Source organism: Oryctolagus cuniculus, chromosome X, assembly GCF_051225735.1.
Source record: "Oryctolagus cuniculus isolate XC-2025 breed Fujian yellow rabbit chromosome X, ASM5122573v1, whole genome shotgun sequence".
Lineage (NCBI taxonomy): Eukaryota > Metazoa > Chordata > Mammalia > Lagomorpha > Leporidae > Oryctolagus > Oryctolagus cuniculus.
Window position 1 is genome coordinate 132341191 of NC_142888.1, and position 119081 is coordinate 132460271.

A 119081-nucleotide genomic window follows, 5' to 3' on the forward strand; every position below is an offset into this window, starting at 1 on the left:
ATGCACAGCGAGTCCACCAGGCCTGAGCGAAGGCACAGGATTCCTAGGGCCCCTGGGTCAGACACACGGGTGCTGGCCATCCACCCCTAGGTGCCAACACACTGCTGGAGGGGAGGCCCAGCCACCTGCTCTCCTGCGGCTCCAGAGCTGGGAGACGGCCTTGGAGGGGCCGGCAGCTACCCCCAAGGCCCCTGGCATTCCCCAGTGTCCAGAGCCAAGAGCAACTGCGCTTGCCACCACAGCAGCTTGGGGCCGACGTAGAAGAGAGGGCAAGATCCTCGCTGGGAAGGGAGCTGCGGGACCCGCCCAGGAAGGCTGGGGCACATGTCCCAGAGAGGACATCCAACGTGCTCCCCTGCAGGAAGTGAGAAGCTCCTTCCCCACCCCACCGCCTCCTCCCTGGGGTGCCCCCCACCGCCCGAGCCCAGGCCCTGCTCACCTCGCAGGGTCCCCGTAGAACAGGGGCCTGTCAGCTGCACCCTGAGCACGAGGCCCCCACCTCTCCCAGCCCCGCCCTGCCCCTCCCGACTGCGTGGGGTGGGGGAGCTCCCGTGGGTGCAGAGGGGCGCCCGCACCCAGGGGCCGGGCTGTGGGGAAGGTGTGAGCCACGGGGTGGGGGCCCCAGAGGTGGGCAGGCTGCACAGGCTGCCCGGAGAGGAGGGTCCAGGGCCCTGTTCTGAGCAGGACTCCCCGGGCACGGCCCAGCTTCCGTCAAATGCCGGAGAGCACGCCAGGCCGGCCCCACGTCCACATGGTGTCTCTGGGCCCGCTCTCCTTTCTGTGTGTGCGTTCTCTGCATTTCACCGTGCAACACCCCGAGGTCGGAAAGTCACTCCGCCGCCCAGGCCGGGCCACCAGGGTCCCAGAGTACCCGGCCGGGCAGCCTCGCTTGCACCCCGGGCCCATTCCTAAGGCCTGCTGTTCAGGACCAGGAGTGGACACGTAGGCAGCGGGCAGAGGAACCCCTCTGGCCTTCTTCCGATGGGTGGCACCCCACCCCCACCCCTCTCCCAGAGGTCTGCGCCTCATCCTCCCCTGCACTCTTCAGGGCTGACCCCAGAGACCAAGGTGGGTCACGCGGCGGACGGCGCGAGCCCTGGGAGATGAGGACACAGGGAGATGAGCTTGGCCCTGGGGCTCCCTCCTGCTCCCAGGCTTCCATGGGCGCTGGCGAAGCCCCGTCTCCTGAGCGCCCCGTGGAGAGGAGCTGGCACTCCTGCCAACAGCCCCGGAGCCCAGCTTGGAAGCGAGCAGCACCACCTGTGTCCGATCACAGGGCTGTGGCCTTGACCTAGGCGGGAAGAGAGAGGAGGACCCCGAGCAGGACGCCCGCTGCCCAGAGAACCCCTCGGGAGCCAAGGCTGGGCAAGTCGGCAGATACAGAGCGGAGCTTGCGTGAAAGGGGGCCGCTGGGCGGGACCTGTGATGCTGCCTTGGGCGCCAGGGCACCCCTGTGGACGGGGAAGGTCACTCTACACAAGCCCGGAGCAAACCAATTCCCAGAGACTGCAGAAAGCCTCGGGAAACGTCTGGACGTTGCGATGACACGAAAAGCAGACCTTCTGCCTGACCAAACACAAGCCCCAAACCGCAACTCTGAGAGGCAAGTGACACCGTGGGGAGAAATTAGCAGCAGGATGTGACTCAGGGCTCAGCGCCTTAACTCACAGGGGGCAGGGACAAACCTCCAAGGAGAAGGCCGGGGCGGAGGGCGGAGGGCGGAGGGCAGCACCAGGGGCCCAGGGGAGCCAGGGAAACCCAAGGCCAAGCCTTGCGCACCTGGAGCCGCGGGCGGACGGCACTGTTGGGAGGCGTCCCCACCCTCTGGGAAGGACGCTGGGTGCCCAGGCTGCGGCCCCAGCTGGAACAGGCCACCCTGGGGCCCAGCAGAGACCCAGGGGACAAACACTGGCCCCACGCAGCCCCTCCCCGGCTCTGCCCCCGTGCGGCAGCCTCCAGGGCCTGGGAGGCCCTCCCGGGCGGACAGGCAGGCCTGCAGCTTCCCCAGATCGTCTGGGCGGGGCCCAGAGCACCCATGCGGGTGAAGCAGCCTGGCACGTGCCAAGACGCACCTTGCAGCGTGCCAACGTCCAGCGGCATCCACGTCCAGGGACGCCACCTGCAGTCAGGCTGCGGGGGCAGCGGGCTCGCCAAGACCTACCTCCCCGAGGAGGAGACAGCTCGGCCCGACCCGAAAGCCCCCGCCGAGGCCCCGCTCCCGTCCTCCTGGAGAACCGGATGCCAGTGGGTGCAGGGCCACACCTGTCAAGGGACGCGGGGAAGCCTCGGTTACTTCCACGTCCCCGCCTCCGGAAGCAGCCAGACCCCCTGACAGACCCCAGGTCCCCGGGGTCCCCGCGCTTGGTGCCAGCTGTGCGCCCACCACCCACGTCCCTGGAATCCGCCTGGCAGCAGGGTTGGGGTGGGGGGTGGGCTGCGGGCCTCCCTGAGAATCGGCCGCGGGCCACGCCCAGCCCTACTGTGTGCACTCACTGCCCGGGAGGGAGGGGGCGCTGGGAGGTGGCCAAGCCCCCGGGAGGAGGCGGGGAGGACCGGGCCGCGCCAGGGCCGGGGGCTGACAGACTCGCCAGCGCCACGGCGGCCCGCGGCGGGCGCCTTCTGCCTTCCCGACACCCAGGGTTGGGGACACCGCGTCTCTGCCGCAAATCCAGCCTGGACAGGCCTGAGCACGGGAGGGGAGAGAAAGGGACGCCCGCGGCGGGGCGGGTCCCACGCGGCCCGGATCCGCGCCCCGACTTCCCCGGAGGCTTCCACGTGGCCTCTGACCCAGGGGAGCACAGAGTGTTGGGGAAGGGGGACCCGACGCTTCTCCGGCTGGGCGGGGCCGAGGGGCCGGCGCAGCCCCTCGACCCCGCCTCAGCCTCAGCGGCCACCGCCTCCCGTCGCCTCAGCGCGCCCGCCGGAAACCAAGTCCCGCCCTCGCGCCCACCCCTTCCGGCGATCCTGGCCAATGATGACGCTCTGCCGGAGGAAATGGGGTGGAAGAGGGCGGAGTTCCGCTCGTCCCTCCTGACGGACGCTTCTGTTACCCAATGAAGCTTTCTCGGTCGCGTGCTCGTCAGAAGGTGCCAGGGGAGAGAGCGGGCCCGTCGCCACGGTCGCGCGAGAGGTTGCGGGGTCCGCGCTGAGCGCTGCGCGGTGTGTCGGGCGTGGCCTGGTCGTTTGTCCCGCCCGAGAGTCGCAGGGAGTCGGCGAGCGGGTTCAGGAGGCTGCGTCTCTGGCGGCGGGGTCTGGCCCAGTGACTGCGGGACCCTCGAGGCCGGCGCGGCCGCGGTGCCATCGACCTGCGCTGCGGGTGCCGCCGTCGGGCGGACTCTGGAGCGCGGCTCCCAGACGCCCGCACCGCAGCGCCTCCCCACAGCTACCGGGCAGCCCTCCTGCGTCACAGGAGCCGCCGCCGCTGACCTCAGGAGACGCGGCCTCCCCGCTGCTGCGCGCGCCCGGCCCGAGGCAGCTGCCTGCGCGCGTGTCCGTGCCTGTGATTCTGTCGTCAGGACGCGTCGCAGAGCATGGAACCTGGCCGCCCACCCCGCTGCGGGGGCGTCGGTCCGCGCAGCCTCACGCCCTGGTGACACACACACACACACACACACACACACACGCCCGCCTCCTGGACCAGGGCTCTGCCCGGCTGCTGCTGCCCCTGCTTCACGGACCAGGCTCGGGAGAACCCAGCTGTCAGAGGGGACGTGGTGGCTCCTAGTTTTCCGCCTTACAATACACCGGCTGCAGCTGTGCCCTGCGGGCTGCCGTGGTCAAGTGTCCATTGCTGGCGTAAATGCCCAGGCGAGCAGGAGGGTCAAAGGGAAGTGGCTGCCTAGTTGGAAGGCCAGCCGCCCAGCCACCTTGCAGAGTAACTGAGCCCGCCGACACGCCCCCCCCCCTCGGGTGGTTTTTGGTTTTTGTTTTTTTACTAAGAGGAGCTGAATGTGTTCTGTGGTCCCTTTGCGGCCATTTGGGGAGTGAACCAATGGAAGGAAGACGTTTCTCTCTCTCACTGTCTGTAACTACTTGTCTAATCAATAAATAAAATCTTAAAAAGCCTTTTGAATCCACAAACTGTCAGTATTTGGACAAGGCCATAAGCAAAGTGCAAGTTGTCTCCTCCCTTCAGAGAAAGGTACCTCCTTCTTAGATGGCGCCTTCTTTCCACTGGGTCTCATTCACAGAGATCCTTCATGTACAACATGTTTTACTACATTGTCTTGGCTTTCCGTGCCTGAAATGCTCCCGTGAGCTTTCCAGCCAGACCAGGATGCCTTAAGAGCTGATTCTGAGGTGAGAGTGCTACTTAAAGCACTTGTCATTCTGAGTGCTGTGTGGACTTCCATAGTTCTGAAGCAGGTCACTGGCAGGAGTTGAGGCTGGAAGTTGGACCCAATCGCTCAGTTGGCTCCCCCTGATCCCAACACAGAATGCCTGTCTGCTTGTGACCCAGCCTCCTGTTAACGCCCTTGGAAAGGCAGCAAATGGTGGCCCAGCGGCTTGGGTCCCTGCGACCCGTGTGAGATAGCGGCTGGAGTTCTGGGATCTGGGCTTCAGCCTGGCCCAGCCCTGGCTCTTGTGACTTTTGGGAAGTGAGCCAGCAGATGGAAGCATTCTCTTTCTCCACTCTACCTTTTTTTTAAAAAGACTTATTTTATTTATTTGAAAGATAGAGTTACACAGGGAGAGGTTGAGAGAGAGAGAGAGAGGTCTTCCATCCGCTGGTTCACTCCGCATATGACCTCAACGGCCAGAGCTGCACCAGTCCGAAGCCAGGAGCCAGGAGCTTCTTCTGGGTCTCCCACGTGGGTGCAGGGGCCCAAGGACCTGGGGCATTTTCCACTGCTTTCCCAGGCCATGGCAGAGAACTGGACCGGAAGTGGATCAGCCGGGTCTCAGAGCGGTGCCCATATGGGATGCCGGCACTTGAGGCCAGGGTGTTAACCCGGTGTGCCAGAGCACCGGCCCCTCAGCGAGGCATTTTCAAGACAAGGTGATCCGCAGCAATGCTGTGCATTTCGTTGCTGCCTGCTAACTTTCTGAGCAATCACCAACGTGGTCACTCAGTGGTCAGGGGACTCTGGCATCCATCTTTGTTGTGGCTTCCTTTGTCACATGCTACATTCCAGCGTCCCCCGTGTGCCTGCACCAACGTGCAGCCCCCTTTTCTCTGTGGGGTTTGCAGAGCATACCTGCACCATGGGTGCCATCTCGAGCCCCCACTGCTGTACGTTCACACTTTGTTGTTTTTGTCATTAGCAGCTGTCGCACGACTGGTGCAGCTAACAGCCTTGAACGCGTGTCTGCTCCGGGATAATTACGTCTGAGTGGAACTGCAGGGGGAAGTTCACAGGCCTTTCTAGTTCCCTCAGAGAGCCTGCGTCCCCAAAGACCCTGCCACTTTCCATCCTCCGTCCCCACAGCCTCCCCAGGACCAGGGCCGACAGTTTGCTACGTGTCACCAACACCCAGGGCTGACAGCTTGCTATGCGTCTGGAAGTGGGCTGGGAGCACGTCGCCTGTATCTGCCCAAAGGCACTGGTGCCTGCCTTGGTGCTGCTAGCTTTGGCCTTCAGTCCCCAGGTCCCTGGGTCAAGGGGGCACGTTGCTTGGAATTGCCGTGGGGGGGTGGTTCTTGTCGATGCACGTGCATTGGCCCACTGTGGAGGTCCTACTGCTGTAGTCTCGTTCTGCCTCTCCTTCCCTGTGGCCTCTGGGCCCCTTCCCTGTGGCCTCTGGGCAGTGCGAGGCTGGAGGCAGGCACACAGGAGGGATTTCAGCCCCAACCCTCCCGGGAAGGCATGGTTTTGCGGCGGGCAGCCCGCACCACCTCCCTGTGTCCCAAGTGGCTACAGAGAGTTCAGATCAACACCCAGTGGACAGTGCCAGGGCTCCCGGCAGAACTGCTGAGTGCTGTTGCCAATTCCCGGGTGACCCCGCCAGCTCAGTCAGCTGCAGCCAGGGCTGCGTGAGCCAGGGCTGTGGGGGCAGGGATTCAGGGTGGCAGCTCTCAGACCCCCAGCGCCTGTATCTGGGTGCAGTGCAGGGGCTTTCCTTGGAAAAGAAGCAAGCACGGGCCTGTCCTGCATCATGTTGGTGCACACTCGTCATCCCCGGGCACGCTCGCTCTAGGGGAGCCCAGGGCAGCTGCAGAGCCAGCGGGGCCAGCAGGCCTGAGGCCGGGGCTGGCACAGCAGGGCGCAGTGCCTGAGAGTCAGGGCTCCTGGCTCTCGCGGCCTTGTGACCTCAGCAGTGAGTGGGTGTGCGTGAGATCCCTCCCTATATCGGGAGCTCTTGCAGGGCTCTCTGGGGACAAAAGCAGGGTCGGGGTGGCAGGGACATAGAGGAGGCAGGGTCGTCCCGACCTGGGTCATTGCTGCTCCTGCGCGCAGGGGCTCCTTCCTCGGCCGCACGCGGAGGTCTCTGTGCACCCCTTGGTGAGGGAGCAAGTCGCCTTTCTGCCGAGGCTGCACTGCTGGGGTCCTGGTACAAGCTGCGCCCCCTTGGGAGATGACACTCTGTCCCTGGGGACTCCCAGAGGGGCGGGGCATGATGGGCCAACATTCTCACCTGGGTCATAGGTCATCAGTAGGGGGCTCCCAGCCCTAGAATGCTAAAGATCAGTTGTGGCTGGAGAGTCTCTAGCCCCAGGCCCTCGCAGAAGGGGAGCGGGGTGAACAGAGATCCAGCGGTCTCCTGCGTGCTCATCAGGGAGAACTTCCGTCCCCTTCCCATTCCCACGAGGCCAGAGAGCCGTTCCTGGGCGTCCTTTCTCCCACCCCGGCACTGCTGTGCAGGTGCTCCGCCTCCTCTCTCCTTCCAGTCTCTGAGACTCGAGATAGGAAGGAAGGAATTCAGAAACTGCAGCAGCTTTCGCAAGCCCTGAACAAGAAGCAGACAGAACTTCGAGAAGTGCAGCAGCAGAGTCCCCGGAGTAAGCCTCTCGGCCGATGGAGGAAACACCACCTCGATGCGGCTGCAGGGAGCCGGGCACTGGGAGATGACGCCCGGGACACCTCCCCCTGCCCTGTCCTCCCCGTGAGCTGCCGACTCCGCTGCCTCCTCCTTCCCTGCGACCTCTAGCCCCTCCTCGGAGATCTGAGCCCTAGGTCCGTCTGCAGCGCCCCTCATGCTGGCCTGTGGGCTCTGGCAACCCCAGCTCTGTCTGTGCCCACCCCCACCGCTCTGGGGGCAGTCGCCCCTTCCTGTGTCAGCTCTCACACTGCCCTGTCCCTCTCTGACCCTTCAGTCCTGGAGCCAACCCCGAGTGCCGCCTGCTGTTATTCAATTCCCTCTCCAGAGCTACTCTGCGGGTTTTCTCTGGGCTCCTGGCCGGCCCCAGACTCATACAGAATCGGCCCTGGGGGAGGGGGAGGCCCGGAACACAGGCCTGTGACCTGGCCCTGGGGGCCCCGAGGTGGCTGGGCCTGCGGGCTGCAGGCAGGGAGGTCTGAGCATGTTGCCAGCGGGGAACTGGGGTGCGAGACTGCGTGACCTGCGCTGCCTCACTGTTCACCTAGCTACCACCTCTGCTGGCTGCTAGGATGGCCATCTGAGCGCGGGCCCGGGCGGCTCAGGTCCGTGCTGCGCCATGCAGCCACGGTGGTCATGATGGCCACGAGGATCGCGGTGTGGGCTGAGCACTCCGGCCTCGTCCGGGGGAGGAATGAGGAGCTCAGAGTCCTGGGCTCTCCGCTCTGGCACGGTGAGCGGCCCAGAGGGCTCCCAGGACTCTCCACAATCCTTCCGCTTGTACGCACAGGACTGACTGTTCTGACCCTTAGACACAAAGTTTACTGGTGCAGGTTACAGAATCCCCAGTGTGGGGTGGGCGCTGTGGCATAGCAGCCTAAGCCGCCACCTTCAGTGCTGGCATCCCATTGGGTGCCGGTACAAGTCCCGGCTGCTCCACTTCAGATCAAGCTCTCTGCTATAGCCTGGGAAAGCAACGGAAGATGGCCCATGGGGCTTTTCCTTGCCATTCCCGACATGGGGACTCCATTGGGCGGACATCTCCGGGCAGCAACCGGGGCCCCTGCCACCAGGGTCTGGACTCCCGGTCTAGGCTTTGCTTCTTTAGGCATTGGCAGGAGCTCTGAGAAGTGCTGAGAGTACCTTGGTGGTTGAGCTGGAATCATCATTCGTGGCTTGCTTTGCTTCTCTGGTGAGTCTGGACTTTTTCAATGGCACCCACCGGGAAGAAATTTGAAGTGGTGTTGATCAGTGTATGTAGGAATGTAGGAATTTCTAGATATTGAGAGACAGAATGGTTTTTTTCCTGCAGAAAAGATTGCAGTTGTCTGCTCGGAAGCCAGAGTGAGTTATCCGAGAGGAGGTCTCAGAGCTGAGGAGTGAACTGCAGCGGGAGGACGCACTGGTGCAGAAGCGCTGGACCACGCTGACGCATGGGCAGCAGGTGCTGGAGGACATCCGTGTGCAGCACAGAAAGCCAGCCGAGAACCCCCAGGGCTCGTTGGCCTCCCTGGAGCAGGTGTCTGCTATCCCTGCCCCTCGAAGCAGACCTGAGGCAGCCTTGGGCCAGCAGTTCTGCCGCACAGTCCGCCTCTGGACCTGGCATTGGGAAGCACTCTTTGCTGGAGGATGAGCTGATTCTAGTCTTATGCTCCCAGTTAAGGCTTCCCCCTATTTTTATAAATTGTTAATTTCTTGCATACTTTATAAAAAGGCTACAGCTTTGCTTAGCAAAGCACTTTTCTGCAAAGTTGAGACAGTGTGATGACACTGGCAGACTCTTACGATGAGTTTTCTGTGTGACTTCATTGTCTTTACAACTGTTAGGTTAGTTTATGTGATCTGAGAAAAAGAATGACCGCATTCTGAGCATCCGGGGAAAGGGATTTTGCTTAGGGCTTTTAGGGTAATTTCCCCTCGGGCAATTTAGAAAGATGTCTAAATGGTGTTCAGACTTTGAACTACCTCAAGAAGAGGAATCTAACGCAGCCAAGTCTGCAGTGCTTCCAGGTTACAGAAGTTGGTGTTCTGTAAATAGGTCAGAAGAGGATTAAGTACCCTAGGTTAGGGTTGTAATATTCCAGGGGTCCTTACGTTCAGTGTGGCTTTTATTCGGGGTGTGTTTGTGTTCTGTGTGGTGTTTACTTCATCGGGAGAGGACGTAGCAGGAGAGGAGCAGTGAGATGCTGGGTTTTGACAAGCTCTGCAGAAGTCACTCTGGAAGTGACAGGGCGGATCCTGCTCTTGCAGGGGAGGTGGCAGGGGTTAAAGCTTACTCTCACAGTCTTTGAGTTTGAGTTTGTTTGCGGTGTTTGTGTTTTTGCTTTTTTGGAGCAGAGACAGCTTCAAGAAAGCTTTTGGCTTGTGAATTGAATTGTAAGGGGCTGGGCCCCAGGGTGATCCTCGGCCTTCGAGCCTCCCCAAAGAGCTGCGGAGCCTCTGTGCTAGGGGAGACATTTTCCTCTCTTGTTGAATGGGCTTTTCCTTTCCCTGATATCTACAATCTCTCAGTGGCTGTGTCCCGCCCCCCAAAACATGTACTGCATTGTCTTCTGGGCAGTCGGTACTGGTGTGGCCCCGAGTCTTGGCTGTTTTGTTCTCCCTGGCATTGAACCCTCATTAATGTTTCCCACCTGGCCTCGGCACCCTCTTCTCATCCCAGGCCGCAGGACTTTGACCTCTTCCCTTGCCCTTGCCTGGTTCACCCTGGAAGGTTAGGGACTTCAGTCAGTCAGTCTCTGGGTCGATCCTTGAAGACCTGCGGGAGTTAGGTATTAGTCCCTTGGGTAGGCAGAGACTGTGTATCATTTATCACTGACACAGGATACTACTACTTATTTTTCTGGTGCGATGTTTAGCGTCTGGTCCTGATACCCAGCAGAAGCCAGTGAATCCCTTCAGTTAGAGTTAAACAACGTTTTTACAAGTCATTTTTGCTTACACTCTAAGAGGGTTAACCTGGTCATCTCAAGGTAATTAGGAACTCTGATTGGCAGCTTTAAATTTCTTGATTAAAAACTTAAAGTATTAGTCCTTTAATTATAAAGGGGCTCCTGATGAAAAGAATGAGAATGATGCTAGTTGGTGCTTAGTGAAAATATTTTGAATTAATGTATGTATCAGTTATTGCCATTTCTGTATTATATTGAAAAGTTTTCTATTAAATAAATAGCAATTTTTCAGTGTAAAAAAAAAAAGAATGCCCATGTCCTTGGGCCCCTGCACCTGAGTGGGAGACCAAGAAGAATGTCCTGGCTCCTGGCTTCGGATTGGCACAGATCCAGCCGTTGCAGCCAACTGGGGAGTGAACCAGCCAATGGAATACCCCCCCCCCTCTCTCTCTCTCTGCCTCTCCTCTCTCTGTGTAACTCTGACTTTCAAATAAATAAATAAATCTTTTTTAAAAAGTTTATTGGTAGAGGTTACAGAGTCCCCAGTGTGGGGTGGGCACTGTGGCGTAGTGAGCTGAGCCTCCGCCTGTGATGCCGGCATCCCATATAGGCGCTGGTCCTAGTCCCGGCTGCTCCACTTCAGATCAAGCTCTCTGCTATAGCCTGGGAGCGCGGTGGAAGATAGCCCAAGTGCTTGGGCCCCTGCACCCACATGGGAGACCAGGAAGAGGCTCCTGGCTCCTGGCTTTGGATCGGCCCTCCCCCTTTGGCCGTTGCTGCCATTTGGGGAGTGAAGCACTGGATGGAAGACCTTCCTCTCTGTATCTCTACCTCACAAGTAAATAAATAAAATCTTTTTTAAAAGGACACACGGAAGTTTCTATGATGCAAAACTCTCATTTAGGAGAGAAGTGAAATATACAGCAAGTGGAAACTAAAAAAAAAAAAAAAAAAAAAGGGAATCCCCAACGTGTGGGATTCCCAGCCTTGCCAGGTGTGTCATGGAAAACATAGGCAGTGGTTGGGGAGGGGTGGCCCCCTTCAACCTGGAATTGGGGCCTCTGGTTAGTCTCAGTAGCAGCCGAGTCTGGGGTGCCCCATGCTCACATTCCCGAGGTCGGGAGCGTTGACGGGGCCTGTCCTGCTCTCTGAGCCACCTACTGATTTGTCCATGATGGGGGCCACTGTCCTGCAGTCCTTGAGAGCCTCCCCTGCTAGTGGAATGGCCTGACCTCCTGTGGCCGGGGGACCGGGGTTCCTTTGTGCAATGTCTGTCCTGGGCTGTCCTGGGTAGCACCTTGCAGGGAGATGCTTGCCATCTGCGACACCCTCTGCAACTACCTCCTGTCACCTGACACCCATAGCTTGTGTGCAGTCATATGTTCTTGGAGGACAGACAGAAGGTGTGTCCCAGGTGGCAGAGCTGACATCTCCATAAGTTTTAATTGGGGGTGGGGGCAGCGCCATGGCACATTAGGCTAATCCTCTGCCTGTGGCACCGGCATCCCATATGGGCACCGGTTCTAGTCCTGGCTGCTCCACTTCTGATCCAGCTCTCTGCTATGGCCTTGGAAAGCACTGGAAGATGGCCCAAGTCCTTGGGCTCCTGCATCCGCATGGGAGACTCGGAAGATGCACCTGGCTCCTGGCTTCAGATTGGTTCAGCTCCAGCCCTTGCGGCCAATTGAGGAGTGAACCAACAGACAGAAGACCTTTCTCTCCGTCTCTCCCTCTCACTGTCTGTAACTTTACCTCTCAAATAAATAAATAAAAATCTAAAAAAGATTTTTTTTATTTTTTAAAGATTCATTTATTTATTTGAAAGTAGAGTTACAGAGAGGCAGAGGCAGAGAGAGAGAGAGAGAGAGAGTCTTCCATGTGCTGGTTCACTCCCCAGATGGCCTTGAAGGCCGGAGGTACGCCAACCCAAAGCCAGGATTGTCTTCCAGGTCTCCCACGTGGGTGCAGGGGCGCTAGCACTTGGCCCATTTTCCAGTGCTTTCCCAGGCCATAGCAGAGAGCTCGATCAGAAGTGGAGCAGCCAGGACTAGAACCGGTGCCCATGTGGGATGCTGGCACTGCAGGCGGTGGCTTTACCCACTTCAATAAAATTTTAAAAGAACGAGTGTTATGTACCTGCAGAACCTTGAGGAACACCATGGGGAGTGGATCCTCAGATCATCAGAGTAAGGAGGATGAAACATAACTAGCTAGAGCTGGATTCATTGATAGGGATATAATTAGTAGACAATCGAGATTGACTGTGTTGCAGTGCGCAGGTCGTGGTAACTGCCAGGTCATTCTCTTAATTGCATGAACCTTGAATTCAGTGGTGGCTTGCAGTGTATAGTTTCGGACACCTTGTTATGAGGTATAGGGAGAAAGGTACGTTCTTAGGGAAACAGCAAGTTTCGCGTGGATTCATTACATGTGACCTGCACACCTTACCCCACAACTGTGTTTCCCTGCATTATTGCTGCAAATGCACACACAAATCCCACCCCTACCCTCATCCCCTGCCAAGCTTTCTTGAATCTGCAGCCGGTTACTAAAATGATAGCTGATCCTGGAGAATAAGTGCATGCTAACACAATTTCCTCCCGGAGGGCCACACCTGTCAAGGGACGCGGGGAAGCCTCGGTTACTTCCACGTCCCCGCCTCCGGAAGCAGCCAGACCCCCTGACAGACCCCAGGTCCCCGGGGTCCCCCGGGCTTGGTGCCAGCTGTGCGCCCACCACCCACGTCCCTGGAATCCGCCTGGCAGCAGGGGTGGGGTGGGGGGTGGGCTGCGGGCCTCCCTGAGAATCGGCCGCGGGCCACGCCCAGCCCTACTGTGTGCACTCACTGCCCGGGAGGGAGGGGACGCTGGGAGGTGGCCAAGCCCCCGGGAGGAGGCGGGGAGGACCGGGCCGCGCCAGGGCCGGGGGCTGACAGACTCGCCAGCGCCACGGCGGCCCGCGGCGGGCGCCTTCTGCCTTCCCGTCACCCAGGGTTGGGGACACCGCGTCCTATTCAGGTTACAGTGGGCGGGGCTGACCCTACACTGTCCACGGGCTCCCCCAGTACGTGGATCTACGCGAAGGCGTCTCTTTGGCTTCTTCCCCGCGGGAATAACGAAGACCACTGCGTCTCTAGGAAAAGGGTACACGGCACTCCAGTCGTAGCAAGGCCTGTTTCAGACTGTTTGGTTACTGAGGGGTTCGGGCACAGTCTCCTGCTCTGTACAAAGGCACGCAGCCCAAGGGCCCCAGCATGGCGGTTCCTGCTGGGAAGGCTCCCAGAGGGAGGCTCAGAGCGTCTGACCAGGGCCCCTCCATCTCAGGAACTGCCTGCTGGGCCGCCGTAAATCCCATCCGAGAATACTTTCCTTCTTTCAACGCTCGGAATATACTTCTGTCACCGCTACGGTGAAGCCTAGGGCGAGAATTCCATCCCCAAAATGGCCAACCGGAAGCGAGCGTCTAACGCTGCCGATGTGGCCAAGCCCCATTCGCCAGCTGGCCGCCGGGGATTCTGAAGGCCAGCTGCTTCTCCACTCTGCGCATGCGCCTGTTCGCTCCCCTACGCAGGCGCAAAACGCTATTGCGTCTATGGTCGGAACGTCTGATAGAGCGTCCACCGGCCTCAGTCTAGACTCTATGGTCCCTTCGCGTAAAGATAGGCCGACTATAAAAAGCCTGCGCAGGCGTGGGAGCGCCTCTTTTTCCTTCGGCACGGTGAGTGTGCGCGAGTGTGTTCTCATAAGGTGCCCTTGCTTTTTTTCTCTTGTCTGGGTAGGGGCCTATCCTAGATTTATTTTCCGACTTTACCTGTTTCGTTGCAGCCACCGAAGACCCTGGTGTCGCCATGGGCCGCCGCCCCGCCCGGTGGTGAGTTCCGAATCTATGTAATTTCACTTCTGGGAAAAGGGAGGGCGAATTACTTTTGGCGGTTTTAACCATTGGGTGGAGTCTCAGACGTGTGGCGATCCTGGGAGCTCATCCCATGTCTTCCCTACAGTTTTTCGGGATGCTTTTAGCTTTTGTTTATACTCTGTTCTCTCTCTCTTTTTTTTTTTTTTTTTTTGAACTCGAGTGTTCGTGCTACTTTTAAGGCCCGTCCCTCGCTTTCTTGTTTGGGGATTGACCCAGGACTGCTCCACTGTCGTACTGGGAACGACGTCGGTCTTGCCTCCCACCATCTGTCCTGCAATTTTGCCGCGTTTTGGGGCTCCATGCCCTGTCAGTGCCTTTGTGTGCGATCCCCGTGTTTTTTCCGGACGAGCGGTGGGTCTTATTGGACACCAGGGACCGCCCGGTAAAAGCGGCGCAGTAGCCGCTTGTCCCCTACAGGGGGCGCCGAGTGCCCTTAACGTGGCCTGAAGGCGGATTAACTGCCACGTGCCAGAGGGACTTTAGCCGAGTGTCCTTGGGGGAGGGTTGTGTGTGACCAGTGTCTAGCACACAGTGCATTCGTGGGGAGTTACTTCTCTAAGCCTTGGGGGAGTTTCTTACATTGGCTTTATGGGAAGTTGAACACTGCAGGAAAGAAGGTGCTTGGGCTTTGGGCCTGACCGCACGTCTGGTGCTGTGGCCATGTGTTTCGCGTCAGCTTGTTCCAGTGGACACAGTTCAGAGGTTGCCATGTATTTGCCACAAACTCCTCTGTCGTTCTTTGGCCTTGAGGCAGCACTGAAGAGTGCCTGGTGAGCTCACGCACGAAGCCCACCAAATCTGGGGTTCTTTTTCCTCCTGCAGTTACCGGTATTGTAAGAACAAGCCGTACCCTAAGTCTCGCTTCTGCCGAGGTGTCCCTGGTAAGTAGTAGACTCTTTCTGCCTAGGTTGGCAGTGCTCAGTTGCCCACACACTTACCCATGAGCCTTTTTCAGATGCCAAGATCCGTATCTTTGATCTGGGCCGGAAGAAGGCAAAAGTGGATGAGTTTCCACTGTGTGGCCACATGGTGTCGGACGAATATGAGCAGCTCTCTTCTGAAGGTGAGGCATGGTTCAGTGTTAACAGTTGATTACATAGAAGGCTCCTTTGTTTGCCAAGACACTAACCCCCAACCCTTGAGGTGGGGATGGTAATCTTACCTCAGCCTATTGGTTCCTTCCCCTTTATAGCCCTGGAGGCTGCCCGTATTTGTGCCAACAAATACATGGTAAAAAGCTGTGGCAAAGATGGCTTTCATATCCGAGTGCGGCTCCACCCCTTCCATGTCATCCGAATCAACAAGATGTTGTCCTGTGCTGGTGCTGACAGGTGAGCTGGGGCTCTGCGTTTCCCGGCATCTTGCCCTAGTTTAGGACTTCCGTTTGGGGCTTGGTCTGTCATCAGGGCATAAAGGGGAGTCCATGTACATTTAGGCACTGAAGTGGCTGTGGGAGAAGTCCGCACAGGGCTGGCAAATGGGCCCCCAGGGACATTCCCTCCCTGGGGTTGTAGCTGGGCCTACAGTTGGTCAAGCCAGCCACAAAGCCATGTTATGACTTTAGTCTTTGTGTCTGGGCTGCATGTGCTGGGAGCCACTTCTGATGGCCATAGCTCCTTCTCCATCCTCTTGGAAATGACCTCTGCTGTCAGGGAGGTAGCTGGGGAGCCATCAGGTGGGCCCATGGTTCTTTGCAGAGTTTGACACTAGTTCTTTGGGACCCTGTATGCCCTGCAGCTAATTAAGCCGACCAGCTCCCTTTCTTCATGGGGGCCTGGTGTGCAATGGCTGCAAACAGCAGCCTCCTTGGTAGTGTATGCAACCTATTGTTTGTATGGGTTGCCCTAAGGGACCTTGGAGACAGCCCTGCGCAGTGGACATTCGTGCCTCTGACCTCATGCTGTTCTTAATCTAGGCTGCAGACAGGTATGCGGGGTGCTTTTGGAAAGCCCCAAGGCACAGTAGCCAGAGTTCACATTGGCCAAGTCATCATGTCCATCCGCACCAAGCTGCAGAATAAGGAACATGTGGTTGAGGCCCTACGCAGGGCCAAGTTCAAGTTCCCTGGCCGCCAGAAGGTAAGCACTGCTGCAGCCTCTCTGTTCCCCTATTCTAACCCCTGGCCTCAAGACTCAACTCTGTTCTGTCCATGTTCTCAGATCCACATCTCAAAGAAGTGGGGCTTTACCAAGTTTAACGCGGATGAATTTGAAGACATGGTGGCGGAGAAGCGGCTCATCCCGGACGGCTGCGGGGTCAAGTACATCCCCAATCGTGGCCCCCTGGACAAGTGGCGGGCCCTCCACTCATGAGCCTCACTCTCCTGTGCTCTGTAATCATTGATAATAAAGCCTGGTTCCTATCACAGATGTGTCCGCATCTTCCTTCAGCAGGCTTGTGGCACAAAATCTCCACCTAGTTCAGTGGGCCATCAGCCTACTGATAGGGCACTAGGCAGAGCTACTGGGAACAAACCCTGGGGAGGGGTGCCTGGGACCATTAGCTGCCCACCAGCAGCTTGGTTTGGGCCTCCCACATCCAGGCAGAAGGTAGAAAAGTACTAAACAAGCCCAGGTTGCGTGGGTCCATATACTGCCCAAATGGAGTATTTCTCCCAGTGTCTTGTGTCAGCAACATCACACGGGAAATGCATAGGAGTAAGTCAGCTGGGTGGGGCCCAGCCACCTGGTTCAACTAGTCTTTCAGGCACTGCTTGAGTCATTTGGGGCCCCACACCTCCTTGGTCTAAGCCAAGGGCCCTTCCTATTCATCTCTGCTGCTTTGTGTTTTGATACTTATGCATTTCAAAGGTTTTCCAGATTCACTCCCTAGATGGACACAAGGGTCAGGGTTTCATGCAGGTCTCCCATGTGGGTGCAGGGGCCATCTTCCACTGCCCTCCTGGATAGCAGAGCTGGGTGGGAAGTGGAGTGGCTGGGACTGGAACTGTCGCCCATGTGGATGCCAGCACTGCAGGCGCACCTCTACACATTAAGCCACAGCACCGGCCCCCTGTAATCTTCATTTCTTGCCATGTAAAAGTTAACTTTTAACCTGTGGAAATAGTTCTAAACCATAAACATAGTTGTAGACACAACTCTGGGACAGTTGTGTTGTGGGTTATGACACTGCACAGCTGGCATCCATTATCAGTATGGGTTCCTGTCCTGGCTGCTCCACTTGTGCCCCTGTTACTGTGGGAGACCTGGATGGAGTTCAGGCCCTCAGCTTGGCCTAGCCCAGCCCTTGCTGATGCAGCCATTTGGCAAGTGAACCAGCAGGTGGGAGATCTGTCTTTCAAATAAACGTTTAAAAAGGCAAGTCTGATACAGTTCCAGTAAGTGTTTTTTATTGTTACTTTCTTTGGAAAATGGAGGGTGGGGAGGGAGGGTGTCCCAGGACACTGACACCCTGGATAGGATCAGTAGGTTCCTAGGTAGGATACTCCTCTGCTGTGTGTCCGGTCCTTGGGCAACTGTGTATTCATGTAGTAGCTGTTCTGATGTCATGAGAAGGGGCTACTGTATTTTTGGTGTGGGTCTGTTGCCTTGGTAACCAGCCTTGGCTGGCTTGCTCTCTGTACAGTGTGGACTGACAGCACCATGGAGGGTGGGAGCCAGGCTGCTTGTAGGTTAAGGGCAAGTCTGACAGCAAACCTTGGGCTGTTTCTCGGCCATTCACTCCCTGGATTACAAGGAGCAGGAACGTTTCCCGTTGTTCACAGAAACTATTGTTTTTGCTGTAACTGCCTGGTTCCATCCTGGTACCACCTGGGGTCTTAATGCTTCCCTGTTGATTTATATGCACTCTGTATTCAAAGCCATTGGCATCTGCTACACGTGTGCAATATTCCACAACTGGCTTTTTTTCCGGTGTAGAGGTTTCCTTTTTGTCATAATAAAATCTTTGGATCTGTTGGGACGCCTGCTGAGCCGCACACACACACACAAACACACCCCACCCCCGCAGCCCTGCTTTGTCTTCACTCCAGACACTACCTGGTAGCATGGGGTGGCCTCAGGGTCCCTGGCTTCCTCTCCTCATACCAGGTATAGCCAAACTAAAAGCAGGTGGGCAGGTGGGCTGCGGTGCCTCCAGCCTCGGGTGGGCTGGGCGGGAAGGCCAGGGTTTGCGTCCTGCGGGTGGTGTCGTCACATCTGTGGGCCCAGCTCAGGAGGCAGCAGTGACAGCAGTGACAGCAGCAGCAGAGCAGCCAGGTGGAGGGGCTGCGCATTGTGCACCGCCCGGCTCAGCTCCACTTCCACAGGGTAGTGGTCGCTGATTTTCAGGGCCTGGGGATGGCAGGTGAGAAGCATGAGTGCCCAGGGTAAGGGGCTGCCCTGGGGCCCTGTTCCCATCTCCCCTCCTAGCGTGGCCCAATCCTCCACCTCCTCCTCGGTGAGCTGGAAGCTCCTGGGGAAGTCGAAGGCAGCAGCAGCCTGCAGCAGGCTCTGGCAGCGCTCCCCGTGCAGGACGATGCGGTCGTAGGCGCAGTGTGTGCTGGCCCGCACCGTGGTGTCGTCCCCGTCGGCGATCGCCCAGCGGAAGCCTGCGTCTGTCCGCAGGAGCAGCTCACTGAGGCGCTTCTTGGTCAGGGACGCACAGTCAGCGTTGAAGTCTCCGAGCAGGATCACGTCCTGGAGACGGCAGCAGTGACGGGCCTGGCCGCTGGGCCACCCGCTCCCCATGCCTTCCGCACCAACGCCCCAGCCTTACCTGGTTCTGCCAGTGCTGCGAGACGTCCAGAAACACATCGTAGAGGGCGTTCAGCTCTTTCTCCACGTCCTTAGGAGTGGTGTGCAGTGGGACCAGCACCAGGCTGGGAAGGACTGCAAAGTCCAGGGGGCCAGGGCTGCCACCTGCTCCCTTTCCCCTACAGCCTCCTCTAGGCGAGCAAGCCCCCCGGAGGGGCCAACTGCACTCCCTGTCCTGCCCCCGCGTACCAGGCCACCCTCTTTCCCTTCCTACCCTTGCTGGGCAAGGTGAAGTGGGCCACGAAGGGCTCCCGTGCGAAGAGGTCATCCTGGTCTTCGTACACGTAGGAGTCCAGGACCTGTGTCTTGTGGGACCTGGCAGGAGCAAAGGATGGGACGCAGTGACCCCAAGTCACCGATTTGGCTTTGCAAGTGCCAACAGCTGAGCTGGTGCTCAGGGAGGGACCTCTTACCGGCGGCCCAGTTGCATGAGGGCACAGTCTTTTCTAGAACTTTTTGTTTAGATGTTTGTTAATATGCCAACAAGTTTTGCTAGTTTAAAGTGTACGTGGGTTTGTAGTCCAGTCACAAGGGCGTGCTACTATCACCACAGTCAATTTTAGGACCTACTCCCCCCAGAAAGAAACCTCACACTGTAGCCATTAGCAGTTAACTCTATTCCCTCCTCTCCGCAGCCCCTCCCAACTGCTGGTCTCTTTTATGCCTTGTGGACTTGCCCATTCTGAAGTTCTCATATGAATGGAATGCTATGCGGCGGGGCTGGCGCTATGGCACAGTGAGTTAAGCCGCTGTCTGCAGTGCCAGTATCCCATTTGGGCGTCAGTTCAAGTTCTGGATGCTCCTCTTCTGATCCAGCTCCCTGCTAATGTGGGAGGTGCAGCAGAAGATGGCCCAAGTACCTGGGCCCCTGTACCCATGTCGGACACCCAGAGGAAGCTCCTGGCTTCTGTTTGGCCTGGCCCAGCCCAGTCATCATGGCCATTTGGAGAGTGAGCCAGTAGATGGAAGATTCTCTCTCTCTCTGCGTCCACCCATGCTACAGCATGTGGCCGTTCTTCACTCCCTCTCATTGCTAAATAAATCACAGCATATGGGTAGACCGCGTGTCAGACCCCGTTCACCCACTGAACACAGCTGGACATTTTCACCGTGGGGCCGTCTCCATTTCTCCTCCTGCAGATACCTAGGAGTTCTCCACTCATTTTGGAGCAAATTCCAGCTTCATATAATTTCACCGAGCTAGGAAAAGCAGGTCCCCTTCCCTGACAGTCCTGCCCCATCTCAATCCTGACTCCAGAGCCCTCTGCCCCCTCACACAGCCTGTCTTCCCAGGGCCTTAGAGCTGTTTCTGGAAGTCAGGTGCAGCCAAGGCCCATGAGTGGCTCCCACTGAGTCTCTCCCTAGAACCCAGTGCCCGTCGCTCCCTTGGAGTGGTCAGGAGACAGGAAGAGGGGCCCCATGTTTGTGCATGGAGAAACTTTCTGCTACATGAGCACACTGGCTGGGATGGAGGGAGGAACGATCCCCGAAGGAAAGCATTGAGGAGGACAAGCACAGTGAGGAGGGGAGGCTGCCCCAGGGAACTCGTGAGCCATCTCACAGGACGGCCAGGCCTCTGCTTACCTGTAGATGTACACATACTTCTCCATGTATGTGCTGCGCCCCAGCATGTCACTCTTCAGGGACCTATACGGCCCCGAGCCATCAAATCTGCCAGGAAAAGAGGAAGCCAGGATCAGGGCCTCTGAGACTCTGCGTAGGCCCAGCTGAGACCCTCAGAGCCCTCCTCACCGGTTGAGTTCTCGCAGCAGGAGGGAGATGGCAGCATCAGAAGAATCGACCACCTCCTGCAGCACCATGATGTCACAGCGGGCCACAATCTGCAAAACACCAACCCGACTCGGTGCCAGTTGCTGCGGGGCGGGGTGGGGCGAACCTGGCAGTGCTGTGGCCAAGACTGGCCTGGCTCACTGGCTGCAGCCCCCAGAGAGCAGTGGGACTAGAAAGGACCTAGGGATAGATTGAGTCCCATCCCTGCTCCCATCCCACCCATTTCACAGAGGAGGAGACTGAGGCCAATGACAGGTAAGGAATGTGATCTGCGACTCTGCACCCATATCTCTTGTGTCCCCCCTTCTCTGGGATATGCCCCTGGTCACGCAGGGCTGCTGGCTTCGGGTCATGGTCCTCAGGGGCCCAGCTTCCCTGTAGCAGTGAACGTACTCGAACTAAAGTATCCATTACTTCCTCCTTGGCCACCTTGGCCAATGTCAGCCGCTGAGTGTTGAAGGCGCAGATTCGAAAGGCTTCGGCCCCACTTGCCAGGAGGACCAAGAGCAGCACAGCTAGGCAGGTCATGGCCGTAGGCAGCTGCAGGCCCCTCTCGGGGAACACAGGTAGCTCGCCCAGGGTGTGCGCCCAGACGCGGGCGCTTCTCTTCCTCCGGAGACCTGGGAACACAGCACGAAGAGAGCTGCACTGACCCTGCAGCTGCCCTGCACCTTGCCTGCCTCTTGCTCTGGGGTCCCGCGCTGCGCTGCCGCCTGTACACTGGGCCCAACCCAACCTCACGCTTTTCCTTTGTTAAACTGTGATCAGATACAAATTGCATACAATGTTACTGTCTCCCAGGTGCACATACAGTCCATGGCACTGAGCACGGTCACCCTGCTGTCCTGTCTCCATGCTTCTCCAGAACTCGCCTGTGGGCCGGAGCGGGAATGCCGTCCTGGGAAACACCAGCTCTCCGCTACTCCCTCAACCCCAGCCCCTGGCCGCCACCGTGCTGCGGTCTGTCTCCAGGAGGTGGGCTGCTCCAGGGACCTCAAATAACTGGAATCACACAGTGCGGGCCCATCGATGCATCCATGTCATGGAAGTGTCAGAGTTTCCTCCCTACTATCCCATTGCCAGAGTGTGGACAGCCCATGTTTGACTGATCTGTTCCTCTGCCGATGCACACTGGGTTGCAGCCACCTTTTGGCTATTGTGAGTAGTGCTGCTACGAGCGTGGGCGCACTGAGGCAGGCTTGTGGCTCAGCAGTGAAGCACCATGTCCCATGTCAGAGTGCCTGGGTTTCAACCCCAGATCTGCTCCTGCATTAATGTAGACCCTGGAGTGGCTCATGGGCTTGGATGCCTGACACTCATGTACGTGTAGGACACCCAGATTAAGTTTCTGCTTCCCAGCCTCAGCCTGGCTCAGTCCCAGCTGTTGCAGGTATGTGGGGAATGAGCCGGCAGATGGGCCGATCTGAAGCCAGGAGCCAGGAGCTTCTTCTGGGTCTCCCACGTGGGTGCAGGGGCCCAAGCACTTGGACCATCTTCTGCAGCTTTCCCAGGGCATAGCAGAGAGCTGGATCGGAAGTGGAGTAACTGGGACTCGAACTGGAACCCATAGAGATGCTGGCACCGCAGGCGGCAGCTTTACCTACTATGCCACAGCGCCGGCCCTGAGTTCCTATCCTTTAAAAACTAAGAGCTGGCATTGTGGCACAGTGGGTTACGATGCTGCCTGAGACAGCGGCATCTCACAGGGACACCGGTTCAAGTCCTAACTTCTCTACTTCTGATCCAGCTCCCTGCTAATATGCCTGGGAAAGCAGCAGAAGATGGCTCAAGTGCTTGGGCCCCTACACCGTGTAGGAGACCTGGAAGAAGCTCCTGACCCCTGGTTTTGGCCTGACCCACCCCTGACCGTTGTGGCATTTGGGGAGTGACCCAGCAGATGGAAGACCCCTGTCACTTGGTCTCTCCTTCTGTCTCTCTGTAACTCCAACTTTCAAATAAATAAATGCAACATTTTTAAAACATTTTAAAAATTTGACTGAGGCAAGCATTTGGCACAGCAGTGAGGACCCTGCTTGGGACGCTCAGATCCTGTACTGGGGTGCCTGGGTTGAGTCCAGGCACTGCCCCTGACTCCAGCTCTTGCTAATGCACACTCTGGGAGGCAGCAGTGATGGCCCAAGTGGTTGGGTCCCTGCCACCCACATGGGAGACCTGGGTTGAGTTCCTGGGGCTGGGCCAGGCTGAAGTCAGGATTGAGGTCTTAGTAATTGGTTGCTTCCAGGGGATCCAACGCAGGCCGTCAATATGGGATGTGCGTATGTTAAACAAACATTAGGCTAAATTCAACCTCATTGTTTCACTTTTTTAAAAAATATATACATTTATTTGGAAGACAGAGTTAGAGAGAGAGAGAGAGAGTGAGAGAGAGAGAGAAAGGGAGGGAGAGAGAGAATCTTCCATCCACTAGTTCACTCCCAAAGTGGCAGCAATGGCCAGGGCTGGGCCAGGCGTAAGCTAGGAGCCTAGAGCTCCATCTGGGTCTCCCATGTGGATAGTAGGAACCTAAACACCCAGGCCAACCTCCTTTGCTTTTCCCAGGTACATTAACAGGGAGCTGGGTCAGAAGTGGAGCAGCTGAGACTTGAACCAGTGCTCATGTGGGATGCTGGTGTCACAGGCAGCAGCTTTACCTGAGGTGCCAAATGCCGGCCCCAACCTCATTCTTTGAAAGTGCTGCTATCACCCCCACACCGCCCAGGCCTCCTCACCCCCGAGTCAGGGAGGCCCCAGTGCCTCCACCTTTTCCCCATTAGCAATTAGGAGTATCTTCATGGGCTCACTCCCCTCACTGGGAGTGAGCCAAAGTCCCAGCTACGACATGGGCCACCCACCAACTTGCAGTGTGATGGGTTCTCTTTCTCGTGCCCTGCCACCTCTGCTGAGCCCAGCTCTATGCGGGAGACCCTGCTGTCTGAACCTCTCTCTCTCTCTCTCAGCTTGTCTTTGTCTCAGAGTCACCCGAATGTTGCCCTGTCTGCGGCTCAGTCCCAGGCAGGACCCCTTTGCTTCTGTCTCCCTCTCGCCTTCCCCTTCGGCTCACTTCCTTCCCCCTGCCCCACCCCCACTCCCGTCCTGTGTTCTCCCATGTCCCTGTGTCACAGTGTCTCCCTGGCCGCTCTCGCCTTTGCTCTCTGAACACCTGTTCTGTCAGTCAGGCTGCTTTGGGTCTCCTGCCCTGTCCCTATTTTGGGATCCATGTGCATATTGGGTGGCCCTGGGCTGGCAGGGGCACGCCCGCAGGCTCTTGGCACAGAGACCCCCTACAAGCGCCACGGGCAGGAAGAACCAGAGAGCCACTGTTTGCACCCTGCCCTCAAAGCCCAGCCCTGGGGTTCCCTTCTGCTCCCAGCTCCCACCGCACACAGAGGGTAACTTCATCCCCTTCTTCCTCAGCCCAGGGGCTCTCGTACCTGCACACACCAGCTTGTCATGGGGCCTGCCTCAGCCTCAATCGGAGCGAGACAGCCAGCGGAAGCACAGCATCTGGCTGGGTGGGGATCCGAGAGGAAAAAGAGGAAGAAGCCTGTTCTGTGACTCACGCAGCCGCAGCTACTAGCCGGCCCGCTCTTGCCCCACCCTTGCTGGCTCTGCACTCCCACAGGCGGGAAGGGCAGGCGCTCAGCCCCGGCACTGCCAGATCCCAGCCTTCCCCGGGCCAATGGGAGAGCAGCCCTGTAGAACTTGGCAGGACAGCCGCTGCTGTGACCGAGCAGCTGCGCCCACCCAGCACCAGCACTCACAGTCGATGAACACTTACCTGTGCCGAGGGCCAAGGGCAAGCAGGAGCGGGTGGCTCAGCATAACCCTGACCTCTGCTCTCCCTGGAGGCCTCCAGACAGCAGCTAGGGAAAGCACAGGAGCCGGCGGAACTTGTGCTTGATAGAGGTGCCCACAGCGTGAGCGGGTGCCCCAGAGGACAGCAGCCTTGTCTCCCCAGGCTCGGGTCCTGAGCCTGCGAGTGGCTGCCCACACTTGAGTTAGGCGTGTTGATACGAGTGCTCTAGAAACATGAAATCAGGAAGAGTCCTAGCAACAAGAGAACGAGAGAGCTGCCGGTTGAGTGCACAGGCTGTCACACTGTTGGAACTCACAGGGGGCCTCCAGGCAGGCGGCACCCTCAATGCCCTGTTCCTAGGACCTATGGGTGTGGCGATGGGCAGGAAGTTGGAAATTTGCCAGGTATTTACTTACTTATTATTTTAAAAAAATGTGCAGTGTATTTATTTACTTACTGTTTTAAAAATGTGCAGTGTATTTTCTTATTTTTTAAAATATTTATTGTATTTACTTGAAAGGCAGAGTGAGAGCAAGAGGAGAGACAGAGATCTTTCATCCACTGGTTCATTCCCCAAGAGGTTGCAACAGCCGGGTCAAGGCCAGGCTGAAGCCACAAACCAGGAGCTTCATCCAGGTCTCCCACACAGGTGGCAGGGTCCCACGTACGTGAGCCATCACCTACTGCCTTCACAGGCGTATTAGCAGGGAGCTGGAATTGGAAGCTGGAACTCAATCAGGCATATGGGAAGCAGGTATCTCAAGAGGCAGCTTAAACCATTGTACCAAATGCTTGGATTGGAAATTTGTTTTTAAATCAATAAAATAATGCTTTAAAAATGAAAAAAATAACAGCTGCTTTTGTGAGCCCCACCTGCAACACCAACATCCCATATAGGTGTCGGTTCAAGTAGCAGCTGCTCCACTTCCAATCCAGCTCCATGCTAATGCGCATGTGAAGGCAGTGGGGATGGCCCAGGTCTTTGGGCCTCTGCACCCACATAGGAGACCTGGACGGAGTTCCTAGCTTCAGACTGGTGCAGACCTAGCTGTTGTAGCCATTTGGGGAGTGCGCCAGCAAATGGAAAATATCTCTCTCTTGGGGCCAGCGCTGTGGCGCAGCAGGTTAACACCCTGGCCTGAAGCACCAGCATCCCATATGGGTGCCAGTTCTAGTCCCAGCTGCTCCATTTCTGATCCAGCTCTCTGCTATGGCCTGGGATAGCAGTGGAGGATGGCCCAAGTACTTGGGCCCCTGCACCCAAGTGGGAGACCCGGAAGAAGCTCCTGGCTCCTGGCTTCGGATCGGTGCAGCTCCGGCTGTTGTGGGCAATTCAGGAGTAAACCAGCGGATGGAAGAACCTTTCTCTCTCTGCCTTTCCTCTCTCTGTGTAACTCTTTCAAATAAAAATAAATACATCTTTAAAAAAATCTCTCGGGAGCCGGCGCCGTGGCTCAATAGGCTAATCCTCCACCTTGCGGCGCCGGCACACCGGGTTCTAGTCCCGGTTGGGGCGCCGGATTCTGTCCCGGTTGCCCCTCTTCCAGGCCAGCTCTCTGCTATGGCCAGGGAGTGCAGTGGAGGATGGCCCAGGTGCTTGGGCCCTGCACCCCATGGGAGACCAGGAAAAGCACCTGGCTCCTGGCTCCTGCCAGGATCAGCGCGGTGCGCCGGCTGCAGCGGCGGCCATTGGAGGGTGAACCAACGGCAAAAGGAAGACCTTTCTCTCTCTGTCTCTCTCTCTCACTGTCCACTCTGCCTGTCAAAAAAAAAAATAAATAAAAAAATAAAAAAATAAAAAAATAAAAAAATCTCTCGGGCCGGCGCCGCGGCTCACTAGGCTAATCCTCCGCCTAGCGGCGCCGGCACACCGGGTTCTAGTCCCGGTCGGGGCGCCGGATTCTGTCCCGGTTGCCCCTCTTCCAGCCCAGCTCTCTGCTATGGACAGGGAGTGCAGTGGAGGATGGCCCAGGTGCTTGGGCCCTGCACCCCATGGGAGACCAGGATAAGCACCTGGCTCCTGGCTCCTGCCATCGGATCAGCGCGGTGCGCCGGCCGCAGCGCGCCGGCCGCGGCGGCCATTGGAGGGTGAACCAACGGCAAAGGAAGACCTTTCTCTCTGTCTCTCTCTCTCACTGTCCACTCTGCCTGTCAAAAAAAAAAAAAAATCTCTCTGTGTGTCACTCTGCCTTCCAAATAAATAGATCTTTTTTAAAAATTACATTAAGGAGGTGACGTAACACGGCATAGTGGGTAAAGTCGCTGCTTGCAGTGCCGGCATCCCATTTGGGTGCAGGTTCGAGACCTGGCTGCTCCACTCCCGATCCAGCTCTCTGCTGTGGCCTGGGAAAGCAGTGGAAGATGACCCAAGTCCTTGGGCTCCAGCACCCACGTGGGAGACCCGGAAGAAGCTCCCGGCTCCTGGCTTTGGATCGGCGCAGCTCCAGCTGTTGTGGCCAACTGGGGAATGAACCAGTGGATGGAAGACCTCTCTCTCTATCTGTAACTCTGCCTTTCAAATAAATACATTTTTTTAAAATACAAATTACATTAATATGATATAAAATACTATAAAATGGTTACTTCTTTTTTAAAAGATTTACTTATTTGAAAGGCAAAGTGAAAGAGAGAGGGACAGACAGAGCGACAGAGACAGAGAGAGCAATCTTCCATCTGCTGGTTCATTCCCCAAAAGCCTGCAACAGCCATGAGAGTCTATATCATGAGAATTTAACGCAATAAAAATAAAGGGGAGAAGCTCAAATAAGGTAAAAGTGCTCCGACAGCCTAGGCTTTGAGTGACTTCAAACACTCGTGCTGCACAGCTCATGAGGAATTGAAGAGAAAACGGAAGTTCGGCCGCTGGCGGTCTCGAACCAGTACTCCGGGAAGGAGGGGCGGGACGGGGGCGGGGTCAGGGGCTGTGGGCCCGCCCCCGCTGCCGTCAAGCGGCTCCGGCGCGTTTTGCGACAGTCGGCAGGGAGCCGGGTGTTGTAGCGGGCCCGCTTTCCGGCGGGTGCGCGGGCCGCGCGCTGCCGCTGCAGGCGGTCGGCGACCCCTGCCCTGCTCCTCACTGCGGCCCCGGCTTCGGAGCTCGCTTGCGTCTCCTCCTTAGCGAGAGAGCGGGGGCGGGCGCTGCACTGGCCTGACCACGAAGTGACCTTGGTCGAACCACCTGTGCGCGAGCCAATCAGAGCCCCTTCTCTGAAGCAATTGAGGACCCAGACCCCCTCCCCCCCAGAGCGGCCCCACGGGCTTGCACCGTGGCCGGGGGAGCGTCGGGCCGCTGGGGGCGGCGGGGGCGGGCCGGCCGAGGGAGATGCCCTTGCACGTGAAATGGCCGTTCCCAGCAGTGCCGCGGCTCACCTGGACCCTGGCCAGCAGTGTCGTCATGGGCCTGGTGGGCACCTACAGCTGCTTCTGGACTAGTGAGTGGGCCCGAGGCTGCGGCCGGGTCTGTCTCGGGTTCCCATGCCCGGCCAGAGTTGGGGGTGTGGGGGCGCTGGCAGGGTGCTAGCCTTGGGCCTAGTGGGAAGAGGGGGGCTGACATCGTCCTGTCCCCCCAGAGTACATGAACCACCTCACCGTGCACAACAAGGAGGTGCTGTACGAGCTCATCGAGAACAGAGGGCCTGCCACGCCCCTCATCACCGTCTCCAATCACCAGTCCTGCATGGATGACCCTCATCTCTGGGGTACCCGACCAGTGGGCTGGGCGTGGAGAGGCTGGGACTGACTGGCACCATGGTCCCGTCAGGACCTCCCAGGGAGCATGATTTAGCGAGGGCTTCAGAGATTTCGAAGGAATGAGGAAACAGCCACAGAGCAAGGTCCAGCGGTTTCTTTACTCTGACGTCATGGCCTTTGGAGCCGTCTGTTCTCTCTGCTGGTGAAAGTCCGGCAGGTTCTTGGGAGTACTCACCTCAGGGAATCCTGTCAGGGAAGCTGCAGCCTAGGGGCTGTAGGCCCTTTGTCCTGGTTCCAGGTTGCCCCTGGCTGAGTTTGTACCCTTCAGCCAGCCCCCATTTGGGATTCCACTTGCCGCACCTAGAAGCACCTGCTTTGCTGACTTCACGGGAGGTTGCTCATCTCCAGAAGTGGGGTGGCGGGGGAGGGAGGGCGAGGTTGCCCAGGACCTGCATGGCTGAAGTGGAGTCCATGTGGAGCCCCCTGGTCGGGTTAGAGCTCACTCCGGCCTCCGGGTGGAGAATGGCGTGTGGGATGCCACAGGGGGATCATAGGCGGCCCCGGAGGAGGCCTTGCTGCTGCCCTGCAGCCTGGGCTGGGCTGGTGGCTGTGGTGGTGAAGCGGGAGGCGCAGAGTGGGTATTGTCCGAATGCAGACTAGACACAAGCATTAGTGAGATGTGCGGAGTGGCCGAAGAGGAAGGAGCTGGGGGGCCTTTGGGGGTCCAACCCAAGGATTGGAGAGCGTCACTTTGGGCTGTAGGGAAGTGGTCGTGCTGCGGCATTTGTCCTCTCTCCCTGCAATGACCTGACACAGATAGGCACTCCCTGGGGAAAAGGGACGTGCGAGTGCGAAGGCTTTCCTCTCCTTCTCCAGGGATCCTGAAACTCCAGCACATCTGGAACCTGAAGCTGATGCGTTGGTGAGGAGGAAGGGGCCCCTTGCGCCGAGCCCAGCAGGCCCCACTCGTCTGCCCACGGCTGCCCTCTTGCTCTGCCCAGGAGGCAGCGTGAGCAGTCAGGCGGGGCCTGGGGTGGGGCCCTGCAGGCTCTCCTCCGGGGTCTTTGTTCAGCATGCCCATGTGCTGGGGCTGGTGGGGTGGGCAGGTGCTGGGAGGCAGGGGTGACTGCATCTGTCCCCGCTGCAGGACCCCTGCGGCTGCAGACATCTGCTTCACTAAGGAGCTGCACTCCCGCTTCTTCAGCCTGGGCAAGTGTGTGCCTGTGTGCCGAGGTGAGCTGCCCCTCCTGGAGGCGCTTCTGCCGAGCTGTCCAGGAGGCCAGAGGCCCAGGCCTTTGTTGTAGAGAGCCCCGTATGTGAGAGGCGGCCTGGGAGGCAGGAGAACCACTGGGTGACCGCCAGAGGTAGTGCAGGCTGCTGGCAGACAGATGGCTTCCTGGTGAGCCCTCGGTTCTCTGCCCCAGTTCAAGGGTGGTCCGGACCCAGAGCTCTGGCACGGGAATTCCAGGAAGCCTTAGGCACAGCCCTTCTCCCAGGAAAGTAGCTGAGAGACTTGTGGTGCCCAGTTGTCATCAGTGACAGTGGTAGCATGTGTCACAGAGTTGGCTTTCTGGGGAAACAGACAGGCTTGTGGAGTGAGTGGGTCTGAGACTGACTGCTCCGAGAGAGAGGGAGGGAGGGAGGGAGGAGTCCACGGTGGCATTTCCAGGCACCGTGGGAGGGGGACGCCACCGAGTTGGCAGGAGGCAGTTGTCGCAGAGGAAAGGAGCAAACTCGGATGTGTGGCAGCACGGAAGCTGCTGCTGAGCCCCCAGGAGCCTTCCCATGCGGTGAGAGTCGCAAGAGTGAGCTGTCGTCGCCTTGGAGGGCAGGGCGGCCTCTCCTCGCAGACACGGTTTCTCTTCCTGCCACCGTGTGGAAGGCTGTGGCCCGTTTGCCCTGTCCTGCTCTGAGAGGGGGGACTTGGACATTGACCACCCCCCCCATCCCTAAGTCTCCCTTCCTCCGGGCAGCACCCTCACAGACCTCCCCTGGCTACTTCTGTTTGTATCTTGTTTTTCTCTTTGCTCTGTATCTAGGCTTTATTGTCTAATTAAAGACAGAAGTGGGCTCTTCATTCCAGCACCTGTAGTCAGAGAAGGGGCAGGGAGCAGTTATTTCTGACTCATTTGCTGTGTAGCGAAGATCTGGTTACACAGGTTTCAAGCAAAGGCAGTGTGTGGCACACTTGGCTTCTGTGCCCCCCCCCCCAATTTCCCTTTTTCCCCAAGCATAGACATTATGTGATTGTTAAGTATTAGTGATTTTACACAAGAGAGAAGAATAGCATTCGCAAGGGCCCTGTATTGTGGCACAGCACTTTAAGCCATGGGTTAAGCCACTGCCTGCAGCACTGGCATCCCACATGAGTGCTGGTTCAAGTCTTGGTTGCTCTGCTTCTGATCCAGCTCCTTGCTAGTGTGTCTGGGAAGGCAGTGGATGATGGCTCCAGTACTTGGGACTGTGCCACCCACGTGGGAGACCGGGATGGAGTTCCAGGCTTCTGGTTTCGGTGTGGCCTAGCCCTGGCCGTTGCAGCCATCTAGGGAGTGAAGCAATGACTGGAAGATCTTTCTGTCTCTCCCTCATTCTCTAACTCTGCCTTTCAAACAAATAGAAAGAAAGGAAGGAAGAACATTCACAAAACGTAGAAATTATGAAGTATGTCTCCAAGTTTTTAAGGATTAATTTATCTATTTCAGAGGCAGAGATTCAGAGAGAGAGGCGAGACAGATCTATCTTCCATCCACTGGTTCATTCCTCACATGGCCGGGATGGCTGAATCTGGGCCTATGTGAAGCCAGGAGCCAGGAGCCTCCTGCAAATCTCCCACATGGGTGCAGGGGCCCAAGGACTTGGGCCATCATCCTCTGCTTTCCCAGGCCACAACAGAGAGCTGGATCAGAAGAGGAGCAGCCAGGACTAGAACTGGCACCTATATGAGATGCAGACTCCACAGGCGGAGGCTTAACTTATCACGCCACAGTATTAGCCCCCATATCTCCAATTCTTTTAAACCCTCATTTCAAGTGGGTTTCGCAGAGAAGGATCAATACCTATGAAGGCCACACCTACTATATACTGTGATCCCAAATGAGGAAGCCACTGCTCTTACCGTGTCCCAAGAAGGCTCTGGCTCCCACCATTTTTCCTGAGTGAGTTGTCAGATCAGGTCCCTGTTTGGGTTGGCTTGGGACTCCTGGATCCCTAACTAGCACTTTACAAAGAATCAGCATGGCAGAGAACAGGTTAAAAGTCCCTTTCTTAGTGCATTAGTTGCAATGTCTGTGTGAGACGGGGCTTCTTCACTTGTCACCTTATGAGGATACCTACTCTGCCCCGTTTCTTCAGCCTCTCCCTCGGCCTCTCTTCTGTTTCTGTCCATGTGTGGGTACCTTTCCATCTGTGAGGTCATGACTGTGCACTTACTGTGAGCGAACGCCGCATGTGAGGCATTTCCTTCTCTTGGGGCCAGTGCCATGGTCACAGGGTTCCCCAGGGTGGGAGGTTGCTGGCTCCAGGGGCAGCTCAACTCCCCTTTCTTCAGTCTAGCCAGTTTCGGTTTTTCCCAAGCTCTTGATGATGCCATGTGTTTCGCTGTCTGTCCTCCCTTTCCCAAGAGACCTCCCTAGAGGAGGATCTGGTTTTCAGGGGTGCCTGTGAAGAGTGGCTTGGGGAAGTGGCCGAGACCCCAGGCAAGGGTTGCTGCCTAGGTTCTGGGGCCTGAGTGAATGCACTTGGTTTGATCTAGCAGTGCTGTCAAGGGCAGGGATCATGCACGGGAGGGTCACCCTCGGGGTGGTGCATCCGAGAGGAAGGAGGACTCTGAGAGCAGTAGAGTGGCAACTGTGGGCCTGGCTGGGGAGAGAGGACCTGGGAATCTGGGGGTATGTGACAGGATGGATGATACGTGGGTGTATGTGGGTGAGCCGGTGAGACAGTCAGACGCAGGGAGAAGAACTTCAGTAGGAGATGGTTAGAGATGACGGTACCTTGTGTGTGACGGGTACTTCAAGGTTTTTCAAATTAAAAAAAAAGGCATTTGAGAAGCAGAGAGACAGAGAGCTCCCATTTGCTGGTTCACTCCCCACATGCCTGCGGTGGCCCAGCCAGGGTGGAGCTGGGAGCTGGGGACTCAGTCCAGGAACTCAGTCACTTGAGTCGTCGCTGCTGCCCCCCAGAATCTGCAGTGGCAGGAAGCTAGAGTGAGGGGCCAGACTCTGTCAGTCTCACAGCGAGGCAGTCTGATACGGGACACGGCGACTTAGCCTGTGTGTTAGCTGCTAGGCCAAACGCCCGCCCTCACTTGGAGGTTCAGAGCATGTTGTTGAGCCAAGGACGTCAAGGGTCACAGTGGGTGGGACACAGAGCCAGCCCTGGAGGCAGCCACTGGCAGACGCCGACGTGCACGGCACAGTGAGGGGGCCGAGAATGGGACTGATGGTGACAGGCCTCTTCTCCGCAGGAGATGGCGTCTACCAGAAGGGGATGGACTTTATTTTGGAGAAGCTCAACCACGGGGACTGGGTGCACATCTTCCCGGAAGGTCAGCAGGGCTGGCTGGGTTGAGGCCCGCCCCTCCTCAGTGTGGGCAGGACCAGCCACCAGGACTTGTCTCTGCACTCTCTCACCAGGGAAAGTGAACATGAGCTCCGAGTTCCTGCGTTTCAAGTGGGGTAAGGGCTGTGGGCCCTGGCCATGGCCATCCTTCTGGCCCGAGATGGCCTTGAGGCTCCTGGTTCCTAGCCTCTGGCTGGATGTGTTGGGGCCAGCAAGAAGGGGACAGGTGCCAAGACAAGGACCAGCCCACGGGAAGTGGTTTTAACTGGGGGCCAGCAGGATGGCAGTGGCTGGAGACTGCCGTGGAAGCTTGTCCCCACTCATGCTAATGTGTCTGCCCCTCCCCCGGTCAGGAATCGGGCGGCTGATTGCCGAGTGTCATCTGAACCCCATCATCCTGCCGCTGTGGCATGTTGGTGAGCCGGGAGCGGGCAGGAGAGGGACTGCCCTCAGCGGTGTTTGGGAGGGTGCCAGTGTATGGCGGGGAGGGCTCCCTCTGGTCCCAGGGCACCCTGCTGCACCCCATGTCTGGCCTCTATCCACTGTGCTGCAGGAATGAACGACGTCCTCCCTAACAGCCCACCCTACTTCCCCCGCTTCGGACAGGTAAGTAGGGACTGCTGACCTTCTGTGTGTCTTTGTCTGGCTATCCGCCATCTGCCCTGGGCCCCCACTCAGCACCACACAGCTCGCGTCGGGAGGAGCTGAACTTAGGCTTCAGCAAGGTTACCGAGTGGGCCATAGACAGGGACTTCCTGGCAGAGGGCAGAGGAAATGAGGCTGGGGCAGGTGTGGGCTCTGGGGCCCAGATAGGAGAGGTTAACTGCAGGATGGATCCCCGGAGTAGGCTGGCCTGGATGCCATTGAGCCCAGCAGCGCCCTGGAAAGAGGAAGTGTGGCTGCGAAGGAGATGCAGCATGTCGAGGCCAGGTCTTGCTTCTGGGTCCCCAGATTGTTTGGGCTGGGGCTGCAGACACTCGGCCTGCTCCTTGTCATCCACAGAAAATCACCGTGCTGATTGGGAAGCCCTTCAGCGCACTGCCTGTGCTTGAGCGGCTCAGGGCAGAGAACAAGTCAGCAGTGAGTTTCCTCCCGTAGCTGTCCTCAGCCCTCCCAAGCCCCTTGGTCTCACACGGCGCCTTGGCCAAGCTCCCTCAGGGGTGCGGGCCGACCGTGTCCTTGTCATCAGGTGGAGATGCGCAAAGCCCTCACCGACTTCATTCAGGAGGAATTCCAGCGCCTAAAGACCCAGGCAGAGCAGCTCCACAACCACCTCCAGCCTGGAAGATAGGCCCTGCCTGTCCGGGCCCTGGTCCTGGATTCCTCTCAGGCCTGAGGAGCAGCTGGGTCTCCCACGTCTCGGGAAGAGGCAGTAGGGGGACCCCTGCCCCAGTCCACTTGGCTCTCAGTGCTGCCTTTTGGATTTTCCCCCCGCGGCTGGAGCGGATGAATGGGTTGATGCTTTTAGCTCAATGTGGCTTTTAGGCAGATTGGTTTGTAACCCTACCGGGTGCCCCTCTGGTTAAAGGAAGGGCCTCAGCTGCTCCTCCCACGTGGCTGAGAAGGGAGGAAGAGGCCTCCTTCCTTCTCGCGTTCAGATGCTCTCTTCCGGTGCTTGCATCAGGAGGGAGCGCAGCATGCCAGTGGACAAGCAGTTGTGTGGGGAGTGGGTGGCCCATAAGGCCCCTCGGCCTAGCTCCTGTCCGCCCGCCCTGAACTGATCTGGGAGCTGCTCACTACCTCTTCAGGGATGGTTGTCAGACATGTCTTCTTCCTGCCCAGGCTTCCCCCCACCTGCAGGGCCTGGCCCTGGACAGGGCCCGGCCTCAGGTGGGCTGCAGGCAGAAAGAACAACCCTTTGCCAAAGGGAGCCTGCAGCGAGGGCCTGACATCTGTCCGCTCGTCTCCACGCCAGGACCCATGGCTTCTCCATCCTTTCTGCCCCCTGGCATCACTTGTGTCCTGGGGCCTGGGTTTCCACATTTGTAAGACAATAAAGCAACTGTATTGTGCTGTTGTGCCTATAGCCTCTCTGTAAGGGACAGGGGAGGGAGGTGACCAGCTAGGCCTTAGCGCCCTGGACATGGCGAGAGCTCTTGAGCAGATGGCCATTGAACTCTCACGGTGTGCTGGTTTCTTACAGTGTCACTTGTTGTCTGTAGTCCCCATCACAACCTTCCCTAAGTAGGCATTAATCTCATTTCGAGAAGGGGACAAGCAAGGGTAAGAAACTTGCTTCAAAACCCAAAGATAGTTAGGGGTAGGTGTGTGACAGAGTGGTCAGCACGCTGCTTGGGCTGCCCACATGCCATGGTACAGGGCCTGGGCTTGAGTTCTGGCCCTGGATTCTGATGTGGCTTTGGCTGATGTGCACCCTGTGAGGCAGTAGTGATGACTCAAGTACTTGGGTCTCCATCCTCCATGTGGAACACCTGGATGGAGTTCCCAGCTCCTGGCTCAGCCCTGGCTGTTGTGGGTATTTGGGGAGTGAATCAGCAGATGGGAAACAGTCAGTCTCCTCCCCCCAGCCCCCGCTCCTGCCCTGCCCACCCTCCCTCACTTTCCAAAGAATTAAAACAAAAACAAGCAAAGCTAACCAGATAGGTTGGGGCCATAGTCCAGAGAGCCCTCAGTGTGATGAATCAATTCAATCCTGTGCTGGTTCACAGGGTGGGACCTCCTGAAAGGTCCAGGGAACTGCTGGCCATGAGCTGTGATTAGGAGGTGGCAAGGGGACACGCAGGTTGAGCTGGGGACCCCGGATGGGAGCAGATGGATCCAGGGTAGCTGAGGTGGAATGAGAAGGCCATGCCAAGATGGCTGCTGGCAACAGAAACCGCGTGGCAACAGGTTGTGATTGGATGGCTTTGGAAACCACATGACAACGGAGCCTGACTGGCAACAGGCTGTGATTGGATGGCTTTGGAAAGTGCTGGGCTACAGGCTGTGATTGGTTATGGCATAGACCACCCCTTGACCAGATTGGCTGCCTTGGCTATTTAAGCTGCTGTAGCGACTGCGGGCTGCTCGCCTCTGGCCTGCTTTCACCCGACTCCCAGTGTCTGTGTGGTGACTCCGTGCCTCTTGCCCCCACTGCACTCCTCCTCTCAGAATGAATCCACCGCAACAGGTGGCCATGTCTTGGAATTCCAGAAGTGAAAGGGAACCCTTTCTAGAGAAAAGCATGCTTGGATCAGATCCTCAGTTTGTCCATAGGTTCAGATCGACCAAAAAGAACTCATGAGATCATTAAACATACAGAAAAGTGAATCACTGTATTTCTGTCAGCAGAAACAAGGACAGCATGGGTACCTCCAACACTGACAGGGTCACACACATTATTAATACTGTAGCAGAAACTTGGGAAGAAATAAGAGGTGGGATCGTGGAAATGAGCCAGCAACAATGGAATAGTCAGCCAGGACTGCAGGTCCATCCACTTCAAAATAAAGGTTTTATAAAAATGACCAAAACAGAAAAAAATCACTTGGGGAAAAAAACACACTCTATGTAATACACTGTAAGTCCAAGTGTATCAACCCATCGTGTATCTATGAACATGAACAAACATCGACTATGTTTCATGAAGTTTTAATTTTACACTCTGTTCCATTCTTTCATGTTCTTGTACTTTTCTTACTAGTGTCCATAAATATTTTTAGGATTTTTATGTATTTGAAATGCGGAACAATAAGGAGAGAGGTCTCTCATCCACTGGTACCTACTCCAAATGCCCGTAACAGCCAGGGCCAAAGCCCGGAGCCAGGAACTCAATCCAGATATCCCACATGGGTGGCAGGGACCCAAGTAGTTGAGCCCCCACTTGTTGCCTCCCAGAGTGCACATTCGCAGGATGGACCCTGGCACTCCCATATGGGATGTAGGTGTCCTGAGCGGGAACGTAAGTGTTGCCCCAAATGCCTGACTACCCAGAAATATTGTATAAATATTGTTTTGCAGGTTTTTAAACTTTAGATAAGTATTGTATAGGTGATTCCACAATTTGATGGTTTTTTTTAAATGAAACTTTTGATTTATTAATGGCGATTTGTAAGACATTAATCCAAAGAAAATGACTAGAGATACAAACAAAACTCTTCAAGGGTACATACACATAATTTACAATGGCAAAAAATTGAAACTACTTTCCAACAAGTCCCTCCGTCATTTAACAAATATTTGTTGACAATGTGCCAGACACTAGAGACACAGCAGTAAACAAACTACCTGCCCTCACTGGCGCTCACAGTCTAGTAGGGGCTGAAGGACAAGATATAAACAATAAAGTAAGTGCATAAAATATTGCGCAGTTTACATTTCAATATAGACCATGAAGAAAAATTAAGCAGGAAGGGAGGGAGGGAGGCAGGGGTGGGGAACATCATGGGCCGTGTAAGGCCTGTGAAATCACTGGGTCTGGCCCTGCCAAGGCAACCACAGGCAGGAGTTGAAATTCACTAAGTCCCGGGGCCGGCGCTGTGGTGTAAAGGGTAAAGCCACTGGCTGTAGTGCCGGCGTCCTATATGGGCGCCAGCTCGAGTTCTGGCTGCTCCACTTCCAATCCAGCTCTCTGCTATGGCCTGGGAAAGCAGTAGAAAATGGCCCAAGTGCTTGGGCCCCTGCACCCACATGGGAGACCCGGAAGAAGCTCCTGGCTCCTGGCATCGGATTGGTGCAGCTCCGGCTGTTGTGGCTAATTGGGGAGTGAAACAACAGATGGAAGACCTTTCTCTCTCTCTCTCTGCCTCTCCTCTCTGTGTAACTCTACCTTTCAAATAAATAAACAAGTATTAAAAAAAGAATCCATTGTCTAATACTAAAGTCAGGAAGATCTATCCCTATGTTTTCTTCCAGTTAAAAAAATTCACTAAGTCTCTAGCAGGCTAATTTATAAGTTGATCATTTTATATGGCCCACGAAGGAAGTTCTATCCAAATGGCCTTTGGCAGAAAACAAGTTCCCTGCCCTAGACTACAGAAGGTCAGGAAAAGTTGAAGGTGGTATTGTTTTTAAATTGCTTTGGTGATTATGTAAAAATATTTGATTCTAAATATAATTTAAGACCATAGGGGCTGGCGCCATGGCTCACTATGCTAATCCTCCGCCTGCAGCACCGGCACACCGGGTTCTAGTCCCGGTCGGGGTGCCGGATTCTGTCCCGGTTGCCCCTCTTCCAGGCCAGCTCTCTGCTGTGGCCAGGGAGTGCAGTGGAGGATGGCCCAAGTGCTTGGGCCCTGCACCCCATGGGAGACCAGGAGAAGCACTTGGCTCCTGGCTTCGGATCAGCGCGATGCGCCGGCTGCAGCGCGCCAGCCGCGGCAGCCATTGGAGGGTGATCCAACGGCAAAGGAAGACCTTTCTGTCTCTCTCTCTCACTATCCACTCTGCCTGTCAAAAAATTAAAAAAAAAAAAAAAGACCATAGGATTCCATAGACCTTAAAAAGTTCAAGCTGCGGTGGGTGTTTGGCACACTGGTTGATGCTGCTTGGGATGCCTGCATCTCATATGGGAGTGCCTAGGTTTGAGTTCCAGGTTTCCTGATTGCAACTTCCTGCTAATGTGCACCCTGGGAGGCCGCAGGTGATGGCTCAAGGAGCTGCGTATCTGCTACTCACCTGGGAAGCCTGAAGGATTTCCCAGCTCCTGGCTTCGGTGAGGCCCAGTTCCAGCTGTTGCAGGCATTTGGGAAGTGAACCAGGAGAGGGGAGATCTCTCCCTGTCTGTTTCTCTGTCTTTCAAATAAAATAGATTTTAAAAAAGTGTAAAGGCCAAACTGACAGCCATTCACAGTCTGTCCCTATTATAAACATTAATGTGAATTTTTTTATTTGAAAAGCGGAGAAACAGAGATTCTCCATCTGCTGCTTCACTCCTCAAATGCCCAAAATGGCCGGGGCTAGGACAGGCTAAAGCCAGAGCTTGCAGCTCCATCGCGGTCTCCCGCATGGGTAGCAGGGATTGGACCCAAGGTACGCATTAGCAGGAAGCTGCATTGGAAGAGGAATAGCCGGACTTGAAGCAGGCACTCAGATACGGGATGTGGGTGTCTTTGTTTAAAATATTTTATTTATTTATTTGAGAGGTAGAGTTACAGACAGTGAGAGGGAGAGACAGAGAGAGAGGTCTTCTGTCTGTAGGTTCACTCCCCACATGGTAACAATGGATAGAGCTGTGCCGATCCAATGCCAGGAACCAGGAGCTTCTTCCTAGTCTCCCACGCAGGTGCAGGGGCCCAAGGACTTGGGCCATCTTCCACTGCTTTCCCAGGCCATAGCAGAGAGCTGAATCAGAAGTGGAGCAGCCGGGACTCAAATTGGTGCTCATAAGGGATGCCAGCGCAGGATTAACCTACTGTGCCAAGGCACTGGTCCCCCAAGTGGTGTCTTTTTTTTTTTTAAAGATTTATTTATTTGTTTGAAAGTCAGAGTTACACAGAGAGAGGAGAGGCAGAGAGAGAGAGAGGTCTTCCATCTGCTGGCTCACTCCCCAAATGGCCGCAATGGCTGGAGCTGGGCTGATCCGAAACCAGGAGCCAGGAGCTTCTTCCGGGTCTCCCACGTGGATTCAGGGGCCCAAGCACTTGGGCCACCTTATGCTGGCTTCTCAGGCCATAAGCAGAAAGCTGGATGAGAAGTGGAGCACCCAGGACAGGAACTGGCGCCTATATGGATGCCAGCACCGCAGGTGGAGGCTTAGCACAGTGCTGCCCAAGCCTTATTGTCATTGAGGACCAAGGTTTGTTGTCTGCAATTTCACTGCCATTATTTCCCATGTTTTTACAATAGATATTTTCCTCTTCCCTCAAAAGAGATTTCTTTAAATTCTTATTTATTTATTTATTTATTTGCAAGACAGAGAGACAAAGACAGTGAATCAAAGAGATAGAAAGAGAGAAAAACATACAGAGAGGGGCTGGCATTGTGGCACTTCTGCTGGGTATGCCTGTGTCCCATATTAGAGTGCCAATTCAAGTCGTGGCTGCTCTGCTTTCCGGTGAGGTAGCAGATGACGGCGGGCGCAGTAACTGGCTTCCTGACACCCACATGGGAAACCTGGATGGAACTTCTGGCTCCTTTGTGGCTTCTGGCTTTTTTTTTTTTAAAGATTTGTTTTATTTATTGGAAAGACAGAGTTACATAGAGAGGTAGAGACAGAGAGAGAGGTCTTCCATCCCCTGGCTCACTCCCCAGATGGCTGCAATGGCCAGAGCTGCGCCAATCCGAAGCCAGGAGCCAGGAGCTTCTTCTGGGTCTCCCATGCGGGTGCAGGGGCCCAAGGACTTGGGCCATCTTCCACTGCTTTCCCAGGCCATGGCAGAGAGCTGGATCGGAAGTGGAGCAGCCAGGACTAGAACCAGCGCCCATATGGGATGCTGGCGCTTCAGGCCAGGGCTTTAACCTGCTATGCCACAGTGCTAAGCCCCTGGCTTCTGGCTTTGGCGTAGCCCAGCCCTGGCTGTTGTGGGCATTTGTGGAGTGAACCAGCAGATGGGAACTCTGTGTGTTTCTGTTTCTCTGCCTGTCCAGAAAAAAAAAAAAAAGAAAAGAAAAGAAAGAAAAGAAAAAAAGGCTTGTGATTCTGCCATTAACATTTTAGTATCCATACATCTATCTCTGTACCCACTTTCCATTTTATTTTTGTTTTAAAAAAATGTTTCTAAATTTCTATTATATTTATTTGAAAGAGTGACAGAGAGGGAGGAAGAGACAGAGAGATTTTCCATCTGCTGGCTCACTCCCAAAGGGCTGCAATGGCTGGGACTGGGCCAGGCCAAAGCCAAGAGCCTGGAATTACACCTAAGGCTCTCCCGTGGGTGGCCAGGACACATGTACGTGAACCACCATCTGCTGCCTCAAAGAGTGCACTAGCAGAAAGTTGCATTGCAAATGGAGTGGCCAGGACTCCAACCCAGGCACTTGGATGCCCTGCCCCACAAGTGGCTTTTTAAGCATTAGGCCATTCGCCTCCTCCATCTTTTTTATTTTAGGCATGTTTCAAGGTAAGTGGCAGACACCAGCTCACGTCTTTCTGAATTAATCAGCGTACATATTCTTCAGGAGAGTTCAAGATCTGGTTACAGTTATCCTTTAGTTGGTTTGTAATGGTCACCAGTCCAAGAAATCGAACAACGGCACAGAAAAAGATAAACGTGTCTCCATTCCTTAGAGGTGGTATCTCCCGTTTTCTGAGTGTGACATTATGCCTCCTTCCTTTAAGGCAAACTTGGAGAAAGGGCAGGGTCATAACGTGTCTCCACTAAAGCCACACGGGGCTAGCTCTTGGCAAAGTCACCAGCGTTCATCTTGCCTGATTTTCAGTGGCAGCCGACACTGACAATGTTCGTCAAGATGTCTTTGCCACTTCGCTTCTCCGTGGACTTTCCCCTCCTCTTCATTTTTTGTGATCTCTTTTCTGGACCCTCTATCCATTTCTATCTCCCTGCCTACTGTAGGTGCTGGTGTTCCTCCTCCGGGTACTATCCTGTGCCCTCTTCTTTCTTCAGTCTAAGGGATCGCATTCTCCTCCCACCTGGATCACGCAGGGCACACCTATAATTAAACAGAAAGCACTCTTGCAATTTTTAAGGCAAAGATTAAGATAGGGATGGGTAAACCTGTACAAGTGAGAGTCTTTACAGCCATTCTGCCCCGCCCGGGCCAGAGCGGGTCGAGCTTGTCCCGCCTCCTTTCCCACTCAGGGCTTACGCGCCTGGAGACACGTACAGCCAACCAGTGAAAAGGAGTGGCTGCGAGTGGCATGTGCTTGGCCCAATCACGTGCGGCTGTGGCGAGAAGGCGTAGGCCCAGGCCAATGGCGGCACGGGGCGGAGCTCCGGCGGGAGCACCAGTCACCTGATCCGCGGTGGCCGCAGTCTTCCAGGCACTGGAGGCTGAGGCTATGATGGCGGCAGCGGCTACGGCGGCGGCCCGAATGCGGACGGAGACGCTGCGAGTCCCGGCGCCGTGGCGGGTGCCATGGCTGCCGCTGTTACTGTTGCTGGTGGCGGTGGTGACGGCGGCAGAGCAGCAGGTGCCGCTGGTGCTGTGGTCGAGTGACCGGTGAGCAGGCCGGGCCGGGTGGGCTTCGCTGCGCGCCGCGGCGGTTGAGGCGCCCTCGGCTGAATTCGGGGCTGTCATCTGCGAGGGGCGGCGAGGTCCAGAGGGGGACTGTCCTTCGCTCAAGGGCTCGCAGCATGTCGTTCGGCGACACAGTCTGCGCCCTGCGCATCAAACAGGGCGCCCGTGGGCTTGGTAATCTCAAGCCATGCGCCCCCGCATGACAGCACCTTTTGTGTCCCCTACCAGGGACTTGTGGGCTCCCGCGGCCGACACTCACGAGGGCCACATCACCAGCGACATGCAGCTGTCTACCTACTTAGACCCCGCCCTGGAACTGGGCCCCCGGAATGTGCTGTTGTTCCTGCAGGACAAGGTGTGCTGGCTGCAGTCTGCTCTGCCCCAAGACAATGATGCCCATTTCCCAAAGGAACACTTGGGTGACCTTGTCCCAACTGGAGGGAGGCGTGGCTGGTCTCCTCGGAAGGCCTGTAGGAGAGGCTTGTATGGGAATGGCTGGAGCCAGAGAAACAGCACCGACTTGAATGGAGGCAGCAAGGGGTCAGAGGCCAGATACTTACCAAGTAGCAAGCACTTTAGATGTTATCTGCCATGCTCTAGGTGGTGGGGATTACCATCCCTGGTAATGGATGAGAGCACTGGTGCTGCGAGAAGCCCAAGGTCACATGGCTAAGGGAGGGTAGGTTCCTCATTCTAACTGTAATGATGGTGATAAAGTAACAGGAAAGCCATCACTCATTTAGTGTTTCATAGGCACCGTGCTAAGCCAAGGAAACTAAGGTTTGTCGAGGTTCAGTGATTTGCTGAAGCTCCCTGCTTTACAGAGAACACACTGGTCCCAGCGTGAGGCTGTTAGACTTCTCCCCAGTTTCCGAACGTAAGCAGCTGGTTTGCCTCTTTTCCAAGCAGGAGAAGATTTTAGGGCAGCACAGCAGTGGCATTTGGACAACTGTCAAGCCTCAACTTGTCCCTTCCTTGTCGGGGCCCTGTATGGCTCATTCACCTTGCAGCCTCACCCCATTGCTGTGTGGGCGAGTGGTGGTGGTCATGCTGGCCTGTGTGCCTGCCAGGAGGTGGTAAATAACGTAGTCAGACTAAAATGCAGTCCTAGTTTTACCACTCGCCAGCCTTTGGACACATGAAATGATCTTTGTAAATGAGAGTTCTACATCTGCGGAGCCGTGGGGCATTTGTCCACTCACTCAGTTGCCAAATGCGGAATGTCTTGCTGTGTGCCAAGTATCGTCAAGTGTTGGGGGTGTTGCAGTAGGCAGACTAATCCAAGTCCCTCCCCTCATGAAGCTGACATCCTCGTCGGGGCAACTAGTAAGTCCCAAGTTGGTATATAATATGTCACGGCTACAGTCCTTTTTTCCAATTAGCTTATTTATTTCAAAGACAGAGTTACAGAGTGAGAAGGACACACACACACACACACACACACACAGGTCTTCCATCCACTGGTTCAATCCCCAGATGGCTACTATAGTAGTTAATTTTGAAGGCAAAATTTTAAAAAAGACTTATTTCGAGAGAGAAGTCTTCCATATTTTGGTTCACTCCCTAAATGACTGCAATGACTGGAGCTGGGCCAGGCTGAAGCCAGGAGTCAAGAGCTTTCGTCCAGGTCTCCCACGTGGGTGCAGGGACCCAAGGACTTGGGTCATCCTCTGCTGCTTTTCCCAGGCACATTAACAGGGAGCTGGATCAGAAATAGAGCAACTGGGACTTGAACTGGTGCCCATGGGATGCTGGTGTCACAGGCGGTGGCTTTACCCACTACACCACAACGCTGGCCCCTGGGGGCATGTTTTCAAAATCCATGATCAGGCATGGCCTCAAAGAGTAGGTGATATCTGAGTAGAGTCCTCAGTGGAAGGAAGGAGGAAGCCATGTGTCTGCGGGGGAAAGATATTCCTGACAGGGAAACTGTAGGTGCCAGAGTGTAGCCAGGCTGTGAGGTGGCACGGTGTATTGCATGGGGAGGGGCGGTGCCCACCGTTGTAAATGGGGCACAAAGCAGTGGGCCATGTAGAATAGGTAGCGGTCCGATCTCTGGATTGGAGAAAGCGCACTGGCCGCAGCCAGGGTTCTAGGTGGCTAGCTCGGGGAAGGTCCTTGTAGACTGGAGGCTGGGCAGTGTGTATACTAAACAGTGAGACTGATTACGATCACCAGCCCTGGGCCTGACTGCAAACAGCCAGGGGGAGCTGGGGACTGGACTGGAGGGCAGGGCTGGAAGGACAGATGCACTTGAGGCTTCGGTGCTTCGTCCAGCAGGTTCCAGGATCCTTGACTCCGAGCTAAAACCGCTCTCCTTTCCCCTGGCTTCCATCTTGGGGGAGGCATGTGATGAGTGTGCTTGGCTGCGCCTCCCTGCCCCCAGCTTCCCCTTCCCCTCCCCAGTTCCTCTTGTCTGCAGTCGAGGTGGCTGACTGCTACTCCCGAGGTTAGCACAAGTCACCTGACCGCTGACCTCCCAGCCCTGTGACTGCCTTCCGCATCTTCTCGCCTGGCCAAGGGTGCTGGAGGGACGAGAGCAAGCCTTCGGCCCCACCCCCGCCCCCACCCAGTGCCATAGGCCGCAGGTGCAGTTGTGCCTGGGAGACTCGGCCGGCGCTGAGAGTGCACAGCCCCGAGCCCTTGTCGCACAGCCCTGACGCGTGCCTCCTGCTTCCCTGTCAGCTGAGCGTCGAGGACTTCACGGCACATGGCGGTGTGTTTGGAAACAAGCAGGACAGCGCCTTCTCTAACCTGGAGGTGAGCTCCTCTTCCCAGCCCCCGGCCTTGGGGCTCTCCTGCGCCCCCGCCCCAGCACATGGAAACCGAGATTCAGATTGACTTCAGGGGCAGAAGGCCTGGGGGCTGAGCATCAAGGGCACAGGGTGTGCAGAAGCTTTCTGACCTGGAACCAGAGAGCGTGGCTTGGCCCCCAGCCCCCTGACGCCTCAGACTTCGGCCTCTCCCCTGCCTCCAGAATGCCCTGGACCTGGCCCCTTCCTCACTGGTGCTCCCCGCCGTGGACTGGTACGCAGTCAGCACTCTGACCACCTACCTTCAGGAGAAGCTTGGGGCCAGCCCCCTGCACGTGGACCTGGCCACCCTGCGGGAGCTGAAGCTCAATGCCAGCCTCCCCGCCCTGCTGCTCATCCGCCTACCCTACACGACCAGGTATGGCCTGGGAGGCCCAGCCCCCAGCCTTGGGGCCCAGAGAGGGATGAGACCCTGGGCTCTGGGTCTGGTGGCACAGGTCAACCAAACCCTCCCGGAAGGTGCCCTGTGTAACAAGCAGTGGTGGCAAGTGCCTCCTGCCAGGCTGTGACACACGAGGCCCTGAGCTAAGCCCGTGGGGCCTCTGGAGATGAGACAGACATGGGCCCTACTTGAGGAGCCCCTCCTGGCCTAGCCAAGGCCTGTTTTCAGAGCAGGTGGCAGGAGCTTGAACGTGACTGTGAGACATGGGAAGAAGGGGGACTGGATCCCAGGTAGGGGAGCTGAGGTAAAGCAAAGGTGTGGAACTGCGCCAGTCCACGGCATGGGTTCCAGGGCCCCTGCTGCAGTGCGCAGGCTATGAGCAGGGCCAGCTGCAGGGAGAAGCTGGAGGGGAAGTGGGAGGGCCGCAGGTAGGACTTGAGGGAGGCCCCCTGCAGGGCTCTGACTCTCTCTCTCTCTCTCTCTCTCTCTCTCTCTCTCCCCCTCTCTCTCTCCCTCCCATAGCTCTGGTCTGATGGCACCCAGGGAAGTCCTCACAGGCAATGGTGAGTGGGGGCAGGGAGGATGCACAGCCTCATCCCGCCCTTGGGCCAGCACGGCAAAGCGCTGAGTCGCGGCTCCTTGGCCCCTGCTGATGCCCGGAGTGGCCCACCTGCTTCCTGGAGCAGCTGACAACTGAGCAGGGACACACTGGCTCCCAGACCTGGCAGAGCTGGCAGAATGCTTAGGGACCCCCCGTGCTAGAGCCCAGAAAGCCAGCTTCTCCTGTTGTGAAAGAATGTCTACTTGTGTTTGAAAGGAAGAGAGACACAGGGTGAGACAGAGGTAGACAGAGAGAGAGGTCTCCCATCCACCAGCTCACTCTTCAAATGCCCAAAACAGCAGGGGCTGGGCCAGGCTGAAGCCAGGAGTCCAGAATTCAAGGTGGGTCTCCCACATGGGTTGCAGGGACTGAGGAGGACTTTTGTGTATGTCTGTATTTTCTCCTTTCACTCAGGTAGGGCTTGGCATTAGGGAGTTGAGGACAGAGGCCACTGTTGTTCTGGGGGAGCCGGGGAGAGGGGTGGGATGAGAAATGGCTGATCTTCGGGATCCTCAGTAGAGATGGAAGCCATGCTTCCAAGCGGTCTAGGAGGTTTGCAAAGCAGACAGTGGGGCTGTATCTCTAAATGTGACCCTGTTTTCTGCTTTCCCGTCACCCTTCAGATGAGGTCATCGGGCAGGTGCTAAGCACCCTCCAGTCTGAGGATGTCCCGTATACGGCAGCCCTCACAGCTGTCCGCCCTTCCAGGGTACGTGGCCCTCTGGCAGGAGGCCGCCTCTGAGCCCTGGGACTTGCCCACGGTGCACAGGGATGCCGGGTGGGGAGAGGAGGGAGGATGTGATGGTGGGCTGGGGCTTGTCCTGGGCCGTTGAGGAGCTTGTTGGGTGTTTCTGCAGGTGGCCCGTGATGTAGCCATGGTGGCTGGGGGACTAGGTCGCCAGCTGCTACAAAAACAGCCAGTGTCCACTGTGATCCACCCCCCTGTAAGTTACAATACCACTGTCCCCCGGATCCTGTTCTGGGCTCAGAACTTCTCTGTGGCCTACAAGGACCAGTGGGAAGACCTGACACCCCTCACCTTCGGGGTACAGGAGCTCAACCTGACTGGTTCCTTCTGGAGTGACTCCATTGCCGGGTAAGGGCACCGGGCTGGGGAGGACCATGCCACCAGATGTGCTTCCTGCTACTGAGGGTCAGAAGACGAGGGTGGGGAGGCGGGGTCTTGGTGGGTGTGGGCACCGTGCAGCTGCAGCTGGTCTCGTGAGGGGTTGCCCAGGAGGGGGGTGCCTCAGGGTTCTGCCTCCCCATGCTCCTTGGTTGGGCCCCAGTTGTTAACACCTCACAGTCGATCCTGGCTGCGCCCCTTGGCACCACCCCTAGGACTGCAAGTGGGCTCCCAGATCCTCCCATTTCCTGTCGTGCCCACAGCCCAACCCAAGCACTTCAGTGACCCTAAGAGGGGGCTGAAAGGAAGGCTGGTAGGCTCAGGGGAGCCAGAGGAAGGAGGTGGGGGGCTTCCTGACTCGGAATAGGACTGGAGTCTCCGTTTCCTCAGCTGTCGGGTGGGGAGGTAGCCTTGTGAGGCCCTGGGGCAGACCTGAGGAGCCTACCTCTCTGACTCTGGCCCCACAGGCTCTCATTGACCTACGACCATCTCTTTGGGACCACGGTGACATTCAAGTGAGTCCTGGGGACAGCTGAGGTACGGGGTGGGGGGCTGTTGTGCACGCAGGCCTCCCTGCTCGCCTCACACCGCTGCCGCCTCTGCCAGGTTCGTTCTGGCTAACCGCTTCTACCCAGTGTCTGCCCGGCACTGGTTTACCATGGAGCGCCTGGAAATCCATAGCAACGGCTCCGTCGTCTACTTCAACGCCTCCCAGGTCACGGGGCCCAGCATCTACTCCTTCCACTGCGAGTATGTCAGCAGTCTGGCCCAGGACGGCAGCCTCCTGGTGGCCCGCACGCAGCCCTCCCTGTGGCAGATGACTCTGCACGACTTCCAGGTTTGCAGCAGGGAGGGGCCCAGGCTGCCGGCCTGGGGGGCCTACAGAAAGCCTTAGCTTCACTGGGGCTCGGGCACGTGGTTGGGGTTCCGTTTCCTGCGCCGCCCTGGCCGTGGGATATGGGCTGTCTGCTGTGTCCCGGAGCCCAGCTCTTGTTGAGTCCCCCATCCGTGTGTAGCCACCTCATCCCTGATGACCTGTGTCTGTGTGTCCTCCAGATTCAGGCTTTCAACGTGAGCGGTGAGCAGTTCTCCTACGCCAGCGACTGTGCCGGCTTCTTCTCTCCGGGCATCTGGATGGGGCTGCTCACCTCCCTTTTCATGCTCTTCATCTTCACCTACGGCCTGCACATGATCCTCAGCCTCAAGACCATGGATCGCTTTGATGACCACAAGGGCCCTGCCATCTCTCTGACCCAGATCGTGTGACCCCGTGCCAGGGGGGAGGGGTTGTGGTTGTGATGGTGTCCAGGTTGTCATTTTCCCACCTTATGGTACATGGCACCCAAGGACCCCCTCTTGCTACCATAGCATGAACCCCCAGCTCCCCTCAGCCTGTCTCACTCCCTCATCAGCCTGCGGAGGGGCTTCCCCGAGGCTTCTCCCAGCCCTCCTGACAAGGTGTAGATATTCTGCATAGATTTTAGGCCTGTCTCCCGGGTCAGCCATGGGAAAGCACAGGGGCATTAGTTCTAGGGTCCCCTTTCTCCTCCCCTTATTTATTCTTCTCTATCTACCATAAGCTCTGGCTGTACATAGCGCTTTTGTGTAGCAAGTTCTCCCTCCCCCAGCTTTATGGGGCTCCCTACAGCAGCCAAGAGCTTCAGGTTGCCCGAGGTTGGCAGAATGTGGAAGTGACCACTTCTGTGTCCCGCTTGGCTGTCGTTGTTGTATCCTGGTGATGTTGTGTTAACAATCAACACTGTGCTGGGGTTTATTTCTGTGACTTCAGGAGGAAGGAACCTCCATGACAGGTGGGCTGGGCGTGACCACTGTGTTTCAGGAGCGCCTGGCAGGAGCCTGGCATGCTCCATTGTCTCCTTCCTAATAAAATAAAGATGGGTCGCCACACGTTGGGCCTCTTGTCATTCGTTTCTGGACTAGAAATGAGGAAAGCGTTGGACTGAGGGATGGGAGGAGGGCAGGAGGGCGGGCGGGTGCGGGGAGGGGGGGAGGTGGCCCTAGATGTATCCCAGCCAGGCCAAAATCCAGGAGCCAGGGCCCGCCAGGGACTCTTTTAGCAAACTGGGCCCCTAACCGGTTAAGGTAGGGAAGGAGTGGTCGGGACAGCGGTCGCCGCGACAATGGCAGCTTCAGCGTCGTGAGGGGGCCGCCCCCGGCTGCTGCAGCAGCGCGTGCCCGGCCCGCGGGGCCGCGCGGAGCCTCCCGGGGGGCGGGGCGGGGCGGGGCGCGCGCGGCTCCCGCGCACGGATCCCTCTCGGACCGCAGTACCGGTCATCGGACCGCCCCGCCTAGCTTCCTCTGGGTCCTTGGCAAACGGCGACGCCGGCAGAGCCGCACTGGTGCTAGGGCCCGAGTACCGGCAACCCTCTTAGGAGGCAAGCCAGGGAAGCGGTGATCACTGCTAGGCGTGGTGGGGCCTGGGGAAGTGTTGGGACTTTTTGACGCGGCGGAGGGGTCAGGCGGCGTTCGAAGTGCCGCCATCTTTGGTCCAGTGCGGCGGCGGCGGCGGCGGCGGCGGCTGCTGCTGTGGTGAAACGGGAGGAGGAGCCGAGCGGGCGCTGGTACCAAGGCCTGACCATGGACGAGGAATACGATGTGATCGTGCTGGGGACCGGCCTCACCGTAAGTGTGGCCTCGGGCGCCTGCGCCTCCGCTTCGTGCCTTCCCGAATCCCTGCGATGATGCAGCCGCTGGCCGCCAAACCCATCCTCCCATCATTCCTATCCTCTGCCCTTGGGTCCCCGAAACGCCAGCCCCGTACCCACCCCACTGCCTTCTCTTTCCCCACTCCCCAGCCCCCTTGGCCTCGCGACGTCTTCTCTGCTCGCTGCCATGACCTCGAAGCGGGGTCTCCTGGCTGCTCCCTTGACTCCCTGGTGCCGACTCCCGGCCTCTCCCATCTTCCCTACCCTGCCCTGCTGGGCCGGAAAACGTATCCCCCACTCGGCCTGATGCCCCCCAGTCCCTCCCATCCAGTCCCCACCCATCGCCCCCACCCATCACCTTCCTAGTATTGTGCCCCCCCAACTTATACTAATCTTAGTAGGGGTGAAGTACGAGGACCTGGGGTTAGGGGGCCTTGCCAGGTTGGGGCCTCGTCCTGTGTTCCTGGCTGCTTCTGGGATCAGAAGAGCCAGGGAATGTTCCAGAATAACTAACAGCGAGGGCAGTGACCACATTCCCGCTCCCCCACCCTGGTTTCCCATGGAGACCTGAGGCTGAGCAATATCTGCAGCCTTTGTCCTTGGGCTGGTGACAGTGACTAGGGAGAATGTTCATCGTCCCCCTTCCCCCACAGCATGTTCACCCGCTCCCCTGAGAGACACATTTCCCTCAGGCCAGGCCCAGATGCCCCTCCTGAGCCCAGGTGGGGAAGGCTTAGGGTCAGGGGCTCCTGGCCTTTGACGACGGAGCAGCCGAGGGTGGGGCCTGAGAGTCCAAGTGCCTTTCTTCACTTCCCTTTTGGGCGCCCTCTGCGGCCTGGCCAGGTCCGCTGTGTGCCTCATTGTGTCTTATCTGCCAGATTGTGCGGCTCTGCACTGATAGAGGACTTTCTTGGCAGTCGGTGCCATGAGACTGTCCTTGTGTCTGCTGGACACTCTGTCTCCCCCGACTCCTTCATTATTTCTCTCTGGTTCACCTCTGCTTAGCAGGGTAAAAAAAGAGACGGGCGGATGTAGCCATCGCCACCAGTGTTAGGCAAGGCGGCGGCGGCGGAGGCTGGGGGCGTGGAAGGAGCTGTCCATTGTGGCAGGCTTGGGGAGGAGAACAGATCAGGGCTGCTGGTGCGAAGTGGGCAGGTGGGAGCGCACCGGCTGTCCTCACACCCCTAGGAGTGCATCCTGTCTGGTATCATGTCTGTGAACGGGAAGAAGGTGCTGCACATGGACCGGAACCCCTACTATGGGGGCGAGAGCTCCTCCATCACTCCCCTGGAAGAGGTAAGGCTGCCAGCCTGGCCCAGGCCGGGCCCTTGGAAACCTCTCACTGGAGCCATAGTGTAGCAGCAGCGGGTGGCAGGGAGAGGGAGGGCCAGTCCTTGAGGTGTCTCTCTCTCTCCCCCTCCTGCTTACAGTTATATAAGCGTTTTCAGCTGCTGGAGGGGCCCCCTGAGTCGATGGGCCGGGGCCGAGACTGGAACGTTGACCTGATCCCCAAATTCCTCATGGCCAATGGTGAGGGAGATGGAGGAGCTGCTGCGGTTTTCCTAGGGGCGCGGTGGTGACTGGGAAGGACCGGAGGGGGTTGGGCTCCAGACAAGGGCCCGCCAGGCTGGCCAGAGCTCCTGCAGGGAGCTGTGCTGATGTTGTCCCCACCACAGGGCAGCTGGTAAAGATGCTCCTGTATACGGAGGTGACTCGCTACCTGGACTTCAAGGTGGTGGAGGGCAGCTTTGTCTACAAAGGCGGCAAGATCTACAAAGTGCCATCCACTGAGACCGAGGCCTTGGCTTCCAGTGAGTGTGGGTCTCCCGACCTCAGGGCGGGTGGCAAGGTAGACACCGGGAGCCGGCCACTGTACGCCCGAGGCTGCATCCCCTGTGAGGTAGCAGATGGCCCTTGCTCTGTTCCTGCTGCTGCCACGTGCCTCACCTCACAGCGGCTTGCTAGCAGGGCGATCCGCGTGCAGAGAGGAGTGGAGGGTGCTCCTTTTCGGAAGCCTGTGACAGGGGCTCCGCTTGAGCCCTGGAACATCTCTAAGTGTCGGAGCCAAGAGGGCCTTCAGAGTGTGCCCGGCCCAACCCCCTCTTCACATGGGTGGGGAAACCGAGGCCGAGACAGGTAGATTACGCTAAGGTCATGTGACAGACCTCACTGGGAGCCGGGATGCCAGCTTTCTCGGCCAGCCCACGGGGGTGGGGTTGGGGGGGGGGCGGGAAGGAGAATTTTGTATTCTAGTGCAAAGGGTCCCCCCTTGCCGCCTTCTTCAGATCTGATGGGCATGTTTGAGAAACGGCGCTTCCGCAAGTTCCTGGTGTTTGTGGCAAACTTTGATGAGAATGACCCCAAGACCTTTGAGGGCGTCGATCCCCAGACTACCAGCATGCGTGACGTATACCGGAAGTTTGACCTGGGCCAGGATGTCATTGATTTCACTGGCCACGCGCTGGCACTCTACCGCACTGATGAGTGAGGGGAAGCTGGTGTGGCGCGGTCCCCTTGCCCGGCCTTTACCCTGCCTCCCCAACACCTGCCCACTGCTCCCTCTGCCTACCCTGCACATTTCTCGTACTCAGCCATAGGCTCCCCTGTTGCCTGTCCGCCCCTCCCCTGCACTTGACCCCCCGGCTCCCCTGGGCCATTCGGGGTGGTGGGGTGAGCCAGGGAGCCTGTTGGAGCATCTTCCCTGACCTCTGTCCCCCCAGCTACCTGGACCAGCCCTGTCTGGAGACCATTAACCGTATCAAGTTGTACAGTGAGTCCCTGGCCCGGTATGGCAAGAGCCCATACTTATACCCACTCTACGGCCTGGGCGAGCTGCCCCAGGGCTTTGCAAGGTGAGAACGTGGCTTTGTGTAGTTGGGATGACTAAGTGGGACTGAGAGCAACAATAGCAATGCCTCCCTTGGGGATTTCCACAGCATTTCCTACTCTGACATCTGAGATGGGGACACAGCCCCAGCACAAAGCCCTGGGAGGCAGACTCAGGAACCTTGAGTCTGCGCTTAGTGGGGAGCTGGACTTTGTTCTGGTCCCTCAGGCTCCTCTTTCTGTGTGGCGCTGGTCCTTCAGGCCACCCTCACACTAGCCCTTTGCAGGATATTCTAGGCATGGAGTTCCAAAGACCACAGTAAGATGGGATGTGACGTTTTTAAAAGATTTATTTATTTATTCCAAAGGCAGATATATATATATATATATATATATATATAGAGAGAGAGAGAGAGAGAGAGAGAGAGAGAGATAGATAGATAGATATCTTCCATCCTCTGGTTCACTCCCCAGATGGTCACATGCCCAAGGCTGGGCCAGGCCAAAGCCAGTAGCCAGGACTTTGTTCCAGGTCTCCCATGAAGGTTCAAGGGCCCAAGCACTTGAGCCATCTCCTGCTGCTTTCTCAGGCCATTAGCAGGGATCAGAGGTGGAGCAGCCAGGACTTGAACTGGCACCCATATGGGGTGCTGGTGTCACAGGTGGTGGCTTTACCCGCTACCCCACAGTGCTGGCCGGGATAAACTGCCGAGGGTCCTGACACCGCCTGCCTGGGGAAGCCTCCTCTATACCTCAGTGGTGGCAGGGCACGGTGCAGGAGACTTGGTCCCCATTTCTCCTGGGAGGGGCACTTGAGCTTCTCTCCCCTTCCCACAGATTGAGCGCCATCTACGGGGGCACATACATGCTGAACAAACCTGTGGACGACATCATCATGGAGAATGGCAAGGTTGTGGGTGTGAAGTCTGAGGGAGAGGTAAGCCTTCCCCAGGCCATGGGGCCATCGTGGTTAGGGCGGGGCTCGCCTACCTCCTCTGCTGCCAGGTCTGCTGCACACCTCAGCCCCAGGGCTTTAGAGCTGAGAACTGGGGGTCCAGAAGCCATTCCTGTTGGCGGGAGGTCCCCTTCAGAGGTGGTGTACTGGGGCCAGTGCTGTGGCGCAGCAGGTTAAACCACTGGCTGCAACGTCGGCATCCCCTATGAGCACTGGTTCCAGTCCCAGCTGCTCCACTTCCGAGCCACCTCCATACTAATAGCTTGGGAAAGCAGTGGAAGATGGTCCAAGTGCTTGGGCTCCTGCTCCCACGTGGGAGAGCTACATGGAGTTGCAGGCTCCTAGTTTAGATCTGGCCCAGCCCTGGCTGTTGTCATTTGGGGAGGGAACCAGGAGATGGAAGATGTGTGTGTGTGTGTGTGTGTGTGTGTGTTTCCTTCTGTCACTATGTCTTTCAAATAAACAAATCTTTAAAAGAAAAACCAAAAAAACAAAAGCCACAAAGATCACGAGCTGTGTGTAGTGCAGAAAGCACTGTTGATCACAGTGTGCCTGCAGCCGGGGCTCACCCCATTTCTGGACTCACCTGCCTGCCCTGCCGGCTGTGGCTGTGCGTTCCAGGAGAGTGGAGCCTCTGCCTGCTGCCTGGCCTCGTGCGTGGGCTCAGCCCCACGAGGTTTTAGGGCAGGGATCGGACAGAGGTAAAGCCCTCCGATGCCTTCACAGGTGGCCCGCTGCAAGCAGCTGATCTGTGATCCCAGCTACATCCCAGACCGCGTCCGGAAGGCTGGCCAGGTTATCCGCATCATCTGTATCCTCAGCCACCCCATCAAGAACACCAACGATGCCAATTCCTGCCAAATCATCATCCCCCAGAACCAGGTCAACAGGAAGTCAGGTAGGCCGGGGCACACGTGACGTCCTCCTGGGTGTTCTCTGTGGGCTTGCTCCGTCTCTCCCTGTCAGCCTTGGGGCTCCCCACCTGATCCCTCCACAGCAGAAATGAGAGCCGCGTGACAGTCCCCACGACTTGGGGCCCCAGGGATTGGGTGGCTTGGACTCTTTCTCCTTGGGAGGGTGACAGCCAGGATGCTGCCCATTGTGTGGGGCGGGGTGATTGGATCAGGTGGGCCAGGATCCCATGCAGCCCCTAGGCGCCTTCTCTTTGCATGGTGTTCACTCTGGCCCGTGCTAACTGAGCACTTCCCGCGGCCAGACATCTACGTGTGCATGATCTCCTACGCACACAACGTGGCTGCGCAGGGCAAGTACATCGCCATTGCCAGCACCACAGTGGAGACTGCGGAGCCGGAAAAGGAGGTTGAGCCAGCTCTGGAGCTGCTGGAGCCTATTGACCAGAAGTAAGGGGTTGCACGGAGCCCGAGGGGGTGGGGAGGACCAGGAAGGGCGGGGCCTGTTGCGAGGCTTGTCTCTGCCTCTCAGGTTTGTGGCTATCAGTGACTTGTACGAGCCCATTGATGATGGTTCTGAGAGCCAGGTAAGTGCCTGTCCCAGCCCCAAGTCCCGGCCGCCCACCCGGCCGCCCTGCCCAACTCACCTGAGGCCCTGGGCTCTGGCTGTTGCCAGGTTTTCTGTTCCTGCTCCTACGATGCCACCACACACTTTGAGACAACCTGCAATGACATCAAGGACATCTACAAGCGCATGGCTGGCTCAGCCTTTGACTTTGAGAACATGAAGCGCAAACAGAACGACGTCTTTGGAGAAGCTGACCAGTGACTGCTGCCCCTGCTGCCCCCGCCGCCCCTCCTGCGTCCTGCAGGGCCAGGGAGATGTGCGGCAGCACCCCTGTTTCCAGCATCTCTGCTTCCCCCACCACATTCCTACTACCCACCTCATTGATTCACTGACCAAATCCTTAACCTTAGCGATGGTTTGGGAGATGGGGGGTTGGATAGCATCTCTTCCTTGGCCCTTCCTTATCCTAGGAAAAGACGGTTCCTTTCTTCGTGCGTGTCTCTTCCCCTCGCCCCTAATTCTTCTGCTCTGTCTGGGAAGAACATGGAGGAAAAGCTGGCTTCTGCCCCCACCGCTCTTACTCCTACTGTAGTGGCCTTTGGAGATGCCCCCTGCCTCCCCCCACCAACTCTCGTGTGTTGGAAAGAAGGGGCCCTCCCAGCACAAAATTGCATTCCTTTTCCCCGTAATTTATTCTAATTTATTAACTGCAGCCCACCCCACCTGAGCCTGCATCCTCCTAGAGCAACCTGGGGGCTGTCCAGTGAACTCTCCCAGCCCCTCCCAGTCCTGGCCTAGCCTGGGCAGCCGGGAAGGCTTAGGTGTGGCCCTGGTGGAGTTTGATCTTCTGTTTTGGTTTCTTGTCTGTGTTTGCATTCTCTGGTACTTGAGAGAGAGAAGAAATGAGAGCAAAGCAGAAGGAGGTGGGAAAATGGATCCCGACCCCATGTGCCCTGCCCCACCCCTTTCCTTTAGTGGTGGGAAACCCTTACTTACCTTGCGAAGTGAATGTGTCCCCTTCCCCAACCTCTAGTGTATTTCACGGAAAACAAAGCCTCCCAATAAAACCGTGTTGAAACCTGTGCCTGCGTCTGTAGTTCTTGGCAGGGCCTTGGCTCCCTGCGTTGGGGTCTGACTCTGGAAGCTGACATTCTTCATCAGGGCGTTTCAGAGGAGGCTGACATGCAACTGATCTGCCCAGGGCCCTCCAGGGAGTTAGTGCTGGCACCAGGACTGCCACCTTCAGGCCTGGTGAGGGAGAGAACTCGGGCCCCGCTTTGGATGGGAATCAAAAGTCCCAGGTAGGGTAGCAGGGATGCCAGTCTCCAGATCAATGGCCAATTAGGTGAGGGGGAGCGTGTACAACCAAGGCCTCACGTCAGGCAGGGAGGAGGCAGGAGGACTAGGGGTTATGTCCTTGGGTAGAGGTCCACAGCAAGCAGGTGGAGGAAATAGGGTGACCAGGGGGTTCCAACGTGGAGTCAGGGTTAATAAGCAAGCGCAGGAAGCCGGGGCCCCCAACCTCCAGGCCAATGAGGCATGGGAGTCAAGGCTGGGAACCGGCCTAGCCCCGGAAAGCGGGCGGGGCGGGGCGGGGCGGGGCGGGCGGCGGTCACGTGCCTGGAGGGCCGGCGCGGCGCGGGGCGGGGCAGGGCAGGGCGCCCGCGCAGTCCCTGGTGACTGACGTCACGCGTCAGCTGACTGCGCCGCCGCTGCCTCTGCCTCCGCCTCCGCCGCCGCCGCCGCCGCCGCCGCCGCCACCGCCACCGCCACCGCCACCGCCACCGCCACCGCCACCGCCACTGCCACTGCCACCGCCGAGACTCAGCCGGGCCGTTGTCAGTGTCGCCGCCGCCATCGCCATGGCTCAATACAAGGGCGCCGCAAGCGAGGCGGGCCGCGCCATGCACCTTATGAAGAAACGAGAAAAGCAGCGCGAGCAGATGGAGCAGATGAAGCAGCGGATTGCAGAGGTGCGGGCCGGGGCGCCTCGGAGCATGCGCGCCGCCGGGGCCCCCTGGCGGCCGCGTGCGACGCTGGGGCCCTGGGAAACCCCGGGCGGCGTGCTGCGAGTTCTTGGAGGGCTGGCCCTGCGCCGGGGCGGGGCCCTTGCTTGTCGACCTCCAGCAGGAGCCGGAAGCGAGCCAGCGGGTCTCATCTGTAAAATGGGCCCAGGATTTGAGCTAGCTGGATTGTAGCTAGAGTCTAGCAGAGAGATGTCACCCTCTGTGTTTGTGTTGATGGGCGCCTCCACGGCCCTTCCCAAGCACAGCGCATTGTGGCTCGATTCCCTCCGCTCTCGGGGCGAGGTTCCTGCCCTGACCCAATGGGTACTGGGAAGGGCAGACCCTCTCCCCAGTAGAGCTGCAGGGGGCGCCCCGCAAAGCTTGGCTTCCCCGCCGGCCATTGAGGCACATTGCAGATCCTCTGTGCGCCCTGTTCGCTCACCAAAGGCGAACCTTCGGGTGCTAGTGGTCCAAGCAACACTTCAGCAAGTGTCCAGTGAGAGTGGGCTGTCAGCAGGGGAACCAGTGTCGCAGAGGCCTGCGTGCCCAGGGACAGTCTGGCAAGCTAAAAGTAGATTTCTCTGCTGGCCACATCTTTTGGAGACCCCAGAGGTGGCTCAGTGGCACCAAGTGGCTGAGGCTGCACGGAAGAGGCCTTGTGGTAAAGCTGTTGGCAACATCGGGAATCTGGAGGGAGAAAACTCGCTCCCAAAGGGGCTGGCTTCCTTGACCATTCTTCTGGGCTGCAGGAGCTTTAGCTTAAAGGCTACAGACAGAAACAGCCAAAGGTGAGGTGGTCCCAGGCTACCCAGGGAACATTACCCCCAGCCTCATGGACCCTTCCATCAACAAAGGAAAGGGGACATGTCTTTTCCAGGGTCACATTGTAGTGACTCGAGGGGCAGATCTAGGACCAGCACCCAGTTCCTGAAAGCGTGCTGTTTCCAGCTGGAGTAGCCGGTGGGGGGCGGGGGCAGGGGCGCGGGCGCGGGTGCTCATCGCCACTCTCACTCCCGGACAGGAGAACATAATGAAATCCAATATCGACAAGAAGTTCTCTGCGCACTACGATGCGGTGGAGGCTGAGCTCAAGTCCAGCACCGTGGGTGAGCAGGGCGCATGTGCCGTCATCGCCGGAGCCCAGGGGCCACTGGTTTGCTGGCCCGAGTGGCTGACCCGCCCCATGTCCCCTTGCCTCACAGGTCTGGTGACCCTGAATGACATGAAGGCCAAGCAGGAGGCCCTGGTGAAGGAGCGGGAGAAGCAGCTGGCCAAGAAGGAGCAGTCGAAGGAGCTGCAGCTGTGGGTGCTCGCGGCACCTCCTGGCTATGGAGCTCGTGCCCGTGGGCCCCTGGGCTGCTGGGGAGGTCCCATCTCGCAGTCTCGCACAGGGGGCTCTGGGTCAGGGAAGGGAGGACATGGGACGTGACGCCTGCGTGCCCTTGATAGGAAGCTGGAGAAACTGCGAGAGAAGGAGCGCAAGAAGGAGGCCAAGCGGAAGATCTCTAGCCTGTCTTTCACCCTGGAAGAAGAGGAGGAGGGGGCTGAGGAGGAAGAGGAGGCAGCCATGTACGAGGAGGAGCTGGAAAGGGAAGGTGAGCGTGGGCTCGGGGCAGGCGGGTGGGCTCGTCCTTCCACAGTGGTGGCTTGGGTTCCTGGCTTCTTGGCATAGGAGAGGAACGCACGGGTCCCAGGCTGCACTGGGTTTTAATTTTTAAAAATTTTTGTAGAAGATTTTATTCATTTATATATGTTGAAAGAGGGAAGGACAGAGGTCTCCCATCTGCTAGTTCACTCCCCAGATGGCCTCAATGATCAGGGCTGGGCTAGGTGGAAGCCAGGAGCGTCTTCCGGGTCTCCCACGTGGCTGCAGGGGCCCAAGCACTTGGGCCATCTTCCACTGCTTTCCCAGGCCACAGCAGAGAGCTGGATCGGAAGTGGAGCAGCTGGGACTAGAACTGGCACCTATATGGGATGCCGGCACTTCAGGCCAGTGGCTTGACCTGCTACTCTACCATGCTGGCCCCCCCGCACCTTTTGTTACAGCTCAGTGTGGGCTCAGTGTCAGAAGCAGACTGGTACCCAGTCCGAATGTTCCAGAAGCTGCTCTTCACTAGTGCTGCGCAGGATGGTCTCAAGCCCAGGCTGGCTGGTCCAACCTTGCAACGTTGGAAGTGTTCGCATGGCCCGAGATGGTAGCCGCTTGGCACGGGTGGCCCAAGCGCTTGCCATGTGACTGAGGCCCCTAGTAGTTAATTCAGTGTTGAATAGTTTCCACCTGATCTTACATATCTGCTGAAATTCAGTGGCTACTGGTTTGGCCCCAGAATTAGGGGCCATCAGGTACAAATTGGGAAGGCTGGGGAGGGAGGCAGCCCTGTGTACTGTACACCTGCTCGGTGCCTGGCCAAGGGCCCTGCAGGCCCTGTCCCTGTCTTAGTGGCAGTCACAGGTCAGGCAGAGTGTCCCATGAGGGAACGATGGAGGTGGGCCTGAAGGATGCGGGAAATCTCATTGCGGAGAGGGGGCAAAGATCACGCTTCCCAGGCCTGGGAAGAGGGCAAGAGGAAACCAAGGCAGGGGGTGGCACTGCATGGCTTTCAGGAGGGAGAACATGCCAGCCACCTGCGGCTTTGATTTTGCATGTTTTAGCAGGCATGATGAAACAGAACAAGAACCAGGTGTAATTTCAGTAAGAAGTTGTATTTAACTGGCTGGATTGCAGATGCTGCCATGGTAACAGGCGGCGCTGGCTGGGTGCCGGGGGCTCAGCCCCGTGTGTGGCAGGAGCTGCAGCTTGGGAGGGGAAGGCCCACCGTGCCCGCCTCCTCACCGTGTACTTGTACAGAGCTTTTAGGAAACTGCTTCATGGGCTCCTGTCTCCCTCTGGGGGTTTCATTTTAAGGGGCCCAGGGATGGGAGGGCAGTGTCCGTTGTTGGTTTGTAAGTTGGAAGTCCTCCCAAGCTCACAGTGTTTTCATATAACAATGCCGACATTCTCTGCTCCAGAGGTCACCACGAAGAAGAGGAAGTTAGGGAAGAATCCAGATGTTGACACAAGCTTCTTGCCTGACCGAGACCGTGAGGTAAAGGCCACGGAGCCCTGGCTCTGCCGTTGGCCCAGGCCCTGACCCTGACCCCAGCGCTGGCCCTCACTGCTCTGCTGGTTTGCTCCCTCAGGAGGAAGAGAACCGGCTTCGGGAGGAGTTGCGGCAAGAGTGGGAAGCCAAGCAAGAGAAGATCAAAAGTAAGCACTCGCGGACTTGGAGGTGTGCAGCCCGGCGGGCGGGGGGCCCTGGGATCCGGAGAGGTGGAGCAGGAGCACAGGCTGAGCCCCGAGGAAGCCCGGGGGCGGGCGCACGGGGACACCCGGATGTGGAGGCCAAGGGCAGCTGTGCTTTGCAGGCGAGGAGATCGAGATCACCTTCAGTTACTGGGATGGCTCCGGGCACCGGCGGACAGTCAAGGTGAGCAGTGTGGGCCCAGCGGCCCTCGGGTTTGGGGGAAGGCTTTGGGAGGCCCCCTGTGGATTCAGAGGGCAGCGGTGGGGGTGGGGAATGAGGGCCCTGGGCCTCTGCCCCTCTGCCCCGGCAAGAGCCCTCTGTAGGCATCTGTGTTGGTTTCACTGCTGGCGTCTCACACAGATGAAGAAGGGCAACACGATGCAGCAGTTCCTACAGAAGGCGCTCGAGATCCTTCGCAAAGACTTCAGTGAGCTCAGGTGAGGAGTGCGCGCATGCCCATGGCAGCAGGCCCCGCACGAGTGCTCCCTGCGTAGGAAGGCGGCACAGAGGGCACTGTGCGCCCCAAAGACGAGGGTCGGGCTCCGCCGTCCTTCCTGCCCTCGGAGAGAGCTTGGTGGGAGGGCTCAGCTCTCCTCGCTGGCTGCTTCCGCCCTCCCCGTCTGTGCGCCCAGCCCCTCCTGCCTCTCGTCCTCAGGTCGGCAGGCGTGGAGCAGCTCATGTACATCAAGGAGGACTTGATCATCCCCCACGTGAGTGCCCCCGGCCCCGGGCCTGCCTGTGACAGGGGTGGGTGCGGCTGAGCCAGGCAGCCGTCAGCACTTCCTTCCTTGTGCTTGGCTCCTAGCATCACAGCTTCTATGATTTCATCGTCACCAAGGCCCGGGGAAAGAGTGGTGAGTGCCCCCGCCCAGCCTCCGCCGGCGTCTTGCCCCAGCCGTGGCGGGGCGGCAGCGCGATGTTGGGCTGTGTCGTCCCCCTGCAGGGCCACTCTTCAACTTCGACGTTCACGATGATGTGCGGCTGCTCAGTGACGCCACCGTGGAGAAGGATGAGGTGCGCTGGGTGCCCGCAGCCAAGGGCAGGGCGGGAGGTGTCGGGTCACGTGGCTCCGGGCAGAGCTGCAGGGCCGTCTCCTTCCGCAGTCCCATGCTGGCAAGGTGGTGCTGAGGAGCTGGTATGAAAAAAACAAGCATATCTTCCCCGCCAGCCGCTGGGAACCCTACGACCCCGAGAAGAAGTGGGACAAGTACACGGTGAGTGAGGAGGCGGGGACGGCCCCCTGCTGCCAGGCGGGCAGCTGCCAGGCAGCCCGGCTCATCTCGTCTCTTTCTCTGCCCCTGTGCCCTCCTCATCCTCACACCAGATCCGCTGAGCATCCTGGGAGGCGGCGTGGTCTCGCCTCCCCTCCGGCCTCCCCGGGCGCGCCGCTGTGTCGTCGTGGCTCTGGACGTCTGGCTGCCCCAACCCTGGCAGCGCCATCCCCTGCCTTTCTCTTTTACAATAAAAAGAATGCACTTGTCAGAGTTGGAGCAGGTGCACTGCGGGAAAGTGTGTTTGTGCGGCATCTTCCTCTCCCGCGGTGAAACCTACCTGTAAGCCCAGCACTTCGTCACCGGGCACCGTGCAGTGTCACCTCCCCCCCACCCCGCTCCCCCAGGCCTCGGCCACCCTGGCCTGCTTCCGGTCTCTCGGGGTGGATGGCTTGTACACGTCCAGGGAGAAACCGTGTGCTTGGCAGGGCGGGAGGGGGAGTGGTGGTCTCCGCTGCTTGGATGCCGTGCCTGCCTGCCCTGCTCACACTGTCCGGAGCAGGTGCGGCCCAGGGGCAGGAAGCAGCTTGAGGGGTGTGTTCTGTGACCCCAGGGCCAGAAGCTGTGGCCCCTCCCTCTGCCAAGTTTTGAGTAAGCTGAGGCAGGGAGGCGTGGCTGAGGGGGCTGAGGAAGGTGAGCTGACAGCTCGCTGCTGCAAGCCATCCTCCCCTCATCTGTGGTCAGGCAGAGAGGAGGGGCAGCCTGTGAGCCGCGGGGAAGCCCTCAGCTCTCGGTCTGGACCCACGTCCCTAGCCAGTGTGCAGAATTGCAGGGGTGGGCAGTGGACATTGCTTGGGCAGAAGCCCCGGGTCCCATTCAGCCGTGGCCGGGGAGGCCTGGCTGGCAGCTGGGCCCTGTCTCAGGTTCCTGGCCCTGTGCTGGAGGTGGGGCCGTCTGGGGTTACTTGGAAGAGAGAAGAGGTAGGGGAGGCCAGGCCTTTAGCGGGTCCCAGGAGCCTCGTAGGGGTCCCCGTTCCTTCATGCCAACGCCTTCCTGCCTTTGAGAAGCCACCGACAGCGGCCTGCGCATTGGCGGGTGGTCTCTGAAGGAGCCAGCGTCAGCCCTGCTGCTTCTGGAAACAAGCCCCTGATGACCAGGCTGCATCCGGCCTCCCTACTGAGTCCCCGCCCAGGCTTGGAATCCCAGGGACGGGTGCTGAGCTGAGGCGGCGCACATGGTATCTCTGGCACTAACCTTTAATGTAGAGTTTTAATGTTTCATCCACAAAAGTTTGCATAGCAAATGAGCTGGGACTGATGTGCAGGGGGTTAAGGTGCTGTGTGTGACAGTGGCATCTCATGTGAAGTGGCAGTTCGAGTCCCGGCTGCTCCACTTCCATTCCAGCCACCTGCTTATGGCCTGGGAAGGCAGTGAAAGATGGCCCAAATACTTGGACCCATGTGGGAGACCCAGAAGAAGCTCCTGGCTTCATACTTCCTAGTTTCAACACTTGAGGTAAAGCTACAGTGATCAAGACCGTGTGGTGTGGTGTAAAGATCACTGGGACAGAAGTGAGAACTCCGAAACAAACGCAGACGTCTGAAGTCAATGGTTTTCCAGGAGAAAGCCCAGACCGCTTAACTGAGAACCAACAGTCTCTCTAGGACAACTAGAGATCCACATGCAAAAGAATAAGCTTGGACCACAGCCTCACATATGTAGAAAATAGGTCCAAATGGATCAGAGACCTACGTTTAAGGCTTAATACCATAAAGAGTTTAGGTGTAGACATGTGTACATTGTTGTGCTCTGGGATTAAGCAATGATTTATCAGACAACAAAAGCACAAGTAGGTGGGATTGTGGACGTGGTGCAGTGGGTTAAGCTGCCACCTGATTTGCCAGCATCTTTTAGAGCGCTGGGTCAAGTCTCGCCTGCTCCACTTCTGATCCAGCTCCTTGATAATGCACCTGGGAAAGCAGTGGAGGATGGTCCAAGTACTTGGGCCCCTGCACCCACGTGGGAGACCTGGATGGAGTTCTGGGCTCCTGGCTTCAGCCTGGCTCAGACCCAGCCATTGCAGTCATCTGGGGAGTGAACCAGCGGATGGAGGACCTCTCTCGGCCTCTCCTCTGTGTAACTGACTTTCAAATAAATAAATAAATCTTTAAAAAAAAGTGAAAAGGGAATTCACAAAATGAGAGAAAATCATATATATAGTAAAGTACTTCATACCTAACAAAGGATGAATACTCAGAATATGTAAGACTTCTCTATTTCAACAACAGAAAATTCCAGTGAAAAATAGGCGAAGGAGTTAGACATTTCTCTAAAGAGGACATAGAAATGGCCGCTAATGCTATGAAAAGGTGGTCAACATCATTAGTCAACAAAGAAATGGGAAGCAGAACTGCAATGAGGTAATGAGGTAACCCTTGTCCCAGGGGTATGAACATTGTAATAATAATAAAAATACTAAACATTAAGAAGTATGGGGGGGGGGTCGGTGCTGTGATGTAGTGGGTAAAGCTGCCGCCTGCAGTGCCTACATCCCATATGGGTACCAGTTCAAGACCCGGCTGCTCTACTTCAACTCTCTGCTATGTCCTGGGAAAGCAGTAGAAGATGGCCCAAGTCCCTGGACCCCTGCACCCACATGGGAGACCCAGAAGAAGCTCCTGGCTCCTGGCTCCTGGCTTTGGATCGGCACAGCTCCGGCCATTGCAGCCATCTGGGGAGTGAATCAGTGGATGGAAGACCTCTCTCTCTGTAACTCTGTCTTTCAAATAAATAAATACTTTTTTATTTATTTGAAAGAGTATTAGAGAGTATGTGGAGAAACTAGAACCCTCATACACTACTGGTGGGCACAAGGTGTAAACTACCAGAATATATGCCCATTGGATAAATAAAATGTGGTCTATGCATGCATGGAATTTTTTGGTAAAGACTTATTATTTAATTATTCAAAAGGCACACAAAGAGATTTTCCATGTACTGGTTCACTCCACAGATGGTTGTAATGGCCAGGGCTGGGCCAAGCCAAAGCCAGGAGCCAGGAACTCCACTGGGGTCTCACATGTGGGTGGCAGGGTCCCAGGGACTTGGGCCGTCATTTGCTGCCTATCCAGATGAATTAGCAGGAATGTTGAATCGGTAGCAGAGAGCTGGGACTGGAAACGGCGGTCCAATGTGGATTGCAGGCATCGCAAGCACCACAAGTGGTGGCTTAACCCACTGTGCCACCATGCCAAACCCATGCATAACAAAGAAATGAAGTCTTTTTTAACATTTTTATTTATTTATTTATTTTTGAAAGGCAGAGCTACAGAGAGGCAGAGGCAGAGAGAGAGAGAGAGAGAGAATTCCATCCACTAGTTCACTCCCCAAATGGCTGCAATGGCCAGAGCTGAGCCGATCTGAAGCCAGGAGCCAGGAGCTTCTTCCGGGTCTCCCACGTGAGTGCAGGGGCCCAAGTACTTGGGCCATCTTCTACTGCTTTCCCAGACCACAGCAGAGAGCTGGATCCAAAGCCGGTGCCCATATAGGATGCTGGCGCTGCAGGCCAGGGCTTTAACTCGCTGTGCTACAGCACTGGCTCCAGAAATGAAGTCTTGATCCATGGATGAACATGGGTACAACATGGGTGAACCTATACTAAGTGAAAGAAGACACAAACACATTGCATGATTGCATTTATTTCAGATGGCCAGAACTGAGAAGCACATAGCCAGAAAGTACATGGGTGGTTGCCAGGAGCTGGGTTAAGGGGCAATGCGAGTGGAGGTTAACAGGTACCGGGTTTCTTTGGGGGATGACAGAAATGTTCTGGTATTAGACACTGGCCATAGTTGCCCATGGCTCCTATTGAATTGTACATTTACAATGGGTGACATGTGATAGCCAAGCTGTATCTCCATAAGATTGTTTAAAAAGAAGAGGAGAAAGAAACCAAGGCAATGAAAGCCCGCGATACCGGGTCGTGGTGGCCAACTGGGGGAAGGGATGAGCTTGGAACCGAAAGGGAGGCTTCCGCTGCCACGCACCTGGGCGGTCAGGACAAGGAGGCCACGCAGGGGCAGCAGGTGGCCCCAGGCACACCTCCGATCGCCTGGACGGGGCGGGGCGGCCGCGCGCCCCAGGCCCGAGGGGGGTGTGGCGCGGGCGCGCGCGGGTTCCAGGGTCGCCCAAGGCAGAGGGCGGGGAGCTGGGGGGCTTGAGAGGCTCGTAACGAGGACACGGCAATTAAGCGAAGGGAATCGGGTCCTTGGGTAGGGATCCCCCGCGGCCTTTTGGGGGCCGGCGCTGCGTGCCGGGCCCCTTAGCCCCGGGAAGGAACGCCCATGCCTGCTGCCACTCGGGCGCCCCCGCCCAGCGCGGTGGTACGGTCCGGACTTAAAAGGCCCCGGCTGGCGCGGGCCGGCCCAGTGTGTGGGCGGTGGCGGCGGCGCGCGCAGGGCGCCAGGCGCTGGGCGCGAGGCGAGGTAGCGGGGGCGCGCCAGCGGGGCCAGTGTGGGGCTCAGGGGCGCGTCCACGTGGCCAGCGGGCGGCCACCCGAAGCCAGCGGCGGCGGAGGGACAGGTAAGTGGCCTCCGTGCCCCCTGCCCGTACAGGGGGAACCCGCTGGGGGTCTCAGGGCTTGGGCAGTCCGGGGATTCAGGTCGGGCTTGCCGGGGATAGACCCTGTTCTTGTCCCTCTGGCGCGGGTCTGTTTGACCCTCTGCCTTCCTGCGCAGGTAGGGATGGCCAGCAAGAGCCCACTCTCGGTCTAACAGGACCCTTTGTGGCACCCCAATCCATTGAGGTCCCCACGGTCTGCTGAGGGTTAACCCTGGCCGGGAGCACGGTGGGGAGCTTTGGGTGCTTGGCCGGCAGCATCTCTCTCTGGGCATCGCTGTGCAGGGGCTGGCCTCATCTGGAGCTCACCACTGGCAGGGCCCGTAGCAGAGGGGCTGGGTGTGCCTGTGATGCCCGAGGTTAGCACTTAACTAGGTTGGGGGGTGGGGTTGCAGGGGGTTGTCTTGGGCTCTAGCTCTCCCTCCTGTCCTGAGCCTAGCCTGTTGTCAGGCTTATCTTGCTGTGGGGATGCGGAGGAGGTGAGGGTAGGGTGCAAGCAGCCTCCTCCTTCGCCTTCCTTTCTTCTCCGGCTGTTGCATTACGGCTCCAGGAGGCAGGCCTGACAAAAGAGCCCCAGAGATGATCAATCCAAGCTGAAACTTTGCAGTTTCAAGCTGGGCCTGCCCCTTGTTCTAACAAATGCATTTTCCCCCCCTTTCTCTCTTTTGTGCTCCCTTGGTTTGATTCCTTGCACCCTCCCAAGCTGAGAACCTTCTGTCTCCCTTGGGGTTTAGGCGCCGAGAGATCGGCACTGAGCCTGCCCTGCTGGCTGCCACGACACTGCTTTGCTGTCTTTGCAGCCTGGGACTGGCTGGGTGTGGCCTGGGGGCGAAGTGCCAGTCCCTGCACTGTCCCTGTGGTCCCCACCCCATCTCTCCAAGGCCTTGATTCTATTGGGGGGTGTTACTCCCTTCCACAAGGCTCCTGGGACTCCCTCTACCTTCCCTTCGCCAGCTAACCTCTGAATCTCGGAGGAGAGCTGCACAGGACTGCCTGGGCATCAGCCTGACTGTGCCTGAGCGAAGCTTGACTTACGTCTGTCTCAGCGCATGGCTGTGGGGGCAGGCGCCACTCGGCTTTGTGTTGCAGCGGGCAGCCCAGACAGAAGGCTCCTGGACAGCCAGCTGAGGCCCTCGGGGCCAGGAGGCAGCTGCGGCCGGGAGCGGGAGATGTGGTGGCTGTGGGTTCAGCCTGAGGTCTTGATTTCCCAGACCCCTGTGCAGGGCTTCTGGGGGCCAGTGCAGCCCCCACCCCCTCCCTTCCCGCCTGGTTGTGATTGCCGGGTATCTCTGTGGCCTGGGCTTCCCCATCGTTGCTCTTCTGGGCAGCAGGCCACCCTGAGCTGTGGGAGGTGGTGCTGGGGATCTGAGTTCCAGGAGAAGCTCCCATGCGTCTGCCTCCGCTGCCCCCCCTTGGGTGTGGCCCAGTAGCCCTGGGTGGGGGATGATTGATGGCCCCCAGGCCTGCTTGCGCCTGCTGCTCACTCATGTGCCCTGGTGGAGGCCCCTCCTCTCCCAGCCGCTGTCACCATCTGGGGCTCTGGCTCTCTGAGGCACGGAGCTCAGCCCTGGGCCGCGTGTCCCCAGGAGGAGGGCTAGCAGCTTGGGCCCGGGCCCTGCGCCTCCATTGCCATTCTCTCCTCAGGCCTGTCCCGGGTGCAGCTGCCGGCCATGCCCACTGCCTGCGTCCTCCTGCTGTTCTTCCTCACGGTGGGCAGGGCTGTGGGCAGCACCAGGTCCTTCCGTGCCTTTGTGGTGACAGACACCACGCTCACTCACCTGGCCGTGCACCGAGTGACTGGGGAGGTGTTCGTGGGTGCTGTGAACCGAGTCTTCAAGCTGGCCTCCAACCTCACTGAGCTGCGGGCCCATGTCACCGGGCCCGTGGAGGACAACGCTCACTGCTACCCACCTCCCAGCATGCGCGTGTGTGCCCACCGCCTGGCACCTGCAGACAACGTGAACAAGCTGCTGCTCATCGACTATGCGGCCCGCCGCCTGGTGGCCTGCGGCAGCGTGTGGCAGGGCATCTGCCAGTTCCTGCGCCTCGACGACCTCTTTAAGCTGGGGGAGCCGCACCACCGCAAGGAGCACTACCTGTCAGGCGCGCAGGAGCCCGACTCCATGGCTGGCGTCATCGTGGAGCAGGACCAGGGGCCCAGCAAGCTGTTCGTGGGCACCGCGGTTGACGGCAAGTCTGAGTACTTCCCCACGCTGAGCTCCCGCAAGCTCATCAGCAACGAGGACAGCGCCGACATGTTCAGCCTGGTGGGTGAGCCAGGCATCTCTGCCCTGCCATGCGCCGGGCCCCGCCCCTCCCCTCCTTCCTTCCCCTCGGAGGCGAGCCCTGCTCCCAGAGGCTTGGCCCCTTACTGTCGCTGCCGTGTGCAAGAGCAGCTGAGGGTGGGAGGACAGAGGCCAGTCACCCTGCCCTCGGATGCCCCTGTGGCCTGGGCTGGTGGCGCCATCTGAGTGCCCGAGGAGAGCGGAGTGGGCCCAGGGCGTCACCCCACGCTGTCCCTTCCGTTTGGTCCCCAGGTATACCAGGACGAGTTTGTCTCCTCGCAGATCAAGATTCCCTCAGACACGCTGTCCTTGTACCCTGCCTTTGACATCTACTACGTCTACGGCTTTGTGAGTGCCTCCTTCGTGTACTTCCTGACGTTGCAGCTGGATACCCAGCAGACGCTGCTGGACACAGCCGGCGAGAAATTCTTCACGTCCAAGATAGTGCGCATGTGCGCCGGCGACTCCGAGTTCTACTCGTACGTGGAGTTCCCCATCGGCTGTTCCTGGCACGGCGTGGAGTACCGCTTGGTACAGAGCGCCCACCTGGCCAAGCCCGGCCCGCTGCTGGCCCAGGCCCTGGGCGTGCCGGCCGACGAGGACGTGCTCTTCACCATCTTCTCTCAGGGCCAGAAGAACCGGGCCAGCCCGCCGCGGCAGACCATCCTCTGCCTCTTCACCCTCAGCAACATCAACGCCCACATCCGGCGCCGCATCCAGTCGTGCTACCGTGGGGAGGGCACGCTGGCCCTGCCCTGGCTGCTGAACAAGGAGATGCCCTGCATCAACACGGTGAGCGCCCGGCCCTGCTGTGCCGCGACTGGCAGCTTCACCCCGAGCCCTGGCCTCCTTGTTGGAGCTCTCCCGTGCTCTGTCTGCCCTCCCCTCTTCTCCCTGTCTGTCTCTACCCGGTGCGCTGTTTGTCGACTGCCACCTCCCCCGGCTCTCCCTCTTGGCCGCTCCTGTTGGTGACAGCCTCCCAGCCTGTCCCCACCGACCAGGCCCAGGCTGTGCCTCTCCCTGCTCTCCCCCACTCAGCTGCCAGTGTCCCACGGGGTCCCGGGGCGAGCTGTCAGGCCTGTGGGTCCCAGACCTTGCTCCGTGGTGGAATGTGGGCTCCGCCGGCCTCTGTCAGGGTGGCATGTGGGGCATAGTCGCTGTCCTCTGTCTCACCAGCCCATGCAGATCAACGGCAACTTCTGTGGGCTGGTGCTGAACCAGCCCCTGGGCGGCCTGCACGTGATCGAGGGGCTGCCCCTGCTGGCCGACAGCACCGACGGCATGGCCAGCGTGGCTGCCTACACCTACCACCAGCACTCCGTGGTGTTTGTTGGCACACGCAGCGGCAGTCTGAAAAAGGTGGGTCCGGGATCCCTTCTTGTGTGGGGCTAGGGCCAGTCTCTTTTAAAGATTCATTTTTTTAAAATTTGAGAGGTAGAGTTACAGACAGCAAGAGGGAGAAACAGAGAGAAAGATCTTCCATCTGCTGGTTCACTCCCCAAATGGCCGCCACGGCCAGAGCTGTGCTGATCCGAAGCCAGGAGCTGGGAGCTTCTTCCGGGTCTCCCACGTGGGTGCAGGGGCCCAAGGACTTGGGCCAGCCTCCACTGGTTTCCCAGGCCACAGCAGAGAGCTGGATCAGAAGTGGAGCAGCCGGGACTAGAACAGGCAATGGGGCCAGGCTCTTGAGATATGGGACAAGGGGTGAGGGGCAGAGCATGCGGACAAGGCCTGGGAGCCCCCTGCACAGGGCATGGAGGATGGGGCAAGGGCCACCTCCCCTGCTCTTCGGATAGCCCCTCAACCGCTTGCCGCTGCCAGCCCCCACTGTGGCCCGGGACTAGATACCGACCTCCTACGGGCCCTCTGCCATGACAGCAGGGGCTGGGGCTGAACTGCCGTCGCTTGGTCCTCATTTGGAAGGATGAGGGAGCAGATGCAGACACAGCCCAGCATGCTGGGCCTGCAGCCACCCTGCTCCTTAGCCTGCCAGCCACAGGCCCCACTCGCCTCTGGCGCTCTCCCTGCTAACTCCATCCCATCCCTCCAGCCTCAGCCACATCCGTCTTTCCCTCACAGGCACTGGGACTGTGCTTCTGCCCATGGGCAGTGAGACGGGACCGTAGCTGTCCGCTCTGGGGCTGGGGCTGGCCGGCCATGAAGGCGGGATGGGCTCTTGGGAGCTCACACGTGCTGAAGGGACAGCCGTCAGGGCGAGGGCTGTCTTGGCAAATGTGGTGCGATCCCCGGGGAGGGTTTCTGCAGGAAGATGCTGTGCTCGGGGTGCTCTGCTTCTGGAACTTTCATTTGCAAAAGCTGTCACTCACATTCCCTACAGTCCAGCCACCCAGCCATGGACAGCGCCAAAGTCAGTGCTGTATAAGCATTACCAGTGTCTCATTCCAGGGCATTTTCATTGTTCTTAAAAGCCCCATAGTCCGTCATCCACTGTCACCCCTGCTCCCCCGTGCCCCGGGCTTTAAGCAGCATGAGTCACGCTGTCTCCGCCTCCTGGGAGCAGTTTCGTTGCACCCTCCTTCCCCTGGCCTCCGCAGTCCCGTGCTGAGCCTGACCAGGCCCTGACTTCAGCTCTGCCCACGGCTAGGAAGGCCCTAGCTCGGGAGGAGGGTGGCCTGGGCGCAGGCAGCTGCAGTGGCCTCAGGCTGCTCTTGTGGCTCAGGTGCGGGTCGACAGCTCCCAGGATGCCCACCTGTATGAGACGGTCCCCGTGGTGGACGGCAGCCCCATCCTGCGGGACCTGCTCTTCAGCCCTGACCACCGGCATATCTACCTCCTGAGTGAGAAGCAGGTGGGCCCGCGGTGGGTGGCGGTGGGTGAGGGGGCGGGCGTGCGCCGGGTGCTGACGTGTGGCTGTCCCCAGGTGAGCCAGCTCCCGGTGGAGACCTGTGAGCAGTACCTGAGCTGTGAGGCCTGCCTGGGCTCAGGAGACCCACACTGCGGCTGGTGCGTGCTGCAGCACAGGTGAGGACAGCAGGCGCAGGCTCCGTGGAGCTGCAGGGATCCAGGAGGAGTGGGCCCGCCAGGCAGGAGCCGGTCCCATGTGTCGTGCCCACTTCTCCCCAGCCGCGCCCTGGCAGCCTCCCCTCTCCGGCCCTGCTCTGCTTTCTCCAGCTAATGAGCGGAACCTCCACCCCGAGCGACGTCACTCGGACCCCAGGGGATGAGGCTGAGGCACGCTGTTGCCTGGCATCGTCAGCTGGGCAGGCCATCCCCTGCTCTTTCCCTCTGCGGCAGTGCTGGGACAGCTCTGGCTTGACCCCACCAGGTGCTGCCGGGAAGGGGCCTGTCCGGGTGCCTCAGCCCCACGTGGCTTTGCAGAGGAGCTGAGCAAGTGCGTCCAGGTGCGCGTGCGGCCCAACAACGTGTCGGTGACATCAGCTGGGGTGCAGGTAAGTGGCATGGAGGTGTGCCGGGGCCCGCGTGAGCTCTGCCGGGGGTACGCCTTGCCCTGAACCCTCTGCCTCCCCCAGCTGACTGTAGCCATGCGCAACGTGCCAGACCTCAGCGCGGGCGTGAGCTGCGCCTTCGAGGAGGTGGCGGAGAGTGAAGCTGTCCTGCTGCCCTCCGGCGAGCTGCGCTGCGCCTCGCCCTCTCTCCAGGAGCTCCAGGCACTTACCAGGGGGCATGGTCAGTGGGCTGAGTTTGGAGTGGGAGGGGGTCTCGTGGAGGGGTGCTCCCTGCCGCCGGCTGCTTCAAGGCCTCCCTGGGCTTGTCACAGGGGCCACACGCACCGTGCGGCTGCAGCTGCTCTCCAAGGAGACTGGCGTGAGGTTTGCCGGGGCTGACTTTGTCTTCTACAACTGCAGTGTCCTGCAGTCGTGAGTACTTACCCCATGGGACACAGGGGACTGTGAGACAGCAGAGCTGGCCGGGTGGCCTTCCTCAGCCCTGGGCCGGTGTCCCCACATCCCCTGGTGGGCGGTGCAGGTGGCCTTGTTGTGTGGGTTCTTGGAGGGGTGGGGAGGGCAGCGCTGAAGGCTCTACCTTCCGCCAGGTGCATGTCCTGCGTTGGCAGTGCTTACCCCTGCCACTGGTGTAAGTACCGCCACGTGTGTACCAGCCACCCCCACGAGTGCTCCTTCCAGGAGGGCAGGGTCCACAGCCCGGAGGTGAGGCGCTGGGCTCTGTGCGGGCTGGCCCCTGGCCTTTCGGCATTTGGTCTCCTCGTTTGCAGCTGACAGGTGCTCCCCCCCACCCAGGGCTGCCCTGAGCTCCTGCCCAGCGGGGACCTCCTGATCCCAGTCGGCGTCATGCAGCCTCTCACCCTGCGGGCCAAGAACCTGCCGCAGCCGCAGTCAGGCCAGAAGAACTACGAGTGTGTGCTGCGGGTGCAGGGGCGGCAGCAGCGGGTGCCCGCCGTGCGCTTCAACAGCAGCAGTGTGCAGTGCCAGAACGCCTCGGTGAGGCCTGTGCCGCCCCTGGCGCGGCGTGGCGAGCAGGCCGGGCGAGGGGAGGGCGCTGGTCTACAAGCCTGTTGGGGCGGCCTGAGGCTGGGAGATGCGGTGATGGGCACACATCTCGGGGCGAGGGCTGCTCATCTAGCTGAGGTCATGGGGCCCTGTTTCACAGTACTCCTATGAAGGTGATGAGTATGGTGACACTGAGCTGGATTTCTCCGTGGTCTGGGATGGCGATTTCCCCATTGACAAGCCTCCCAGCTTCCGAGGTGAGCATGAGGATCAGCGGGGGGGCTGAGCAGTCTGCCTCACGGGGCAGGCGTGCAGCACCAGTACCTCGCCGCCTCCGTCAGCGATGTCCCCTCTGTCTGCAGCCCTCTTGTATAAGTGCTGGGCCCAGCGGGCCAGCTGCGGCCTCTGCCTCAAGGCCGACCCCCGCTTCAACTGTGGCTGGTGCATCTCGGAACACAGGTGCCAACTGCGAGCCCACTGCCCGGCTCCCAAGACCAACTGGATGCACCCGAGCCAGAAGGGTGCCCGGTGCAGCCACCCCCGCATTGCCCAGGTCAGCCCCCGGCCCTGCCCACCCACAGGGCACCCAGGAGCGTGAACTGACCCTCGCCTGCCATCTTCTTGTGCAGATCCACCCGCTCATGGGGCCCAAGGAAGGAGGCACCCGGGTCACCATCGTGGGCGAGAACCTGGGCCTGGCCTCCCGGGAGGTGGGCCTGCGGGTGGCAGGTGTCCGTTGCAACTCCATCCCCACCGAGTACGTCAGTGCCGAGAGGTGAGTGTGGCCACATGGGCGGCGGGTCCCTTGGGACCGGCTGGCCGTGACCGCCTCTCACCTCCAGGATTGTGTGTGAGATGGAGGAGTCGCTGGTGCCCAGCCCGCCGCCAGGGCCTGCTGAGCTGTGCGTCGGCGACTGTTCTGCTGACTTCCGCACCCAATCGGAGCAGCTTTACAGCTTTGTGGTGCGTGGCCTGTCCCCCAGCCCTCCCTGCCCCCTCTCCCCAGCAGCAGGCTGGCCCCTCTCACCCCTCGTGACTGCTTCTCCCCCAGACCCCGACGTTTGACCGTGTGAGCCCCAGTCGGGGCCCGGCTTCGGGGGGCACACGCCTCACCATCTCTGGCAGCTCTCTGAACGCCGGCAGCAGAGTCACGGTGACCGTGAGAGACGGCGAGTGCCAGTTTGTGAGGTGGCTCGGGGCCCCCCAGCCTCAGGCTGTGCACTGGGTGGGTGGCTGCGGGGCCAGGGCAGCCCAGGGGGCCACGTGCTCCAAGCGCTACGCTTGCCCACATAGGAGAGACGCTGAGGCGATCGTGTGTATCTCCCCCGGCTCCACTCAGGGCCCCAGCCAGGCCCCCATCACGCTCGCCATTGACCGTGCCAACATCTCCAGCCCTGGAGTCATCTACACCTACACCCAGGATCCCACCGTCACTCGCCTGGAGCCCACCTGGAGCATCATCAAGTGAGCTGCCTTTGAGCCTGCTGACGCACAGTACCTGCCAGTCACCTCTGGGGGAAGGGGCCGCTCCAGGGTCGGGGAGGGGTGGGAGGGGCGGTGGGGGAGAGAGCCTGAGGACCCTTCCCTTGTCCCCAGTGGGAGCACCGCCATCACTGTGAGTGGCACTCACCTGCTCACAGTCCAGGAGCCCCGGGTGCGGGCCAAGTACCGTGGCATTGAGACCACCAATGTGAGTACCAGCCGCCCTCCCCCACCTGACCCTGCTGCCCATGGCTTCCTGTGCTGGGCTGCCCATTCTTGTCCCCACAGACATGCCAGGTGATCAATGACACTGCCATGCTGTGTAAGGCCCCCGGCATCTTCCTTGGGCGGCCCCAGCCGCGGGCCCAAGGCGAGCACCCTGATGAATTTGGCTTCCTGCTGGACCACGTGCAGACAGCCCGCTCCCTCAACCGCTCATCCTTCACCTACTACCCAGACCCCAGCTTCGAGCCCCTGGGGCCCTCCGGCGTCCTGGATGTCAAGCCTGGCTCCCACGTGGTGCTGAAGGTGCCAGTGGAGTGAGGTCCGCAGGGGAGGGGAGAGGCGGGGAGGTGGAGCCCCAGACTGAGCTGCGCTCCCACCCCCAGGGCAAGAACCTGATCCCTGCAGCAGCCGGCAGCTCCCGCCTCAACTACACGGTGCTGATTGGAGGCCAGCCGTGCGCGCTCACAGTCTCGGACACGCAGTTGCTGTGCGATTCGCCCAGCCAGACTGGCCGGCAGCCTGTCATGGTAGGTGGGCGATGGGCCAGCCTCCAGGGCAACTGAAAGTGGGCATGGGGTAGGGCTCACCCCAGGCCTGTCTCCGCAGGTGCTGGTGGGCGGCCTGGAGTTCTGGCTGGGCACGCTGCACATCACGGCCGAGCGGGCGCTGACCCTGCCTGCCATGGTGGGGCTGGCAGCAGGGGGCGGGTTCTTGCTGCTGGCCATCACCGCAGTGCTGGTTGCCTACAAGCGCAAGACTCAGGATGCAGACCGCACACTCAAGCGGCTACAGCTGCAGATGGACAACCTGGAGTCCCGTGTGGCCCTGGAATGCAAGGAAGGTGCCTGGGATTGGGGGGAGGGGAGTAGAGCGCAGGGCAGGGCATGGGGCCGGGGGCCTCCTTTGTCTTGCTCAGCTCACCTCTCCGCCTGTCCCCAGCTTTTGCAGAGCTGCAGACTGATATCAACGAACTGACCAACCACATGGACGGGGTGCAGATCCCTTTCCTGGACTACAGGACCTATGCTGTGCGTGTGCTCTTCCCCGGCATCGAGGCCCACCCCGTGCTCAAGGAGCTGGATGTGAGTCCCTCCTGGCCTGCCCACTGCCCACTCCCCCCGGGGCCTGTCCCACCTTCTGAGACCCGCGCTGCTCCCCACAGACCCCCCCCAATGTCGAGAAGGCCCTGCGCCTCTTTGGGCAGCTGCTGCACAGCCGCGCCTTCGTGCTCACCTTCATCCATACACTGGAGGCCCAGAGCAGCTTCTCGATGCGCGACCGTGGCACTGTGGCCTCACTCACCATGGTGGCCCTGCAGAGCCGCCTCGATTATGCCACGGGGCTGCTCAAGCAACTGCTCGCCGACCTCATAGAGAAAAACCTGGAGAGCAAGAACCACCCAAAGCTGCTGCTGCGCAGGTGCGTACTCTGCAGCCCTGTGAGGCTCTGCCCTGCACGGCCCCACCCCTCGGCCGAGCCCCGCCTCTTCTAGGCTCGGCCTGAGGACCCGTGTCCTGCCCTAGGACCGAGTCGGTAGCTGAGAAGATGCTTACTAACTGGTTCACGTTCCTGCTGCATAAGTTTCTGAAGGTGCGCTTGGCGGGTGGGCGGGCAGTAAGGGAGGGGACGTCAGGGGACACCCGGCCGCGAGGCGCGGCAGCAAGCCATGCCCCCGACCTGGCTGCAGGAGTGTGCCGGGGAGCCGCTCTTCCTGCTCTACTGCGCCATCAAGCAGCAGATGGAGAAGGGCCCCATCGACGCCATCACGGGCGAGGCGCGCTACTCCTTGAGCGAGGACAAGCTCATCCGCCAGCAGATCGACTACAAGACGCTGGTGAGCCTGGGGCCAAGAGGCATGGCCGTGGGGAAGGCGCTCGCCCTGAACCAACTCTGCTGTGCCCCTCCACCTCTAGACGCTGCACTGTGTGTGCCCGGAGAGCGAGGGTAGCGCCCAGGTCCCAGTGAAGGTTCTCAATTGCGACAGCATTACCCAGGCCAAAGACAAGCTGCTGGACACCGTGTACAAAGGCATCCCGTACTCCCAGCGCCCTAAAGCGGAGGACATGGACCTGGGTGAGGCCTCCTCCTCCTGCCCTGCTGCCCACAGCCTCCAGGGCGGCTTGCCGTCTGTGCTGCTCCCCACCTGAGCCCGGTCCTCAAAGAAGAATGGGCTGAGGGTCTCGAGGGGCCGAGGGGGGGGTGCCGGGCATGAGCTCAAGGACTGTCTGTGGCCTGCAGAGTGGCGCCAGGGCCGCATGGCCCGCATCATTCTCCAGGATGAAGACGTCACTACCAAGATCGAGTGTGACTGGAAGAGGGTCAACTCCCTGGCCCACTACCAGGTGAGGGGCTAGACGCCCATTCACCCAGGAGCACCCGGAAGCCAGGGGCTCTGGCTGTCCCAGTCCTTGTTCCTCATGTCCAGGCCCTTCTCGTGGGGCCTCCAGTGGTACCCACATGCACACTGAAAACTCTGGGTTGGGGGTGGCCCTTGGGAATCTGGGCTTCCTGCACTGTTCCTTCTCTCTCTCTCTGGGGCCTCCAGGTGACAGATGGTTCCTTGGTAGCACTGGTGCCCAAACAAGTGTCTGCTTACAACATGGCCAACTCCTTCACCTTTACCCGCTCCCTCAGCCGCTATGGTAGGTGTCCCCAGCGCAGAGGCCTCTGCTGGCCCTGTGCCCCCACAGGCTGCATAAGGCACCCTGGGGCTCCCCCATGTAGGTACGTGGCTCAGCTCTGGAAGCCTCCTGCACCGTGCCCTCGGCAGGTGTCTCCTCGGGCCGGGTCTAGAAGTAGGGTGGGCAGCGAGAGCAGGCGGTGGCTCCTGGGAGAGGATGGGGAAGAGGCTGGGCAACCCCTCGTGGCCCTGGTGACCTCAGCCTTTCCTGCGCCCCAGAGAGCTTGCTCCGCACGGCCAGCAGCCCTGACAGCCTCCGCTCGCGGGCACCCATGATCACACCTGACCAGGAGACGGGCACCAAGCTGTGGCACCTGGTGAAGAACCATGACCACGCTGACCACCGGGAAGGGGACCGTGGCAGCAAGATGGTCTCGGAGATCTATCTGACGCGGCTGCTGGCCACCAAGGTAGGGTGTGTGTCCCCGTAGCACCTGGGCCTCCGTAGATGCCTTTTAGGCTGGCCCTGGCCCTGGGTGCTTGGGAGCCAGTGGGCCTTTCTGAAGGCCATTGCTGCAGGAATTCCCAGCTTAAGGTCAAGGCCAGGTCTGCCTCAGACACACTGGCCCTTGCAGGGCAGCCCCGCTCTTTGCCGAGCCTCTCTGTGCTGCCTTGGCCGTCTTCCCACAGGGCACGCTGCAGAAGTTCGTGGACGACCTCTTCGAGACAGTGTTCAGCACGGCCCACCGGGGCTCAGCCCTGCCCCTGGCCATCAAGTACATGTTTGACTTCCTGGATGAGCAGGCTGACCAGCGCCAGATCAGTGACCCTGACGTGCGCCACACCTGGAAGAGCAACTGGTACTACCCTGTGCTAGAAGGAGCTGTGGCTTAGCCAAGACCCGGGTCTTGTGGGGCAGGGTGACCGTCAGGAAAAGACAGTGTGGCTTGGCCAGGAAGGCAGACTCTGCCGGACACTGGAGCAGGCGAGGTGCTGGTCATGAGGGCAGCAGCACTGAGACGTGGCCACATGCCTGCTGCGGCCCTGCGCAGGGCAGAGGTGCCTGGCGGCTTTGGCCCTGGCGGTGGCGGTGGCAGCTGCAGGGGAGACCAGCACCTGCTAAGAGTATGACAGGCCTGTACTCTTATTTCTTACTGCCTGCAGTCCAGCAAAAACTTAAAGAACAGACTGTTTTCCTGAGCATGACGTGAGCCAGCCAGACAGGAAGAAGATAGGGAGGGGAGGGGAGGGGCTCCCAGGAGCATCTTGGGAGCCACGCACATGTGTCCCCCCATGCAGCCTGCCCCTGCGCTTCTGGGTGAACGTGATCAAGAACCCGCAGTTCGTGTTCGACATTCATAAGAGCAGCATCACGGACGCCTGCCTGTCGGTGGTGGCCCAGACCTTCATGGACTCCTGCTCCACGTCCGAGCATCGCCTGGGCAAGGACTCCCCCTCCAACAAGTTGCTCTACGCCAAGGACATCCCCAACTACAAGAGCTGGGTGGAGAGGTGGGCCCTGAGAGGAGGCGGAGCCGCGGGTGAGGGGACAAAGGCAGGCACTTGGCTCTCGTGACGTGTGCCTGAGGGACTGACTCAGGGTCCCAACAGGTATTACCGAGACATTTCAAAGATGGCGTCCATCAGTGACCAGGACATGGATGCCTACCTGGTGGAGCAATCCCGCCTCCATGCCAGTGACTTCAATGTCCTAAGCGCACTAAGCGAACTCTACTTCTATGTCACCAAGTATCGCCAGGAGGTATGTGCTGCCCCTTCAGGCCCCGTTGCTTGGTGGGGGTGATGGAAGGGACAGTGGGGACCTGGAGCCCATCTCCTGACCAGGTGCTGGGGCTAGCATTTGAGGGACCCAGGCATGAAGCCAGTGGCTGGAGTACAGAGTTCCTACCGGGAACTCTGTTAAGGGGCCAGAGTCCCAGTTCCTGCTGGGCTGGGGTGTCAGGTGGAACTGCAGGTGCATGGCGCCAGGGAGGAGGGGAGGGGGCGGACATCGGTAGGGCTCATGAGGTTTATGATTAAGTATGAACTTCAGGATGTATTTTTAGCTGAGGGATTGCCCGTGAGCCAGAGGAGGAAGCAAGGAGCCAGGGCGACTTTGGGGTTTTTCACCTTAGCCACTGGGAGAGGACGGGGAGGGGGGACAGACCCATGGCGGGTCAGGGCAGATCTCAGGGTTTCGTCAGAGCATGCAGGCCTTCCCTGGGAAGTGGGACAGCCCCGGGGAAAACTCGAGCCCCATGAGCACGGGTGGAAGAAGTGGCATCACGGCAGACTACCTGGACTTGGGGTGGTAGCACCCACCTTCCAGGCTACAGCCACGTGATGGGAGGTGGCAGGCAGGTGGCTGCACACGGGCTATGCAGGGTGGGGAATGGGTGGGGCCACAGACACACATTTGTGAGCCCATAGATGGCCGTGAAAGCCCTGAGCCTGGCTGGGCTCAAGACGGGAGGCCGTGGTGGGTGCTGAGGGAGAGGCGGCCTGAGCGCTGAGCCCTGGGCCCGTGGGATGCTCCGTGGGCAGAGGGAAGCAGGGGCAGCCGGGACAGGTGGGAGGGAACCCAACAGCACCTCCTGGCATCCTGCGATCCTCACGGGTCCGAGAGGAGGGGTGGCGGGCTCTGCCAGCGGAGGAAGATGCCGTCGCCACAGCGCAGCTCCCTGAGTCTGGCCACGAGGTCGTGGAGAGGCTGCATGGGGCATTGTGGGTCAGGAGGGACTGGGAAAGCGCAGTGGGGACAGTGAGCCCTGGGCGCGCTTGGAACGGGCTGTGCCCTGGCTGTGGACAGAAGGAAGCTGTCCTTGGAGGGGGCTGGTATCCAGGAAAGCCAGTGGGTTTCACGGAGGGAAGAGAACACACTTGAACCCCGTGCTGTGTGAGGGTGCAGTGGGCTGGGCCGGGCAGCCCGGACAGCCCAGCCCCAGGGACCTCTCCTCCCCCCCCCAGATCCTCACCGCTCTGGACCGAGACGCGTCCTGTCGGAAGCACAGGCTGCGCCACAAGCTGGAGCACATCATCAGCCTCGTGTCCAGTGACAGCTAAGAGCTGCAGACCTGGCGGCGAGGGGCTTGTCCCTCTGGGGCTGTCCTCTGGCACGCGGAGTGGCTGCTCCCAGCGCGGGTCCTGGGCTGCGCCCCGTGTCAGGTGTTCTGGGGGCGGGCGCCGGGGCAAGGTGCCCCCGGCACAGCTGGGCCCCCTTCGTTAGTGCCTTGCTTTGGGCCCTGCGGGAGGACGGGGTGACAGGACCAGCGCCCCCATCCAGCAGCAGCAATACCCCCACCCTCCAGCCCTTGCACCCGAGGTCTTGGGCCAGCCCCTCCCCCTTGCTATTTATACCCCAACCGCCTATTTATTGCATTGAATTCGCCCTCACTGTCTCCCTCTGTATGAATGTGCCCCCATGGGATGTTGCCAACCTCACTTACCTTCTGCCCTGGAGTTGTGCTGGCTCCTTTGTGACAGTGCTAGCCTCGGCCCAGGGTCCAGCACCTCACCCTGTCCCAAGCAGGGCCTCAGTGCTGACGGATCTGAAGCTGCCCTCCGACTCTGGCTGTGCCACCCTGGGCCGCAGCGTGGCCGTCCCAGCGTCTCGGGGGCCAGACCTTTCCCTCTCCCGGGGCCCTGTTCCCTCTGAGCACCAGCACGGCTGTAACCAGCCTTGTGCTGGGGCCTGGCCCGGGCCCGGGGCTCCAGACCCGTCCTCTTCCTGGCCCTACTGCCAAATGTCCTCAGTGTTGTCTGCATTCGCCCTGCACCTCTCAGCCCCACTGCCCTGGCCGTGCCCGCCCCGAGGGGCTGAGGCGGCAGTGCCTTACTGCTGTGTGTCTTCTGCCTCCTCTGAGCAACCCGGCCCTCTCTGTGGTCCCCAGTTCTCCCCTCTTTTGTTGCATGAGTTTTTCTTTGTTCACATAATGTTCTTTCCTAATTAAATGGTGGGAAAACAGAGTTCATGTGTGGCTTTGTCTTTGGGGCATGTGGGTGGAGTTCTTGCTTGCTGAGAATGTGAGCAATGTAGTGGGCTGAGCCACCTGTGGCGCTGGCATCCTATGTGGTCGCCAGTTCGAGTCCCGGCTGCTCCTCTTCCAGTCCAGCTCTCTGCTATGGCCTGGGAAGGCAGTGGAAGATGGCCCAGGTCCTTGGCCCCTGCTCCCATGTGGGAGACCTGGAAGAAGCTCCTGGCTTCTGGCTTTGGATTGGCACAGCCCTGGCCGTAGCAGCCATTTGGGGAGTGAACCAGCAGATGGAAGACCTCTCTGTCTCCCTCTCTGTAGCTGGGGCCCCCGCGCCCACGTGGGAGACTCGAATGGAGTTGCACTCTTGGCTTTGGACCTGCCCAGCCTTGGCCATCTGGGGAGTTAACCAGTGCACAGATCTATCTCTGTATAACTGCCTTTCAAATAAATAAATAAATAAATATTAAAAAAAAAAAAAAAAAAAAAAAAAACGTGAGCAAGGGCAGGAGCGTGCCTGGACCATCAGCAAACACTGGCGGCTCTGCCTGTGACGTGTCCTCAAGAGTCTGCCCCCTGCCACCCTGTGCTGCCTCACTCACAATGCAGGCGTTGCTGTCTCCTGCCTGGATGCCAGCTCCCCCAGCACCCGGCTTCTGCCCTGGCCCCAGTCAGCCAATGCGCCACGCGGGAGATCCCACCAAGCAGTTCCAGGAGCACCTGTCACCTTACATGGGGCAACGCCTTACTGCTCTGGTGAAGTCTGCATCTGGTACACTTGGCAACCGCACACTGCAGCCTGTGGCAGCAGGGCCAAGTTGGGAGCATGGCATCTGGGCGACAGCTGAGAGCAAGGTCGTGGGCTCTCTGAGGGAGTGACACCTGCGAAGGACTGGAGGCAGGCAAGCAGATTCTAGGGGTGGTAACCAGTAACCAGCTGTCTGCCTAAAACGAGGCATCTGAATGATGTCACCTGCGTTCACAGACAAGTATAATCAAACAAAAATAGGGCGTAAAACAGCACGGAGAAAGGTGTGTGACGCACAGGCGGGGCTGCAGGCCCGGACAAAGGCCAAGTGCAAGGATGACTGTGCACAGAACCAGCCCGACAGACGACAGGCAGGTGGGGTAAAATGCTGTCCACGTGCGATTACAGAAATCACGCGAACAGGAAAAGCCAGGCCACGTTTTCACCTCAGGGGGCCAAATTATCCCTGGGAAATGAATAGGATCTGTTAAGAGCAGAATGGGAGAATGAGAGGGTTAGCAGAGCAGAGTTGTAGAAGAGAGTTCCCGTGTATTCAGGCAGTGAGAGTGGCAGAGTGAGCTGCTTGCTGGAGCTGGCAGCTGACACCTGCAGTGTAGGAGGGAGGCGCTGGGTCAGTTTCTACAGGGCAGAGAGCAGAGCGCTACAGACACTGAAGCCTGGACATCCCCGGCGGGTCCCACGCAAGCACTCAGCAGACCCCTGATGAGGATGAGCCCACCAGGAAACAGCCTGGCCCACGCGAGGAAAAGGAAGTCTGCCCAGCACACAGCTTTCATCAAGCAGAGCACTCGGAAGGGTCTAGCCGCAGCAGCTCCAGCCCCCACGCTGCTCATCTTCCAAGCCAAACTCAAAAGGCCCACACCATTTCCCTGCCGCTCAACAGCTCACAGATGCACCTGGGAGTCCAGACATCCCCAGCACGCAAGGAAAAAAGCCTGAAGCCTGACAGGCGCTCCAAAACCAGCAGGCACACAAAGAAGCCGGGAAACCCCACCCTTGATGGGGGCACAGAGCACTGAAAGTCAGCCAGGCTGCAAAGAGGCCCAACTGCCGGTACACGGAGACAGCGTCATGCTCACCTGTGGAGAACATGCGACCACGGCCACAAAAGAGCAGGCAAACTGCGATTTTTCATTTTGGCAGGAAACAGACATAGCATTGACTTAAGTAGCACGGGGCCAGCGCTGTGGCAGAGTGGGTTAAGGCACTGCCTGCGACGCTGCCATCCCAAATGGGTGCCACTTGGACTCCCAGCCGCTCTGCTTCCAACACAGCACCCTGCTAATGCGCCCAGGAAAGTAGGGAAGTTCCTTACTCCTGGTTTCAGCCTGGCCCAGCCTTGGTCACTGTGGCTGTTTGGGCAGTGAACCAGCAGATGGAAGACCTCTGTCTCTCCCTCTCTCTCTGTGTAACTCTGCCTTTCAAACAAATATCTTTAAAATATTTAAAAATAAAATAGGAGCTGATGTTGTGGTGTAGTGGGTAAAGCTGCCGCCTGCAACGCCAGCAGCACCTAGGGGTGCCACTTTGAGACTCCGCTGCTCCACTTCTGATCGGGCTCTGCCCATGTCCTTGGGAAAGCGGCAGAAGATGGCCCAAGTGTTTCAGCCCCTGCCACCCACATGGGAGACACAGAAGCTCCTGGCTTTGGACCAGCCCAGCTCTGGCTGTTGCGGCCATCTGGGGAGTGAACCAGTGGATGGAAGATCTCCCTCTCTGTAAATTCTTTCAAATAATCAATCTTAAATTACTCCCCAGATGGCTGCAATGGCCAAAGCTGGGCCAATCTGAGGCCAAGAACCAGGAGATGCTTCTGGGTCTTCCATGGGGATGCGGGGGCCCAAGCAAATTTGCAGAGAGCTGGATTGGAAGCGGGGCAACCGGGACTTAAACCAGCACCCATATGGGATGCCGGCATCACAGGCGGTGCTTTAGCTGCTACAACACAGCGCCAGTCCCCAACACATCTCCTATGCACTGGTTCACTCCCTAAATGCAATAGCCAGGCTGGCCCTGGCTGAGGACAAGAGGTAGGAATTCCACCAGGTCTCCCATGTGGGTGGCAAGGACCCAAGCACTTGAGCCATTATCTGCTACCTCCCAGAATGCATTAGACGGAATCTGGATTGGAAGCAGAGTAGCTGGGATTCAAACTGGCACTTTCATAAGGGATGAGGTGTCCCAAGCATTAGCTTAACCTGCTACACTGATGGCTATGCTGGTCCCTGCTTCTTATCCAGCTCCCTGCTCCGAAGCATCAGCAGGCAGCAGAAAATGACCCACGTGCTTGGGTTCCTGCCATCTTTGTGGGAGACCCAGACACAGTTCCTAGCTTTTAAGATTTATTTACTTATTTATTTGAAAGGCAGAGTTATAGATAGGCAGAGGCAGAAGAGAGGTCTTCCACCTGCTGGTTCACTCCCCAGATGGCTGCAACAGCCAGAGCTGTGCTGATCCAAGGACTTGGGCCATCTACTGCTTTCCTTGGCCATAGGCAGGGAGCTGGATTGGAAGTGGAGCAGCCAGGACTCAAGCCAGCATCCACATGAGATGCCGGCACTGCTGGCTGCGGCTTTACCCACTCCGCCACAGCACTGGCCCTGGCTTTTTCTTTTCTTTTCTTTTTTTTTTTTTAATGCCACAGAGCCAGCCCTCGGCTCCTGGTTTTGGCCTGACCCGGCCCTGACTGTTGCAGGCATTTGGGGAGTGAACCAATGCATGGGAGGTCTGTCTCTCTTTCAAATAAATGTTTAAAAAAACATGGACAAGGTATTAAATTTGTATTTATATATATAGGAAAAAAACATAGTACATGTAGGGGTGTATTAGTTAGTTTTGTGTTGCCATAACAAAATACCTGAGCCTAGGTACTTTTATAAAGGAAATACGTTTATTTTCTTCAGTCTTAGAGGCTGCAAGTTCAAGACTGGTCTCCTGCTAAGGTACACCATGGGAGAGAGGTGCCAGGTTCATATAACAATCTGCCCTCTCCAGCACTAATCTCTCCAACTTACTCTACTCCCATTGGGCCCCACCTGTTCAAGGATCCACCCCCTCTTGGCATCACCCACAGGGGACCTTTGAGGGACAAACTACATCTAAACCATGGCTTAGGCTTGGTACTATCCATGCTTTCAGGAATTCACTGTGGGAAACATACAACTCATTGATAAAGGGGTTCTACTGCATTTAACTCATTTCTATCTCTTGGAATCTACGTTAAGAAAACAATCACACATGCAAAGACAGACAAAAATTCTACTGAATCAACACAGCAGGGAAAAAAGTTGGCAACTGAAATGTGCAACTTAAGACATGTTCCTCAAAAAATTGTATTTATATATACATATATATATATATGTATTTATATATTTTCCCCCTCAAGGGGAAAGAGAGAAAAATCTTCTATCTCTTGGTTCACCTTCCAAAGGCTGGCAACAACTGAGGCTGGGCCAGGGCAAAGCCAGGAGCCAGGAACCTAATCTGTCTCCCACACAGGTGGCAGGGACTCCAGCTTGAGCCATCAGCTGCTGCTCCCCAGGGTGTACAGTAACAGGAAGCTTGTCGCTCCCCGTCTTCGTGGAGGAGCAACACTGAACCCTGCCTAGGCTTCATATCCAAGTCACGGCACCATTATGTCGCTCCCCGTCTTCGTGGAGGAACGACACAGGACCCTGCGCTGTTCTTCTGTCTGCTCGGCCCTCCCCGGGTTTGCTGCTGGTCCTTCCCGGGTTGGCTGCTGGTCCTTCCACCTCCGTGGAAGGGCGGTTCCCCCTGCCACATTCCCCACTTCCGCGGGGGAGCGGCACACCGCCGGCCGGCTCTCTCGGGGGCTGCACAGGTGTTCCCCTTAGATGTTCCTGGTGCATGCCGTCTCTCTCCTCCTTTATAGTCCTCCTCCGCCAATCCTAACTCGGCTGCCCACACACCGAGTATGCTGCTCTCCTCCAATCAGGAGCAGGTCCTGCAGCTTGTCAAGTTGGTGAGAGGCAGCTGGGTAGAAGCTGTTGCCTCCTCTCCCAGCGCCATATTGTGGGAGAGCAGATGCATAGAATAAGTCTTAATTCCAGTAACTCAGTCCAGTCCGGGTTGCTCCCAACAGAAGCTGAACTCAGAAGTGGAGCCAAGGACTTGCATCCAGGTACTCTGATAGGGGATGCAGACATATCAACTGCTGGGTCAAATGCCTATTCCTGTAACACCTTTTATGTATCGATAAATTAATGTTTCTGAAGAATTCTAAGAAAGAGTAAACATTCATGTAGACTTTATTTTTTAAAAAGATTGATTTATTTGAGTGAGTTACAGGGGTCGGTGCTATAGTATAGCGGGTTAAGTCTCTACCTGTGGCACTGGCATCCCATATGGGTGCTGGTTCGAGTCCTGGCTGCTCCACTTCCGATCCAGCTCTCTGCTGTGATCTGGGGAAGCAGTGCAAGATAGCCCAAGTACTTGGGCTCCTGATCGGCCCAGTTTCACTGTTGCAGCTGTTTGGGGACAGAACCAGCAGATGGAAGACCTTTCTGTCTCTCTCTGTAATTCTGCCTCTCAAATAAATAAATCTTTAAATAAAAAAGAGTTACGGGGCAGGGGGGGAGTCAGAATCTTCCATCCGATGGTTCACTCCCACACTGGCCACAACAGACAGGGCTGGGTCAGACCAAAGCCAGGAGCCAGGAGCTTCTTCCAGGTCTCCCACATGGGTGCAGGGGCCCAAGGACTTGGGTCATCTTCCACTGCTCTCCCAGTATATTAGTAACGAGCTGGATCGCAAGTGGAGCAAGTAGGACTTGAACCAGTGCCCATATGGGATGCTGGCATTGCAGGCGGGTGGCTTCACCCACTACGCCACAGCACTGGCCCCTCATGCTGACTTTTAAAGATATCAGGAAAAGCTTAGTGCTAAACTTGTAAAACTTTATATATATTACCACTGCATATTTGCTATATAAGTACAGGTCTAAAAGGAAGGAAATATTCAAAAACATTGACAGCAAATGCTGAATGGTAAGGCCAATTGTTTATTTTCCTGTTCTATTTCTTAAATTGTCTACAATTAAATTTTACCTTTAAGATTTATTTATTTGAACAAGTGACACAGAGAAAGGTGTGATGGTTCGCCACACAAATGGACCAGACTGAAGCCAGGAACCTGGAACTCTATCTGGGTTTCACACATGGGTGGTAGGGGCCCAAGGATTTGGGCCATGTTATGCTGCTTTTCCAGGGGCATTGGCAGGAAGGTGGATGGGAAGTAGAGCAGCTGGGACTCAAACTGGTACTTATACGGGATGCCAGCAACGTAGGTGGCAGCTTAACCCACTGTCCCTCAACACCAGCCCCAACTTGCATTTTTTTATTTATTTATTTATTTTTATTTTTTGACAGGCAGAGTGGACAGTGAGAGAGAGAAACAGAGAGAAAGGTCTTCCTTTGCCGTTGGTTCACCCTCCAATGGCCGCCACGGCCGGTGCACCATGCTGATCCGATGGCAGGAGCCAGGAGCCAGGTGCTTCTCCTGGTCTCCCATGGGGTGCAGGGTCCAAGTACTTGGGCCATCCTCCACTGCACTCCCTGGCCACAGCAGAGAGCTGGCCTGGAAGAGGGGCAACCGGGACAGAATCCGGCGCCCCAACCGGGACTAGAACCCGGTGTGCCGGCGCCGCAAGGCTGAGGATTAGCCTAGTGAGCCGCGGCGCCGGCCCCCAACTTGCATTTCTTAAACATGTGAATCTCGTTTCTTCCACTGCAACTCCAGGACAATGGCAAGGATATTTGTATGTGAAAAGGATATGAAACTGGGAAGAGGTCAGTTTTATTTTCTGTGGTAGCAAACATTTAAGCACTGGTGAAAACAAACAGATCTTGAGCACCCAGAACCCAATGCAGGCAAGCCATTAGGCCCCATCCTGCTTCGGGCATGATCGCCCTAGGGAGACACATTTTCTAGGAGGCGAGCAAGGTAACAACTGGGCCCCTTTACCCAGTCCAGTCTTAGCGGGCAACGGGAGGCCCGAAGCGCTGCAGGGTGCGCACCACCAGGGAAAGCTGCTCAAGAAAGCTGATGATGGAAACTCGGAGGAGGCGAGGATCTTTAGCTGTCCAGCGGCTAAAAGGGAAGGAACAAGAAAATCAAGTCGGGGACAGTAGCTGCCCACATCCCTTGCTCTACTCCTCAGGCATCCAGTGCAGCAGATCCTGGAAGCCCCGGTATTACAGGGCCTCTCGGGCAGCGTCCCAGAGCTGCTCCTTAGACTTCCCCTGGAGTGCCTCCAGGCCTCCCAGCCTACCTCTCAGTGGAGAATGGCCACATCCCCTGTTGCCTTCCCCTCACCGCCTCCCGCTCCCCCACTCCTGCCACCCCACCCCCGGCCCCCGGAAGCATTTACACCGCCAGGACGGTGCCGGTCACTGCGAGGTCCTTTCCAATCGCTTCTGGGTGAGGCTCAGCATCTGGAGCCAGGGACTCACAGGCGATTTCTGCCTCCAGACGGGTGGGAAAAGGCACACTGAGGGTACTGGTGGAGGTTTGGTAAAGGCACCATCGGAAGCGACTTTGCCCGAGTCTGTTTCCCTGGCTCTTCTGACGGCTTCCTTGACCTCTCTCGGGCGCCCCCCACTGGCTAACGCTTTAATCCCACAGCCATCCGGGCCGGCTCCGATTACCCTGCTCTTCTTTCAGTGCTACCGGTCCTCCCACTCGCCCTTCCCTCCTTGTGTTCCAGGCTACCCTGCCCCCACCACGGGCAGCCTCCACCCCCTCCCCCACTGTGCCCCTCCCGCAGGATACAAGGAGTGTGGTCGCATTCCCGGGCTTGCGGCTGCTGTCGCGGCGTCTCCGCCCGGAACGGCAGCGTGCGGTGCCTGCGCGACTTCTCGAGTTCCACGGGCTGCAGCTGCTTCTGTGTCGGTACCATCGGGAAAGTCGCGGCCACGCCGTCCACGCTGGGTGTGAGCGCCGCCCGCCACGCCGCCTGCGCCTGCGTCCGCAGCCTGCATGGCTGCCGCTGCCCCGCCCTCAACCCCACCCTCAGGGCGCTGCGCCACGGCCCGCCATCTCCGGGAGCTTCGTAGATTGCCCGCCCTCCTGAAGCTCCGCCCCTCGCGCACGACCACGTCCACGCGCGCCTGCGCAAACACACCTTTGACGAGGCTGTTGGGACGCCTCGTGAGTTCCCGCGATAGTGGCCCAACGTGGGGGCTCTTGGAGACCCTGGCAGCTTCAGAAACACTGCATTCGTGATTCGATGCTAGTGCGCTAGCCAGAACATACCTCCAGTGAAGCAGGCAGATGCGTGGTCGGTTCCCGACAACACAGCGCTGCTGGTACCCACAGGCCCTGGAGAAACTGAGCTGCAATATATTTTTTTTTTAAGATTTATTTATTTTGGGGCCGGCGCTGTGGCTCACTTGGTTAATCCTCCGCCTGCGGCGCCGGCATCCCATACGGGCGCTGGGTTCTAGTCCCGGTTGCTCCTCTTCTCTCCAGCTCTCTGCTGTGGCCGGGAGTGCAGTGGAGGATGGCCCAAGTGCTTGGGTGCCTGCACCCGCATGGGAGACCAGGAGAGGCACCTGGCTCCTGGCTTCGGATCGGCGCAGCGCCAGCCGTAGCGGCCATTTGGGGAGACCTTCTCTCTGTCTCTTTCTCTCACTGTCTAACCCTATCTTTCAAATAAATAAATTTTAAAAAGATTTATTTGAAAGAGAAAGAGGTCTTCCATCCACTGGTTCACCAGTTGCCCGCAACTGCCAGAGCTGCGCCGATCCAAAGTCAGGAGCTTCTTCAGGGTGTCCCACACAGGTGCAGGGGCCCAAGGACCGGGGCCATCTTCTACTGCTTTCCCAGGCCACAGCAGAGAGCTGGATTGGAAGAGGAGCAACCATTTCATAGCGTTGCTGGCTACAGCCTTACCTGGTAAACTACAACGCCACCTTGGCTCTAGATTTTTTTTCCGTCGCTGAAGTTTGCCAAATGTATCGTAGTTCCATTGTATCAGTTCGTTCTGTTAGGTAACAAGATCGATCTCAGACTGTGTGTGAGGCTGTTAGGTAGCAAGGGAGAGATTAGCTGTGTGTGTGAAGAGGGCCTAAGGAAAACAAAGCCCTGGTGGAAAGCAATGTAGCAGCCTGGGACGTGCACTTGGGCAGCAGTCCTGTATTTTTTTACACGACAAAGCCCTGTCCACGCCCGTCACTTTATTGGTGACCCCAGCCTTGCCTCCCAAAAAGGCACCCCAGGAGAACCCTCTGTCTGGCGCTAAGCAGGCTGCTCAGTCTGATAACTGGGTAATAAAACTTTGGGAGGGATTTCACCCATTTCACACCCAGCAAAGCCCTTGCGGGGAAGAGAAACAGAGGGAAGAACTGGACCCCAGTCCCTCAGAAGGCCCGGTCTCAGTGCGGACTGGGCTCTCAGCTCAGCTCTTGGTTCTTTGGCGCTTGGCCCATCAGGAAAGTTCTAGCCGCTGAACCTTGCCCTCCCCATTCTGAATGACTGGACACTCGCTCAGGTGCCCAGTTCCGACACGTGCCCTGCCTAGTGTTACGCCTTGCTGACGACTCTCTCACATCTGACTTCTCTTTTGCGTGAAGGCAAGAACTTCCATTCCACACAACTCTGCTAACAAGAGGGGCCAGAGAAAGTGGGATTTTTGGTGTGGATGAATGAGAAAAAGTGTAGATGTGAGCCTTGGAAGCAGACCAGCATCTGCACCGGAACATGCATTCGCACATTGCATCACCTCCTTAGCAGACCCAGCCCTCCCCCAGGGGCAGCTTGAGGGAATTTTTCCCACCTCCAGCCAAGAGGGCTATTAAGGTCCAGCCACACTGTGCTGATGAAGGTCTGGGAGGAATTTCAGGAATTCAATGCCCCGGAAACCCTCCTGGCAGCCTTATCCCACAGAGGGAGGGGGAAGGAGAAGCAGAGGGCCTGTATCCAGAAACACTGCGCTCTGGGCATTTAGCATTTGATGGCTCAGGTCCTTGGGCCCCTGCTACCCTTGTGGGAGACCAGGATGGAATTTGAGCCCGTCCAGTGGGGCTGGGGGCACGTGTGCCCCTCAGATATAGGTAAAATGTCTCTAGACCGACCGGCAGCCCCCCCCCCCCACTAATAGCTTCTTTGCGCATGTGTGACCTTGCAGCTTTCCATCACACCTTGGGGGGGGCAATCCTTCACCCAGAGCCGGCAGAGGAGGGGGCTGAGCCTTTAGAGGGAGTCAGGCTGCTTCCAGGAGCCCCCCACTATCTCCATGATTCCTAAGCCAATCAACATATAGTATGTAAAATCACCTCCCATCTGATGGGCACCTCCAATGAAATAAAAGTATCTGCTTCTTTGCATACTGTTTCCTGTTTTTTAATTCTATACTAAAGGGAGGAAAAGAACCTAAGAAACTAACCCCGGCAACAGCACTCCCCTCCACTAGTAGCAGAGTTCCAGGTTCCTGACTTTGGCCTGGCCCAGACCTGGCTGTGGCAGCCTTTTGGGGAGTGCAGCAGTCAATGGAAGATGTCTCTCTCCCTCCCTCCCTTTCTCTCTGTAACTCTGCCTTTCAAATAAATAAATAAATAAATCTCCCCCCCCCCAAGATTTATTCCTTTATTTGAAAAGCAGAATTACAGAGAGGGAGGGAGAGAGAGAAAGGTCTTCCATCTGCTGGTTCACTCCCCCCAAACAACTGCAACAGTCAGGTCCCGGCCAGTCAGGAGCCAGGTCTCCCACGTGGATGCAGGGGCCCAAGTACTTAGGCCATCTTCCACTGCTTTCCAGGCGCATTAGCCGGAAGCTGGATCAGAAGTGCAACAGCTGGGACTCAAACTGGCACCCACATGAGATGCCAGTGTAGTTAGGAAAATGGCGCAGTTTTATCTATGGCGCAATCTACACCCTGACACCATCCTAGGCTCTAGCCCCAGCCGCCATTGCGGGAAGCCAGGTGGCCACATGGCCCAACCACCGGTGTCAAGCTCCTCCCCCATCCTAATTCGCTGCTCCTGCTTCCCTGCCTGCCCTCCGGAACACGTGGCTCTCTTGGCTCCTCTGCTCTCCTCTCCTCCCCTCGCCTCCTCTTGTCTCTCCTGCTCGCTCTCTCTTCTCTCCTCGCTAGCTCCTCTCCTCTCTGTCTCTCTTATACTCTCCTTCTCTCCCTTTTTCCTCTTGGCCCCTCCCCTCCAGCCTGCGGGGTTTCCCCAATAAACCCCTTTCCCTTACTCCGGTGTTTGGTGTGTTTTGTGGCGGCCTAACAAGTGTCACAAGCGGCAGCTTAACCCACTCGGCCACAACTTTGGCCCTTCTGCAGGTTTTTTTTGAAAAGATTTATTTATTTGGAAGACAAGAGTGAGCGCGCGCGCGAGATCTTTTATCTGCTGCTTTATTCCCCAAATGCCCACAGTAGCCAGGGCTCAGTCAGGCAGAAGCCAGGAGTCGAGAAGTCAATGCAAGTCTCCTACATAGGCGGCAGGGACCCGAGCACTTGGGAATCCTCTGCTGCCTTCCCAGCCCCCTTCGACAGCTTTATGACTGGTGATTCCGTGCACTTACCTTCCACAGCCTGCTCTCCACAGGCTTGAAACTTGAGTTTCCAAGTTCTAGTAAAAATCACATCAGATGACATTCTTGCTTAAACACCAAAACAACCCAGACTTGCTGCTGTGGCTTAGAAAAGCCCATGTGACCTGGATCCCAGCTCCTTTTATGCCTCTCACCTCTCCTTCCTGCCCTTCATTCTCTGCAGCTCCGGGGGCCTGCCCCGCACCCAGCCCTTTGTATGTGTTTTGTGAGGCTCTGCCCCCAGTGTTTCCCATGGCTGACTCCTCACCCTAGGGAACTTGGTTTCCACCTCACCTCCCAGAGGCCTCCAGTCACTAGGATAACCCAGTACCCCCAGGCACTCTTCAGCATTTGCTGATTTCACTTTGCTGCATGCTACTCCTAATCATCTTGTTCAGTGCTGGATCTCCAGTACTTAGTAGATGCAGTAGCCACTTTGTTGCTTGTTGAATGAAACAAAGTAGGAAGTACAAGCCTTGCTGTGCTCCATGTGTGTCTGCACTCTGCAATCCTACATGTGAGACTACTTCACAAACACCAAGCAATTGCAACATAAATGCTAATCGAAACTATTGGACACATTTGTATATTCACATCCATCAGCAGGAGCCTGGAAAAATAAAATATATTATGTTCACACAGTAGTCTTATGCAGCAATCAAATAAAAATGAAAATCTTGAGGCCAGCGCTATGGTGTCGTGGGCTAAGCCTCTGCCTGCAGTGCCAGCATCCCATATGGGCACTGGTTCGAGTCCTGGCTGCTCCACTTCCCATCCAGCTCTCTGCTATGGCCTGGGAAAGCAGTGGAAGATGGCTCAAGTCCTTGGGCCCCTATAAGCACATGGGAGACCCGGAAGAAGCTCCTGGTTCCTGGCTTTGGACCATCACAGCTCTGGCCATTGCGGCCATCTGGGGAGCGAATCAGCGGATGGAAGACCTCTCTCTCTCTCCCCCACCCCACCACCTTCTGCCTCTCTGTAACCTTGCCTTTCAAATAAATAAATAAAAGAATATATATAAATAAAATATAATATATAAATATAAAAAATTCTTTATAAAGAGTAAAAAGAATGAAAATCTCTAATGACGAAAGGATTTCGAGTATATTGTCATGTAACAAAAAGTGCAGTGGACACATACCCTCACCCCCCCACACACACACATAACACACACTCGCAGATACACATGCTTATTGAAAAACAAATCAGGGGGCCGGCTCTGTGGCACAGTGGGTAAAGCCGCCGCCTGCAGTGCCGGCATCCCATATGGGCGCTGGTTCAAATCCCGGCTACTCTACTTCGATCCAATTCTCTGCTATGGTCTGAGAAAGCAGTAGAAGATGATCCAAGCCTTTGGGCCCCTGCACCCACGTGGGAGACCTGGAAGAAGCTCCTGGCTTCGGATCCACCCAGCTCAGGCCATTGTGGTCATTTGGGGAGTGAACCAGCAGATGGAAGACACTCTGTCTCTCTGCCTCTGCCTCTCTGTAACTTTTACTTTCAAGTAAAATAAATAAATATTAAAAAAAGAAAAAAAAATCAGATATAGGAAGGATAAACCAGAAACTAATTAAAAATAGTCATTTATAGGGGCTGAGATATGTATGCAATTTCTTTAAGATTGTTTTTTGAAAGACAGAGTTAGATAAAGGAGACACACATACACACACACACACACACACACACACACAATCTTCCATCCACTGGCTAACTCCCTAAATGGCTGCAGCGACCAGGGCTGCGGCCAGACCAAATCCAGGGGCCTGGAAGTCCATCTGAGTCTCCCAGGTGGGTGCAGGGTCCCAAGGATTTGGGCCGTCTTCTACTGTTTTCCCAGGCGGAGTAGCAGAGAGCAGCCAGGAATTGAACTGGGGTCCATACATGATGTAGGCATTGTAGGCAGAAGCTTAATAATCTGCTGGGCCACAGCGCTGGCTGCTGTATGGGATTTCTTGGAATATGCCTTTTTATGTAGTTTTGATTTTTAAACAATATCTATTCTTTGCTGTTTAAAAACTAAAAGAATGAAAAAAATCAAATGCTATAATTGTCTTTTAAGTCCTGTTCTCACTGTATTCCTCTGTGGGATATAGTCTAAGGATAATGAAAACTGGCTTTGCTCTTAGCATGTTTGCTGTTGATAATGCAGTGATGAGTGTGAAGCTATTTTGGGTGTACTTTAAGACAGACTCTATCTGCTACAGCAAAGGAGCAAATATTTCAATGTTGTTAGAAATGAGAATTTTCACTGTGGAAGGGGGGAAGGAGAGAAAGAACTGTGATGCTGGAATGGAATTGGAGGTTTAAGTGTGAACTTGTGATTTCTTAAAATATTTCCTGGGGCTGGTGCTATGGCATAGTAGGATAAGCCTCTGCCTGAGGTGCCAGCGTCCCTTATGGGCACCGGTTCGTGTCCTGGCTGCTCCATTTCTGATCCAGCTCCAAGTGCTTGAGCCCCTGCACCCACCTGGGAGACCTGGAAGAAATTCCTGGCTCATGGCTTTGCATTGGCCCAGTTCTACCTGTTGTGGCCATTTGGGGAGTGAACCAGTGGATGGAAGACCTTTCTCTCTGTCTCTCCCTATAACTCTACCTCTAAAATAAATAAATAAATAAATAAATAAATAAATGAAATCATCCTGAGAATTTCCTAACTCTCTCTGTGCATTGAGAGAATCTAAAAGCTGGGGACTGACGTTGTGGTACAGAGGGTCAAGATGCTGCCTGCAGGGCTGGTGCTGTGGCTCACTGGGTTAAAGCTCCGGCCTACAACGCCAGCATCCCATATGGGCACCAGTTCAAGTCCTGGCTGGTCCACTTCCAACCCAGCTCCCTGGTGATGCACCTGGGAAAGCAGTGGAAGATGGCCCAAGTGTTTGTACTCTTGCACTTGTGTGGGAAAACCAGAAGAAGCTCCTGGCCCCGGCTTCAGATCGGCTCAGCTCCAGTTGCTGTGACATTTGGGGAGTGAACCAGCGGATAGAAGACCTCTCTCTCTCTTTCTCTCTCTCTGCTCTCTGTCTCTACCTCTCTCTGCCACTCTTTCAAATAAATAAAATCAATTTTTTTTTTTGGAAGATGCTGCCTACAACACCCATATCCCATGAGAGTTGGTTCCAGTCCTGGAAGCTCCTCTTCTGATCCAGCTCCCTGCTAATGTGCCTGGAAAAGCAGCAGAAAATGGCCCAAGTGCTTGGGCTCCTGCCACCCAAGTGGGAGACCTGGATGAAGCTCCTGGCTCCTGGCTTTGGCCTGGCCCTGCCCTGGCCATTGCAGCCATTTGGAGAGTAAACCAGCAGATGGAAGATCTCTCTATTTATCCCTCTCTCTCCCTTTCGAATAAATAAATCTTTTTTTTTTATTTGACAGGTAGAGTTATGGACAGTGAGAGAGAGAGAGAGAGAGAGAGAGAGAGAGAGAGAGAGAAAGGTCTTCTTCCTTCCATTGGTTCACTCTCCAAATGGCCGCTACGGCCAGTGCTGTGCCGATCCAAAGCCAGGAGCCAGGTGCTTCTTCCAGGTCTCCCATGGGGTGCAGGAGCCCAAGCACTTGGGCCATATTCCACTGCCTTCCCAGGCCACAGCAGAGAGCTGGACTAGAAGAGGAGCAAGTGGGACTAGAACCGGCACCTATATGGGATGCTGGCGCTGCAGGCGGAGGATTAACCAAGTGAGCCACAGCACCAGCTCCTCAAATGAATAAATCTTTTTAAAAAGATAAGGAAAGAATCTAAAAGCTGTGGCACCTTATGCTGTTGTTTGAATATCACCTGGCCCCTGAACTCCTACAGAAGTTTAAATCCCAAAGGCTTGCATTAATGGTACCAACAGGGCAGAAACTCAATCCAATTTGCATAGTGATTGGATTGGATTAAGTTGCTGGGGTGGAGCCCCATAATCAAACCCATAGTGGCTTTCAAGAGAGACAAACACATTCCCTGTCTGTCACCATGTGGAGCTCTGCACAGCCTCCGGATTCTGCCAGCAAGAAGCCCATCGCTGGATGAAGCTTTATCTTGCAGCTTTAGAACTGGGAGCCAAAGTGAACCTCTTTTCCTTGTAAAGTTGGTCTGCTTGGGTATCGTGTTATAGTCGTGATAAGCTGACATACATCCCAGTAACAGCGAACATATCCTATGTGCAGATCTTGCTTTGTAAGTACCATTTTCCGCTAAGAGGAGCTAGGGTTCTTTGGAGAGATGGCTGGTTCCTAGGCTGCAGCAGGAAGAAGCACAAGATGAGCCTGGAGCATCTTGTAGTGCCCATAAGTAAGGGTATGACTGAAAAACAGAAAGAGGGGGCATGCATTTGGCAGAGCAGTCGAATCGCCATTTGGGATGCCAGCATCCCATGTCAGAGTGCCTGCTTTCACTCTCAGCTACTCACTCTGCTTCTGATGCAGCTTTCTGCTAACGTGCACCCTGGAAGGCAGCAGATAACGGCTCAAGTACTTGGGTCCTTGCCACCGACATGGGAAACTGACCCGGATTGAGTTCCCAGCTCTTGGCTTCAGCCTGGCCCAGCTTTGGCTGTTGGGAACATTTGAGGAGAGAACCAGCATGTGGAAGATCCATCTCTCTCTGTCTGCCTTTTGAAAAAAAAAATAAAAAAAGAATTAGAAATAAAGAAAAACAGAAGGATGGATAGGCCATGGCAAAACAACACAGGAACCAGTCTGAAAGAATAAGCATTAGAACAACTTGAGCACTCAAAAAGATATTAGACCTTTTGGACAGGAGTAAAACTGGGAGTGAGCATGAGGGTGGTTCTCTCGTGCTGGCAATGTTCTGCACTGTGATGTGTGCATGGGTGTGCTCACTTTGCAAATCTACTGAGCTGTACACATGATTTATGCACATTACTCTACGCATAGTCCAATAGAAAATTAGGCCAAAAATGACAATCTTGGATTCTCAGTTGTTGAGTAAACATGAGTTTGTGATCAAGAAGAGAACAGAGTAAAAGGAATGCTCTTTATAGTGAAGTGACAACAAAGCAGTGTAGAAAGCAAGCCCAGAAAATCACCATTTTGCAATCACCAATAAACTAATTGATTAAGTTCCCAATTTTTTTTTTTTACAGATTTAGACAGTGAGAGAGAGACAGAGAGAGAGAGAGAAAGGTCTTCCTTTCCATTGGTTCACCCCCCAAATGGCCGCTATGGCCGGTGTGTTGTGGTTGGTGCGCTGTGCCGATCTGAAGCCAGGAGCCAGGTGCTTCTCCTGGTCTCCTGTGTGGGTGCAGGGCCCAAGGACCTGGGTCATCCTCCACTGCACTCCCGGGCCACAGCAGAGAGCTGGCCTGGAAGAGGAGCAGCTGGGACAGAATCCGGCGTCGCAGGCAGAGGATTAGCCAAGTGAGCCGTGGCACCGGCCCCCAGTTTTTAATAACTGGTTGAGGCACAGGTCACCAGCAGATGGTGAGACCATCATAAAGGCTGTCGGGGAGCAGAGTATTCATGAAATCTCCAAGCATTAGGCACTTCCCTTGTGAACAACTTTGCAAGGGGCCATCTGGTGGCCAGCACCTTACAGCCCCAGCAGGGAACAGCCCGATGCCATTGGAAGGGGTGTGGGCAGGGAGGACACAGCATCAAGGCTCAGGGCCCTCAAAGACTGTTGGTGTCTGATCGCCTGTGGAGAAGGGTGAGTGGGAGACAGAGCACGCCTCCCATATCCCACCGTCCTAGCTGCTGCTTTCTCTGCCAACTGCACCTTGCCAGGCAACCTGCTGGAACTAGTGAGGCCGTGCTGGATGCCTGCAAGGTGCCAGCCGATGGTGAGCACCTAGACTCCATGGGCCCTGCCACAGTGCACACCCTGGAGGCCTTGCAGGCCGCCAGGACACTTGGTTTGGAGAGGCTGCTCATCTGGGCCCTCTGAGATCAGACTTTGTTGCTGGGGATTCCAGGACTGTCCCAGGGACCCTCCCCAAGGGCTCTGCATGGGGCAGGGGGTGCCATCTCTAGAGGTAGATATGCGACCTGCAGCGGCAGGGTGCCTGCTGTAACCACGCCAGCCTTTCGCGGAGGATCTCAGTATTTGGGGCTGCAGGTGTGCATGGCTCCCCTGACTCTGGGGAGGGAAGCCTGTGCCACCTTTCTGCCTTTGCTTCCCATGGCACCTCCCCGGCCTGCTGAACTCCAGCGACACCCACTCCCACCCCACCCCCGAGCCCCACACAACACAGGCTTCTTGGAGCGTGAGGGCCCTGGTCAGCACCACTGCCTCCTCGTCGTCTTCGGGTCCTCTCCCCTCAGCGTCAGCAGCGGCCCCGTGGTTACTAGTTCTGCCCCCGCTGCACCTCTGGGTGGAAGGTGGCAGCCTCCACACCTGCAGTTGTTGAAGGTCCTCAGCACTCATCCTGTGCCCTCTTTTCACGCCACTCTCGGGGAAAACAGCTCATCTAACCTCACGGCTTCTAGGACTTCCTGCCCGCAGATGACTGCTGGACACGGCTTGTCGTTAGGACTTCGGACTGGACTACAGCCAGATTCAAGTGCTGACTCTCCATTTCCCAGCAGATGGCAGCTATGCGAGGCTGAAGTGAGACAACTCTGCACAGGAAGGACTTGGAACCGTGCGATGTTATCTACCAAGTGGCACCTAGTCTTCCTTTTAGCTTTTTTCTGATCACTTGCATCAGTGAGGCCCTGGCAACCACCCTGAAGAGTCCTCACGCCTCCATGGCTGTGTCCAAGCCCACGTTCCCTCTGAGCTCTCCCCACCCATGTTCAACCATCCAGCAGATGGCCACCACCGAGCTTTTCCAAAGGTGACAAAACCACATCTGGCCACTCTTTCCCAGGCTCCCCCTGGAGGCGGCAGGAACCCCCCTGCGTGGTCCGCACCCCACAGGCAGCCACTCACCACACTTGCCAACCATACAGACAGTGCACCGGGAAAGCTGTCTCCTCCCTGGCCCAGCTCAGTCTCCTGACCACCTGACATGCAACCTGTCACCCTCCGAGCGGGAAGGCACTGGCATAACGAACTCAACAACCTTCTCGTGAGTCTCTCGTTGCCTGTTTGGGGGCAGTGAGTTCCTGTCAGAGGTACAAACGCTGAAGACACACACCACGGTGCCTCAGAAAACGCTTCCCCTCGCATGAGCTCGCTCCCTCCAGCCCTTCCTCTTTCACTACCTGCAACGTGGTCGGCATCTTTCCGACGCACGAGTGCTCCCAGCAGTGGACAGCTGCTGTTTGTAGCCACCATTCTGCTCTCCTCCACAACCTCCTCCTCCCTCTTGTGGCCCATCTGTGTCCACCGAACCGGCTCCATGTCCAGCCCCAGGGGCAGCCTGATAGGATGCTAACCCTCACCCAAGATTGCACCCCCACCAAAAGATTGGACGCACCATCCAGTTCTGACCAATGAGATGACAGTGTTTATTTGCTGGGGACATCTGAGACAGAAGCTGCAGGAGAGAAGGTGCTCCTCAGTGCGGGCTGCGAACCAGGGCTTCCATGGAAGTAGCAGGCAGCCATTTTTCAATCCTTGGAGGTAGCGGCCTGAGATGAAGCAGATAGCGGGAAACGCAGAGGGAGGCAAGAAGAAACTCGGTAGTTGGGGAAACTACCCAGCCACGGCCAGTACTTCTGGGTTTTTCAGTTTCAGAAGCCAGCAAGTTTCCATAATTGACAGAACCAATTCCCTTTAGTATTAAACCAACCATCGGAAACCCAAAGCCGTCTAGCTATCATGGTTCCTTCTGGTGCAAAAGAAGTTTCCCGACTCAGAATAAATGAGAGCAGTGCTAAGTTTATGCTCTGAGTGACCAGACCAGAATTCTCCTAAATGGAGCCCTGTGGCTTGAGACCCCCAGAGGTTTTTGGCTGCTCTTCAAAGCGTTCACCCGTCAGGCCTCTGTCCATTCTTCCAGCCTGGGGACCGAGTGTCGGCCCCATGAGGCCCGGGAGGCAGGTGCAGCCCTGTGCACGCTGAGCGCCACTCCACTGTCCCAGGGGTCCTCCTCCAGGGAGCAGGTGATCAGACACCCTGCAGCGCATCTGGGCAGGGTGAGAGAGGAGCTAGTGCCACCAGCACACACCTCTGTGCCCTCCCCAGCAACCTGAGTTTTCCTCTCTGACAGGGAGGGCCATGCAAAGTGAAAGCCTTGGCACCCCAGTGAGGGGGAAGCATCTGTTTACCTTCCAGGCTGTGGGCGACTCCTAGCTGTGACACTGCCTTGCTAAGTCACATGCCAGATCCTAATGGGCGTGAATGACCCACTTCCAGGAGTTGAACAGACAGCATGCCCCAAAGAAGAGCTGTGTCACCAAGGCCTAGGACACCACATCTCGGGCCACTGTGTCATTTTTGGCTTCAGTTTGTTTATTGAACACAAGGAGAGGAGCACTACACAGACTCCTGCCCCGGGCTGGGGTAAGGATGAAGGAACTGGATTCAGGTTGGAGGGCTGGCCCTCACTGTACAGAGTCGGTGGCTGGGGAACCAAAATGGCAGCGTGCCTTGCCCAAGGTGACACCACCAAGCTGGGGTAACTTTGCAGCTCCCAGGCTCCCAACCTGCCTTTCCTTCATCAAGAGCAGCCGAGGGAGCCCAGGGCCGCCTGCCCCTTGGCGTCCTGTGAAGGTGAGCCGAGGGCTCTGCTGGACCCAGCAGGGGTCGGGTAACAGGCCTGGGCGGCAGGGGCCAGGCTTGGCAAGGCCTCATTGAAAAGCTGATTCTCAGTGGGCTCAATGTGAAACGCCACAGCCCGTGCTTCCAAACAGCCCCTTTCTCCTCACAGTGAGGCACCGCTGGGAGCTGGCTGGACTGCGATCCCGGCTCCCCACTTCATCGCTAGGGGCCTCCACTGTGCTGTCTCACCTCTTCTGCAGGGTGTGGGAGCGAGCCCAGGCCGAGTACTTTGAGCAGTGCCTAGCACCTAGCAAGAGCCAGGTCCGTGGGAGCTACTATTGTCATGAGCCAAACTGCGACATGAGAACACATTTAATGCACATGCAGCTGTGGCCCGGCCTCGGGTCCTCCCCACGGTCCACGAGTGCTATTTGGAAAGGCCCTTCTCCATAGCCTCAGTCCCTTCAGGGTGCAGGAAGCGGCTGGCCAAGCGCTCGATGTCATCCAGGGTCAAGCGGCTCAGGGACCTCTCATAATCCTGAGGAGAGAAGGCCAGGAGGGCTCAGGGGGTGCCAGTGGGGGAGGGGACACTGTGACAGAGGCGCCTAGGGGCTGGGAGCAGCTGGGACTGGAGCGGAAGTCCAGGGCTACCCTTCTCACCCTCTGTAGTTGTTCCAGGACCCTGCTGGCATCGGCTGCGCTGAAGTGGCGGGCCAGGACTTTGGAGATCAGATGCCAGACGGGCGGGGGTGGTGAGTCGGCCAGTCTCCGGGCAGTGCCCTCCGCCAGTAACACCTTCTCCAGAGGTTTGACCACTAGGTTCAGCTTGGAATTGGGTCCGATGCTGTAATCCGACAGTCGTTTCCCATCTGCCAAAGAAAAATCGGTGGGGTTTCTTACCCACGGCTGCAGCGGTGGCGGGGGGAACCGACGATGTAGCATCTGGCTCTGGTGGATTCAGCCACCTCTGCGAAGGCCAAGCTGTACTTGGCAGGGGCGTCGGCGCGCTGCTACCCGGGCTCGGCCTGCGTATCCGTCCCCCAACTTCCTGCGGGGATCCCTGGGCGTCTCCTCTCCCTGGTTTACCTGCCAGGGCCTTGCCCTTGAACAGCAGCCTTTGCTGGCGCACGGGGACGTTCAGCTTCTCGGAGACCAGCTGCTTAAGCGTGGACACCTGCTCGTCCTCCGGCACCTGAGCGGGCCGAGGGTGGGAGGCAGGGGTTGAGTCCGCGACCCAGGGCGTCAGAGCCCTCGCGTCCCCCTCCTGAGCGCAGCTCTCCCGGCCTCCCCGACCTGGCTGGCCCGCCCGTCCCATTCCCGCCCTCGGCCCTGTTCCAAGAGGGCGTGAATGCGCAAGCCCGGCACAGTGGTCCGGGCCTGGTGGTGACCCTACCTGCAGGTTGCACTCGCGGCCCTGGAGCGCCTTCACAGTCAGCTGCATGGCGGCCACGGCGGCGTCCACTAGGGCCGGCGCGCACCCCTTCGGCCCCCCACCGCGCGCCGCCGCCCCGGGCGCGCGCCGGAACCGCCCGCCGCCGCCGGAAGCGGCGCGGGGCGCGCCCGCCGCCCGCGCGACCTGGCCCCGCCCCCAGGGCGCGCCTCGCCCCACCTCCCGGTCCCGCCTCCAGCTCGCGCCTGGTCACCCACGACACACGCTAGCCCCTCCGTGCCGCCTCGGGCCGGCGCCCCAGGAGGAGGGGTCGCCTTGGGGTCCCGCCTAGCAAACACGGGGGAAACGCCCAGGCTGACGGATTCTGCCCCCAGCCCCCAACCCCGCCCCACCCCGCTGGCCACGGTACGGGGAAAGCAGCCGGTTCAGACTTCCAGAACTGGGAGAAGAAACGAGTTGGGACAGGTTTGCTTCATCTGGGAACACAGGCTAGGGAAAAGGACGGGCCAGGAGGCGCACTCGCCCCCGCGGACAGCCAGGCCCGCCCTCAATTCCCAGCCTGCTGGTGGAGCAGGTCGATGCAAACCCCGATTCTCTGGTTCTCGGCGAGTCCAAGCATGACCCAGTGCTGCCAGGCTTGCCCCACTGCCTGATGTCTTCCTGTCTCCTTGTCTCCCAGACTATATAGCTGCAAAAACCCATCGGTGCCTCGCAGCAGGCAGGGGAACCAGCCAGGCCCACTTCTCAGAGGTAGGGGGCACACGGTGCGCTGTCACCCAAGTCGGCCCTCCTCCCTGGCCCACAGCTACCCAGGTCCCAAAGGACAAAGATTGGAAGGGACCCAGGCTCGTTTCTCTCTTTTATTGAAATATATTTTCTGGGCAGTGCCCATCTACCTAATTCAGCATGGCCTCTTTGGCACTGAAAGCTGGAGAATAAAAAAATCAGTAAAAAAAATAAGCCTGGATTTTTCAGAGTGCATAGTGCATGAGAACTAAAGGCCTTTGGTACACAAGAACAGTGGGGATGGTGGAGTACAGGGGCTGGGGGTGAACAAAGCTTGACCCAGGAGCCTCAAGTCACTGAGGACAGGCTGCTGTAGATGAAGTGGCCAATGACCAAGGCTAACATCTCGGAGGTGCCACTCAGCGCCACGATAAAGGGGGCCTGGGAGGCATAGTCGGCTTGCAGGCGGCGGAGGGACAGCTGCAGCATGGCCAGGGCTAGCAGGCTGTTTTGCACCCCTACCTCAATGCTGACTGTCCGCCGCTGGGCCACCGGCAGCTTCATACATGTGGCCAGGCAGTAGCCCACCAAGAGGCCAACCAGCGGCACTGTGAGGCCCACCAGTACGATGGGTAGCCTGACACCTGCCAGGATGAAGACCCCCATGCGATAGGCCAGGAAGAGGCCCCCCAGCAGCAGCACAAAGCTGAAGGGCTTGATGACCTGCAGCAGCAGCTGGGAGAACTTGGGGAGCTTGGACTTGATCACCACACCTGCTGCTATGGGGATGGCGATGAACAGCAGGGTACCCAGGATCTTGGACATGGGCACATGGAGTGTTTCATGGATGCTGAGCAGGTGGCTGTAGATGGCTGAGGACAGCGGCAGGAAACCAGTGGCGGCCACCGTTGATATGAAAGTCATGGAGATGGCCAAGGTGACATCGCCTCCGAGAAGGAGGCTGAAGAGGTAGCTTCCCCCACCGCCAGGAGATGAGCAGGTGATGATGAGGCCCAGAGCCAGGGCCTTGGGCAGCATGAAGACTTTGGCCATCAGGAACGCGTAGAAGGGCATGACCAGAAACTGGCCCAGGAGGCCCAGCAGCACGGGCTGGGGGCTCTGCATGAGCCCCTTCAGAACCTCCAGTTCCACTTTGCAGCCAAATGAACACTTGTTCACGAAGATAAGCGGCAAGAGCAGGTAGAGTATTGGGTTCTCCGAGAAGTGAGCCTGCTCAGCGCCAAGGGTGGCCGGGGCATCTTCAGCAGGTGAGACCTTGATGCAGAAATCTCTCCGCTCCTCAATCAGTGTGGGGGGCGCCTTGTGCGGGTCCACGAGCTGAATGTGGAGCGGGGCCAGCCCGGCCAGGCCAGAGTGGATGCTTACCACAAAGCCACCCCCACTGCCCCAGTTAATGGCACTCACATTCTTGATGGTCAGCACCTCTGTGTCCAGGGATGTGACCCGCAGTGTGGGGCCAAGCCCTGTCCCATTGGCCTGGCCCGGGTACTGGCTCGAGATCACAATGATGCCCTCGCTCTCCTCGGGGAACTCGAACTCCATCACAGAGCCGTCCCCAATGCTCAGGTAGCGGCCCTCGGTCAGTGGCATGGTGTGGCCCAGGGCTGTGCTGCCACGGGCACCCCATAGCAGGCCGGCGAGCAGCAGGACAGCTCTGAGCAGGTCTAGGGAGCCAGGCCAATGCTGGCAGCCACCTCTGCCCCTCCTTAATAGCATGGCTCTTCCCGGAGGACAGTGTGCCCAGGCCCTTGGCGGCTTAGGAGGGCATCCCTGCCAGTCCCACCGTGTTGTCTTGAGGAGGGTCCATGGGCCGGTCCTGGTCCTGTGCTGCCCTTCTTATTGGCAGAGCTCTCCCTGGGGACAGAAGTGACACAGAAAGGAGGCTGGTGAGGATGAGCAGGTGGGAGCCCAGGAGCACAGGGATCTAGAAGTGCACGTGACAGAAGACTGGGCAGGGCCCCTTGCCCCAAGTCTGGCCGTGGAAAGGCAGTGACTAGTGCTGGCCCTTGAGTGCCATTTGGCTGTCCCCTCTGCCACCAAAATTGCCTCTTCTAAAGGGGTCACTTACACAGAAGCGTTCCCATGCAGCTGCCCTGCCTGCTGATTTCCCTGAGTTTGCCCATCACGGTGACCTTGCAGTGATGTGCTAACACCAAGGGATTCGGGAGTGCCATCCCCGCTGGCTTCGGGATGCCGCTACAGCGGGGCTGCGGGATACCACAGTGGGGGCAGCAAGAACTGCTGGATGAGAACAAAAGGTGCTAATGGGGAAGAGAGACTTGAGCCAGCCCCAGAGAGCAGATCTGGGGGTTTCGGTGTCATCTGGCAGGTGCAAGATGGTTGGCGAAGCTGTGTGAGCAGTGGGTAGCCACTGTGCCACAGGCCCCGGGGGTGGATGTTTGCCCCCAACACAGGGTTGGGAACAGTGCTGCTCTGGTTCCCTACAGTGATGACATGGAGGTCCTGGGGGGCAGCGAGCAGGAAGGAGCAGCAGGAGTGAGTCAGGTCAAAGCACATGGCCACTGCAGTAGGAGGGCTTTTCCTCCTGTCAGAGAAATGGCCAGAGAAATGGCTGCTCCCAGATTTCGAGTGCCTAGGCCTTCTTTGCTACACCGGAGAGACCCTGCTCGGGCTCCAGAGTGCCCTCCCACCTCACATGTGGCCCTGCAGGGCCTTACAAGCTCAGCGGGACTGCCAGCATTTCTAGGGGGCGGGTGCCTTGGAGAAAGGAGGAGGTTCACCTCTTCCCGCTTTTCAGTTCGGGCAGCCATCAGCCTCCTGTCTCATCATGTGCTAGAAGTGGGGCGACCAAGCTGAGGATACAGGAGTTTACATCACTCCTGGCAGGTGCCTCATGCCCTGTAATGTCCTGGTTTTGGAAGAAGCCCCTGCCTCTCTACAGCCGATCAGTTGCAGCCGCCGTTGGCCTTGGCCCTTCCTCACCTGAGACCGGGGTAGAGGGCAGGTTAAGCAGGGGGCCTATCCTTTGGAGAGTTTCCCCTGTCCCTAACCCAGGATGACATGGCCTCTGCTGGCTTGCAGTTTGGGTCACTTACCCTGGAGGCCTGATCCAGCCTGGTGTCTCACTGCTGAAGAGGGAGCCCGGGAAACCAGAGTGGGGAAGAAGCAAAGTGCAGGGAGAAAGACGAAGGCACCAGGACTGAAGCCACCAAGGTGGTGTGAACCGGTTCAGAAGGGAGAGGCTAAGGGCCATCCACCCCATAACCAATCTTTCCAGAGGGGCTGGCGGCTTTGAGTCCCAGCGGCGGGGTGGCTGAGATCCCTCACCATGTCTGCCTGAGGGGCCTGAAGAGTTTGAGCAGATGCATCCCAAGGCATAAGAGGGAATTCCCGCCCCGATGCTTTCTCCACACAAGCCGGCCGAATGTTCGGGCTTAGGGTAACTGCCGGAGTCCGGAAGATCTGAGGTGGGGCAGGAGCTGGGGGTGGGAAGGGAGAGCGGGTCGCCGTCCTGCAGCTGGCAAGCTGGCGATCCGGCCGGGCGCTCTCGGGGTCGGGAGGCTCCCTCGCGTCACTCCCGGGCCCTGTAGCCGTGCCAGGCCTCTCGACGCGCGGCGGCCCTCCCCTGCCGGGCCCGGCCGAGCTGGACGCCCGAGCGGGCGATCGCGATGCGGGGCCAGGGCCAGAGGCCGCCTCCCGCCTGCCCCTTCCCGGCCACAGGTTCTCACCTGCCGCCGCGGCCGCGAAGCCTGAGACCAGAGCCTGCCGGGGCCGGCCGAAACCCGCGAGCTTGGCCCGCCGGGGCACCGCCCCACTCGCCGAGGCCCCGCCCATTCCCGCCCCGCGCGGGTGCCGCCCCGCGCGTCAGGGCTCCTCCCTCTCGCGACGGCCTCCTCACCTCCGGTGGCTGCGTAGGGTTCAGACCGGAAGTGACGTTTCTGGGAACCATGAGCCGCGGCGGGCGTGCCGGGAGGCGGCTTCTTGAGTCGTGGTTGGTGAGGCGCGTCCTCAGTCTGGCTGTGGCTGCGGGTCAAACCTGTGCCCACTGCCGGCTTGATTCCGTTCCGAGAGAGGGCCCCGAACACTCCCGACTACGCTGTGACCTCGGGACAGTGAGACACTCGGCCAGCCGCCAGGGCTGGGACGCCCACGGGCTGCCGCTAGGGACGGGAGCCTTGCGTGCGTTAGGGTTCTGGGCACGCTGATGTTTAGGGTCGAGTTCCCACTGCTTTGGTGAGATTGACTCAGCGCCTATTTCCATACTGTTCAACATTAAGTGCACTCGCCCCTCGTTCACCAGGGCTTGGCGCCACCAGCAGAGGGACTGGAGGCTTTGCAGAAATGAAATGGAAAGGGGAGGGGGCGGTGCAGAAAAGATGTCGAAAGGCAGTAAAAAATGCAGGGTTAAACGGGATTTGGATGTTCTCCAGAGTTGTGGGGCAACACGCTCCGTCTACACTTCTCTGAAAAAAAAAAAAAAAAAAAAACAACCCTCCCGTTTCGCTGTGATGGGGATGCCTGGCGGGCGCCCATAGTACTACTTAATTTTTCAATAATCATAATAGTCAATTTATGTTTACATGTTCTTTTTTACTGGCGCTGCGGGATGGGGAGATGGGTGTCTTAACTGCATGACGGGATCTGGGTTCCATTTGCCGGCGCCAGCGCCTAACTCCAACTTCTGACTAATGCAGACACTGCGAGGCAGCGATGATGGGGCAATTGTCTGGGTTCCTGCCACCCACAGGGAGGACTTCTCTCCAGTCCACTCTCCTCCCCTCCTCGGGCCTCAGGTTAAAAAAAGAAAAAAAAAAAAAAAAAGGAGCACTTAACAGCTAGCACAGGCGAGAGGGCCGAGTTTGGGATAAAACTGAGAAGGGTGTGTCAGCTGCAAGAGCCAGCGAAGGAAAACCTAAAAGATGTGGTATCCTTGCAGGAAATCTGAATTTGCATATTCCAACTGCCTCTCCTCTTGGGCCTGCCTGAGGGTCCAGTGAAATTCACCTGGAAGGACCTGGCCACTTGAAAGCCACCAATCTGTTGGGTGCCAGTCAGTCAATGACATCAGCCTTCCCTAAAAGGGCACAGTGGGCTGGAGGCATGTCTGACATGAAGAATTCCCTGGCTTTGTCTGCAGAAAAAAGGGAAAAAAATTAAAAGCGAGATAATGTTCATAGTTTGTTTGGGAGGTTAATAATTTATCTCAGAAGAGAATGAGTAAGGGAGGCACAGACTAGGCATGCAAAGAGAAGGCATAAAAGAGAAGTCATGTGGACTAAGAACAGATAGAACCAATAATAGCAACAGCTTGGACAACACAGATGCGCTTCAGCTCGGAACCCTGATGTTGGGCAGGCAAAAGTTAACGGCTGCTCCTACTCGCCCCTGCAAATGCTGGATGGGACGTGGGTATCCCAAGAGGGGTCTTAATGGCTGTGCCAAATGCCCACCCCTAAACTTGTCATTCCACTTTCCATGAATTTTGTGAAGTAGCTTCATATTATTATTGCCCCCCACGTGAGACAGGATGTTGGCAAATGCAAACGCGGATTTACTGGAGTTGAAATCACATGAAGGCTTTGGGGTAGGAACAATCAAGACCCCTCCTCTTTTTGCTTATGCTACTTTGAGTTTGGATTCTGGCCCTGGTAACTGAAGATGACGTCCTAATTGCAAAAGGGTAGGTGTGGCACAGGGGTGGTGGGGCGGAGCTGCGGATAAAGCCACTTGCTGCTTTCATCTGGGATGGTGGCGACCCTCAGCACCGGCACACCCCCACAGCGGCTGGGGCTGGGCCAGTGGCTCACTCCTGCATCCCGAGCATACAGCACAATGTGTAGCCCGATGCAAGCACCTGATAAATGCATGTTGGGTGAACAAGAGAACTGAATGATCCAAGGGAGGAAGGTCAGGCCATCACAGGCATGGTCTGAGAGGCACAGTGGAGTCCATGCCCCTCCCAGGCTTGGGGTGTTCTGGGAAGTGGCATCACTTTGGGGCAAGCTACGAATGTGGACTTCTGGCTCCTTTCCTCCGGTCTCTAGGACCTTGACTATTCTGTGTAAGAGGGATCGTGGCAGTACTTACAGCTAGCGTTGTTTGAGGACTTGTAGGAAACCTGTGCCTAACTGAACTATTGATGGGAGAACTCAGTTATTTGCTTCAGCATGTGGGGGCTGTGGTGGGTACAGGTGAGTGCCATGGAAGGTGCATGACGAGCACATTGGAACCATTCTCTCTGCTTTTGGAAATGCTTCAAATTTCCCATAAGGAGAGGTTTAAAAAATGAATGCATACATATGACCATCGTGGATACAGGCCATTAAACAATTTTGTCGAAACTCCTAGAATGTACGCCCAGAGTGAACCTCAAAGGCAATGATGGGCTTTGGGTGATAAGGAAGCAGACAGTTGGAGCTTCACTGATTGTAAGAAACGGGAGATTTGGGAGCTAGGGGGTCTCTGGGGGAGCTCTGTGCTTTTTGCTCAACAGATAGAGTGCTTGGCATGGGGCCAGGACTGGCTGGTGGCTGCTGGGCCATCCTCACGTTTCTTGCATGGCCCTTACAGGTGGCATCACACTCGCTTTGTCCCTGGCCCCTTGTCCTGGACACCCCATGGCTCTAACTCCACATCCTGCCACTCTGGCACTTAACTCAGCTTTTAGTGGTTCTCGCTTGATAAAGAGCATTTGACTGTGGGGCCAGTGCCATGGCACACCAGGTTAATCCTCCGCCTGTGGCGCTGGCATCCCATATGGGTGCTGGTTCTAGTCCCGGTTGCTCTTCCAGTCTAGCTCTCTGCTGTGGCCTGGGAAAGTGGTGCAAGATGGCCCAAGTGCTTGGGCCCCTGCACCCGAATGGGAGACCAGGAGGAAGCACCTGGCTCCTGGATTCAGATGGGCACAGCTCCGGCCATTGCAGCCATTTGGGGAGTGAACCAATGGAGGGAAGACCTTTCTCTCTCTCTCTCTCACTGCCTGTAACTCTGCCTGTCAAATAAATAAAAAAATTTTTTTAAAAAGAGCATTTGACTCCAACCCAAGCGAAACCCCAAATGACCCACGCAACTCACCCTTTGCATCCCCAACTCCAAAGGCAGCCAGAGTCTGTGGGAAACACAGTTGCCCTACAGGCCTGTGCTCAGAGGGTGAGTTTGCTGCACTCTCAGGGCGTACAACCATCTCTCCTGGATAAGGCTATGTGATACCAGCTGCAGACCCAGGGTAGGGCCTGCCGCCTGCAGGGAGGCCGGAGACAAAGGCTGGCTGTGGAAGGCAGTGGAGGCTGAGCTGCTGACATCTGCCCCTCCTCCCCAGAGCACCACCCCGACTCTCCACTGATGACATCTGAATCCACTTTATTCCGCTGAGGGCCAAGAATTTATTAAGAGGTCATCTAGAAGGCAAGCCCTCTGACAAAGCACAGAAGCCACCCCACGTGGTGTGATCAGGCTCAGGCTACCTCTCCATCTCAGGTGGAGGATGAGGCAGGAGGCAGCCTGCACTTGGGCTTTCAGAAGTGGCCACCAGGTATGGCTCACAGGGCGGACTCGTTCTGGAAGTACATCCAGCCTGCACTGCTGGGAGGTTCCAGAAGATGCTCTAGCCTGCCAGGTAGCCGCTAGCCACCTCATCCAGGGAGAGGGGTGAGCACCCAGGGCCCCTCCAGGCAGGAGGGGCCCAGGAGGAAAGGGGGCCTGGGGCCTCATCAGGGAAGCAGCTCTAAGAAAAGGAGGCGACAGCTACCTGGGTTCCCATGACAAAGTGCAATGGGGCCAGCCCCTGCAACCTCACGTTGTGCGTCCAAGATATGGTGCCATCTCGGAGTCCGATGTGCTGGGGTCAGGGAATGTTCTTGCCTCACTGTGAGGCACGGGGCAGGTGCCTCGGCCCTGTGCTGGCAGCGCTGGTGGCGTCTCGCCCCTTGAGCCTGGCATGCCACGCTAGCTGGCCATGCTCCTCCGCGGGATGCAGCCCTCCATCTCCAGCGCCTCGGGCCAGCCCTCATACTTGTTGGTGTGTTTACTGTTCTTCACATGCTGTGGGCGGGAGAGCAGGATGTCATGGGCTAGCCCCTGGGGACAGGAACAGCAGCAGGCCAGGGCCCAGGCTTGCTATTGCCTTGTGCCGGGTGATCAACTTCAAGCGGAGGGGAGGGGGCGTGTACCCTGCCCCCACTGGCCCGCACGGAATTGCTAGAAGCCGCAGCAAGCACAAGGCCCGGTGGGGGCGACGGGGGTATTGAGCTGTTCTTTGGGCAGTCAGAGCAGCTTGCTTGTGTGTCATGGAGGCCCAGGCTTGGTGAGGCAGGAGCCTCTCCAAGGTGAAGATGGTGCCCGGGCTCCCCTCTTGCCCAGCCTGCAGCACAGAGCCTGCCACATGTGGTCTGTGGCAGAGGGCAGTGCAGGCTGGCGGCAGGAGGGTGTGCAGTGGGAAGCAGAGATGCTGGGGTCTGGGAGGACCGGGAAAAGCCTAAGCATCTTGAAGACACTGGGGAGGAAGGTCTCCTAGCTGTTGAGTGTTGCCAGTCTGAAAGTGCTGCCGTTTACAGACCCTATAGGATAAAATACATAGAGGGCAGCGAAGGCCAATGTTACCTACCCCCAACGCCAAGAGCAAGGGGGCCAAGGGCCACCAGTGGAGGGGTGGTGGCACAGGGCTCCTGCTGTGCTGTGAAGAGACAGAGCCTGGGGCTGGGAGGCTAAACTGCTGGGCTTCCCACTGTACCTGCTCAAAGGGGCTCTTGTTCTGCACGCCCTTGGCCCCCACAAACACCCAGCTGTCCCGGAAAGCTAGCTCCTTGGCATTCCTGCTGCCCAGCTCGCTGAAAAGCTTCCTGGTCTCTTCGTTCATCCTGTGCACAGAAGGAAGAAACGTGAGCTGTCACCGGAGAGGGGCGAAGCTGAGGCCGGCCTGGGCAGTCACTTACTTGGTGGCTGGGTCGTCGTAGGATGCTACAAACACTAGAGTGCCTTCGTGCAGTGGCCGAATGAACTTCAACAGGTCATTGACATCTGTGGGGGGCAGGGGACCCCACTGAGCATCCCTCCCCCACCAAGCCCTGTTCACCAAGTGAGAAAAGCAAGGCAGAGCTTGGGCCAGGCGCGTGCAGGGACACACCAGAGTAAGAAGACAGAGCTGTCCCTGGGGCCATATATAGCCCCTGGACAAAGCCCCACAGGAAGCGCTGAGAAGCCCCAGTGCTAGGACCCAGAAGGCAGCATTCCGTGAGAGGCAAGAGCAGGGGGCTGGGGCTGCCACTCACCTCCAGCCCACATGTCAAAAGCCCGGGCCTCAATGAGCTCACCGCTGACCCCTGTGTCAAGAGAGGGACTTAGGACATGGCAGGAGGGTGGCAGCTAGGTACAGCCCTTCTGTAAGCTTTTCAGATGCCCCTCCCACCCCCCACCCCTGCCCCATATTCATCCCTGTGTTGGGACAGGCCCAGCCCACTCAAAACCATTGGGGCCTCAGTCTAGTAATTGAGGCTTCCCAAGAAGCACCCTGCAATGTCCTGGAACTTCCTCTTGTTTTTGTTCATCAGACCATTTCCTAGGCCTCCCTGGGAATCTGTGAAGGGGAGGGCCAGGGCAGACACCTGGACGCGTCCAGGTAGGGGCGTGGGGAAGGAAGGCAGCAGGTCACAGCATGGCTCCCTCCCACCTCTGACCCTACAGTCCAGGTGACTCACCATTCACCAGGGCGATGTTCAGCCCACGGCCCACGTTGTCCTTGACACTGCTCATTAGCCTAGCGGGGGGACAGGAGATCTGCTCTGCTCTCCCACACACGGCCCTCAGCCCTCAAAGACCCAGCGCCTCCCCAAGCCCATTCACCCCAAGGAAGCTCACATCTTGTCCTCGAGGCAGATCTTGGGCCCAATGACGTTGGCAGCTCCACTGACCATGCGGAAGGCCAGGTGTTCCTCAGGACATGGCTGGGGCAAGCCACACTTGTACTTCCTGGCCCGTGGCTCTGGGCGGGGACAGCAGGTGTGACCTGTGGGCCTGGGCCTGGGGTCACCTGAGATCTGAGAGGGGAAGGTCAGGACTGACCCACAGGTTGGAACGAGTGACCGCAGAGCAGGGAACCAGCATGGAGAGTGTGGCTTAGGCCAAGGTCAGGGACACTTCTACAGATACTCTGTGTCTCACTGGAGATGCAACAGGGACCCCAGGGAGAAAACTTTTCTGCTACTCGTGGAGGGAGAGGAAGGAGGTGGAGGGCTGGCCTGGGCACTGACAAGGCAAGGGTGGGGAGAGCTGGGCTTGGCGAGCCTGCACAGACAAGGCACACAGCACGGCAGGGAGAGGCAGGACACGAAAGATATGTGAGCTTAACCCCCACTACCTCAGAATGCGCCCTTGTCTGGGAATACAGCTGTTGCAGATATATTAGTGAAGATGACATCACAGGGGAATCGGTTGGGCCCTAGTGCAACATGTCTGATGTCCTTATAAGAAGAAAAGAGGCAAAGACGTGCAGAGGAGAGGCAGCCGCCAGCTGAGGAGAGGCAAGGAAGGACCCTCCCCTAAAGCTGCGGGAGGGAGCAGGCCCTGCCGGCTCCTTGGTTTCAGGTTTCTGGCTTCTAGAACTAGGAGAGAACCCATTTCTGTTGGTTAAGCCACCCAGTTTGTGGAACTTTGTTAGGGCAGTCATGGGAAATGGATAGATTTTGGTACCACAAAGTGGGGGTGCTTCTGTAACAGATACCTACAAATGTGGAAATGGCTTTGCAACTGGGTAATAAGTGGGTAGAGGCTGTAGACTTTTGAGACGTTAGAAAAGGCCTGAATTGCTTTTAAGAGACTGTTGGTAGATATATGTACAGTACAGGTGAGGGCTCATAGAGAAGAAAGCCAGAGACAAAGCTTAAATTATCTTAGACAATATCTATCTATGTATCTATGTATCTATCTATCTCCTCAGGCGAATGCTACCAGGAATCGGAGGGAATTGAAGAGCACTTGGAACTTTGGAGGAAAGGTCACCCTTGTTACAAGGTAGCAAAGAACTTGGCTGACTTGTGTGTTGCCTTTTGCAGACAGGATACAAGTGCTACTTTGTATATTTATCTTAGATTTCCCAGCAAAGTATTGAAGGCAATGCCTAGTTTCCCTTTGCCAGATATAGTAAAATGTGAGAGGAAAGAGACCAATTGAGAGAGCTGCCAAGCACCTAGGAATCAGAATCAGAAGCTTGAAACATTCTCCACCCCATCACGTTGCAAACCAATGACAGAGCGAGCGTCCTCCACAGAGAACACCCAGGGTGTGGCTGGCTGAGGTGCGGTATGTGACTAGAGATGACATTATCCAGGAAGCCCTGGGTGGGGGGCTCTTCTCCTCTCCCACCCTGCTGGCTTGTACAAGAAACCATCAAGGTTTCTGTCAGAAATTTACACCAGCAGAAACACTGCCAGCTTGGTTGACAGGGCCAAAGTGGCAAGGAAGGAGAGGGAGGGCCGCCTCTCCGCCCAGCAGGCCACAGAGTTCTTCCGTAGGCTTTGACACTCCTGGCGTTCACCCTGCTCGGTTTTGGATTTACATGGAACTGGTGACTCCATTTTCCTTCTAAGAGCTCCCTTTTGGAATGGGAACGTCTATGCGATGCCTGTCCCAGCACTGCATTCCAGATGTGCGGTGTGCAAGCAACCCCACTGGGCAGGGGTAGCTAGTCGGGGGAGGAGTGAAGAGAACAGAAATCCTGGAGGACCTGGGGCAGGCACGCGGGAGGAGCAGGGGGGTAACAGGGGCCTTACCTGCAGTCACAGCGCTCTCGGGGCCTGTGGGTACAAAGAGTGGTGTCTGTTAGCAGTGAGGCCTCCCAGGGCCTGCAGCATGCGGACGGGCAGGCAGCCCGGGGCAGGGCTTAGGCCAGGCTAATGCTGCTATGTGGCCTGCTCGAGCCTACATGCTGTTCAGATGCAGAAGTCCCCGTTCAGGGAAAGGGGGGCTGGATTTGTGAAGCATCGCAGTAACAAAGTGTAGAGGCTCCTCCTCGCTTGGGTCAAAGGCCAGCACAAAGCCTGCAAGGGGAAACTAAGGCACCGTCCCCTGTGCTCCATGGAAGCCCCCGCCCCGCACTCTGACCCTACGGAATTCCCCGGGGGGCACCGAACTATCAGTAGTGGGTACTGGCTTTCCCGGCTGCAGCGACTGGGAGGTGGTGGGAGGACTATGCTTGATGCCAGGAGACAGGCGGAGGGCAGCAGGAGGCAGCCTGCCAGGGACTAATAGAGAACCCAAGCCAACCCAGCCCAGCCCTGAGCCTCAGCCAGAGGCCCAGGAGGCCACTCTGCTGGCCTCCGCAGCGGGGCAAGGAAGGGGCCCACACTCACTGGTGAAGAGTTGCTGGATGCGAGGAAAGCCACTGGCAGGCCCACCCAGGAGGATGCTGCCTATGATCCAAGTGAGACCCACAGTGACGACTAGGGCCACAATGCGCAGGGGGCCTGGAGGCGGGACAGACATGGGCAAGCCCACCTCAGAGGCTGGGGAATTCCACAGTGACCCCATGGCCTCTGCTAACCGGATCTTCTCTACCATTTGGGAAGGGACTAGGGGCCAGCAAGGTGGGACCAGCTGTCACACTGTGGGCCTGGGAGGCAGAGCTCTGAGAGACGGGAGGAAGAACTGAGTCAAACTCCACACTGGGGGCCGGCGCTGTGGCGTAGCACATAAAGCCGCCGTCCACAAGTGCTGGTATCCCATATGGGCGCCGGTTCGAGACCTGGCTGTTCCACTTCCGATCTGGCTCTCTGCTGTGGCCTGGGAAAGCAGTAGAAGATGGCCCAAGTCCTTGGGCCCCTGTACCCACGTGGGAGACCTGGAAGAAGCTCCTGGCTTCTGGCTTCGGATCAGTGCAGCTCCAGCCATTGTGGCCAATTGTGGAGTGAACCAGCAGATGGAAGACCTCTCTCTCTCTCTCTCTCTCTCTGCCTCTCCTATCTCTGTGTAACTCTTTCAAATAAATAAATCTTTAAAAAAAAAAACAACTCCACAGCTGCCATGTTTACTTCTCCCTGGCAGGTTTGCAGCAGTTTTCCAGAGCTCACTGCTTGGGAGGGGCTCCAGCGGCCCACAGGCACTCCTCAACTTCCTACCTGCAGTGTCTCATCCACCTGCCTTTGTTTTCTTTCCTCCTGTTCCCATTGTATGTCCTTGTAAGCCATTTCTTTCAAAAATAGGCTGTTCTGGAATCTTTTTTGATGTTTATTTTCATCTACTTGAAAGGCAGAGTGAAAGAGAAAGAGACACAGATTTTCCATCCACAAACGCTTGAGTCATCATCTACTGCCTCCAAGTCACATTAGCAGGAAGCCGGATCAGAAGCAGAGTAGTCAGGACTCAAACTGGCATGCCAATATGAGGTGCAATCATCCCAAGTGGTGGCTTAACCCACTGCACCACAACACCCACTCCTGTAATCCTTTTTTTAAGACTAGTGCCTTTTCCTGCTGTGAGCTGGATCCTAAGATCTCCTCCATGGCAGAATTCTTGTAACAGTCTATTTTGTTCCTTCTCCTCAATTTTCAACATCTGTCAGGTGTTTGATGCACTGGTTAAGATGCTTCATTGGGGACTGGCACTGTGGCGCACTGGGTTAATGCCCTGGCCTAAAGCACCAGCATCCCATATGGGCACCAGTTCTAGTCCTGGCTGCTCCTCTTCCGATCCAGATCTCTGCTATGGACTGGGATAGCAGTGGAAGATGGCCCAAGTGCTTGGGCCCCTGCACCCACGTGGGAGACCCAGAAGAAGCTCCTGGCTTCGGATCGGCCCAGCTCTGGCCATCTGGGGAGTGAACCATCAGATGGAAGACCCCCCCACTCTGTAACTCTGACTTTCAAATACATAAATAAATCTTTAAAAATAATAAAAAGATATGCGGCCCATATCAGAGTGCCTGGGTTCAAGTCCCACCTGCACTTCTGATCCAATTTCTAGCTACTGCACTCCCTGGTAAGCAGCAGAAGATGGCCCCGGTACTTGGGTCCTTGCTAACCCCGTAGGAGACCTGGATGGAGTTCCGGCTCCTGGCTTCAACCTGGTCCAGCCCTGGATGTTGTGGGCATTTGAGAAGTGCACCAGCAGATGGAAGACAAATCTCTGACTTTTGGATAAAATGAAAATAAACACTTTAAACCAAGTAACACTAACTTAAAAAAAAAAAAAAAAGGAAGCAAAGAACAAACTACATCCTCTCTCTCTCCTGGAGCCTCAGCTCATTTTCCAAAAGAGCGCCTGGCCTGACAACTGAGTTGGGAGCAACTGACTATACGAATCCTCATCTCAAAGTTGGGGAGCTGAAGTCCTCAGAGATGAGAGGGTTAACTCAAGGTCACCGAATGAGTGTGCCCGTAGAGTCCATTTCCAAAACCGAACCCAGCGGGCCACCCGGGGCCTGTCCAGACACAGGATGTCGGGACACCTGGGCCTCCCTCCGGTTCACTGTGGAAGCCACCCACCTGCCAACCTCATGTCCACTTCTCCCGTTGGGTTGGGACCGCCGGCAGGTGCACTGTTTGGGGACCGTGCGCGCTGGGGGGAAGAAAGCCGAAGAGCAGGTTTGGGTGGAGGTCAGGGGCAAGCCCGTGCCATCTGCGTTCCGACTTGTTCTTCCGACTAACCACCCGGCCAGGCCGAGCTCCTCGGAAACGCGGGGAGAAGCCCTGCGTGGCCAGGAGGGGTCCCGGGAAGCCATCAGCTCACAATCATGCCCACCGGAACCTCCAGAGAAGGGACGTGGAACCGATTCGCCCCTCCTGCGGGAGGCCCCGAGCTCCAGCCATTCTTCCAGGCCACAGGGATGGAGCCCCGGGCGGGCCGCCGGGGACTTGCCTGGCTGTGGAGAGACGCGGGCTCGGTCAGGGACGGGTGCCCTGTCCAGCGGGCCACCCCGCTATTCCGCTTGGCGACGGATGGCCAGCGAGCTGCGCAGAGCGGCCCCACAGGCCCGGCAATGGCGGCCGGGGGCGGGGCCACAGCCCGCTCCCCCGCCCCGCCCCCGGTCGTCAGCGGGGGCCGCGCGCCGGCCTCGGGGGCCCCTCACAGGCCCCACCTTCAGGCCCGCGCGCACCGTTTTTCGGGCCTAGAGGAGGGGTCTATGCTGGCCCCGCCCCGGAAGTCTCTCTGGCATTCCAGGGTGGAGGGAGGTCCCGCCTCGCCAGGTAGGATTACTGAGGCAGATGGGTCTGGGAAGATACTTAGAAAATGCTCCGGAGTTGATATAGGTGCCTTTTAGGAACACGCAGTTGCAGAAGCGTGTATGGGGAAAAACTGCAGAATCTCACGAGCCCGAACCAACCTGGGGAAGGCTTTGGCTGCTTTCCTCCCAGTATTTTTAGAAGCACGTTCCCACTGTCTCACGTAGCACTCTTGCAATGGGAGGGGCCATGTGGAGGGCACCCACCCCAAGCACAGAGGAATAAAGTGTGAGGGCTCCCGGTTTCATTTTTTAAAAATGTATTTGAAAGGCAGAGCAGCAGAGAGAGAGAGAGAAAGAGAGAGAGAGAGATCTGTCCTCTGATTAACTCCCCAGATGGCTGCACCGACCAGGGCTGGGCTGGGCCAGGCCAAAGCCAGGAGCCGCAAACTTCATTCCTCGTGGATTGCAGGGATGCAAGCACTTGGGCCATCTTCCGCTGCTTTCCCGTGTGCGTTAGCAGGGAGTTGGATCGGCAGTGGAGCAGCCACGGCTCGAGCTGGTGTTCATATGGGATGCCGGTAGTGCTGGCTCCACCCCAGTTTCATCTTTACATAAGTGTATTTCTGCCAGAAAACAAACCTGGGGGTACGCATTCTGGCACTGGCACTGTGGTATAGCGGGTAAACCTGTTGTCTGCAGCACTGGCATCCCATATGGGCAGTAGGTAGGGTCCTGGCTGCTCCTCTTCCAATCCAGGTCCCTACTAATGGCCTGGGAAAGTGGTGGAAGATGGCCCAAGTCCTTGGGTCCCTCCTCTATCCCACCATTCTACCTTTCAAACAAATAAATAAACCTTAAAAAAAAGAAAACAAATCTGACATTCTGCTTCAGGCTTTTTGTTGGTCAGAGCTGGGGTCAAGCTCACTGCCCTCTGCAGGAAGCTCCCTGATGACTGCACCAAGTGACTCGGATCACCCATCTTCCTGGGACACTTGAGGCCACCCTGTCAGTCGGACCCATCTGTCTGTGGGGCAGCAGCAGGGCAGTTTGGGAATCCCAAATACACCCCTGCCCTTTGACCCCCAGACCCCACTTATGGGAAGCCCTGTAAGGAGATACAGAGAAAGTTTCAAGAGCCTGACACAACAGAGCTCTGGTTAGAATCCAGTAGTTTCTACATACTCTCAAATGTACTTCTAACACCACTGAGATTCTCATCCAGGCCCTGTGTACCTTAGTGAGTAGACTTGCACAGGTTCCTTGTTTTTTTTTTTTTTTTTTTTTTCTGGGACTTTTCTGTTTTTTAATTTGAAATGCAGAAAGAGACAGAGACAGAGACAGAGAGAGAGAGAAATTTCCCAATTTCCCATCCACTGGTTCACTCCCCAAATGTGCCCACAACTGCCAGGACTAGGCCAGGCTGAAACCAGGAGCTGGGAACTCCACACAGGTTCCCCACGTAAGTGGTAGGAACTCAACCAATTGAGCCTTCACC

General features: G+C 57.5%; 11 protein-coding genes, 1 non-coding gene and 1 pseudogene across 37 annotated transcripts; 8 read left to right on the top strand and 5 right to left on the bottom strand.

The window, feature by feature from the left end:
* Positions 1-7995: 7995 nt before the first annotated feature.
* LOC138847569 (mediator of RNA polymerase II transcription subunit 28 pseudogene) lies at positions 7996-8611 on the top strand (annotated as a pseudogene).
* Positions 8612-12802: 4191 nt separating this feature from the next.
* Positions 12803-16149, top strand: RPL10 (ribosomal protein L10). Of its 10 annotated transcripts, none has more exons than XM_070066344.2 (7): positions 12803-13586; positions 13694-13739; positions 14607-14665; positions 14740-14847; positions 14977-15115; positions 15700-15862; positions 15944-16149. In XM_070066344.2, the coding sequence occupies exons 2-7, from the start codon at positions 13717-13719 to the stop codon at positions 16094-16096; spliced, it is 645 nt and encodes a 214-aa protein (XP_069922445.1). In that variant the 5' UTR covers positions 12803-13586; positions 13694-13716; the 3' UTR covers positions 16097-16149. The 10 variants fall into 10 exon arrangements, with proteins under 10 accessions (XP_069922445.1, XP_089179800.1, XP_069922444.2 ...); XM_089323674.1 differs by having other exon boundaries at positions 13446-13615; positions 13694-13756; XM_089323677.1 differs by having other exon boundaries at positions 13554-13586; positions 14535-14665.
* Positions 15516-15650, top strand: LOC138847752 (small nucleolar RNA SNORA70). Its single transcript, XR_011385712.1, has one exon. It is a non-coding gene; the product is annotated as a small nucleolar RNA SNORA70 (small nucleolar RNA).
* A 962-nt stretch (positions 16150-17111) lies between the features above and the next one.
* On the bottom strand, positions 17112-23928 carry DNASE1L1 (deoxyribonuclease 1 like 1). Its single transcript, XM_070066861.2, has 8 exons — positions 23761-23928; positions 20723-20949; positions 20291-20379; positions 20123-20209; positions 18753-18853; positions 18501-18613; positions 18173-18421; positions 17112-18076 (listed from the first exon to the last, which is right to left on the bottom strand). Exons 2-8 carry the CDS (start codon positions 20855-20857, stop codon positions 17936-17938), a joined length of 915 nt encoding a protein of 304 aa, XP_069922962.1. The 5' UTR covers positions 20858-20949; positions 23761-23928; the 3' UTR covers positions 17112-17935.
* A 3137-nt stretch (positions 23929-27065) lies between these two features.
* On the top strand, positions 27066-34385 carry TAFAZZIN (tafazzin, phospholipid-lysophospholipid transacylase). 5 transcript variants are annotated; one of them, XM_017338558.4, is made up of 10 exons: positions 27066-27553; positions 27692-27820; positions 28689-28734; positions 28960-29045; positions 32278-32358; positions 32447-32488; positions 32726-32788; positions 32926-32978; positions 33375-33452; positions 33522-34385. In XM_017338558.4, exons 1-10 carry the CDS (start codon positions 27445-27447, stop codon positions 33855-33857), a joined length of 1023 nt encoding a protein of 340 aa, XP_017194047.2. In that variant the 5' UTR covers positions 27066-27444; the 3' UTR covers positions 33858-34385. The 5 variants fall into 5 exon arrangements, with proteins under 5 accessions (XP_017194047.2, XP_017194048.2, XP_017194050.2 ...); XM_017338559.4 differs by having other exon boundaries at positions 33531-34385; XM_017338561.4 differs by having other exon boundaries at positions 27066-27525.
* Positions 34386-41255: 6870 nt separating this feature from the next.
* Positions 41256-48280, top strand: ATP6AP1 (ATPase H+ transporting accessory protein 1). 2 transcript variants are annotated; one of them, XM_089323681.1, is made up of 10 exons: positions 41256-41432; positions 41679-41805; positions 44136-44210; positions 44428-44621; positions 45168-45208; positions 45870-45955; positions 46104-46342; positions 46840-46887; positions 47088-47210; positions 47429-48280. In XM_089323681.1, the coding sequence occupies exons 1-9, from the start codon at positions 41272-41274 to the stop codon at positions 47191-47193; spliced, it is 1077 nt and encodes a 358-aa protein (XP_089179807.1). In that variant the 5' UTR covers positions 41256-41271; the 3' UTR covers positions 47194-47210; positions 47429-48280.
* Positions 48281-48970: 690 nt separating this feature from the next.
* Positions 48971-54559, top strand: GDI1 (GDP dissociation inhibitor 1). Its single transcript, NM_001171378.1, is given in 11 exon segments — positions 48971-49015; positions 50227-50334; positions 50469-50568; positions 50715-50849; positions 51324-51522; positions 51759-51890; positions 52702-52801; positions 53546-53717; positions 54036-54180; positions 54263-54317; positions 54407-54559. Coding segments are annotated over 11 exon segments (1344 nt in total).
* A 1385-nt stretch (positions 54560-55944) lies between these two features.
* On the top strand, positions 55945-61097 carry FAM50A (family with sequence similarity 50 member A). The gene is made up of 13 exons (XM_008250296.5): positions 55945-56271; positions 57326-57410; positions 57507-57606; positions 57754-57899; positions 59314-59390; positions 59485-59551; positions 59710-59771; positions 59949-60025; positions 60244-60298; positions 60394-60442; positions 60532-60602; positions 60692-60802; positions 60913-61097. The coding sequence occupies exons 1-13, from the start codon at positions 56161-56163 to the stop codon at positions 60919-60921; spliced, it is 1020 nt and encodes a 339-aa protein (XP_008248518.1). The 5' UTR covers positions 55945-56160; the 3' UTR covers positions 60922-61097.
* Positions 61098-65005: 3908 nt separating this feature from the next.
* Positions 65006-80424, top strand: PLXNA3 (plexin A3). 2 transcript variants are annotated; one of them, XM_008250284.5, is made up of 33 exons: positions 65006-65380; positions 67061-67683; positions 67954-68493; positions 68878-69060; positions 70382-70510; positions 70583-70683; positions 70988-71111; positions 71193-71349; positions 71441-71540; positions 71717-71831; positions 71922-72122; positions 72292-72388; positions 72494-72684; positions 72761-72906; positions 72974-73094; positions 73183-73319; positions 73425-73595; positions 73728-73821; positions 73902-74141; positions 74222-74365; positions 74445-74679; positions 74778-74920; positions 75001-75257; positions 75362-75428; positions 75526-75672; positions 75752-75911; positions 76077-76180; positions 76384-76480; positions 76738-76928; positions 77149-77318; positions 77758-77970; positions 78070-78220; positions 79426-80424. In XM_008250284.5, exons 1-33 carry the CDS (start codon positions 65143-65145, stop codon positions 79519-79521), a joined length of 5883 nt encoding a protein of 1960 aa, XP_008248506.2. In that variant the 5' UTR covers positions 65006-65142; the 3' UTR covers positions 79522-80424.
* A 6567-nt stretch (positions 80425-86991) lies between these two features.
* LAGE3 (L antigen family member 3) lies at positions 86992-88284 on the bottom strand. Its single transcript, XM_002722635.4, has 3 exons — positions 87989-88284; positions 87588-87716; positions 86992-87307 (listed from the first exon to the last, which is right to left on the bottom strand). Exons 1-3 carry the CDS (start codon positions 88195-88197, stop codon positions 87193-87195), a joined length of 453 nt encoding a protein of 150 aa, XP_002722681.1. The 5' UTR covers positions 88198-88284; the 3' UTR covers positions 86992-87192.
* Positions 88285-100764: 12480 nt separating this feature from the next.
* Positions 100765-101778, bottom strand: UBL4A (ubiquitin like 4A). The gene is made up of 4 exons (NM_001171381.1): positions 101731-101778; positions 101424-101529; positions 100998-101206; positions 100765-100875 (listed from the first exon to the last, which is right to left on the bottom strand). The coding sequence occupies exons 1-4, from the start codon at positions 101776-101778 to the stop codon at positions 100765-100767; spliced, it is 474 nt and encodes a 157-aa protein (NP_001164852.1).
* Positions 101779-102574: 796 nt separating this feature from the next.
* On the bottom strand, positions 102575-109778 carry SLC10A3 (solute carrier family 10 member 3). Of its 5 annotated transcripts, XM_070066863.2 has the most exons (4): positions 109510-109702; positions 106334-107566; positions 105531-105914; positions 102575-104328 (listed from the first exon to the last, which is right to left on the bottom strand). In XM_070066863.2, exon 4 carries the CDS (start codon positions 104188-104190, stop codon positions 102802-102804), a length of 1389 nt encoding a protein of 462 aa, XP_069922964.2. In that variant the 5' UTR covers positions 104191-104328; positions 105531-105914; positions 106334-107566; positions 109510-109702; the 3' UTR covers positions 102575-102801. The 5 variants fall into 5 exon arrangements, with proteins under 5 accessions (XP_069922964.2, XP_051693458.3, XP_069922965.2 ...); XM_051837498.3 differs by lacking the exons at positions 106334-107566; positions 109510-109702 and adding an exon at positions 106164-106273 and having other exon boundaries at positions 105763-105914; XM_070066864.2 differs by lacking the exons at positions 106334-107566; positions 109510-109702 and adding an exon at positions 106164-106273.
* A 15-nt stretch (positions 109779-109793) lies between these two features.
* FAM3A (FAM3 metabolism regulating signaling molecule A) lies at positions 109794-117458 on the bottom strand. Of its 7 annotated transcripts, none has more exons than XR_016228205.1 (10): positions 117280-117448; positions 116907-116979; positions 114777-114890; positions 114198-114221; positions 112288-112486; positions 112128-112206; positions 111702-111752; positions 111366-111450; positions 111164-111290; positions 109794-110475 (listed from the first exon to the last, which is right to left on the bottom strand). XR_016228205.1 is itself a non-coding variant. In XM_008250290.5 (10 exons), the coding sequence occupies exons 2-10, from the start codon at positions 116917-116919 to the stop codon at positions 110380-110382; spliced, it is 768 nt and encodes a 255-aa protein (XP_008248512.3). In that variant the 5' UTR covers positions 116920-116979; positions 117280-117458; the 3' UTR covers positions 109794-110379. The 7 variants fall into 7 exon arrangements, 6 of the variants coding, with proteins under 6 accessions (XP_008248512.3, XP_002722693.1, XP_089180782.1 ...); XM_008250290.5 differs by having other exon boundaries at positions 112128-112186; positions 117280-117458; XM_002722647.6 differs by having other exon boundaries at positions 112128-112186; positions 112288-112411.
* Between the last annotated feature and the right edge of the window lie 1623 nt (positions 117459-119081).

Excerpts from the sequence above, each read along its gene's own strand:
- RPL10 (XM_089323674.1), top strand. The coding sequence starts at position 13,461 with ATGGTCGGAACGTCTGATAGAGCGTCCACCGGCCTCAGTCTAGACTCT. Across the intron at positions 14,848-14,976 it reads TGAGCAGCTCTCTTCTGAAG|CCCTGGAGGCTGCCCGTATT; the intron begins GTGAGGCATGGT and ends TCCCCTTTATAG. Across the intron at positions 15,863-15,943 it reads AGTTCCCTGGCCGCCAGAAG|ATCCACATCTCAAAGAAGTG; the intron begins GTAAGCACTGCT and ends CCATGTTCTCAG.
- DNASE1L1 (XM_070066861.2), bottom strand. The coding sequence starts at position 20,857 with ATGACCTGCCTAGCTGTGCTGCTCTTGGTCCTCCTGGCAAGTGGGGCC. Across the intron at positions 20,210-20,290 it reads CTGCTGCGAGAACTCAACCG|ATTTGATGGCTCGGGGCCGT; the intron begins GTGAGGAGGGCT and ends TTTTCCTGGCAG. Across the intron at positions 18,422-18,500 it reads CGCAGCACTGGCAGAACCAG|GACGTGATCCTGCTCGGAGA; the intron begins GTAAGGCTGGGG and ends TGCCGTCTCCAG.
- TAFAZZIN (XM_017338558.4), top strand. The coding sequence starts at position 27,445 with ATGCCCTTGCACGTGAAATGGCCGTTCCCAGCAGTGCCGCGGCTCACC. Across the intron at positions 32,359-32,446 it reads GGTGCACATCTTCCCGGAAG|GGAAAGTGAACATGAGCTCC; the intron begins GTCAGCAGGGCT and ends CTCTCTCACCAG. Across the intron at positions 32,789-32,925 it reads CCTGCCGCTGTGGCATGTTG|GAATGAACGACGTCCTCCCT; the intron begins GTGAGCCGGGAG and ends ACTGTGCTGCAG.
- ATP6AP1 (XM_089323681.1), top strand. The coding sequence starts at position 41,272 with ATGATGGCGGCAGCGGCTACGGCGGCGGCCCGAATGCGGACGGAGACG. Across the intron at positions 41,433-41,678 it reads GTGCTGTGGTCGAGTGACCG|GGACTTGTGGGCTCCCGCGG; the intron begins GTGAGCAGGCCG and ends GTCCCCTACCAG. Across the intron at positions 44,211-44,427 it reads GCGCCTTCTCTAACCTGGAG|AATGCCCTGGACCTGGCCCC; the intron begins GTGAGCTCCTCT and ends CCCTGCCTCCAG.
- FAM50A (XM_008250296.5), top strand. The coding sequence starts at position 56,161 with ATGGCTCAATACAAGGGCGCCGCAAGCGAGGCGGGCCGCGCCATGCAC. Across the intron at positions 57,900-59,313 it reads GGAGGAGCTGGAAAGGGAAG|AGGTCACCACGAAGAAGAGG; the intron begins GTGAGCGTGGGC and ends TCTCTGCTCCAG. Across the intron at positions 59,772-59,948 it reads GGCACCGGCGGACAGTCAAG|ATGAAGAAGGGCAACACGAT; the intron begins GTGAGCAGTGTG and ends CGTCTCACACAG.
- PLXNA3 (XM_008250284.5), top strand. The coding sequence starts at position 65,143 with ATGCCTGCTGCCACTCGGGCGCCCCCGCCCAGCGCGGTGGTACGGTCC. Across the intron at positions 71,832-71,921 it reads GCAGGGTCCACAGCCCGGAG|GGCTGCCCTGAGCTCCTGCC; the intron begins GTGAGGCGCTGG and ends CCCCCCACCCAG. Across the intron at positions 73,095-73,182 it reads AGCAGCTTTACAGCTTTGTG|ACCCCGACGTTTGACCGTGT; the intron begins GTGCGTGGCCTG and ends CTTCTCCCCCAG.
- LAGE3 (XM_002722635.4), bottom strand. The coding sequence starts at position 88,197 with ATGCAGGCTGCGGACGCAGGCGCAGGCGGCGTGGCGGGCGGCGCTCAC. Across the intron at positions 87,717-87,988 it reads GGAATGCGACCACACTCCTT|TACCCTCAGTGTGCCTTTTC; the intron begins GTATCCTGCGGG and ends AACCTCCACCAG. Across the intron at positions 87,308-87,587 it reads ACCGGCACCGTCCTGGCGGT|CCGCTGGACAGCTAAAGATC; the intron begins GTAAATGCTTCC and ends CTTCCCTTTTAG.
- UBL4A (NM_001171381.1), bottom strand. The coding sequence starts at position 101,778 with ATGCAGCTGACTGTGAAGGCGCTCCAGGGCCGCGAGTGCAACCTGCAG. Across the intron at positions 101,530-101,730 it reads GCCGCGAGTGCAACCTGCAG|GTGCCGGAGGACGAGCAGGT; the intron begins GTAGGGTCACCA and ends CGGCCCGCTCAG. Across the intron at positions 101,207-101,423 it reads CAAGGGCAAGGCCCTGGCAG|ATGGGAAACGACTGTCGGAT; the intron begins GTAAACCAGGGA and ends TTTCTTTGGCAG.
- SLC10A3 (XM_008250295.5), bottom strand. The coding sequence starts at position 104,190 with ATGCTATTAAGGAGGGGCAGAGGTGGCTGCCAGCATTGGCCTGGCTCC.
- FAM3A (XM_008250290.5), bottom strand. Across the intron at positions 114,222-114,776 it reads CATCCAGCAACTCTTCACCA|GCCCCGAGAGCGCTGTGACT; the intron begins GTGAGTGTGGGC and ends TTGTACCCACAG. Across the intron at positions 110,476-111,163 it reads ACAAGAGCCCCTTTGAGCAG|CATGTGAAGAACAGTAAACA; the intron begins GTACAGTGGGAA and ends TCCCGCCCACAG.